Below are 141,382 nucleotides of genomic sequence, written 5' to 3' on the forward strand. Positions count from 1 at the left end.
GGTTACCGAGTGAAGCTGGTTATAATGTTCACTCAGGCATTTAAAGTTTTTGGAAAGTGATTTTTTTACAGGATACACACTGATAAATGGCATGTTGGAGAATTATTCCAATAATTAATATGTAGTATATAGATATTCTAGTGAAGAAAATACAAAGTGTTACCAACAAACTCAACATGCACACTCACTTTCTCTCTGACCTGTGTAGCATGCATAAAAGTAACACCTATTAGCAATTTCCTACATTACAATTTCCTAAGAATTGCCTGCCGCCACAAGGAACACAGAATCGAACAGGTGAAGGCAGGGGTTGGGTTGGTGGGTGTGCACCTGCATGTTATTACAAATTCAACAACCGACTGAGTGAGTCACCTGACGGTAATATAGACAGGTTGCAATCTGACCTGATAAGAGCGATCCTGCATCAGCTTATGCGCTGCTGATCAATTACCACTCGGGTTTCCTGGCTTAACTGGCTACACTGATTTAGAAGAAAATGAAGATGTAGCAAGGACCTGTTAACGTCTAGTTGTTCAGGACACCGCAGAGGATTATATTCAGAAGGAGAGTTTATTTGGAATCTGTTATGGTGTCAGTGAGACCTCTTGAACTCCATATCACCTCACCCTGTGACTCTTGCCCCCCAGGACTGACTGATCCAACCACTCAACAGACTACCACGACAGGTAATCCATCTATATAACTCTATCACTGTACCACGGAAGTAACACAAAGAAATGTTTACTTCATACTTGGACAGAGTAAGTTCCCTCATAAAACCTGTTTTACCTGTGGATGCACATGTAGATATATATTTCTGACAATATATCTGGGGTGCACTGCTGCAGCAATTTCAGATGGGAATAATAATGCTTTGTTGATGATGCCTCTTCACAAATCTTCAAATTATTTAAAGGTTGTGAAAAGAGGAACTCAGAAATGTTTTATCAAATTGGATGATATTTTGATTAAGCTAGATCAGTGCATGAAAACATTACCATTGATTGTACATAATTTAAGTTCAATCACTGCTTCCTGTCTTCCTCATGAATCAAACTCAAATTCAGGATAAGTATTTACAGCTTATTCTAAAGTATCAATTGTTTTCTTTACTTAAAGGCTTTTAAGGCTTCCTTTTTATTTTAGTTCTAGTGTTCAAGACTCATTCCAAGCATAAACAACATCAGTGGAATATTAGGGACAACAGCTATCAGGGGGCCACTAAAACCTTTTTAGAAACTCAGTGTACATACTATTGAAAGTAGGTATACTAGGACACAACAAACCTTGATCATGTAAAAAACCAAAAGTTTTTACATCTCTCATTGTACAGCAAACCCAAGCATGGAGAGACCTAATGATTCTAATTAACTTAAAATATACATATACAAACACACATCATTCAGCCATAACATTACGACCTCTGACAGGTGCTGTGAATAACACTGATTATCTCCATATTACGGCACCTGTCAGTGGGTGGGATATATTAGCAAGGGAATAATCTGTTCTCAAAATTGATATGTTAGAAGTAGGAAAAATGGCCAAGCATAAGGACTTGAGCGACTTTGACAAGCGCTAAATTGTGATGGCTAGATGACTGGGTCAGAGCATCTCCAAAACTGCAGTCTTTGTGGGATGTTCCCGGTCTGCAGTGGTCAGCACCTATCAAAAGTGGTCCAGGGAAGGAAAAGTGGTGAACCAGCGACAGGGTCATGGGCGGCCAAGACTCATTGATGCACATGGGGAGCGAAGACTGGCCCGTGTGGTCCAATCCAACAGACAAGCTACTGTAGCACACACTGCTGAAAAAATGTATGCTGGTACTGATAGAAAGGTGTCAGAACACACAGTGCATCACAGTTTTTTGCGTATGAGGCTGCGTAGTCACAGACCAGTCAGGGTGCCCATGCTGACTCCTGTCCACTGCCAAAAGCGCCTACAATGGGCACGTGAGCATCAGAACTGGACCAAGGAGCAACGGAAGAAGTTGGCTTCTGCTTCAGGAATTTTTTGAGGAACACAACAACGAGTTCAGAGTCACAATCCAATCAAGTGTCTATGGGATGTACCGGGCCAACAGGTTTGATCCATGGAGGCCCCACCTCGCAACTTACAGGACTTAAAGGATTTGCTGCTAACATCTTGGTGCCAGATACCACAGCACACCTTCAGAGGTCTAGTGGAGTCCATGTTTCGACGGGTCAGGGCGGTTTTGGCGGCAAAAGGGGGACCTACACAGTATTAGGCAGGTGGTCATAATGTTATGGCTGATCGGTGTATACAATATGCATACATTAATATAAATATATATACACATATGCAAACATATATAATATGAATACATTAATGAGAAATAACTTCATTTGATTTGGTTAATAAGAATCGATAAGGGTTTAAATAAACCTCATGTTATTTATTAATAATTGGAATAATTTATTAAACATTTAACTTTGTCTTATTTCACATTACAATAACACTTTCTTTTTTGTGAATCTTTATCACCTTTTGCCTTGATTTAACCATAATAAACTATAAAGATTCACTGTTGCCTTAATTTGTTTCACCTAATCCATCAGACAACACATTGCAATCCACACTAAAGATGCCCTAAATGAAATTTCTTGATATGTGCATGACATTATCCTCTATGTACAGTGGGGAGAACCAGTATTTGATACACTGCCAATTTTGTAGGTTTTCCCACTTACAAAGCATGTAGAGGTCTGTCATTTTTATCATAGGTACTCTTAAACTGTGAATGACAGAATCTAAAACAAAAATCCAGAAAATCACATTGTATGATTTTTTTATAATTAATTTGCATTTTATTGCATGACATAAGTATGTGATACATCAGATAAGCAGAATTTAATATTTGGTACAGAAACCTTTGTTTTCAATTACAGAGATCATACGTTTCCTGTTGTTCTTGACCAGGTTTGCACACACTGCAGCAGGGATTTTGGCCCACTCCTCCATACAGACCTCCAGATCCTTCAGGTTTCAGGGCTGTCCCTGGGCAATACAGACTTTCAGCTCCCTCCAAAGATTTACTATTGGTTCAGGTCTGGAGACTGGCTAGGCCACTCCTGGACCTTGATATGCTTCTTACGGAGCCACTCCTTAGTTGCCCTGGCTGTGTGTTTCGGGTCGTTGTCATGCTGGAAGACCCAGCCACGACCCATCTTCAATGCTCTTACTGAGGGAAGGAGGTTGTTGGCCAAGATCTCGTGATACATGGCCCCATCCATCCTCCCCTCAATACGGTGCAGTAGTCCTGTCCCCTTTGCAGAATAGCATCCCCAAAGAATGTTTCCACCTCCATGCTTCACGGTTGGGATGGTGTTTTTGGGGTTGTACTCATTCTTCTTCCTCCAAACACGGCGAGTGGAGTTTAGACCAAAAAGCTATATTTTTGTCTCTTCAGACCACATGACCTTCTCCCATTCCTCCTCTGGATCATCCAGATGGTCATTGGCAAACTTCAGACGGGCCTGGAGCAGGGGGACCTTGCATGCGCTGCAGGATTTTAATCCATGACAGCGTAGTGTGTTACTAATGGTTTTCTTTAAGACTGTGGTCCCAGCTCTCTTCAGGTCATTGACCAGGTCCTGCCATGTAGTTCTGGGCTGATCCCTCACCTTCCTCATGATCATTGATGCCCCACGAGGTGAGATCTTGCATGGAGCCCCAGACCGAGGGAGATTGAACGTCATCTTGAACTTCTTCCATTTTATAATAATTGCGCCAACAGTTGTTGCCTTCTCACCAAGCTGCTTGCCTATTGTCCTGTAGCTCATCCCAGCCTTGTGCAGGTCTACAATTGTATCCCTGATGTCCTTACACAGCTCTCTGGTCTTGGCCATTGTGGAGAGGTTGGAGTCTGTTTGATTGAGTGTGTGGGCAGGTGTCTTTTATACAGGTCAGAGTTTGGCTTGATGACACTCCTGCATCATCCAGCTGGTTTAGAATTGAGAGTGAAAACAAGATCAAATTTCTGGCAATATTTTCAAACAGCTCATCAGCTTGTCATCCAATAAAAAATGTCAAAGCATTATTTCAACTGCATAGTTTGGAAAAATATGTAAAATAGGAATACCTAGTTTTTTTACTGCACTGTGATGATAACAAAGCAGAAGGACCGACAGATCATCAGTATTACATTGTGATGTATGATAGGATTGGATATATTCTCGAATGAAATTGCCTGCAACATTCAGTACACATGACTTCAGTACATTCAGTACACATGACTTGACAGATGTTAGATAAAACTATCAGTAAATGTTGTACTTTCTGCCCTCTCAGCATGTCTTTACGTCCTTACTAACAGACAAGAGAAAAACTGTTTCTAGAATTCTGACAATTTTTATCTGGAATACAGAAAATGGATGGGTGATTAGCAAGTCATGGGAATGGGGATGACTGTGTGGGACTTTCAACAACAAAACTGATAATTACACAACCGACAGTGTGGTAATGATTAATTTATGTCTTGTTATTGTGTTGCAATAAGTGATTCATCTGAGGGTAAAGTTATCTGTATGGTAGCACTGAGATCACTGTCCTGTCTTACTGGAGTCATATCATCTCTGAAAGGGGTAGGCTGGGTGTGGTCATTATAACATGACATGATTTAATCTGATGTATCTGACCACAGATGATTGTGATATACAACTTAATCTGATGTTCTATATCTGACCATAGATGATTGTGAAATATGATTTAATCTGATGTATCTGACCACAGATGATTGTGATATACAACTTAATCTGATGTTCTATATCTGACCATAGATGATTGTGAAATATGATTTAATCTGATGTATCTGACCACAGATGATTGTGATATACAACTTAATCTGATGTTCTATATCTGACCATAGATGATTGTGAAATATGATTTAATCTGAAGTATCTGACCACAGATGATCCTGTTAGCCTGAGGTTAAGATGGACTCCCCAGTGAAGATTCGGGCAGACCGGGTGCAGCCAGTGGTGGGCCCCCCGGATGGAGGCTACGGATGGTTCATCCTGGTGGCCTGCTTCCTGGTCTTTGGACTGACATTTGGGGTGATAAAGTCCTTCGGAGTGTTTTATGTGGAGATACATAAATACTTTGAGACAACAGCCACAGGAACCTCGTGGATTACATCCATCGCAGTCGGAACTATTCACTGTGTAGGTGAGAACCTGGTCAGAAGTTGTTGTAACATCGTTTGTCCAATGAAATCTGAGTGTCTTTTGAAATCTGTGTGAGGAAATAGAGGATCCAGTTGAAGGTTCTACTGTGAAAACCGAAACCTTTCTTTTACAATTTATATAGTTTTTTTGTCAGATTTCTGAGATATTGGCCACCAGATGTCAGTATATGGTTGGAAGCAGCAGTAAGCTGTAGGTTGATGATGGATAACCTACAGGAGATCATGGTTGAATTTATGGGAGGTCCATACATTTCCATGTGGATGGAACTGTCATTACACAGTATTTCCAAGTGTGTTGTTTTTTTGGATGCTCATCGATTTTATCCTGAGCATCAGAATGGAAGCTCATAGGTTTGGAAGCTCGTATGATTTTATCTGAGCATCCAAGTGTATAACTGATGCCACTGAAGCCAGAAAATATTGTTGATGTCTCAGGTCTACCTGAACCGATGACTCCTGACTGTCCCTGGCCTGTCCGCAGTCCACCCGGTCATGCTGCCCAACCTGTTTTGCCCACATCTATGTAACCCTGACCTGCTCTACCATTTCTCAGACCTGGCTGTTCTCTCTCGATTTCTCTCTCTCTCTCTCTCTCTCTCTGTCTGTCACTCTATATGTCTCTGTCTGTCTATCTATGTCTCTGCCTAAATATGTCTGTCTTGTCTATGTCTATCTATGTCTCTATCTGTCTATGTCTTCGTTTGTCTAACTATGTCTCTGCCTACCTATGTCTCTGTCTTGTCTCTCTCTGCCTACCTATGTCTCTGTCTTGTCTCTCTCTGCCTACCTATGTCTCTGTCTTGTCTCTGTCTGTCTATCCATGTCTCTGTCTGTCTATCCATGTCTCTGTCTGTCTATCCATTTCTCTGTCTATCTATCCATGTCTCTGTCTGTCTATCCATGTCTGTGTCTGTCTATCCATGTCTCTGTCTGTCTATCCATGTCTCTGTCTGTCTATCCATGTCTCTGTCTGTCTATCCATGTCTCTGTCTGTCTATCCATGTCTCTGTCTGTCTATCCATGTCTCTGTCTGTCTATCCATGTCTCTGTCTGTCTATCCATGTCTCTGTCTATCTATTTCCCCGCCAGTCTCCCTCCCAGGTGAAAAGCCAACTGATATTGACTCCTGAGGTTTTAAATTATTGCTGTAACCATTGTGGTTATTGCTTGACCCTGCTGTTCACTTATGAATGTTTGAACATCTTGAATATTGATCATGTGCTCTCAAAATCTCCAGGACAACCCTCGGAGACTGGCTGCTTTCAAGGTTTTTACATTGGTTCCTGGTGTTTTTCCTAGTTACTGCATTGTTGTTATTTGGAGGTTAATGATAGGTATGTCTATAGCGCTTAGTGACCACTGCTGATGTCAAAAGATTGGTCGACAATGTAAATACTAAAAGAAAACAGCATTTTTCATGAACATAAAAGATGCGTTGATGAGCAAAACATCAGTTTATTACCCTCGTAGTTAGTTCACTAGTTCAATCGAATATGGATATGTGATCACCATTGAAAAAGCAGTCTCGCCTCAAACATCTTTGCTGCGTTAAGACTTCCACAGGTTTGCCATGCTCCATCTGTCTCAGTCGCCCCTGTGTTTCCCCGTTCAGCCCCCTTGGGGTCTGCCCTTAGTGCTCGCTTGGGCCACCGGGCTGTGGTCATGATAGGGGGTCTACTAAGCAGTGTGGGCTTGGTGGCCGGGTCTTACTCCCAGAACCTGGTTCAACTCTACATTTCTGTAGGGCTCCTAACCGGTAAGTGGGTTGTATATACATTCACAAGCTCACCAAAATACTACTAATGAAATCCAGATCTCTTTCTTTGAATTTGTAAATGATTCCGTCAGTTCGTACGTTCTCCTCACCGCTCCACCTTTCACCGGCAGGTTTTGGCTATGCCCTGACATGGACGCCCACTGTGACCATGCTGGGATTGTATTTCGAGCAGAGGAGGCCTTTGGCCAACGCACTGGCGAGTGCAGGAGAGTGCATCCTCACTTTCCTACTGACCCCCCTGTTCCAGCTGCTGGTGGATCTCTACTCCTGGAGGGGGGCCATGCTGGTGCTGGGGGGCCTGCAGCTCAACCTGTGTGTCTGTGGCGGGTTACTACGGCCCCTCAACACCCTCGGTAGGTCGCCTCCCTGGGAGGTCGACAAGGAGAAAGGGGACCCGGTGCTGGATACCTTGCCCCCGACTAAAGCGAGCCCTTGCAGGACAGACAAGGATATAGCGAAAAACCAGGACCAGAAGGCCAGAAGGGCTGAGCTACAGAGCAAAGTCCTCCGCTATGTGGACTACACGCTCATCAGCGACCTCCGCTTCGTGGTCTACTCCATGTTCGGGGTGTTTGCTGCCCTCGGGTTCTTCGCCCCAGCCCTCTTCTTAGTGCCCTACGCCCGGAGCCGCGGGGTGGAGGAGTACCAAGCGGCGGCCCTCATGTCCATCTCAGCGGCTCTGGACCTGACGGGTCGGTTGTTCTTCGGCTGGCTGGCCAACTTGCGGCTGGTGGAGACGGTGCAGCAGCTGACCGCCACGGTCATCCTGCTGGGTCTGGTCCTGATGCTGTGTCCCCTGGCCTCCTCCTTCCCCGAGCTGGCCGCTTTCAGCGCCGCCTACGGCCTGGCGTTTGGGGCCACCGTGTCCGTCCACATCACCGTGCTGGCTGAGGTCGTGGGCATACAGCGGCTGGGAAGCGCCCTCGGCTTCTTCATGCTCATCCGTAGCTGCGGGGGTCTCCTGGGGCCGCCCATTGCAGGTCAGCCCCTCCACCATGAGCTCAGGGGTGTTCTCTGGTACACTGTCTCTGGTAGTATCATTCCAAAAGGCTTTCAGTTAGAGAAAAGGTTGACCTTGCGGCCTAGGTTAGTCCAGAGGTCCATAACGCCCAAAATATATGTGCAAATAGAACATTTAGGAAATGTGACCTTGGCCTTTGGAATAGTTCAGGGGTCTGCTAGGTTATTGCAGCCTGGGTTCAAGCCAGCAAATTGGTGAGGTAGACAGGCGATCAAGCACTTCCTGCTGTGCATTGGTTTTCACCTGAATCTCTGGTTGACAGTGGGACAAAATGCAACACGGGGTTAGTAGGGAATGTTTCCGAAGTGATCATATCTTGATCTTCAAGAGCAGCTGACAAGAGACAAGCTTGTAACTGTCAGCTGGTACAACACACTACAGGCTCTTTTTATTAAGGATTTTTATTGTTGGGCGCCCTGGAAGACACAGGACAGCATCGCCCGGACTGGTTCAATTTGGAGGAAGGAAACCAGTAGAAAAGCCTCAGAGCATTACGAGGTAAAAGAAAGCGTTCCATTTTGTCAGGACTCGTTAGCTAGTTGTTATTGATTGTGTTAACCATCCTCTGAAGGACAGACTGAGGTACAACACGCTGTTCATGTTCGTTGGTTCTTCTTGAAAGGCATTGAGTGTATTCAGGTGTGGGCGCATTGAGAGCTTACCCTCCCCCACAGTGTCATACCTCATTACCGTACAATTGGATACCATAGATTTGAGAGAAAATATGGTTTGAATCAAGTAAGGAACTGCAGTAATTATTGTAACTATGTTATGGTTTTAAATGAGCATCACCTTTTGTAGCTAACCATCAAGAGAAGCATATCTGACTTTGAATGGTCATCCTACAATAGAGTTGGGCATTTACTATAAATATAGAGACCCTGTATTCAGAGAGGGTGTACAGATATACTGTATGTCATTGAGCTTTACAGTTGTGTTAATTTCATGGGCTACTGGTCCCATGATTAATATATTTTTCTGGGATGGCTTTCCTCACCAATCATGTCCTCTTCTAACACACACGCTCTGCTCCACCTCTTTGTCTGAATATGTTTCAGACTATGATTTTTCCATAGACCAAGTGAACTACACAAAACTACACATTCTTATAAGTTTGCTTTTAGTGGATCACAATGTCAAAAACACAATATAACATTCTGGAGGAATACCAGCAGTACAATAGCTCATCACACCGCCCTCTGAATAGCTCTGATAACCATAGCATTCAGGGTTGACTACTTAGGTGGTATGATGTGGCCACACTATCTTTAAACAATTGCAGTGAACATACTCTGCCAAATCAAGACTTGGCACCATACAGTTCGGTGTGTGCCAGGAAGAGTCCAACCTCATCCAATACAAGTCAAATGGAAAAAAACGTTTATATCAAACTCAAGTCTGCTCGCCAAAGAACAAACATGACTTTAATTGTTGCTATCCCCAAACACAATTGATTTTGTTTTCCCATCAGTAACAGGAAAGAGATACTATACTATTCAAGTTGTTAAAGTGGCTAGATTTCAATTTGGACATCTGCCTTGGTGGAATGTAAATCCTTCCTCTACCATAACGATTTGCATGTAATTGCATTGTAAATAAGATATAGGCCAAGTCTATTGACAAGAGCTTGATTGAGTTTGTAAGACATTGTTTCTCAGCCAGGGTCTAAGTTTCACTTTTTTTTCTTCTAAGTATCCCTTGCACTTTCCCTCCAATTCCAGAGATATGGAGGAAGAGAAAGAAAGAGAGGAGGGCTTAACAGGAAACATTATCAACAAAGTCAAAGCTATTTGAATTAGCTTAGAATCAAAATATCCTATCTCCAAATTCTGTTTCAAGTTTTTTTTATAAGGCCATTAGGATAAAACTATTTTCTTGATTGTAAGATTGTTGATTGTAAGCAAGATATGGGTTGGCCTGTGGCGTTCTGAAACAGTTTTGTGTGTGGATATTCTAGTCAATTCTTGGGGAGAACAAAATACCAATTACAAAATACAGCATATTATCAAAGATGGATGTAGTGTAGGGTTCTCTGTGTTAAATTATTCAAGTTTTTTGATTAGTCAAATGTGTAGTACTAGGGGGAAAAAAACTAAAGTGCACTCATAGAAGGCCCCAGGACCAAGTTTGAGAAACCGTGCTCTTGTTTATGCATGATGGACATAGTAATAATGATGTCTCATCTTTACTCACCCAGGATTCTTCATAGACAAGATGAGTGACTACGGGACAGGTTTCCTCATGGCCGGCGTAGCTCTCATTGTCTCTGCCCTCTTCCTGCTCCTGCTGCACCTGATGAACCGAAGAGGTCAGCAGGAAGTGACGTGATTCTCCTACGAAAACCCAGAGGAGAGGGCTGGGGAACTGGACATTTGATAGCCAATAGGACCATACAGACTGGCAATTGGTCGCAGCCACAATGAGCCATAGTGATCCTGAAACCCTAGAAATGAGTTCACGTTGCATTCGTCATTTCAAAGGTGGAAATGAATGTTGAGGAATTTGATGATTAGGTTAGGAGAAATATGTAAAAGATGTAAAAGAAGTCTTTAGCTTACCAGCTTGAACAAAAACACTGTTGTTTTTCTCCAGGCTACAACCATAGGCTGCAACCATGTCTCTTTAGTAGAAAGCTGCCTGTTTAATTAGTTCTCAAACTATGTTGTCCACACTGGAGAAGACAATAAACTAGACGGCCTAAAAATGTTTTACCAGTTTTGATAAGATACATGCTTCAAAACTGAACAAAAATGGCTAATCTTCTTCAGTATAATGTACACAATCTCCTAAACCAGACATATTACCTTTTGAATCCAAAACACAGTTTTATTTTCCGTTGGCGTTTTGTTAAACAAACCACAATGGAGGTAGCTTCTGTTAGGGCCTATAAAATGGTTGCCATTACAAAATTGTTGCTACTGTTCTTTATTGAGAATGGAAACAAAATTATATCAGATTAAATTTGTTTAGTGGTCATGTGCACAAATGTGTACCAATTGGCTACCAAGTCTGTCGGTCTGAAAAGGATCTTCAGGCATTTTCTGGATAGGGTGTCTGCTGTCCCCCAATGGACCAAGTCCATGTTCCAGTCTGGCACTCCTCTCTTAAGAGGGTGGAGAATTTGGCTGAGTTTCAATTCTCTGAATGAACACGACAAGTCAGCTTCATTAGCAGTGAATTTGGAATGGTACAGGGTCGGTATTACATGCCAGTCCTTCCCATTCTCGATGATGACAAGTAAAGTATGTATTGCTGTGACCTCCATGCTTACTTTTACTTCCTCACAGCGAGCTTAAACTGTCTACAATCCAACAGGTGTTCACTTAAATCTGCTATTTGTCTCATCTGTGTCTGTAAATCAACTGAGCAAGTTAATTGAGGGTTTGCTCCAATTTGGTGAATTGGAATTCAGCCAGACACTTTTTTACTATAGAAGGAAGAGTCCAGTTAAGAGGAAACAGGTGGGATACTTCGGTATTTCAGCAATTCGGTCATGTACCATCTGTCCCTGAGTCAGATGAACTGGGGGATACCATTTCTATTTGTTTGCAGTTTGATTGAAGTGGCTAACAATTGCCATTATAATCCCTGAAAGCATGGCTCATCCAACTACCACTAACTTCCAGGAAGCAGAGACATAAAAATGGTCTCCACAAGTTCATCTGACCAGGGGAAAGCTAATAAATTGCCAACATCTGTTTAATACGACCACATTTTGCGGCTACAGGAGACCATCGTGTTAACATACTTCAAACGTACCAAGCACAACCCCATTTTCAAGTCAGACAACCTCTTGTTCGGCCAAGGTCAAAGAACCCAGCAATGCTGAACAAACAGGACAGGAAAAGCTGTACCAGAGAATGAACTCAAACTTATGTTGACAGTTGCATTCCTGCTTGAGCGGATTTATTTTCTAAACTGTGTCTGCTAAAACAATTACCATTTTCTCTCTCGCAGCACTGGCAGGCATCTTTATATTAACCAAAAAGGTTTGGAAAAGCATCTGATAGCTCATTCATATAGCTGAGACTGGTTCGATAGCATAAACACTTACTCCCTCTAGTGAAGCTTAGAGGTATTTTAAAACAGTTTTTGGCTAAAATCCATAATTGTGGATCATGTCAGAATATTCTTATTGCTGAAGCTGACATTGATTCATATTATTTTGTCCGTTGTAAATGATCAATTCTAATAGCGGGAATTTCCTTTAAAGCTAAACATTTGAAATGCTACAATAGATATGTACTTTATGTACAAAGTCAGCATATCAACATAAACATTCAAAGGTTCCTTCAATTATGTGATGTGAAACATTGCTAAAAAGGCTCACAAAATTCAATTGTTCATTTTAATTCTTAAAGCCAGAAAAATAAGGGGTTTTCCATTTTCTGTGCTCTGTAATGATTTGTGCAAAATTCACATCCAATATAAATAAACTCTAAAGAACCCCTGGAATAACTTAAATAAGAAAAAATAAACATGTCACCTTCCATAAATCCGGAATAATAAACTATAAACTGATGTTAGCCAATGTCTGCACTTCCATAAACACTGGCCACGGAATGTTGACATACATACACGCCCACAAACACTGTCATGGAGCAAGGCATACACACACACACACACACACAAACTGGCGCGCAGAGACATGCACACACAAGACTGTTAGCACATGAGGTGGTCGACTGCCAAGTGAAGAGCCCGTCTATTATATTCTACAGAGGACAACCAGATCAAAGAAACAAATTACCACAGGATTTCCGTCCCAGTCCTATTCTCTGTTGTGAAGTGGTTGTTTCATCTATTGAGCACTTTCCAGTCCAAACTATCTTAACCCGCCTCTCCCTTTCTTGTTTGAGGGTATTGCATGCATGGTAAAGGACATTTTGATGTGAGACTATACTCTTCAAGGTCCCACATGTGAAAACTTTTCCTCATTCAAGTACACAAGCAAAAGCCAAATGAAGATGACTGTGGGAATCTCATTTGAGTGTAGCCTACTACTGAAGGACATCCTGTGAAGTTACAACAATAAAAAGTAAGACAATTGAAGTTTCTCTCCTACAGGCCTCCTGCCTTGCCCATACAGAGGGCAAATACAGCTCCGGAAACAATTAAGAGACCACTGCACCAACAAAAAAGTTGAAAAGGAAAGTTTGGAGTGAGGATCGGAAGCTTTCAAGTTGCAGTGGTCTCTTAATTTTAACCCTTCTGTTCCTCACTCAAATCTTCCTTTTCAACTTTTTAGGAAAGGAAAGAAAAAGGTGTAGTGGTCTCTTAATTTTTTCCGGGAGTGTATATCCACTGGTAATGTGGGACACATGACCAGAATAGACATCATATCTGTGTGTATTTCCTTTTATAGTGTCTTTGACTGCATGGCCAGCATCACTGAGGCAATGTATCCATGACGTCTATGCCACTTCACTGAGTAAAGTGTGATTACTACCCCATCTAGCTATCTTCAAATATATGCATTAACTATAAGCCCTTCAAGATAAGAGGGTGCTAAATTACTAAAACGTAAAAACTAAAGAGTTCAGGGAGGAGTTCTCTCCAAGAAATCCAACGCAGTTGACAAAAAATGTGTGGATACCTTCAAATGCAATATCAATGCTAGACCATGTTTTCTCCCAGTTAGGTCCTCTAACCATCTCTATGACGACCTCAGGCTTTAACGCTTCAAAAGCAGGAAGACAGAAAATCCTTTGAAGTCCAAAAGAATTCTATAGGATCAGATGGAAAAGAGTAGTGGGGTCACCAGGTTGGAGGGTGAAAGGGGTAGATACAGTCCTAGGTTAGAAGGGGGAACGGATAATCCCCCAGCCAGTGTGGATGGCCCCCTCTCTCTCTGGGGGCGGTAGGGCGGCACTGATGGGGGAGATCAGGGGCAAATAGCCCTAATGGGTTGTGATAGTGCACTCTGCAGGAGGTTAGGATAACGAGCAGCCACCAGCACAAAGAGCCTCCCAGATGAGCAGGTAGGAGCTACAGCCTAACTCAGCTATAGCTTGATTCAGTGGGAAACTGCGCGGGGGAGGCCTTCTGAGGCATTTATTCTTTATTCTTAGTGATGGCAGGAAAGAGAGGCGTGTTGTTGCTGTAAGAGTATTTTGCGGGATTCAAACACACGGGCAGCAGTGCGTGTGGAGCAGAGCAGGGTGAATGTGTGTGAACGTGATGGTAATTACATCCAATGAATCCAAATACATTTTAGAAAACAAAGTTGAAAAACAATGTTCTCAGTTTACCCATTTACCCAAATATTCTGGTCTGTTAATCATTATTTCTCTCTAATATACTTCTATTTTGCATTTAGGTTCAAATTCCCACGCTGCCTGTTGAAGCAGTGATGACGAGAAGGGCCGTAGCTAACGCAGAGAAAGGTGGATATGACTCACGGGGGCCCATGACATGGCAGGGCCCATTGATCGTAATAAACGAGGGGGCCCAGGTATATATATTTTCTGGGGGCCCAGGATTCCTGGCAACGGCTCTAATGACAAGAAACAGGAGCCAAACAGATGTGTTTAGTCTTGTCTGCCCCCACCTGTCCCATACACTCCCATCTTATTAATCTACACCTTCCTTCCTCTCTGATGGCTCCAAACAGCTGCCCTGCTCAGACACACCACTAGCTTTGTGTTTCGGAAGACACTCCCCCCAAAAAATAAGAACACACGATTAGCCCCATTTCTCTCTAAATGTAGGCGGTTGTCCAATTCGCTGAGCCATAATAGAGTAGAAGGGAGTTCATTGTTTTTATAAGACATCAAGATACAGTGAGTACAGAAAGTCTACACCACACCCCCTTGACCTTATTTCACGTTTTATGTTATTCTCTGAGTTTCATGCATTAAAATTTGGATTTATTTTCCTATAGGCCAACACACAAGAGGAGTTATTTTTAAATCATAAGTGTAAATACATAGAATTGTACAATATCATAATTGGATGAGTCTCCACTAAGATAATATTTAGTGAAAGCACCTTTGGAAGTAATTCAGACTTAGTCTGTTGGAATAGATTTAAAACGCTGTGTAAAGTGTAAAAACATAGAATGCAATGATGTGCAAATAACCCTAATTAAACCCTATATTCAATAGAAAATAGTAAAAAGACAATATATCAAATGTTGAAACTGACAAATGTTATAGTTTAAAAAATATATATGCCTACTTTGAAATTGATGCCAGCAACACGTTTCAAAAAGCTGGGACAGAGGCAGAAAAAACTGAAATAGACAGGAAAAGTTGTATAATAAAAAATAAAATAACGTGGTGGAACATCTCACATGGTGGAACATGTCCTTTACATGATTGGGTATAAAAAGAGTTTTTCAGAAGTAAAGATGGGGAGGGGTTCACCACTCTGTGAAAGATTGTGCAGGCAAATAACGTTTCTCCATGTAAAATTGCAAAGAGTTTGGGGATGTCATCATCTACAGTACACAATGTCATTAAAAGATTCACAGAATCCAGAGAAATCTCTGTACAAGGGACAAAGCTGAAAACCAATATTGGATGGCCGTGAACTTCGGGCCCTCAGGCAGCACTACATTAAAAACAGAAACGATTCTGTTGTGGAAATCATTGCATGAGCTCAGGAACACTTGCAAAAACAATTTTCTGTGAACACAGTATGTTGCTGCATCCACAAATGCAAGTTCAAACTCTACCATGCAAATAAGAAACCACATATAAACAAGACTTACAGTACAAACGCTGCCACCATCTCTGGGCACAAGCACATTTATGATGGACTTCGCTGAAGTGGACTGTCCAGTGGTCTGACAAATCCAAATTTGAAATTATTTTTGTGAATCATGGATGCTGCATCCTTCGGGCTAAAGAGGAGAGGGACCATCCAACTTCTTATCAGCTCACAGTTCAAAAGCAAGCATCTGTGATGGTATGGGGGTGCATTAGTGCACATGGCATGGGTGACTGGAACATCTGTGTAGGCACCATTAATGCTAAACTATATATACAGGTTTGGTCAACTTTCTGCTTTGTTTTTCTGGCATTTTAACAACTCACTGGAGACATGCTGCATTCCGGCCTGCTTCAAATCCTCAATCATCATTCGAGTCCCCAAGAAGTCAAGGATCACAGAACTTAATGACTACAGACCCGTCGCCCTGACCTCTGTGGTTGTGAAGTAATTTGAGCTTCTTGTGCTGTCCCACCTCAAGACCATCACAGAGCCTCTACTAGACTACAGAGCCAACAGGTCTGTGGACGACGGAGAACCAATTGTCTGTTCCCCTGACCATCAGCAACAGGTCCCCTCAAGGCTGCATCCTGTCCCGCTACTATTCTCCCTATACATCAACAGCTGCACCTCCAGTCACCACTCCGTCAAAAGTTTGCAGATAACACCAGCCTAATCTGACTTATTTCTGATGGAGACGAGTCCATCTATAGGTGAGAGATTGGCAAGGGTTGGGTAGGTTAATTTTTAAATGTAATCCGTTACAGTTACAATTTACCTGTCCACATTTGTAATAACTAACATAACTTTTTGATTACTCAAACTCAGTAACGTATTTACTTTGAATTACTTTTAGATTACTTTCATATTAAGAGGCATTGGAAAACAAATAGGAATAGCCTATAACCAACTGAACACCTTTTCCGGGATCAATCAATGTTAGAGTTTACATAGCTGGTCAAAAACGAAATTCGTATTTTACCTTATGGGTTGTGTAGGCTACAGTGCCTTTGGAAATGGGTTTCTAAACCCTTGTTTTTTACTTCAATATTATTGGGCTACATATCTACATTACACGCTAAAGGTATGTCAGATATTCAGTAATTCCAATTAATCCAATAAACCTATATCTTCCAGAATCTGACTTTTTATCTTTTTAACATAACCCAAAATCTAATGATGCCTATTCATATTTGTGTTTTATTCATATTTTTAATTGCTTCAAGACATTGTTGAAAAATAAATGGCAATTACTCGAAAAGGGTATTGAGGGTGCATGCACTCTTAGCTTAAAGTAAATTACGTCAGCAGCCAATGATAACCAATGGAAAAATAAATCTGAGATGCAAAGCAAGCAGAATCACATGGCCTACCTGTATGGACGGAGTTGTTGTGGCCCCGTCAAATGCAAATAATCATCCTTTGGCAGAGTGCTTCTCAACACACATTTTCTCTTAAAATGTCATGGTAAATTCCATGTTTTATCTTGAAGGCAGCGCCATGTTACAGCTATCCAACAAATAGTTGCCTAATCTATTAAACATTTCCTGTTAAAGTTAATCGGTGCAAATCGTCCTGGCTGTGTTGTTCGGTGCATTTGACAAACAAACCTTGAAAAATATATAACACCAGGTAGGCCTATTGCCTATCATTGTTCTGAGCATTATCCGTCGAGTAGATAACTAAATACAATTTTATATGACTAATATTATCGAAGATATACTCTGTTTTTACCAGCAATCCAACCAACCAAAACCGGAGAAATTTAAACTAGGGCTTCCTCAGTTACTAAACTCGTCCACCTTTGCGCGCATGATGATCACACACAACTGAGTCGCGCAATTCATATTTTGGTTCAAATAACGATGTTTTTATAACATTAAATAATAAACTCAAACATACAACGTGTCATAATTATTTCGCTCAACTATTATTTTTCAATTGAAGTAATCCAAAAGTAATCAATTTTTTTTCTCTAAAGGATCTGTAATCCGATTACAATATTTTGCGGATAATGTAACTGATTACATTACATTTTTTTTTTATTGGAGATTGGCCATCTGGTGTCCTGGGGCAGTCAGAACAACTTTGGAGCTCAACACCCTAAAGATGATAGTGGACTTCAGGAGAAGCCCAGTTGCCTTTCCCCCCATTGCCCTGAGTGGCTCCCGAATCAACTCTATGGAGTCCTTTCGTTCCTTGGTATCACCATCGCCCAGGACCTCAAGTGGGAGACGAACATCACCTCTCTTATAAAGATGTACTTCCTGCGGCAGCTGAAAAACAAGACAAACTATGAAAATTATAGGCCAAGAAATCTACCACTAATTACCACAGTGTGTGATGTTATTGCAGGAAAAAAAGAAAACAGCGCTTTTTAAATACTTTTCAGTATCTTCAGAATTTTTTCCATTGTTTTAAACCCAACACAAGGTCGTGGTTTTAAACACAAAACTAGGTCATTGTTTTAAACACAAGGCCATTGTTTTAAACACAACTCAAAGTCATTGTTTTAAACACAAGGCCATTGTTTTAAACACAACTCAAAGTCATTGTTTTAAACAAAACATAAGGCCATTGTTTTAAACACAACACAAGGTCATTGTTTTAAACACAACACAAGGTCATTGTTTTAAACACAACACAAAGTAATTGTTTTAAACACAACACAAGGTCATTGTTTTAAACACAACACAAGGCCATTGTTTTAAACACAACACAAGGCCATTGGGCAAAAATATCATTTGGGTCAACATTTAAGAGTAAGACTTCAACAGTGGTGGACAGAGCGTTTTTCTCAGGTGGTTTGAACAGGCAGGAACAGAGGACAGTTTGTGTCTGCTCTTAGGAGCCTAGTTGTCCAGTAACCCTGTTTTTAACCACACACTGAGATTTGTTAACCGCTATCAGATTGGAGAAAAGCATGTGATGTGTGCAGAAAGCCCTTTCCACTCTAACGGAAACATCTTAATCTTAATCAGACAACACGGCCTCAAATCAAAAGAATGTATGCCAACCCCCCTCCCTCCCCAGTGCCTGTGTCTTCATTTATCAGCATGCATCACAGGGTATATTTGTGTGCTATCTCTCTGCAATGCCTGGGAAGACTAGCCTCCAGAAAACAATAGGGTCCCACTGTACCTTCAGAGAGCCCTCTGCCTATTGTGATGCTGCATGTTGTTCTAACCACTGTCTTGTGGGTTTTTAATATAAGGCCTGCATTACTTTGGGACATCTCTCTGGAACCCAAAATATTCCCAAACAACAGAAGATTCATTATTTTCCAGCACCAAATCATTCTTAGTCATCATCCTAATCATCACATTGTCCTCTGGGTAATATTTTCTTAATCAAACCTCTCCCTAACAGCAAGCCCTACCCCCCACCATTCTTTGGCATTAAGCTCAACGCCTCATCTTCAATGTTTCTGACTGGTTAGAATTTGCTGTTCAGAGCGCCTGCACTACTAATATTGTTTCCCCGACCCTCACGTGTTGTTACTTTATTAGGTTGTGGCTATTACTTCTGTTAGTTAGACCCATCACGGAATTGGGATATTTTAAGAAAACTCCCTTTAACTGACTTTTAATAAATTAAGACGAGTGAGAGGTGTGATCACAACAATCACAGCTTATTGCATAGTATGATTGACCAATTCGAGACATACAGCTGGACATTTTAATTGTAAACATTCATTGTCTTAAAATAGCAAAAGGCAGGAGAAGATATTTTGTAAGAGAGCTTGTAAATATGTCTTGCCAGACTCCAACCTTTATACTAATAATCTGAATTATTATTATTATTATTATTTTTATGTAGGCAAGTGGGTTCTAAAATCAATGCCTAATAGGCCTAAATTGTATAAAAATAAGAGTATGATTATAGCAAAGATAGCACACCAGTAAAAATTATTCTTTAGATTGAGCTTAAAAATAAAATGCCAAAATCACAGCTTTCTGCAGTTTAAACATCACACATGTTCAAATTGCGATTACAATATGATTTTGATTAATCGTGCAGCCCTACTTTTCAGCTGTACTTCTTATATTGCTCTTAGAATAATGATTCCAAAAAATCATATCATATATCATATATCCATAGCCATCCATCAGATGGCAACAATCACTTTCTTTCTCTCGACTGGCTCCCACAGAATGCATATGTTCCAAATAGTGCGAAGAAGATGCTTAAATGACACACATAGAACCCAAAACATGCGTTTTTAAATCAACTATATCACATTGTTTAAGGGCTTTAATGCATGATTGGAATTACAGATGAATAGATCAGGGGCTATTTTTTATTATAACTTTTTTGTAAAAATATGTAAATATCAATAACGGCACGCAGGCCTAACGATGCCAATGACATCTAACCATTCCATGACACAACAATCACATGACACAATCATCCTCCATCCATCACATGACACAACCATCCTGTAAAGAATGTCATCACAATGAAATGTTGTTGCTCTTAGGAGCATGTTAAGATGTTTTCACTGTCTCTGCTGTTCTTACTGTATCATATTAACTGTGCTTTTGAGCCCATGCTGTTCCTTGTTACTGGCAGGGAACATTCTGTCATTATATAAGCAGAGCTGACGTTGGCCAATGATGACATTTTTATAATAAAGCTATACATGTTTCCCCTTCTTAAACCCGCTACAGGACACTCTGGCGACATACAGGCATGTCTCTCCCGCTCTCAATCCCCCTTTTTCATCCTCTCTTTGTTGTGTAACTATAGCCGGGGCCCCATTTCGGCATGAGCTTCGCTCCTGTAGAACTAATAGCTACTGAGATTTGTCTGGGCTTAGCATTCTTTTGCCTTTTCAATGCAGGACACGGCAATGCGAGAGTTAGAGCGTTTGGGTGGTTGTGGGAAGTCAGGGAGTGAGAAGGGGCGAGGGATATGGCCCAGTTTTTTGTTCACAGAAGAGTGGCCCCTTCCCCGGAACACATAACATGCGGTCATTCTTTCTGGTTGAGCGCCTACATCATCCTCTGAACATTTATCTTGCTCAGGATTGCACAGTCATGGCACTGACAGAGACTTGGTTACGGTCAATCATTTCCTATTCCCACAATAACACACATTATGGAATATTAATGCATGTATTTATATATATATATATATATATATATATATATATATGTGTGTATATATACTGTATGCCTACAGTAATCACAACATAGTACATACATCCATACTTGTTATGTCTAACATGCATACTTCAAACATGCGCTGTCAATCATGTAGACTTCGATGCCATCAACATCTTCCTTTCAGGCTTGAATACATATTACATGCCCACAGACCTACTTTATAACCAAACACAAGGATTCACCAGTCTTTATTCTCTCTCTCTCTCTCTCTTTCAAATAAGGATGACCAGATGTGCAGATACAGACACAGGGGCGAAGGGGAGGGTCTGTGTCTTCTGTTCTCTCCCCTCCCTCCTTTGGAATCCCTCCTCCCCTCCTGCTTTCCTTTCTCTCTCTCTCTCTGTCAGAGGCAGACATGTGCTTGCCGTGCCAGCGGACTGATTTAACCCTCTCCTCAGAATAACTGATGCAAAGACAGCTGGGTTTGGCTTGCCCTCTTTGACGGCCCTCTCTATCTGTTTCCCTCGTCTGTGGCTCTGTTCATTCTTTCCTTCGTCTCTCCTATCTTCTTACTGTCCCACTGTAGCGTAGACGCATAGAAAGACTTGTCCTGTAGTGGAGCTTGTGTAATCGTTGGCTTCATAGGCACGTGAATGCAGGAGCCCCCTGACTCAACACTGGCCCAGTAAGGAATACCAAGCACTGGACTCAACACCACAGCGTTGGCGAGGAGGAGAGCCATAAGACATACAGAGAAAAACAAGGACAACTTTTCTAAACTCCCGGAAAGGCAACATACGGGATACAGGGCGACAGAAGAAGAAACAGACTGAGGAGTAAAGGAGCGTTAGGACCATGCCTGTCTGTCACATCCAGACACCCCTGGTGCTGGTTCTCTGCATGCTGGTGCTGTCCTGTGGGTCAGGAGGAGCCCGGCGGATCAGAAAGAGAGGGCTTAACCAGAAGGTGGGGTTGGAGTTGATATCATAACATTGTTGCAGCAGCAAAATGTGTGTATGTGTGTGTGTGCACAAGTGCATATCAAGTGGAAAAAAAGAGGGGGAGAAACTGTTGGAAATACAATATATCCACTGTTTTAGCAAGGTGACCAAGGAGTGTGGTTTAGAGGTTTGACACACTGAACAGTTTTGGGACTGGAGTGAGAGGTGGGTGCGTGGTTCAGTTCTGTAACCATGTCTCAGCAGCAGAAATCAGAAAAGGACAGACCTACTGTGACTAACATGATATCACCATCATGTTACGAGAGGCTGAAGCTGTGTGATTTGACATCTGAAGTCATGGGACATTAAAAACTCAAATTCAGCTAAAAAAAAAGCTCAAATGCAATTGTAAATATACCCAAAGCATTACATTGGTACAGCATTTCAGTGAATACAGGACAATGCAATTAGGATAATCAAATATATCTCATTTGAACATTAATAATATCAACAATAAAATCAATGATATAATATAAATAATAATTTTAAAAGCAGTGTTGTGGATTATGTGTCTAAATTATGGACATCATATATACATCATGTTCTAAGTTTATTTGAAAGGCAATAACAAATCATCCAAAAATCTACCCTACCTAGCTATTGTACTGAACTTCTTCACTAATTCAAACACACATATTCAGTCTAACTGGGTCTGGATGTCCAAACTAATAACCAGGTATATTACTTGTATATTAACTTTGTTTTTGGTTTACAAAACCACAGGCAACCCATTTAGGCAACAAAGAAAATGCTGTCTGACCTCACCCAGCCGTTAGTTGAACACATGGTTTAATTATGTTTTCCCGCATTTAACCCAACACTTCCAAACTGTAAATAGGCAGGGGGTTGTAAAATGGGCGTGTGGGGAGAGTTAGAGGTAACTCTTGCTCAGGGACACAATGATTTCCCCTTGTTGCCTCAGGGATTTGATCTAGCCACCTGTAGGTTACTGGTCAGACACTCTTACCGTTAAACCACCTAAATATGATACAAATTGTGCACTGTTTAATTATACAGCCTAATACAATATTTCTATTTTATAGTGTGATATTCAATCAATAAATTAAAATGGAATAAAATAACAAAAAATAGAACCTACAGGATGTGTGTGGATGGATGTGTTGGTGTGCGTCTAGGTTTGTGTGTTTGCATGCAGGCTGTGTGTGTTGTGTATGTGTGTGTGTGTGTGTGTGAGTGAGTGCATGCGTGTGTGTGTGTGTGAGCCTGGTGTAAAGCATGTTGGGGTTATTAGGGCAGGATCTCAGTGGGCCTCTGCTTGTTATTCTGCTCAGTGCAGGTTTGATTGATCATAGTTAACAAGGAATGATGTTCTGCGGTGCCCCTCTCTCTACCTTCTCTCTCCCTCCCCCTCTCTCTACCTTCTCTCTCCCTCCCCCTCTCTCTACCTTCTCTCTCCCTCCCCCTCTCTCTACCTTCTCTCTCCCTCCCCGTCTCTCTGCCTTCTCTCTCCCTCCCCCTCTCTCTACCTTCTCTCTCCCTCCCCCTCTCTCTACCTTCTCTCTCCCTCCCCGTCTCTCTACCTTCTCTCTCCCTCCCCCTCTCTCTACCTTCTCTCCCTCCCTCCCCTCTCTCTACCTTCTCTCTCCCTCCCCCTCTCTCTTCCTCCCTCCCTCCTCTCTCTCTACCTTCTCTCTCTCCCTCCCCTCTCTCTACCTTCTGTCTCTCCCCTCTCTCTACCTTCTGTCTCTCCCCTCACCACCCTCTCCCTCCCCTCTCTTTCCCTTACCACTCTTTTTCTTCCTCTCTTCCCTCTCCCTCCTTCCATTACCACTCTCTGACCTACTCTCTCTCCCTCATCACCCTCTCCCTCCCCTCTTTTGACCTACTCTCTCTCCCTCATCACCCTCTCCCTCCCCTCTCTCTCTCCCTGCCCTGTTTCCCTCACCACTCTTTTACTCCCTCTCTTCCCTCTCCCTCCCTCATCACTCTCTCTCTCCCTCCCCTTTCTCTTCCTCCATCCATTACCACTCTCAGTCTTCCTCGCTCTCTCTACCTCCCACTCTCTCCTACCCTACTTCCATCATTTCCCTCTTTCTCTCCCTGACGCCCTCCCTCCCACTCCCTCAGGCCGGATGGTCAAACGGACATTCTTCATGGACGCTGCTTCAAAGCCCCTTTAATTGGAACATGCTGAGGTGGTTGTGGTGTGCTGCTTTACTCTCCTTATCCCTCCAAGTCTTTTCATCTTCACATGTCACTGTCTCACGTCAGACGGCGTCATTACGGACACAGAAGCGTTTCCAGGGGCCATGGAGTTGAAAGACGTAACAGGCATTGAAGACCATGTGAATGAGAGATTTGGAGCATTGGGTTAGGTCAGGGCAGATGTCCATCTGACATAACACAAGGTCTTTACTGCTTTGTGCCTCTTTCAGTTCCATTGCTCTACATTCCCTCACCTCCATAGGACAAGCATGTGCAACACCTGTTGTCTCTCCTGAACTAACCCTTTCTGTCATGGTCTGAATAGGACAGGCATGGTTGCAAGATGTAAGGTGCATTTATCTGAATAGTTTGAATGTTTGAGGGGTTTTTTTTTACCATAAAGTGAATTATAGTCACTTTAGGCCAGTAGGCATAGAATACTCCAGGACTGGTGTTCTGGCTCAGAAATGTTTGCCACTTTGCCTTCTGGTTTAGATCCAGCTTAAAGGCCAGAGTTCAGCAATGCCAATGTGAGATGATACCAATAATTGGACGGCTTAATAAAACAAACTTGCCAGGCAGGCATCAATAACCCCTCTCCAGACTGACCACAAGTGTTTGATGGCTTAGTATGAATATTGACACCTCGTTGGTGCCATAAATAACCGTTCTAAACTACTGCAGAAGTCATTGCTACCAGTCAGTTCACATAAACCACTGCCATTAACCTAAGAGGGGGTTGCCCTTGTGATTCAAACATCATACAGCGTTTAGGTGCCTGACATCTCTCATTCATGTCAGCTCTTGCCGAGTGCTCAGGTGAATAGAGCAGTAGGCCCTACTGGGTGGATCTAGGCTGTGTAGCAGCGTGGAGGGAGGGGTGGGATAGGATGGGTGCAAGGGAACAAGAGAAGGTTGCAGGGTGAAGCTCTCTTTCTGTCCAGAGCAGCCAAGCAGAATAGGCAGCTGGCTAGCACTGCTGGAAACATGCTATCCTTAAGCTAGCTTGGGTGGAGCATTACAATCACCACAACTGCCACTGCTTAGCCAGCCCTCAGAGCATGTTGAAGCAGTGTTAAGAGTAACACACCTGTAATTGTGTCCGATTTACGATGATAGTTTCTGCTCTGTGTCCGGACATGTTCACAAAGCTCTGAACTGTAATGTATTTTTCCAGTTCCGTTTATTTCCCACTATGTGGGCCTGCATATGCCTTGGCCTTCCTGTTCTGCTCTGTGCTTTCTGCCTCGGCCTCTCTCAGGCCTTTATCTCCTCCCCTTGTGATTGAAGACTGTTTAACATCTAACCGTTAAGGCTCTTTACAGTGGGATTTGATTGTGGTTGTGCTGAGAAGAAATCCTGTGGCAGCCACATTAAAATGGACATTTATGTTTCAGTCATTTAGCCAACGCTCTTAGAGTGACTTAAAGTTAGTGCAATCATCTTTGATAAAACCACAACTCAGTAGTAGTAAGTACATCATGCTCAGTGAAGTACTGTAGCAATCAGCAAAGTCACTGCTGGAGGGAAGCTAATAATAAAAATTGCAAGTATTCGTTCACAAAAGGCAATGGTGGGGGGAAATCTGAGGACATTGTGCTGAGGAGATATTGTAGACTTTTTAAAGGTTAGGGTTGATGAAGTTTTCAGAAAATTGTTGGGGTTTTTGCTGTCCAAGATTCAAGAGGAAGGTGGGTTGACAAGACAGAGAAGAGCATTGTCTGGGCTGATGGGAACCTGCTCTCCCATATGTGTGGAACAGCAAGGAGCCAAGAGGTGGCAGAAAGGTAGGGTTTGAACATTCATATACAATATGTGTTCTTCCAAATTTTTTTTATAAATAACCTAGAAGTGATCCACTGGAGGTAGAGTATGTTTCATATTTGGTTTGAGTAAACTGCTGGGCAGGTCAGAGTTAAATACCGCACGCCCACTGGCAGAGGTGGTCATGTGGGCTTTAATAGAGTTGCTGAGCGTTAATCCCAGTCAGATGAGAAAATGGTTTTGACCTTACCGTGGGCCTACAGGATCAACCACAGTGGAAGTACACTGGAGAAGATCTCCCCATTGATATGCTGGCACCATAACCTGTGATAGCCCAAACATCCAGCAGAATAAAGAACATGCTAAAACAGTCAGCTGCATGAGGGACATGTCCACACATGGTCACAGTCTAACAAGTATAAAATGGCAGTCTGGCAACATTCCATCTCTTCATACATTTGGAGCACACCCCACCAGTTGTCAGTCAGTATATCCACCATGGGTCCAGAGCAACATTGGTCAGGATACATTTCTACACACAGGGGATCTGAGCAAAGGGAGGGGTGGATAATGGTTGTAGTTGCATTACAGGGAAAGATAGTGATCCATTTGTAATGTACGGGCATATCACATTTCACATACTGTAGTTTCCCCTGAGAGGCAGCATGGGACTTTCTGGAGCTCTAGAAAACAAGATGTCTGATTTCAGAACTAGATAGAGTGTAGCCGTCAATGGCCTGATGGCAGTTAGCATCACAGTTTGGAGCCAAATGAGGTCTCTGACCACTTAAACATCCCTAACATGGAAGACAACGCTCCCCTTAAACATTAATGTAATGGGCTGATCTCTGTGGCTCGGCAGACTGGGGAACAATATCTGTAAATAAACAATTTGGAACTAAACCACACACAGGGCAGCTTTGCACTCAGACAGACAGGCAGACCGACCGGCAGGCAGACAGAAAGGCAGGTAGAGAGACAGACAGACACATAGGCAGACAGAGGAACAGACAGGCAGGCAGGCACAGAGGCAGACAGAGGAACAGACAGGCAGGCAGGCACAGAGGCAGACAGAGAGGCAGGCAGACAGGCAGGCACAGAGGCAGACAGAGAGACAGGCAGACAGGAACCGGATACTCTACTTCCTCTGATACTGCGTTCTGGAGGGAAACGATGGGAACTGAGCAGATAATTACCATGATCACAATAGCTTACAATATTCACTCACAATGATAATTATACTCACTCTCGTACTTTAAACCTAGAGTTTACAAAAGTTCATGAAAGTGAATGGCCTGCTGTTTGTTCTATAATCATATATGGAAGTGATTACAGAAGTGTGTACAGAATCAGAATTACATGGTAAACACCAGCATTCTGACATCTGATTGGCTTCCCTTTGACTTTGAAAGCCTCAGGAGACAGTAAGCAGATGTGAGAGATGCTGGTTTAAATCTGGCCAATGTCAGCTACAGCTACTAAAAACATGAAAACTCATGCTGAATATGATGAGAACCCTGAAGAGGCCGAAAGCTCTAAAGATCTTTAAAGAGGGTATTGAATATCTGCAAAGCACATTCAACATCTGGAAGTGGGTCCTAAGACTTGGTTTATCACGATCAATACCCTAACCCATACAGGGCCTTGGGACACGCTGTAACTTTACTTTGTTAACTTACCATCATCACACTGACAGCCAGGTCCAGAATGCTGTCCAACCATTGGTTGTCAAAGCCACGGGGTGATCCAGTCACGGCGCCGTGGTGAACTCCACCCACCGGCCTGACAGCAGCCAACAATTTGTGGGATTATTACAAACATGCATTCCGCTTGTCACAAACACCAGTGGCAAATATTTGCTTTCGTTTTTACAGTTGGTTTGAAAGAGCAACAACTCTTCTAAAGATTTGGGTGCAGTGCTTGAGTCCATTTTCTGATGACTGAGGACGGCCGACAGTCTCTCCGTCAGGGAGAAGAGGGACAGGGACATCCTGGCAAGCCTGACAGTCATTGAGGTAGCAAAACCATTCACATTGTGATTAACTGTTAGATGGAGGATGATGGACAAGAGTTTTCCCCTCCTCAGCTGTATTTGGAAACCTCTTGGTGTCTTCACCACAGGGCCGGAAAAGCACTGGACAAGAACGAGGAATGACCTGCAAACACTGCCGACTTCAACCTCCATTGTAATATGGCCATCTGACACAGTGACCACAAAACTAAATAAACCTGGATTTGACCTCTGAACTGCTTTGGAACTCAAAGGAAGTGCAGGATGAGCTACGTTCACACCCTGGGTGCATGGAAATACTTGGAGTTTACTGAACCACGGGTGTAAGAACAGCCCATATTAGAGATGTAATTAGGAAAGTGTTTCACATTCTCTTTTAACACAAATCCTCGACCGTAGAGTTTATCTGAATTGGGTGCTTGGGTTTGAGACAGACAAGACCTCATTGGCAGTTAATCCCCTCCCTTTCCTGCCCTTCATGATCTCTTGTTTGAATCCATGATCTCTTGTTAGAATCCTGTTCTACTATTTACTAACAGGCATAGCAGCAACATAACACAGACACAAGCATAAGAAGAAAACGTGGCAAAATGTTTCAGAAAACATTTACTGCCACCTGCTGGTTAAAGGTGTATGACAAGCAAACATAACCCCTTCTCTCTAGGTACAGATAGACAACCGACCCTACAGCAACCCCATGTTATGTTGGAAAGGATCCAGGCTCTATATTTAAGTCTCAGGACGGACGGACGACCCCCCCATTTAAACACTCGTCACTGCGTGGCATTTCCCCACAGGACTACGAGTATCCCAACCAGCAGTCCCAGTCCACGCAGCACCAGAAGAACGACCGCTGCCCACCGCCTCCTCAGATGCTGCCAGAGCGGGCCTGCGAGGTGCCCGGCTGCCGATCCGACTCCGAGTGCGAGCGGCACAAGCGCTGCTGTTACAACGGCTGCATCTACGCCTGCCTGGAGTCAGTGCAGCCCCCACCAGGTAATCAGCCCACATCCAGCATGCAACACAACCGATAAACGAGACACTTGGTCATACAGAGAGAGACACACACACACACACACACACACAGTGATGGCATTAGGATTGAACTGACCAACGGTGCGTTTTTGTGTTGATCAGTGCTGGACTGGCTGGTTCAACCCAAGCCTCGGTGGCTGGGAGGAAACGGCTGGCTTCTGGACGGCCCAGAGGAGGTACTACAGGGTGAGTAGCCTCGAAACGTCGACCTGAACTATGCGTCATCCGTTGGCGGGGGGTGTCCGGTTGACCTTTGACCTGTGTCCCCTGACCCCCAGCGGAGGCCTGCAGCACCACGGAGGACGGTGACGAGCCCCTGCACTGTCCCACAGGTTATGACTGCCACATCATTAACCAAGGGAATGCGGCAGCTGGCATCCCCAACCGGGGGCAGTGTATCAAGTCCCGTGGCAACTCTGGTAAGGTCACACACAGCTCTGATTCGTTCAATGTTTGTTCTTTTATTAACAGCAGGATCAAATCTGTTTTTATGTCATTTAGCAAGGCACTGAACCCGCAATTGCTCCCAGGTGTCTGACAATGAACATTTTCATTTATACTTACCTGGTTAAATATGGTTAACAAAGTATACTAGCAGCCATAATCACTAACTATATGATCTGTGTCTCATCTAGATGGACGTCCCATGAGGCAAAAGACTTACAAGGACTATAAGGATTACTTGGGTAAGCATGGGATCAACTCTCCTGTATAATCAATAATCATTCCACATTCAGGTTTACTGCTTGGTTCTTTTTTTCATATGACTCAAATTTGTCCACTGTAGGAACTGGAAGCAGCTCTAACAATGCAGTGGGTTATGAGAAACACCACCACAAACACCTAGGATGAAGTAGAAACACAACAGGCCATTCAGTAAGTAGGTTATTAAAGGTCAACCAAAGGTTCCGTAGAACAAACTTCTGACAGATACAGGAAACAAATTGTTTTTTCAAAACTGCCTCTCTTATCTCTCCTTTTTAGATCATCAGATACCTCTCCACAGAACCTCAGCTATAAGAACCCAAATATGAAACGTATCCACAGAACCTCAGCTATCAGAACCTACACGCCAAACGTTTCCACAGAACCTCAGTTATCAGGACCTAGACGCTAAACTTATTCACACAACCTCAGCTTTCAGAGCCCAGGAACCAAAGCAATCCATAGAATCTCAGCTATCAGAACCAAGATACTAAACAATCTACAGAACCTCAGCTATCAGTACCGAGACGCCAAACCTATTCACAGAACCTCAGATACCAAACCCAGCCACAGAACGCTAGCTAATAGAATCCAGATACCAAACCTATCCACAAAAGGGTAGCTATAAGAACACAGATACCAAAGTTATGCACAGAAGGGTAGCCATCAGAACACAGATACCAAACCTATCCACAAAAGGGTAGCTATCAGAAACCAGGCACCAAACAGGTCTTCTCAATGAAAAACAACAGAAGACACCTAGACTGGTCTATTCTGATAGTCCATAGAAAACAATGACTTGTTAACCTTGCATGTGCTTCACACTCATGTCTGGCCTGGGAAAAGGAACAGAACAAGCCTACATGACCTACCTCAAACTGCCATATTGACTTTCGTTGTAATAACAGTACAGACAAAAAAGAAAACTGCCTGTCATACAGATGTACACAACTGCATACATAAAAGCATGTTGTAATTTGGTCATGGTAAGGAATCATGGTATCATCACTGAAGCAGACAAAAGAACGAGGAATAAAACATCAAAGCACTTGGTCAGTCTCAAACTGGGAAAAGAAAACATGCTCTTATTCTATACACAATACTAAAGTAGATCCCAGGCCACAAGACACAGCAATCTTTTTAAACCTAAACCATTGAGGATCGGTGAACAGGAAATAAGAAGCATGTGCTGCTGACGTCCGATACCCTTCAGTCCAGCAGGATGAAGGTCCTGTAAGCACATGGGATTTATGGTGGAGACAGAGGACCCAGTAACAGCTGGGGGTCAACCAGAACACAGACACGCTATAGCCTACTTAAACTATTCATGCATAACTTCACAGAGGCACTGCAATAGAGTGAAAACCTGACTGGTGTCGACCAAACACCAGGATGATCACAATACCACACAGCAGTTCTTTAAACTGTTTCGATTGAACGTGTGAATAGAACTGATCCTGTTTCATCCAGCCCATGCACTCAGTCAAACCAAAAAGGAACATTAGTCTCAATGAAAGTCATAGGTGAGTGGCTAAGACTGGACAAGCTCACTTCAAACACCAAACGTCTAGGTGCCAGTAGTAAACTATACAAATGGTGCTCGGTCGCAAGGCTGCCTTGTAAAAAACGCCAGAAATGCGGTCCACACAAGGACTGAATAAATAAGCTAGAAGTATGAACAAGCTGTAACCATTCTCTGTGTAAAACAGTGATATCTGAATGTTTTCCAACTGGTGCTAGATTGTTGCCTTGTATTTCCAATAAACTGTATATTTGAAGCGTGGTCTACTTTTCACATTACTGGGCCAACATAACAGACACAATAGACATGAACCCAAGGGGGTGACAATTCTTGTCTGTAATTACCACTAACAAAGTGACAACACAAGCCTGTACATTACAGTAAATATTTCATTTATTACTGTATCAAACAGTCTTTACAAAGTATGGGTCAGGGTGGAGAGGGTTGCATTTGGACTCCCTGCCCTGCACTCTAAACCCACTACAGGTTTGTTAAAAATACTAGCAATGCGTCCACTTTAGGGAGCAGGACAGAGAATCGAAGCGCAGCCACAGACAAAAATAAAAACACACTTCCATGTTTATGTGGCAAACTTCTTCTGTCTGACGGGTGCAGGAAGCTGAGAGTTGATGGCCATGAGAGGGCGCTCCACCACCACCAGAGACTGGTCATCTAGTAGGCGCATACACATCAGGTCCTGCACAGGACAAAAGACAGAGCTCAAAAAAACCACACCAGAAACACATTTCAAATTTCCAGAAAACTCATTAAAGCGAAACGGGCAGGCATTGCAATCCTATTAAATGAGTGTTCTAAGTCTAGGTAGATATGCCCCACAGAACCGAGATACTACCCCAGTCTGTGGTCCATCCAGCAGAGGAGAGACTCACCTGGAAGGATTTGCAGACTTTGAAAGCATGCAGGTGACTGGGTCTCTCCTGTTCTGATAGGCTCCTGAGAGTCATTTGATTGTAGAACTGTGTCTTCTGGTCAGGGAGGGGCTGAGGGGGGGGACAGATGGATCACCACAGGCCACACAGAACAACTATATTCTAAAGACACAGTTAATATAACTTAACATAATGAAACTACTTCTCCCACAAGGTGGTGATGATGAGAATAAAACTAATGTAGGTGCAGAAAAGGTTCTCTGCGGCATGGTTCAACCAGGTGTGTGGGGACTGTGGGGGGAACTGAGGAATATGCTTAAGAGAGAGAGATGCAGGTTTCTCACCAGACTTTGGTCAATGATGCAGAACATGTACATATCGTGCAGGAGGATCTGGTCAGGGTTTTTAGGGTTGAAGGTCACGTGGGTGACGGGCGTGTCCCGATTCAACCACAAGTTGTGGAGACCCTGCATCTGCAGCTTCCGGCTCCAGACAGTGTACTGCTTCTCCGCTATGGAGAACTCAAAAATCTAGAGACACAGACCACAGAACAATCAGGACCACTAGAGTACTACAGCTTTAACACACGGATGGGCACGGAATGTCGAATACCCAAAATTAATTTAGTCTTCAAGTACTTGTGTGTATTCAAGTTTGCCCATTTGTTGTTATTATATATATATAATATAAAAACAGAATACAAATGATTTGCATATCATTATCCCTATATTAATTGGAAATAGTAGAAAGAAAAATCAAATTAACAAATTAAACAGTCGTGAGACAGGTTAGTTTTACCCTACTGATGATGTGTTGCAATAGTAATCCTGCTCAGTACGAGAGGAACCGCAGGTTCAGACATTTGGTGTATGTGCTTGGCTGAGGAGCCAATGGGGCGAAGCTACCATCTGTGGGATTATGACTGAACGCCTCTAAGTCAGAATCCCCCCTAGACGGAATGATACCGTAGCGCCGTGGGACTTCGATTGGCCTGGGATAGCCTGTCCCCCCGGGGGCAGGTGAGTAGAGCCGTTCGGTACTTGGTTGGTGTGCGGCCGGATAAGTGCAGCCACCTCTCCAGAATCGCACCAAAAGTTTGTGGATAACCTGGTGCTAAATCACTTGTAAATAACCTGATTCTGGGTCAGGGTTTCGTAAGTAGCAGAGCAGCTCACTCGCTGCGATCTACTGAAAGTCACCCCTCGATCCAACCTTTTCCCAGCACAGCCAGAAGAGGACTGGTCCCCCCTCTGAGCCTGGGTCCTCTTTAGGTTTCTTCCTAAAATCCGGCCTTCTTAGGGAGTTTTTCCTAGCCACTGAAATTCAACACTACTGTTGTTTGCTCCTTGGGGTTTAAGGCCGGGTGTCTCTGTAAAGCACTTTGTGACAACTGCTGTGGTAAAAAGGGCTTTATAAATACATTTGATTGATCAAATATTGAAACCGAAATATTATTGTTCTTGGAAAAATACATGCGTATTTAGAATTTGATGCCAGAAACACGTTAAAAAAGGAGGGACAGGGGCATGTTTACCACCGGGTTGCATCTCTTCCTTTAACAACACTGTAAGCGTTTGGGACCTGACAGCAATTGCTGTAGTTTTGAAAGTGAAATGTTTTCCCATTCTTGCTTGATATAGGATTTCAGCTGTTCAACAGATCGGGGTCTCCTTTGTCGTATTTTTCATTTCATAATGTGCCAAATGTTTTCAATGGCTGACAGCTCTGGACTGCAGGCAGGCCAATTTAGCACCCTGACACTTTTACTATGGAGCCATGCTGTTGTAATTCGTGCATTGTGTTTGGCATTGTCTTGTGGAAATAAGCAAGGCCTTTCCTAAAAAGACGTTGTCTGAACGGCAGCTTATGTTGCTCCAAAACCTGTATATATTGTTCAGTATTAATGGTGCCTTCACAGATGGGCAAGTCACATGCCATGTGCAATAATGCACCCCCATACCATCACAGAAGCTTGCTTTTGAACTGTGCGCTGATAAGCCGGATAGTCCCTCTCCTCTACAATCCATGATTCCCAAAAATTATTGATTCTTCAGACTACCAGACAGTTTTCCACCTCAACTCATCTTAAATTAGTTTGGGCCCAGAGAAGGCAGTGGTTCTGGACCTTGTCTTCTTTACTATTTTGTACTATTTTCAATTAAATATAGGGATAAATGATTTGCTAATCATTGCATTCTGTTTTAATGTACATTTTACGCAGCATCCCTACTTCTTTGGAAACAGGGTTGTACCATGACATAAAAAAAAAAAAAACTATTTATAACATGCTCCTTCACACTTGTTTGTTGTTTACAGTCGTCAATCAAAGCGGTAGTAGTGTGGTCGGGCCCAGTCAGTCAGAATGATGCAATATATACAGCATAGCGTACCATTAACAAGTGGATGTAAGTGTACTAATTCAAGGTAAAATTAATATATTTACTGAAATAATGTTACCTACGGAAAACATTTTTGGCCACAAAACACTATGCAAAGGCTGTGGAATCTAAAGGAAGTTGAGCACAGAAAAAACAGCATAAAGCTGGCTAGCTTAGCTAACTAGCTTCTCTAGACTCATCCATCCAATAAACTCAATGTTATTTGTTGATAAATATTGCCTTCTAGTTCTGTAGCCATCTTTTGCGAGTCTACCACACAGTTTCCTCCATATGTGCGTTCGCTCTTTTCTCACACAAACAGCGACTGAGCCGACGTTACACGTTACCCTACAGGACTGTCAGTAGAACTACAGAGTACTAGAGCATTAAAGTATAGTGGAACCGACAACCCGATTAGTGATGTAAAAGGGAGGCTGTTAACCTGTTGGTCGGCGTGCACCATAGTCAGGTTGTTGGTGGTGGGGTGGATCCCCATGGCACTGGGACAGGAACTGTACATGGGTACCATACAATGGAGCTGGAACAAAGAAACATGGTTATGGGAGAACGGAATCGCTAGTGTGATACACAACTTTGACTGGGTTTCTTTTAGTGTTACAGGCAGGTGTAAAGCCAGCCCCACTCACCTCTAGTTTTTGTAGATTGTAGACATGGACCTCACAGTCACTGTTCGCCGTCGCCAGCCATTTCCCATCCACACTGGTAGTCATCAAGTGAATGGGTTGTCTGGACCCTTGAGATGGAAACAGAACGAGACAATGACATTACATTCTCAATTACGCAACACAAAGACGCTTTTCCCCCAAACAAGAGCAACCAAACTGAAGTGGACCGGAGTTGACATATATAAGGATCCACATACCTGACTTGGGTTTGAGCGTGTGCACATACTTGCACTCTGATTGGTTAAGGGAAATAACAAGGACTGATGATTGGCTGGAGGCAGCAAAGAGATAGGAGGATTCCGAGGAGAAGCAGAGCTGGTGTGCCGAGCGCAGGACTTTTGGAAGCTTGGGTACCTGGGAGGAACAACAGGGAGATAGTAACAATACATTCTCTGTTGATCCTGAAAAGCTCAAACAACAGAGCTGCCATCTTTCACTAAATAGTGCCATCTACAGGAAGACAAATGTAGATAACTGCATGGGAAATGCATTCGAGTCAGTTATAGTGATTGCAAATATAACTGCCTCTTGGGAGAGTATAAGCACACAATCCATACACCGATTCCATAGGCTCAAACAAAAAAGGAACAAACAGGACTTGATGAATTACCGAAACAATGACAAATCAAATCTGTGATTCTCACATAGGCCATACTGACTGTAGATTGCAATCAAGGAGATGATGTCATATCCACTCGCAATAGCATAATAAAGACCTCCACGTAACATTCAGTTGTCATGGTCCTTACTGGCAAAGACCACATGCCCAGGCAACCAGGAGACTGTAATACCTTGGTAATACTGATGTTGTTGTCAGTCTGCAGCCGGTAGAGACGTACACTGGACACAGTGGAATAAGCTAGCCATCCTCCACAGGAGGACAGAGCGCTGCAGCAGATGTGATCCTTCCCCTGAGGACAGAGGTCACGGAATCACACCACAGCTACGTCGAAACTGGATTTATTCAACATAATAACCAATCACAGCAGTTGTATCCTGTCATTAAATCACATTAAAAAGATTGGGGGGAACCCGATTAGGTCTATTTGGGGTCGACTGACGGGACCAGACTAGAAGGTAAATTAGAGAACCCCATCAATGGTAATGTTCATTTAGACAAGATGACACACACACTGCCAAATCTTTCTTGATGCATTTCAAACTTTATGTAATAAGTTCACCACCCTGCTTTTATTTTTCATGATCTACATATTGACTGGGTCATGGATCACCAACCTTCCTCTTCAGATAAAGGAGTTTCTCAGGTTTCGTCTTCAGAGGCAAAATGTCCCCAGGCTTCCCTTTAAAGAGAAGATGTGTTCTCAAATAAAGCCCACCGGAAGTACATCCAGAAGAAAACCGTGACATTACTTATCAGGTGTTACATATGACACCTGTGACAGGTATTTCTCCTGCTTGTGCGAGCCTCTCACCATGTCCATCACTCTCACCCAGTCTCCACAGCTCCAGCTGTCCTGGGAACTGGAGGAGCAGCAGTCTGGCCTTCTGTGCACAGGACACTAGATTCCGCTGGGGAACAACAGTAGAACAGGGACAAAGTCAGACATTTCTGTGGAATTCTATAATAATTAGTTCATAGCTAATAACATCCCACCCATTAACCTACATTGTGAAACTATAAGTAATGCATTGGGTGCCAGTCATTTCGGCACTCACGTGGGGAAAGTGAATCCTGCGAAGTCCTGAAGCAAAGCACTTTTCCTCAAATTTTTCTAGGAGGGGTCTCACCACAAGCTGCGTATCCATGCCTGATGACAGAACGTATTCAGACGGTGTTTAAGGGCATCATGGTAAACCAATCAGATACAACCGCCATCAGCTAAACTAAAATATCTTTCCTGTTTCGTTAATACAGACCTCCAGACACGATGGCAGTTCCAATCTCCACCAGGGCTCTCACATCATGGGTGTGGTTCTTAAACGTCCTGGTTCTAACCCACTCTTTTTCCTGCTGCTGCAAATTTGGAGCAATGAACTGGAACTGGACCACAGTACCCTCTGATGTCCCTGCCACCACACTGCTCTCATCCTGTCAGACAAACAGAACAGTCAGGGAGAACGTGCCACTCTAATCAACCCGCACCAGCATTGTACATACTCAGCAATGTATGCATTCAAACAAAGATATTTAAATTAGAGGTTGACACGGAAGTGAAAATAAATCCTTGCCCCATCTTGTTCTGTAATTTCTCCCCTTTGGTTGATGCTTGGTAATGTAGGTGGATTGACTTCCTGCCTCTTGGGCCCTGTCCGGGGCCTCCCCAGATAGGGCCACAGTGACATTGAACCCCCCTGTCTCAGCCCAAAAGTTATTAGGGTGCTATATTATTGCACCAGGGGGGTATGGTCAGTTCTCCTTCACCACTGCAAATCTAAGGAAGGCACTCTCTAAATGTTCCTTGACTCCTGCTCCACTTAATCTTAGGAGGACATGAGGTCTTGGCCCACACCTCCCAAGTACAAGGCTCTAAAGACTTGTTGCTGTCCCTATCCAAAGTCCTCCTGGTAGTGTTGCAAATCAAGACGATACCTGACAATTCCAGCTGCCACTCTGCTGACCACCCTCCCCGTCCTTGCCCATCTGGTCATGCTTCTGACCGGGATTCGGTTTTATAGACTCTAGCCCAAAAGCATTTATTAATTATTACAACTTCTACTCTTAAAATGTTCATCTGGCACAGCCAGAAGAGGAATGGCCCCTCCTAGGGAGTTTTTCCTAGCCACTGTGCTTCAACACTTGTCGCTTGCTCCTTGGGGTTTTGGGCTGGGTGTTTTGTAAAAGCTCTTTGAGACTACTCCTGAGGTAAAAAGGGCTTTATAAATACATTTTATTGACTGATTGATATTATCGTGATCCAGAGAGTCTTGTTCAACATTTTGAAATCAACATTTCAAAGCCCTCGTCCCAACCTGAAAGGAGGAACATGTTAATGCTAGGTATCAGTCACATGAATATCCCCTTACCTTAGAGACAGACAGCGCCAGTACATCCCACTTGGTCAGCTGGTGCGTCTTAACGAGCGTGCCGGTGTGTCCGTCCCAGACCTGGACCTTCCCTGCCGAGTCGCTGCTGAAGATGGTGTGGTCTGACAGGAAGACCACAGTCCAGACCACAGTCTCCCGACTCTTACAACCACCAACGCTCCGGTCCACCAGGAGTCTCTGTATAGCGTGACCTGAAATAACCAACGCTGGGGTCAGGACCACAGGACAAATGATTGGACCCAAAACTGTCAGATAGTATTCTGAAATGGCTGACAATTACTCACCAGTCAGAACATCAAAAACGCGAATCATGTCCATCATGCCAGCAGCAATCCGAGTGCCAGAGGGGTGCCAAGAAAGGGAGATGATTCGACCTGGAACATATGATTATACAACAGGTTCCTTTAGCAGAGGACAAAATGAACGAAAGAAAAGGACATTTTGTTTTTCTACATCCCTACTCTTCTTCACTCACCTTTCTGTCGGTCCAGATTGCGCTCAAACTGCACACCCTCAGCAAGTACCTCAAACAACTTTACTGTCCCATCTTCACATCCAATCTAAGTTGAAAACAAACAGTTTGAATACCATCTAACGGGGGCAATAAAACAAAACGTATCATTTTCGAAGGACAGCATTCCAGAGGGTTTACTGACCGCTACATGAGTCCCCTGAGGATTGCTGATTATAGTCCAAATAGGACCCCCATATGCCTCCAGGGAGTATTTGGGTCTCAGGTTTTCCAGGTCATATTCTGTGATCTCTCCATGCAGGCCAGCACTGAAAAGGCGCCCTCCAACCCAACACAGGGCCTCAATTGAGTGTGCGTCCTTTCCTGGGATAACCTGTAAACAAAGTCGCAGGTTCAGGAACTATGGTGGAATATATCTAAAACGTTGATCATCAATTATCTGAAAGAGGGAGGATTTTGCGACAAACAGCACCACAATGTGATCCAAAAACATCTCCAGAAGCACTACAGTCATCACATCGTTGTGGACTATACAGGCACGTCAATATCAAAACGCCATATCCACTACTACATACATAAAGTTGAATCATTTTAATGTTGTTTAACTCTCATTGTGCAACTATTGCCTTGGATTTGGTGACTCCATCCACTTCCACTATTAGTGTCAAAACAAGCAACCAAGCCATGCAATGAAACTCGAGGAGACATTTGACAAAAAGTAACAGTTTAAACAGTTACATTCTCAATTAGACATACTAAAATAATTAAGCAAATTACACACCTTTTCTTGGAAATAGCGGTCAGCAAAATTGAAAACTTCCACACTACCATCAACTCTTGCCAGGGCAAGTCTTTCTGTGTGGGCATTGAATGACATCGCTCTGATTGCTGTGGGCATGTATTCGAAAAACCGAACACGGTGCACCTTGAACTCCCCCATTGTTGCTTATCTAATAAAACAGACATATCAAAATTAATAATGTTACACAGTTAATTTCCTTTGGATACAATAATGAAGTGAACTGCTAGCTAAGATGGGTAACTTCGTGGGTAACTAGTCACCATCTCCAAATCATACTGCAAGTCATAACAACGTTAATGCGTAGCAAAATATAAGTAATAGGATACTTAGTAATTACATAATCAGCAAATTTTTATTTGTAAAAAATTATAATAATTGCAACAAAATACACCAAAATGTTCCGGATAACTGTTGCTAGTTAGCTCGCTAAGCTCACTGGACAGTGAAAGAGCATTACTGAAATATTAACACATAACTGTACTGTTGATAAGTACCGACTTACAATGTAGATAGAAAGATATGTTTTAAAACGCTTACTTTTGTCGGTATTTTCTTCAATTTATCAAAATATTTATTGGGGAAAAAATGACCACACGTTAAAACATAGCAGATACCACGTTGGACACCTTTCAACCGGAGATGAAACCTTACATGCGTGTGACGTAAGATTCTGCGACGGAAGAAGCGGGTACATCTTGGTGGCGGGAACACATGAAAACCGATTAACACAGATAGTGCTAGTCATGGACAGCGGTTGTTTCAGTATATGTACCACAATGTCTAGTTAAGTGTCTATGATACATGTATCGTCTTCTCCACACATTGTTTTAGTGGTATAAGAACGATGGTTCAAATCATTATAAATTCAAGGTAAGACTTGATCATCTGAATGCAATAACTCAACAGATATAACCCCTAACGAGTTGTATTTTTTTGTCAAACAAGTAATTGCCAGGGTGATAGGAGGATCACATAGTGTGACACTGCAGTCAACTAGTGTGTACATTTTATTTTTATTATTTAGAATAATTGACATCTATGTAACTATTTGGTAAGTAAATCTGATTCTCCTCTATCCATTTATTTCCAGTGTGGGTGCTGCTGGTCCTGATGAATGGCTACTGGTGGAACTCCAGGGGGAGATGGTGTCCAGGCAAAACTCTGGACTGGCTGGGAACCTGATGGGAGACCTGCTCTACACCAAAGAGGTATAGGACATGGTGACGCAGATGATATGATAGCAGAGATAGTCGAGGGACTAAACCTTGAGGCCGGATCGAGGCCAGGTCAATTCAAAAGTCCCTTTGTTTAAATTTGGTCCCTTTGGAGTTCAGGTCCACCAGAGTCTCTGCAGCTGAAGTGTGAGTTCAGGTGCTTGAGTCCTGGCCCTAGTGAATAAATTAATCCTGCACGGGTCTGTTGTTTAGGAACCACCCCAGACAGCGTTGGTTAAATCTGTTCCAAAAACCAACTGAAAACCGCCAGAAGGACAGATTCTGTTCCAAAACCCGCATATATTTAGTTCTTAAAGTCGAACTGTTACCCTCCAAATGCCTTTTCTGCGTTAATTCAATTTAAGGGTCTGCTTCTTTGAACCTTTTAATAACTAACAAATATATATGCACATGCAATTAAATACAAACCCAATTCCAAAAAAGTTGGGACACTTTTTGAGTAAAAAAGGAATGGAATAATTTACAAATCTCAAACTTATATTTAATTCACAATAGAATATAGATAACATACCGAATGTTGAAAGTGAGACATTTTGTAATGTCATGCAAAATATTGGCTCATTTTGGATTTCATGAGAGCTACACATTCCAAAAAAGTTGGGACAGGTAGCAATAAGAGGCCGGAAAAGTTAAATGTACAGATAAGGAACAGCTGGAGGACCAATTTGCAACTTATGTCAATTGGCAACATGATTGGGTATAAAAAGAGCCTCTCAGAGTGGCAGTGTCCCTCAGAAGTCAAGATGGGTAGAGGATCACCAATTGCCCCAATGCTGCGGCGAAAAATAGTGGAGCAATATCAGAAAGGAGTTTCTCAGAGAAAAATTGCAAAGAGTTAGAAGTTATCATCTACAGTGCATAATATCATCCAAAGATTCAGAGAATCTGGAACAATCTCTGTGCGTAAGGGTCAAGGCCGGAAAACCATACTGGATGCCCGTGATCTTCGGGCCCTCAGACGGCACTGCATCACATACAGGAATGATACTGTAATGGAAATCACAACATGGGCTCAGGAATACTTCCAGAAAACATTGTCGGTGAACACAATCCACTGTGCCATTCGCCGTTGCCGGCTAAAACTATATAGGTCAAAAAAGAAGCTGTATCTAAACAGGATCCAGAAGCGCAGGTGTTTTCTCTGGGACAAGGATCATTTAAAATGGACTGTGGCAAAGTGAAAAAGTGTTCTGTGGTCAGACAAATCCAAATTTGAAGTTCATTTTGGAAAACCGGGACACCATGTCATCCAGACTAAAGAGGACAAGGACAACCCAAGTTGTTATCAGCGCTCAGTTCAGAAGCCTGCATCTCTGATGGTATGGGGTTGCATGAGTGCGTGTGGCATGGGCAGCCTACTCTGGAAAAGCACCATCAACGCTGACAGGTATATCCAAGTTCTAGAACAACATATGCTCCCATCCAGACGTCGTTTCTTTCAGGGAAGACCTTGCATTTTCCAACATGACAATGCCAGACCACATACTGCATCAATTACAATGTCATGGCTGCATAGAAGAAGGATCCGGGTACTGAAATGGCCAGCCTGCAGTCCAGATCTTTCACCCATAGAAAACATTTGACGCATCATAAAGAGGAAGGTGCGACAAAGAAGACCTAATACAGTTGAGCAACTAGAAGCCTGTATTAGACAAGATTGGGACAACATTCCTATTCATAAACTTGAGCAACTTGTCTCCTCAGTCCCCAGACGTTTGCAGTCTGTAATAAAAATAAGAGGGGATGCCACACAGTGGTAAACATGGCCTTGTCCCAACTTTTTTGAGATGTGTTGATGCCATGAAATTTAAAATCAACTTATTTTTCCCTTAAAGTGATACATTTTCTCAGTTTAAACATTTGATATGTCATCTATGTTGTATTCTGAATAAAATATTGAAATTTGAAACTTCCACATCATTGCATTCTGTTTTTATTCACAATTGTACAGTGTCCCAACTTTTTTGGAATCGGGTTTGTACCTTATGACTTCCTGCTTCCACTTATCTCACCTTGCCTAGAAATTATGTTTTGTCATTATAGAAAATGTTTATGACCCGCAAAATAGCATTCCTGATTTTCTTTCATGTCTGCAAGTAGCATAACCATGTTGTTGAACTGTCCCCATGTTAGGTTTTATATTTACATTAAACTAACAGTGTATAACCCCTGTTCCAAAAAAGTTGGGGCGCTGCGTAAAATGTTAATAAAAACAGAATGCAATGATGTGAAAATCATTTAAATGTTATTTTCAATAGAAAATAGTACAAAGACAACATATCAAATGTTGAAACTGAGACATTTTATTGTTTCTTGAAAAATATACGGCCACTTTGAATTTGATGCCAGGAACAAGTTTAGAAAAAGTTGGGACAGAGGCAACAAATGACTGGAAAAGTGGTGTAATGCTAAAAAATTTAACCTGGTGAAATATTACACAACTAATTAGGTCAATTGGCAACAGGTCAGTAACATGATTGAGTACAGTATTAAAAGACTATGCATGCAAATATTGCAAAATTTTTTGAAAAACCTTCTCAACGTAAAATTGCAAAGAGTTTGGGGATTTCATCATCTACGGTACGTAATATCATTAAAGGGATAATTCAACTAAAAGACTGGAACTAAAAACCAAAAATTTACTTACCAAAAGTTAGTCCAGAATGGTTGTAATTAGCATTCTTAGCATCGCCCAAATTCATGAATGGAAACTGTTCATCCCACTACAGCAAAGCTGCATTGCTGTATATTCAAGATCCAGAACCGCTGCTGTCTTTTCTGGGCCCAAGTTCTTTTTAGATGGACTGAGGCGAAGTGCAAAACTGTCCTGTGGTCTGACCAATCAAATTTTTATTTTTTGGGGGGGGAATCAACTTTTTTGAAACTGGTTTCTGGCATTAAAATTCCAAATGTTTTTTTTCTAAAGACAATAAAATTTCTCAACTTCAACATTTGATATGTTATCTTTGTACTATTTTCAATTAAATATAGGGATACATGATTTGCACTTCATTGCATTCTGTTTTTGCATTTTATGAAGCTTTCCAACCAATATTATCGAAGATATAATGTACTCTGTTTTTACCAGCCACCTAACCAACCAAAATTAAACTAGCGCTTCATCGGTCACTAATCTGCGCGCCCACCTTTGCTTGGATGATGATCACACTCAACTGAGTCCCCCAATTGTTCTTTTCATTAAAAACATTTAAAAACTAAATCAAGTAAGCAACATGTCGTAATTATTTCTCGCACCTATTCTTTTTCAATTGAAGTAATCCAAAATAAATCATAAACATTTTCAGTAGTATCTGTAATCTGATTACAATATAATACAATATAATTTAGTTGGTAATGTAACGGATTACAGTTACTGATTTTCTGCAATCCGTTACATGTTTACTCCCCAACTCTGGTTGTAGTATAGAAAGAGGAAGAAAAAAACTACCAAGGATAGTGTCATATCTTGTGCAAGATATTTGATCCGAGCTGGAGTAGAGCCTGCTTGTCTGTCTGCCCCTCACTCCACCGCAGTTCAAATGCTGACGTGGGCTGAATGTCCCACTGCAAAACAACTGTTGTGAAGATCTAATAACGTGCCGCTAGTATAATATCCCCATGTCAAAGCCAACTCAGTCAATGAAGTTGCATGCAAGCTGTTCTGAGTCACCAGTGGTCAAGTCCAAGTCTAGTCAGGACAAAAATCGTATTACAACACTACAGAACGTACAGTCTTTTGGTTTTTCTTCACGGTGCTCAATTGTGTGCCCTCCCCCAGGGTGTTCCTGTACTCATTGTTGGACACCACATCCTCTACGGGAAAGTGGTCAAAATGGAGAAGCCCTTCGCTGTCCTGTTGAAGCACTCTGGCCTCCCTCGGGGGGATGAGGTTCCCATGGAAACCAACCAGGAGAGTCCTACCACCTACCATGTTTCTGCCCTCATCAAAAAGAAGCTCATCTTCAAAACTCGCCCAAAGCCCATCATCACTAACGTGCCCAAGAAAGTGTAGTGAAGTGCTAGGTTCATTAGGGCTCGCTTTTTAACAGCATTGGCTTGTCAGGTATTACCTCCCTGTTGCAGTTGCAGTTCTTCTGGGTGTGCCTTATGACCTTGACCCTTTTAATTTCTTTGATATTTGTTCAGACTTGTCAATGGTTACACTGCTGGAGTGTGTGTGTGTGTGTGTGTGTGTGTGTGTGTGTGTGTGTGTGTGTGTGTGTGTGTGTGTGTGTGTGTGTGTGTGTAAAAATAATGTGACAGGATGTAGTAATGTGTTGGCAACATTTGTACAGTGATTATTTCAGATGGGGAAGAATAGGGACAACTTAATGAGAATGTTTTATTGAGATAAAAACATTTTTCAACTGCTATACAAGTCTGAAAAAGAAATGTTTTGATTGAAAATGAAATACAAAATCGATTTCCAACACCATGTCTTGTCTTTTATGTGTACACAATTCAACAATTGAATACATAGGTGGTAACAATGCTCAAAAAATAACTGTTTATTATGTTGCGTTTCCATAATCAAATGCGGTTGCACGATTCTGAGAAATGTTTGTCCTATTGCATTGGAAATATTTGATTCCTTTAAATGACAGTAATAGCAACCTGTTCTACGTCTACATGAAGCCTGATCCTTAAATGCTAATCTAATGATAATATTGAGTGGGATTCCTGATTTAAGACATTCAAAAAAGACAGATGTAGCAATGCTGAGCTGGACATCCAACTACACACAATCAAATGACCATGATGTGCGAAGTACACTGTAAACCGGGGGTGTCCAAACAGTTCCACGGAGGGCGGAGTGTCCGCAGGTTTTCGCTCTCACCTTGTACTTGATTGACTAATTATGTTAGTAATTGGTTAGTTTCTACCCTCCCCTGGTTGTTAAAGTGTGAACCGGGAACCAATTTATAGGAAAAACCAAGAACCTGCAGACACTTGGTCCTCCGTGGAACTGCTTGGACACCCCTGCTGTAAACGTACAAATCCCGTAGTTCTTTATGTTTGGGGCAAATGGCCTTGCCTCCCCACAGCAAGTCCTTGCAAGCTCAGGAGAGTCGAAAGATGTTCTTTGAAGCACATTGGCTTAGCACACTGCTAAGGCCGTGTAGGTGGGTTGGTCTTAAATTAAGTTGTTAGTCGAAGGTGTGGGTTCCCACCCAAAGATTTTACAGATTTCATGGCTGAGTGAGTAGTGTGAAAAAAAGCTTACAGGGGAGAACATCCCAATATTCAAATCTTCTAAGCCCATTGGTAGCTACTGCGGTATAAAAGTTTGTAACTACAAATTAGACATCTTAAATAAGGGTCAAATTGGATAAATAAATACAAGTATCTTGCACATCTTCAACATATATATTTGAATATGTATAATACTGAAAATACTGTGTAGTAACTAGCAATATACTGTGACCCTGCCTTTATGTAAGGCTTAATAATGAGCTGAGCTGCTATCGCTTGTTGATTATACCCAACAGTTGTTCCCGCAGTATTGACAGATATTGTTTAGAGAAGACCGGAATACAAACTGAATAGTTACAGTGGGGAGAACAAATATTTGATACACTGCTGATTTTGCAGGTTTTCCCACTTACAAAGCTCACATTTACAAGCTCACACTTACAAAACTCACATTGTATTATTTTTAAGTAATTAATTTGCATTTAATTACATGACATAAGTATTTGAAAAGCAGAACTTTAATATTTGGTACAGAAACCTTTGTTTGCAATTACAGAGATCATACGTTTCCTGTAGTTCTTGACCAGGTTTGCACACACTGCAGCAGGGATTTTGGCCCACTCCTCCATACAGACCTTCTCCAGATCCTTCAGCTTTTGGGGCTGTCTCTGGGCAATACGGACTTTCAGCTCCCTCCAAAGATTTTCTATTGGGTTCAGGTCTGGAGACTGGCTAGGCCACTCCTGGACCTTGATATGCTTCTTACGGTGCCACGCCTTAGTTGCCCTGGCTGTGTGTTTCGGGTCGTTGTCATGCTGGAAGACCCAGCCACGACTCATCTTCAATGCTCTTACTGAGGGAAGGAGGTTGTTGGCCAAGATCTTGCGACACATGGCCCCATCCATGCTCCCCTCATTACGGTGCAGTCGTCCTGTCCCCTTTGCAGAAAAGCATCCCCAAAGAATGTTTCCACCTTTCACGGTGGAAACATTCACGGTTGGGATGGTGTTCTTGGGGTTCTACTCATCCTTCTTCTTCCTCCAAACACGGTGAGTGGAGTTTAGCTCTATTTCTGTCTCATCAGACCACATGACCTTCTCCCATTCCTCCTCTGGATCATCCAGATGGTCATTGGCAAACTTCAGACGTGCCTGGACATGTGCTGGCTTGAGCAGGGGGACCTTGTGTACGCTGCAGGATTTTAATCCATGACGGATTAGTGTGTTACTAATGGTTTTCTTTGAGACTGTGGTCCCAGCTCTCTTCAGGTCATTGACCAGGTCCTGCCGTGTAGTTCTGGGCTGATCCCTCACCTTCCTCATGATCATTGATGCCCCACGAGGTGAGATCTTGCATGGAGCCCCAGACTGAGGGTGATTGTCCGTCATCTTGAACTTCTTTCATTTTCTAATAATTGCACCAACAGTTGTTGCCTTCTCACCAAGCTGCTTGCCTATTGTCCTGTAGCCCATCCCAGCCTTGTGCAAGTCTACAATTTTATCCCTGATGTCCTTACACAGCTCTCTGGTCTTGGCCATTGTGGAGAGGTTGGAGTCTGTTTGACTGAGCATGTGGACAGGTGTCTTTTATACAGGTAACGAGTTCAAACAGGTGCAGTTAATACAGGTAATGAGTAGAGAAAACAGGAGGGCTTCTTAAAGAAAAACTAACATGTCTGTGAGAGCCGGAATTCTTACTGGTTGGTAGGTGATCAAATACTTACGTCATGCAATAAAATGCAAATTAATTATTTAAAAATCAATGTGATTTTCTGGATTTTTTTTTATTCCGTCTCTCACAGTTGAAGTGTACCTATGATAAAAAATGACAGACCTCTACATGCTTTGTAAGTAGGAAAACCTGCAAAATCGGCAGTGTATCAAATACTTGTTCTCCCCACTGTAAGTAATTATATTCAAACCATTTCTATTATAATTTTTTCCCCATGTAGAATATGCTTACAGAATATGGGTAGACATTTACGTTCAGTCACAGCGTTATAAGACCAATATGACATAAAGACCATAATTGTACATTGTACTCTATTTCATATCTCCACTATTGACTTTCAGACAACCCTGTCAAACACATCTCAATATCTATGTGCAACAACACAGTCACCAACACACTGTGGAGTAAAGAGGGAAAGGTAGACCACATGCACATTCAAATACATATTTAAGATGACTTAAAGAGATCTGTTGTTTGTACACACTTTAAACACTGGATTTTGTGTTCCAGCATTCTGTTTATTTGTGTGTGTGTTAGGGGAATTAGGGAGGTCCCTTCTTGGCAAGCACAAAGAGGTGTAACCATAAAAGTCCACCCTTCTGCTCCATGATTTCTGAAGGGGCCAATTCATTCCGCCACACAGTAAATAATTTCCCCTCTGGTCCTGGCCACCACTAACTCTCTCTCTCCCACTCTATGGCCTGGTTCTCATAATGGCCTTGCTACTTCCAACATGCTTTCAAATGTTCTGCCTAAAACCAAGCCCATGTGACCACATAAATAGTGAAGATACTTGCATATTTCTTGGATCTGTTTATCGGTTTTTGTTGTGATTTCTGTAGTGACTTACAGTATGTTGGTAGAGTGAGGCTGAGCAAGACTGTAAACAAACATTTTCTGTATTATCTGCCCTTTTACACTTCAAGTCATGAACTCCTCATAAAATAACTTAAATAACAAAGGAGTAAATACAAATCTCCACTACAAGAGTAAATGCATAATACCACAACAATATCTCCATTCTCCAACCACCAGAATCTCATGACATCGGACCTACACTTTAGCTGGGATTCATTATCTACTGCCACACCAATGTTTACACCTATTTGTATTTACAGTATGAATTCCGTGTGCACACGCTTCTAATTAAATGAATATGTAAAACATACATGTCGCCCTGATATTTGTAGGTTTTTATACAACCTATATATACCCAACACCAGTCTGTGAGTCCATCAGTGGAAAAACACGCTGCATAAATACTGCTGTGTAGGTTTGGTTTAATAGAGCCCTGATACTACAACACTTGATCTTGATAAAAGGGATCCTGCTTTTACATTATCTTATTCTGGAGTTACAACTGACAATGTTTTTAGTACTTAAATGATATGCCACGTGTCCAAAAACCAGGTGCTCTTTGGCCAAAGGAGTCTGAGTGGTGGAATGCATGATGTATTATCCTCAGTTGGAATACGACATCCTGTATTGAGCATTTGTTGAATTTGGCACACATTCAGCAAAAACAACCACAATTGAGTAAATACACTAGCAGGACGTACTGTACTTTATAAGCTAATCCTTTGCCCTGGACACTGTTCAACAGCACCAGAATGTTTTGTAAATTATGTAGAAATGTTGGATAGTCTATTGTATTACAAAAATACAACTGTGGATCATTCTGTCACCTGCCTGAGGATGGGAGGGCCTTCACGTTGGTGATATTGTCTGGCCTGTGACTGACTGACTGACTGTCTGTATGGGTGCAGTCTTTCTGTCATGCTGGTGATGTATCAACTCTGTCTCATAATGTTTATGCTGACACAGGTGCTCAATGAACATAAGCCCCGAAACTCCAGGCTTGTGTCAAAGTCCTCACAATCGGCTGAATTTCCACGGGCCCCTCCGTGTCCCATCATGCCCAATAGACAATGGCTGTAGGATAACGCGCTGCACGTCCATGAAAAGCACCATTGCACTGTTAATTGTGTCCGCTAGTAGAGGACTCCCAGAACTGTTGGTCCAATGACATTCCACAGCACATCATCCGCACGTGGATAACGTTCTTCACAACCAGAGGTTAGCACCATGGAGACAGAGGGCCATGAGAGGGGCCTCACACTGGCTCAGCTCATTTAGCAGCGCCGCAAGGGACTAACCCAGTCTCACGCACGCCTTATGCCTCAGCGTACGGCAGGTGGTACTGCTCCTCCCTCTTGTTACAGCGCTTGGCCACTATAGCCAGGTAGAGGACTAGCAGAATCAGCCAGTAGCAAGCGTACAGGATGGCCCCAGCAATGAGCAGGGCTTTCTCCGTCTCACTGAACGGCTCCTGGGTCTCACAGTAGATTGTGTAGGCGACCCCGCCCAGCAGCACGGCGCCCCACACGGTGACGGGCACCGCCCCAATGAAGTTCACCACAATCTTCCTCCGCCCCGACGTACCCCAGCCGGCCTTGTTGATGGTGAGCAAGGCGAACATCTTGGCCGGCAGCAAGCTGGACATGTAGAGGAGCGAGTACAGGGACATGAAGATCATGACCAGGCTGCCCCTCAGGAAGCAGGCGTAGGTGGCCTTCACCATGCCGACCAGCTGCACCGTCAACAGGAAGAGAAGGATGTTCCATAGGCGCCCGCGGTAGAACAGGTGGATCACCGTGGCAACCAAGAAGAAGGGAAAGAAGCCTGTCACCACAGACTCGTAGGTCATCCAGAGGCTGTGCTTGTGGAACCAGAGGGCGTTATACAGCCACTCCCGGAAGTAGGATTTGCTCCAGCGGGTCTGCTGGTTGAGCCAGCGGAGGTAGAGTGTCGGTGTTTCGGTCTGGCACTGGGATCGGGCCGTGAACTTGGTCTTGTAGCCGAAGCTGAGCACGCGGTTAGTGAGGTGGCGGTCGTCGCCAAAGCTGCACTTGCTGCCCAGGAAGGTCTGGTGGTACCAGGGTTCTAGGAATTGCTGCAGCAGAGAGTTGCGGTACATGCCCAGCGGGCCACTGATACACTGCACACAGCCAAAGTAGGACTGGCAGGCCCGCTCCACATTGAAGGCCATCCAGTAGCGAACGCTGCTCAGGAAAGAGATCCACGAGTCATACTTGTTCAGGATCTTGGACAGGAAAAGAGGAGAGCCTGTTACTGAAGATTGATTCAGGATAACTGGTATGATAGAAAACCATGACAACAATGTAACAATGTCTTACCTGTACATCTCCACCAACTCCGCCCACCTGTGCATCCTCTTCTAGAACCTTTAGCATCTCTATAGTACACGCAGGGTCCAGAACTGTGTCCGAGTCACACACCTTCAGAGGCACACAATAGGGTTCATTAAGTCCATTCTTGTATGACTGCCCCAAAGCTAGGTTGGTAGAAATGTGACAGGTATTTTTTTTTTTACGGTGGATTGATCTAATTAGTTAATCCATCCAACAGTATTGATCTCGCTATACTTTTCATTACATTATTATCACGAGTGATATTTATTATTCATGAATGAGAATTGTCTCCAAGTTACTGCAGGCCTAAGGTTATAGCAGGTGTTCTTAGGTCCCCTTTATTTCATTGATGCCATGAGAAATGAGAGTCTGCTGACAGCACTCAGGTGTTCTAGAAGCACACCTGGCTGAACATCTGAACTTTGACCCTGGAAAATGCGGTACTAACACTAATGAATATATGGCTTTATGGAATATACACCCCTTTGCTTTTATAATGATTTACATACTCAAATTGCAATACATCTTTAAAACATTTACCACTTGTGAGGATATGCAAGTGTATCAACTTGCTATTTGTGATAGGTGTCATATTGTCAGTTGTGGGTGTGTGGATATGAGGCCTCATGCCAAGACCTGTGGTCAGTATCAAGCACATATACAGTAAACACAAACCTACAGTACAGACTTACCTGAATGTAGTCAACAGAGTCTCCGAGGGCTTTGAAGGCTGTGTACATCACCTCCCTTTTCCCTCCCCACTCCTGCATGATGCAGGAGTAGTGGCATCCCCTCACCATCCTGGCCACGCGAGCAGCCTCCTCCACGTGCCGACGCGCTGCTGCGGGCCCTCCTTTACCCACGCCACCAACCCCGTCACTGTGGAAGTTCCCCTGCCACACCAGGCTGCCGGCCTGGTCCGCTCCTCCCATCACCTCGTGGAATATGTCCATCATGTAGCGGTCCTCCAGCCTGTTCCCGTCCACCACCAGCACCACCTTCAGGCCGGGGAAGGAGATGCGTCGCACGCTGCGGAGGCACTTCCGCAGGTAGTCCGGGTCCTCCTGGTAGGCCGCGATGCACAGGGCCACGGAGCGCCGCAGGAGCTGGGGGCGGGCGGGGCTGCGCATGTGCCTGTGTTCTAGGAAGGCGAACAGGCTCTGGAGAAGGAGGTGCAGGGACAGGATGGCTCCATATAGGCCGAAGGAGAGGTGGTGCTGCTCCGTGTGGATGAACTGGTAGCCAGTGACGTAGGCTAGCAGGATCCCAAACAGGACCACAGCAGCAAAGAGGGTGGTGGTCACAATATGCAGCGCGGTCCTGCAGCGAGAGGGCATCTGTAGGGAAGGAGGACTGAGATCAGCCTGGGTTTGGATGGAGGCAAACGTAAATACTCCTCTGTAAGAATAACCACAGCAGGTGATGCATTTTCAGATGCCTATTATTGCGCTGAATACAATGTGGTGTGATTTAGGTAACCTCGGGGCTAGCTCAGGGTAGTATGATTTAGGTAACCTCGGGGCTAGCTCAGGGTAGTATGATTTAGGTAACCTCGGGGCTAGCTCAGGGTAGTATGATTTAGGTAACCTCGGGGCTAGCTCAGGGTGGTATGATTTAGGTAACCTCGGGGCTAGCTCAGGGTGGTATGATTTAGGTAACCTCGGGGCTAGCTCAGGGTAGTATGATTTAGGTAACCTCGGGGCTAGCTCAGGGTAGTATGATTTAGGTAACCTCGGGGCTAGCTCAGGGTGGTATGATTTAGGTAACCTCTGAGCTAGCTCAGGGTGGTATGATTTAGGTAACCTCGGGGCTAGCTCAGGGTGGTATGATTTAGGTAACCTCGGGGCTAGCTCAGGGTAGTATGATTTAGGTAACCTCGGGGCTAGCTCAGGGTAGTATGATTTAGGTAACCTCGGGGCTAGCTCAGGGTGGTATGATTTAGGTAACCTCGGGGCTAGCTCAGGGTAGTATGATTTAGGTAACCTCGGGGCTAGCTCAGGGTGGTATGATTTAGGTAACCTCGGGGCTAGCTCAGGGTGGTATGATTTAGGTAACCTCGGGGCTAGCTCAGGGTGGTATGATGGGTGTAATGATTTCCCTAGGAACTGTGGGCAGATGATGACTACACAGGTTTACATGTCTGGACATGGTAAGTATGAACCACGTCCGGTTCCGTGGGGTTTTGTTTCTTAAGAGAAAGGGAGTGTTTCTTGCCTCGCATTTGGGGTAATGTAATTACCTGTCTTTCCTGTCACGCCCTTCATAACCAGTACTCTTCTGAAACGTACACTAACCATCCACTGTTCAAAACACCAACAAAATAAATAATTTTATTGTGGTCCATGAAAGTGAAGATTAAGATCGAAATAATTCCAAATGAAAGAACGTGATTGACCCCACCTAGAAAAGGCAAAATAAACACGAAGAAACAACACAGCACTTTACAACCTGTAAACAATCTCTGGAAACAGGACTTGTTCACTAAGTTAGTCAGACTGCTGTTGGCCTTTTTTTACCTGACTGAGAACTAGCTGGAGTAACTGGACGTTATCTACCGACAAAGACTATTTCCCTTCTCCAGGTTAATTACTTTAATTAAAAGCCAGGCAGGGCTCGGCCTACACTCAGGAGTATGGAATGGAGAACAATCCCTCCCTTTCATTGATGAAATTACCTCCCTGTGTCCCCCCCGCCCCCCGTTCAGTTTGACAGAAGAAAGACAGACCCCATTTACAACGTTCATATCATAGTATCCACTCAAAAACACTGGCAGAGGTGGAATCAACTGGTCACAGTGGATTTACCTCCTGTCCCTATGACACTCATCTACATTCTCCCATCATGTTTCAATGACCCCTGATCTGTAAGCAACCTGTAAGCAATACAAATCACAATCAACACTGTACGCGACTAGAATAAACAATGCACAACCTGAACAGAATGTCCATAATAACCCGTTTATTCCATCATGATTTGGATAGAATTATTCTTGTGAATATTTCAGTGTCCAGTGACAACCAAACCAGTGCTGAATTAGTTTCAGATGTAAAATAAATACAAATTCTTGACTTATATTTTCTTCCACTTGTATAGTAAACTATTTCCGTCTGAGGGCCACTTATGATCAGGGGACCGTGTGGGGCAACAAGGGGTGGAACGTACTATAAAGGCCCCTGGGCTTAGAGGAGATGACAGGCAGGCAGACAAGGTCAGAGTCTGTTTTACCGTAATTAGAGGCAGTTAGGAGTACAGAACAATACACATGGGGGTCCATGTCAAACTCTACAGATTGCACATCATGTTTCAGGTAGAAAGCAGGCCTTCCAAGTGGAACTGCATAACACAATGAGTAAATGTTGTTTCTTTAGTATTTGCTGTTATTATGGCACCTTGAAAAATATAGTGTAGTAGAAGAGTATCACTGATCATCGTAATAGACACCCACAGAATAACAGCCTTTGCAATGTCACATAACCAAAACAATACCATCAACTCTGTAATCACCATACATTTCGGGACCCTGCTTTTCCAATCTTTAACATCCACTGCATTCCACTACAATGCACTTTTGAACACTAACTTTAACTCTGAACTTTGAATATTGGGATGATATAACTGACCAATAAAACTCCAAAATCATATTAATCAACCCAAATGATAAATAATGCAAAATATACTTGAGTTCACCAGCTGGCCAACAATTGTCCCAATTTCAGGAATCCGTTTCCCTAGAGTGGTGTGTGGTCAAAGGCCAGTACTCACTGTGCTTGTCACAGAGACCGCTGGTTCCCAACTCAAGGTTTTCAAATTCCTACTATTAGCTGTATCTTGTCTGTTGGGGAGGTCCCATCTGATTCAGCATCTGCTATCCCGTGGCTCTCGGATGGGCTGCAGGTCAGTATTCACAGAGGAGATGCTTGCAGGTAGATACTCTGGTGAGTTCCTGGCAGAGACAGACACAGGTAGCTGTTCCCGGGTGGGTCCCAGAGCCCGGCAGGTATTCTCAGGTGTAGTGCCTCCCAGAGCAGCCTGAATGGACTATATTCTCAGGTGTAGTGGCAGGCTGGTACAGAATGAATGAGTGTGTTGGCGGTGGGTCAAGGAGGGAGAAGGTGAGTTCCCAGGAAGGTAATGAGGGGGAGTGAATGGCTTTACGAAAGGAGAGAGGGATGGGTCGAGCGTGTAGAGACTTCTGCTGTCTGGGTTTAAACTTGACTCTTTATCAATCGACTTTATCAATACTGTCTTTCCCGCTGCCTTGCCTTCATGAGTCATGATTCATTGAGTCAGAACCAAAGCCCTGTAGAGTAGCGTGTTGGCACATTTCAGCGTGAACCTCAGTGGAAAGGAGATAGTTCTGCTTTTCGTTTAAGTAAGAATCTGCAGCTGTGCAAAAATGTGCATAATGAATCACACACATGATCAGATCTTCAGGTTGACCGCACAATATGACAATTCACATCCAGTGACCACCAGAGGACCATATCAATTTCACAACATCTTACAAAAGTTGTGGGACTTCCAACAAGTACTCTAGATTAAAGATAACATTTCCCTCTCTTTTTGTCCCATGAAGTTTTGTTGAAGTAGCCAAAGGATTTCTCTGGCAGCCTGAGGAGAGATACTGAGCTGGTTAACTGGGACTGACTATCAGTCTAATCAGACGTATGACTACCCAGAGCAACACCACTTCCCATGAGACCTGGTTTAGCCTGTTTCAGCCTCCAGACCCCAATTTGGAGTCAACCGGTGATACCTTGGGACGTCAAAAAGCCGACATTTTCCTTGGAGAGGTCTCATCCTCAAACGGAATTCTAAGGCGTTCATGTGTCTTTCTAACAGTATGTCAGCTTCAGGGAACTGACCCGTGTGCTTTGCCATGAAAAACAGGATATACCACACACTCCAGAAAACACTAATTTGACACAAAACCCAAACGCACACACATAGAGACATCTCCTGATAAACAGAATGTGACTCCCTCAGCCACTACAGTAACAGTCCTTTCTCTAACACTCACATTAAAACACTTTTGAGTTTAATGTTTGTTTAAGACATTTCAACTGACATTTGTTTCTATTAGCACAGTGAACTGACTCAGGTAGAAAAAAATGCTTCTCATAAAATTCCACCCAACAGCTTTGCCCCAGGCTTTCTCACAGACACAAAGCTATTTCTAAGTTTCCGTTTACACTTATACAGATTTGAAGAAAAACTTTGAGCCCTTTAGTTTTCCCAAGACACACACAGACAGACAGACACACACACACACACACACACAAACATACACATGAAACACAATATATTCTCCCATACCTTCCTGACCCAGCGGACCACTGGGTGGACTTCTCCACTTCTCAAGTCGCCCCTGCAGCTGTCTGTCCGCTGTGTGTCTGTCCGTCAGTCCACCCCACCCTCTCTGACCCGCTCCACCACACTGCAGCACAGCACACTCCTTGTTCTGCTTCCCGCTCCACACTACATCTTTATTCCAGCTCACTTAATTCAGGAGTCCCTCATCCAAAAATACAGCACTACCTCCTCCTCCTCCGCCTCCTTCTACCCTGTCCCCCCCCCCCCCCCCCCCCCCCCGCTCCCCCCGTCCTTCCTCCTCTCCCTCTCTTCTAGCTACCTGGGCTGTCGCTGGGCATGAAGGCCATCAGAGCTCGGTGTCTCAGCTGGCCGCTTAGGGTGTTGGGCAGGGAGAAGCGTACAAAAAGATGTGAGACCAGTCTATTCCATCCCTGGTCCTGGCTGGACGTTGCTCATCGGGCTGGTAGTCCATCCCTGCTCACGGGTCTCCCGCGTCAGGAGCCACTCTCTGGTAACGGTTGGAGGTCTGAATCTCCTCAGGCTCCTGGCTGCACTCCCTTCACTCCTCTGTCTCAGCCTCTCTCTCTCCTGCAGCAGTGGCAGCTCCTCTCTGCATCCCTCCGCAGCGCAGCCCAAATCCCTGCGCCCGACTCCTGTCACACAGTCCCGGCTCAGTGCATAGCTGCCCAGACTGACTCTGCTTCTCTTCCCCTCCCCTCCAGGACCCCTCTACACCCTCAGTAGATCACCCTCTCCTCCCGTGCCCTCTCCCCCTCCCCGCTGCAGTGCGGGCAGCCTTCAACAACTCGGGGCTGTTCATGCAGACCCCCCTCTGCCCCCCTCCACACTGCCTAACTCAAAGCATCCTTTATAGGCTTATTTATTTAGCTACCCCTCCTCTTCTGCACCCGTGCTGCCGGCAGGTCCAATGCAGGCTGGCAGACAGAAGGAGAGAGAGACTGCAGCAGCTTTGAAACACACCAATTGAAGACACGCTGTAATCACAGACACTAATCAAGTCGTGCCCCGATCGCTACATTGCCGATCACATCAGAATACAAATGCAGTTTATACACAATATAAAACCTTAGTGATAGACCCTCACACACCCTGGCTGGCTGTGTTCCAGGGTTAATGTGTGGTGTAGCTCAGGTGAAACAGCACGGCGTCCCAGTGTCAGAGCATCTCTCTCACAGTGGGAATGTCCTTGGTTGTCAGAGCGAGGGGACACATCCCTGAAAAGTTGGCGCGCACACTATTTCTGCATTACTGTGTCTGGTCTGCACTGCTATCTAAATAAAAACAAACCAGTTAACTTCATAGCGTGCCAATATCTGACATTTGCTGTGTAGTCCATGTAATTGCAGTCATCAACTGAATATTTCACAATAAAAAACTTTCAGTATTATCACACAAATACAGGTCTACATTGTGTGAAGACTTCCCCTCCCTCTGGGACCAGTGCTAGAATATAGAAATGCTGAGCTGGTGAGTTCATGGTAGTTAGTCCCTTATGACTCAGAGTCCCTGCTCCAGAGCAATCTACAGCCGGGACTTTACAGGCCGGTCTGCCTTCAAAACAACTACAATAGCCTGAGGTCAATGTAAAAAATATTATAACACTGCTCAAACAAAAGAACATGCATTAACTTATCCAGACAAAAAAAATTTTCCTCATTTCTGTTCACTTTAATGGAATTTTTATTTTGAAAATACATTATTAGCCAATCCTTTTGAAGTCAAATAACATGCTGTTTATAAGATTTGAAGGCACATACAGGTACGATTTTGGTGCCTCACCAATAGGCCCAGATCTGTCAATGTGATTAAATACTTTCATTTCCCCTCTGGTCACTATGACAGCATGGCTGCTGGGAAATACATGTAAAGTAAAGTAATGTATAGTCTGAGAGAAAGTCAACAGACCCCATTATAAACAGAGGAGAAAAGATTCTCATTGTTTGCTGCCCTTTCACCTTCAGGCATAAATACTATTTTACAAGGTAGAATGATGGCCCTTGTCTGAAAGTACCTCAACCTCCCACTTCTGGATGCTTCTAAAGAGTTATCATGACACTGGCTGGTTTGTTGTGTGCGTGCTGTTCGGCAAGTTTGGGTTTCTGAAATCTCAGGGTAAAACCACAATCTTCTTCTCTAGCTTCTGTTTGGGGAAGATGAACCTCTGCATTACATCGTGGAGCTCCTCCAGAGCGAGCTGAGCATGTAGCACTGTGACGTCATCAGTGTCTGAGCGTACCACCCACTTCAGGGCCCGGTACAGGTCCAGCAGAACATCACTCAGAACCTGGGGAGAGACAAAGGGAGCAGGAGGGTCATAACAGGGATGGAGGGGGGTGGGGGGGGGAGATCAGAGGGGTGTGTGCAGAAAACAGCAGAAGGGATCTCCCAGGGCTATAATAAGCGCAGTGATGGTAGGTGATCAGTGCTCCTGGGTGCAGACAGGCTTTCAGCAGTCAGCTGTTCCTACTCTAACACCAGGTTTGAGGTCATGTCTAGTCTACCTAGCTGACGTTTCACATGGACTCCGTGTCATTACGACCGCAGCAGCTGCACACAACTACAGCAATTAACCGCAAGACCTGAGGAAGAGCCTGAGAAAGAGCCTGAGAAACCCCAGCGTAAAGACCATGGCCCATTCTTCAAGAAAACCAACAGGGCTCCCTAAAAACTCTGTCACACAATGGACGTTCTATCAATCAAGGGGTCCCTTAACGGGTCCTTTGTCCAGACTGTGTTGACCTTTAGCGGCAGCACATCCGTGTCTAGGGCGGGTCAGACGGCCATTGGAGTTTGCTTTATACTCAGCGGTTTTACTATGTGTCTGGACAAAGAGCGTGTTATCCAAGATGAGCACGGACTTCCCTTAGATAACACGGTTGTAACAGCACAAGTATAGGTCATGAACATGATTCTGTTTACTAAGTCTCATTGCTGATCTTGGTGAGAATCTGCCCGTAATCTGTAATCACACAATTGAACACAGAGACATTTATAAGATTAGAGGTATAGTTCTTCCAAACCAACATGCTCTGAAAAGATTCCACTGTTGAACATCCCTAGTGATTTCACGCAGGTTTTCAGCAGCCTGAAAAAAGTAGAGCACCAGAAATGGTCAGGACATTCTGACACAAAAAAAGGTTCCAACACTAACCTAGATGATTTTCAGTGATGCTTAATTTTAGTGTGCCCATTGGGGGCGTGACCAGACAGGAATGCGGTTAATGGCATTCCTGAACTTTTGACCTCTTTGGTTTATGGATCCAATGACACCCAATGACACCCACTGAAACACACATTATCCCTCAATTGTACTCCCTTTTTCTCCAAGTCCTGTGGTACCCAATTCATGATTACAGTCTTGTCTCATTGCAGCAATTCCCAATGGGCTTCAAGGAGTGGAAGAATGGGGCATGAATCTTCCCTGCAAGTGGAGCTACTTTCCTCTCAAGCAGGAACAGTTAGCTCTCAGGAGAAGAGCCCCCATGGCGTGGCATCACCATTCTTCATGTTCTCCCACCAAGACAGAGCAAGGCAATTTTGCCTGGCCCTTTGTGAAACTCCCAATGTTAGTAATAGTCATTAGAAAATCAGTAGAGCATCTACAGAAGAGTTTCGGGCTCTCAAAGAAAGTGTTACCGTCTGTTCACCGTTACTGTACACAGTCTACGCTTCATGGAAAGGTTTAGAATAGGCCAACAGCTGACCTGGGCAACATGGACAAACCGTAATGCCAAAAATTGACAGAAATGTAATAATGATAGGATGAGACCTTTATAACATGAATGTACATTACATTTTAAATTACTTTGTTTGTTGCCATCAATTGTACAATATTTCTTGATTTGTATCATCAATCACCCATATTTTATTTACAGTGGATATAAAAAGTCTACACACTCCTGTTATAATGCCAGGTTCTTGTGATGTAAAAGAATGAGACAAAGATAAATGTCAGAACTTTTTCCACCTTTAATGTGACCTATAATGTGAACAATTCAATAAAAAAAAAAAAATTGAAATCTTTGAGGGGGAAAAAAACTGACAATAACCTGGTTGTATAAGTGTGCACACCCTTAAACTAATACTTTGTTGAAGCACCTTTTGATTTTATTACAGTACTCAGTCTTTTTGGGTAGGAGTCTATTAGCATGGCACATCTTGACGTGGCAATATTTGCCCACTCTTCTTTGCAAAAGCGCTCCAAATCTGTCAGATTGCGAGGACATCTCCTGTGCACAGCCCTCTTCAGATTTCCCCACAGATGTTCAATTGGAATCAGATCTGGGCTCTGGCTGGGCCATTCCAAAACATTAATCTTCTTCTGGTGAAGCCATGCTTTTGTAGATTTGGATGTGTGCTTTGGGTCGTTGTTGTGCTGAAAGGTGAACTTGCTCTTCATCTGACTAAGGCCCTGGTTCCAGATGAAGAAAAATAGCCCCAAAGCATAATACTGCCACCACCATGCTTCACTGTGGGTATGGTGGTCTTTGGGTGATGTGCAGTGTTGTTTTTGCAACAAACATACCTTTTGGAATTATGGCCAAAAACTTCAACCTTGGTTTCATCAGACCATAACACATTTTCCCACATGCTTTGGGAGACTTGATGTTTGTTTTTGCAACCTTTGGGCTTCCGTCTTGACACCCTACCCCATTCATATGAAGAATATGGGAGATTGTTGTCACATGTAGTACACAGACAGTACTTGCCAGAAATGCCTGCAGTTCCTTTAATGTTGCTGTAGGCCTCTTTGAAGCCGCCCTGACCAGTTTTCTTCTGGTCTTTTCATCAATTTTGGAGGGACGTCCAGTTCTTGGTAATGTCTCTGTTGTGCCATATTTTCTGCACTTGATGATGACTGTCTTCACGGTGTTCCATGGTATATATAATGCTTTGGAAAATATTTTGTACCCTTCTCCTGACTGATATCTTTCAACAATGAGATCCCTCTGATGCTTTGGAAGCTCGCTGCAGACCATGGCTTTTGCTCTGAGATGCAACTAAGAAAATGTCAGGAAAATCCTATTAAAACAGCTGAACACATTTGTGATTAATCAGAGTCACTTTAAAGGATGGCAAGTGTGTAATGACTTCTATTTAACATAAGTTTGAATGTGATTGGTTAATTCTGAACACAGCCACATCCCCAGTTATAAGAGGGTGTGCTCACTTATGCAACCAGGTTATTGTAAGGTTTTTATTTTTCAGTTTGTTTATAAATTGAATTGTTCTCATTATAGTTCACATTAAAAGTGGAAAATGTTCTGACATGAATCTATCTTTGTCTCATTCTTTTACATCACAAAAACCTGGCATTTTAACAGGGGTGTGTAGATTTTTATATCCACTGTATTTATTACAAGATACTTAAAGCAACAAACAATATCAACAAAATACCAGCATGTACCCCTGAAGAAGTACAGATTTGAGAGGCAATTTAAAGATGTTTACAGGCTAATTAACAGCAGTCAGTCAAATCACATACTGTGGAAGATTGCTTGTTATTAATGGTCAGTTTTGTATTGTGGCCTTTACATAGGCAGACAATTAACTTTGTTTAAACAACCAAGATTAACCAGGCTGGTCAGCTACCAACGAAAATCACAAATGAGGGTCCCAGTGTCACAGGCTGGCACCAATGAGGGCCCCAGTGTCACAGGCTGGCACCAATGAGGGCCACAGTGTCACAGGCTGGCACCAATGAGGGCCCCAGTGTCACAGGCTGGCACCAATGAGGGCCCCAGTGTCACAGGCTGGCACCAATGAGGGCCCCAGTGTCACAGGCTGTCACCAAGACAACGTACTTAACATCATCCAACCTACACCAGGGTGGCCTGACTACACTGAAACCATTAGTGGTGCAGAAACCATCCTGCACCAGATCGAGCTGCTCCAGTGACAGTCCAGGGTCAGGGAGTGCAGCCCACAGAAAGGCTGAGGCAAATCAATACTGGACTGACAATGAAAAGATCCTGTCTGGGTATTAACTCTGGAATGATAACTGAACGTGACATAATAATAGTTGAATTCAGGGAGGAGTAGTGTACTCTGCTAGTACTTGTTCTAAACTGTGGCGTGTGGATTGGAGGCCGAGTGAATGACAGAACCTGAACCAAGTCTAAATAAAGCCGTTCTCCGCTCAACATTGAGGTGTTTCTCAGACTGCCATTTCAAAATCGGGGAGGAAATTACAGATCTTCTCATTTGTCCAGTCCAGCTGGATTCCACATGTAAAACACAGTGAACGTCCCCACTCACTAACATGCCGACTACATTACATCATGGAAGAGGACAATTTATAGCTTCACATTGGTTCAGCAAAAGTGTGTCTGTGTGTGCCTGTGTGTCTGTGGCCGTGAACAGGTCCAGTACTGTACCTGGGTGGCTCTGTCGCTCAGGCCCCGGAGCAGCAGGACGATAACATGGACAGCAGCTCGCCGCACCTCCGCCTCCTTCTCGCTCCTTATCAGAGCAGTCAGACATGTGCTTAACTGAGGACGAACACACACACAGAGACAGAAGAGGCTGAAACGAGGAGCGGAGCACTTGACAAGGCCTGCAGTACTGTGGGTGCCGGTAGCGCAAAGGGGCCGATGTGACATTTGGTCAGAAGGGCACATGTGCGCGCACGCAGGCAAGCACGCACGCACGCACAGCAGGCTGCGATGAACTGTGAGGGATTAAGCGACAGCAGACGGCCATGATTCTCATGAATAAGCATCCCTGTTACTCAGCCTGACAGAGATGCTTATTCATGAAGCTGTCTCGGGTGAACAGTCCCTGCTGACCGCCCCCCCCCGGCCTCACAGCGGATTTATTTAAGGCCCTGACCACTGCAGGCTGCTTTGACAGACACGCGCACACATTCAGACACTGCCTGAAGCGGACATGCGTTTCAGTGAAGTGATCCTGGCTTGGCCCCTCCCCCTAATACTGCCCCCCGTCGATGAATAGCTTGATCTCAGCACTTCGGGGGGGCGGGGGGGACGACGACTCTATAGGAGAGGATACTTCAGCAAACAATACAGGAGGGATGGGAGAAATCTGTCATGAGACCTTGCTAGTTGGACAAGACAGCCACGGTTCTTTCCTTCTGAAGAAAGTGACCTGTGATCAAACACCTGCTGTTCCCTGACCTGACCTGCTCCAAACGGACCAGACAACGGTGGATCTGGGCCGGCAGACACCTGGACCCAGTCCCAGATCATAAGACAGCTAGTGATTATGTCCCAGTGTAATGAGTGGGTGGACGAAGTGAAAGATGATTAACAGGTTTTTTTAAGTGTTACCGAACTGTTTACTGGCGTTTGCCCCTCACCTCCTGTGTCCAGGGCCCCAGAGCATAGTTGAGTCTCTGGCAGAGCTCTCCCAGGTTGGACAGGCAGCTGGCACGGACGCTGCTGTCCTCATCCCTCGTCCCCCTCAGGAAAACCCCGATGAGGGGGCGGCCGTGGTGAGGTGCCAGGTCACCTGAAACGCGGGAAGGGAGGGCATGAGGTTTGTTTTAGCATGAATAATTATCTGTGGGCAGAACTAACATTAGGCTGCGGATGGTACTAACAAAACTAAGCTCAGGCCGCTGACAAAGTTAAGGAAACTTCCAGACTTATGCGGTTTGTCCTCCCAGGCACCTCAGGTGAAGTGAGCTCCACCTGATTGTTTTAATCTTGACTTTTTGCAAAGGCCTTTGCTAAATCTGCAAAGGAGCTTCACTAGAGAAAGCACTGTGCTTTATCCCTGTAAGGGTATATCGGACTTACTGAAACAGACCTCTGACAGAGCTTTACCTGCTCTATTTTACGGGAGGGAAAGGGAAAGGGAAAGGGAAAGAGAAAGAGAAAGGGAAAGGAGAAAGAGAGAAAGAGAGAAAGAGAAAGAGAGAGAGAGAAAGAGCCGCTGACAAAGTTAAGGAAACTTCCAGACTTATGCGGTTTGTCCTCCCAGGCACCTCAGGTGAAGTGAGCTCCACCTGATTGTTTTAATCTTGACTTGTGAGTTTTTGCAAAGGCCTTTGCTAAATCTGCAAAGGAGCTTCACTCGAGAAAGCACTGTGCTTTATCCCTGTAAGGGTATATCGGACTTACTGAAACAGACCTCTGACAGAGCTTTACCTGCTCTATTTTACGGGAGGGAGAGAGAAAGAGAGAGAGAAAGAGAGAGAGAAAGAGAGAGAGAAAGAGAAAGAGAAAAGAGCAATGTAGTTGTCCAGGTCACTGGCTTCCCCAGCAAGACCCAGATGGGTGAACTGGGCCGGGGTCCCTACAGCTGAGTCTGGCCCACCATGACAGCGATCATTCACCCTGGCTTGGCCTGGCCTCCACCATGTCCCCTCCAGATAAACCAGCAGTTCAGTTTAGCTGGCCGTTCCCAGGCTATACTTGGCTTAATGAAAGAGAGAACAGGTGTGCGTCTGTGAGTGACTGTTTAGGTTTCTGGGCAAGCCGGCAAGTACAAGTCCATCTATCACCGTCTGTTTTTGACTCACTGCCGCATCCAGGTTGCTGGTTTCTGAGCCCATAGTTCTACTATCTCCTACAAATGCTATAATTAGGCTATTATTTAAAACACATCAGCCCCTCTTATCTTCCAGGCATTTGATCCAACCCTGAATCACACCTACGCTTTTCAAGGCATTGTCCTTTAACCTGCACAAGGTAGCTTTCCTGACGGATAGCCACATTCAAATACTCGTTTCATTATTAAATGATTCCATAAGTAATTTAAATGGGGGTCCAAATGCATAGTTGGATACCTGAATGACAGTCAAAGGCATATGGTGGTCAACATGGAGAGTTCTGTAATCCATGCACAACATGAAAGCTGTTTGTAAGTTCAGATATTACAGTGTTTCTCACCCGGGGTGATATCGCCCACCAGGGGGCGTTCAGAGGACGACGGGGGGCGCCGGAAGCAATGTTTTGGAAAGGGGGGGAGTTGAGATGCACTTGGGGGGCTTTTGTTTTAAAGCGAGTTTAAACCGAAGATTAACAACAATACAAGTTTAAAGTTTCAACGTCTTGCAAAATACTGTGGTCTGCAGCATTAAAACCTGGCAGTTTACACCTGGACGAGACGGCATATCGTAACTCTGTTTCTCTTCAGTGTTTGTCAGCTTTGTGTCGCAGCTCCATGCTGCCTTCACAGAAACGGGACGTCAGAGTATCATCTATAAAGTTTCACGCACATGGCGTTTACTGTGTAAAATATCATTTATTTCTCTTAAAAGCATTCATTTCTCTGAAAGATACACCGTGAAAGGATTGTTATCACAGTTGTTACACATTTACCAGAGGGATATTCCACTGTTGGACTTCCCCTGAAAGCAACTTAGCATCCAGACGCACATTAAAACACTAATCAATACAAGTGGCTTTGTTGACATGACTGCAATACAACCAGGCGCAGGGCTCTCACTAACATTCAAAGGTTTTTAACTTATTTCTTTTGAAAGTTAATCCTTGTGCCAGCTTGTTTTCCATTGGAACAATTCACAAGAATGATTATTGTTTGGCATTTCTGATTGGCTGTGGTTTAATTAAGATTTGAATGTTAAATTGCTAGCTGTCTCTTATTGGCTGCTGTTTGTTTCCCTGGAAAACTAATAAATCTATGCTTGTCATTCAATAATGTGTTTTTTTATTATTCAGGGCAATTAGCCTAAATCTTATTTGATGGGGGCGGTAAGGGACCTGGTTAATGGATAGGGGACAATGGCCCAAAAAAGGTTGAGATCCACTGAGTTATTAGAATGTTTTGGTGGAAACATAACTGGATACAAATTTAAAGCTTTGACTAGCATGAACATAAAATAATGATACTTCCATGCTACAAGCTCAGTGCTAAAGTTGATCTAGTCTGTTGTCTAACATTATTTTATGGACTAGGGTCCTTCCTGAAAATTTACTGACACACAACACGCAGGTGGATTAAAAAGAGGATCAAAAGGGAGGCACCTCTGGCCTTTCTTGTTCGCTGCAGAGACATTTCCAATTTCCGAAAACTAGGAATAGCGAATCATGTATATGAACGTATGCATACAAACACGCTGTCAGGCAGAATTCAAAGATAAGTGGCAAGTAAACGCGATTCACAATATTAATGCCTATTCTATTGCTAAATGTAAAAAAGTATGCAAAAAAATTACACCGGCTCAGGTTGAGCATTTCAAACGGATGGTGATGAGGCTCAAAAATGAAAAACGCCAGTAATTCACTGTTTGAGGCTGGAACACAGGTGGGATGCAGACAGGATGGGGCGATATTTTGGTCTGATCACAATGCTTCAGAGAAGAAGTGGGCGTGGCTCCCACAGGCATTACAAAGAGAGAGTGATCCAAAGGAGAGACGTGGATCGAATTGGACCAGCTGTGATGTAGTTCTGTGAGCCTAACCGGGCAGGGCCAAGGAGAGACCGCCGGGGGTTTGTCTGGATGCCTTTTATATCCAAGACGGGAAAAGGGGGGGGGTGGCGAATAACCCCTCACTTGTCCCAGAGAAAGGCTACCAACAAGATCTGGCAGACAAAACCAGGGAGTTAGAAAAAAGAAACAGTGAATTCTATCAGAGATCGGTTTCAATACAGTCCCTTCCAAGCAGACCTCTGAGCGTAGAACAAGCACGTACTGTGTTTTGGGACTTATAATCAGGCCTGGTACACACTTTACACAGACCAGCATGAACACATAATTAAAATGGACACTAACATAGCAGGCATTTTCACATTCATACACACAAAAACATGTCCTTCACAAAACAACTTGTGAATCTGTCTAGGAGACTGGTCATTGAGGTTAGCAGCAGGCGTCTCCTCTGTGTGGTCAAATCTAAAGCCAGAAGACAATCTTCCCTCTACATTTCGACGCATCATGAATAGCTGGAGCCTCTCCCAAGCAGTGTGGTTGTGAAGTAGGTCAGCTGGTTCTCAGTCCACTCACCCAAAGCCCTGCTAGCTCTCATCAGCACCTCTCCCACCTTCAGCCGGGTTTCCAAGGACCTCTCCTTCTGGGGGGGCGGGCCACTTTGGTACTCGATCTGAAGCCGCTGCAAGATCCTCTCAGGGAAGGAATCGGCCAGCAGTGCCAGGCCTGCAGAGGACAGGCACACAGAGAGTGGGACAACGAGAAGCAAAGATACCAGGTCCCGCATCAGTTACGTTTCGAGAGGACCATTTCAAGGACAAATGAGGTGAGATACAAGTCGTGGCTCAGCCATACTTGTTCCGACCGGGGGGAAAAAGGCAGCAATCAAAGGTTAACAGCAAACCACCGAATGACCGTAAAGACCAAGGGCTTTCTGACATCCTACCTTGAATGGCTGACAGATACACAAATGAGTCCTCGTGCTCCAGATTCTCCAAGAAGAGCTGAAAGACAGAACCATCAGAGCGCACGTTAACCAACAGCTGCTTAACTTCACCGTCTAAAATCCTATTAACATTTAAATTTTGCTAGACAATGTTTCCCGCCGTGCTTACAATTTGTACCAGAACCACCCAGACACAAAGACAGCTGTGATAGGAAGGCAGATGAAAGAGAATCCACTTGACTGGACCCCCTAGGCTTAGATGGGACGTGGAGGGTTCACTCACAAGTGGTGCTCATTACCCAGAATACTAAATGAGACCCAGATCGAGTCTTATAGTCAAGTCCCCTCTACCTCGCCGCTCCTCAGACAGATTAACAAGTCCCCACAGACCACAACGCAACACCCACGGTCTCTGATCAACTCCCCTCATCTATTAAACATCCTCTCCACCCAAGAACAGACACTGGTACTCCCTCCTGCTACAGTCTGTGCCTCCAGGCCAGGCGAGAGGCCCAGGAGAAGAGAATCTTCAAGGCTACGGTATTAGAGGAAGACCGCTCTCAGGGGACACGGAAACCCCGGGGGGGCCGGGGGAAAAGAATAGACTGATACCACTTTATCAGAGGGAATTCATTAAAGCTCATTCCTACACTGTGCCCCCACCCCCGGTTGATTCAGTCATCCCACTAAGTTGGATTTTAGAAGCAACATCGACTGGTCCTCAAGCACTCCTCACCATGAGGACTCTCTCCTGGTTCTGAAGTGCGTCCCTGTCTCCGTCCCGTATGGCCCGGGTCAGGGTCCTGAGGGCGACCGCTCTGGTGGGGACGTCAGGATCACAGGCCTCCAGGAGGCAGTCTGAGAAGGTCCCCCTGGTGGCGCCGCCAGGGGGGTGACTGCTGCCCCCCCTACCTCCAGGCTGCCCCCCACACGGACCAGACCCCCCTGCCGTAGTCCCAGCGACAACCTGGCCCGGCGGGGGGGTTCCCTTCTGAGATCTGCGTGTTATTTCAGGCTCTGCGGTCCCATCAGCAGAACTGCCCCGTGTTCTAAGGGAAGGGAGGCGGGTCTGGATGGGGGCGGGGGGGTTAGGCGTCGGAGGAGGGAGTGTGCCGCTGCTGCTATGAGAGGCGGGTAACTGAAGGCCAGTTTGGGCGTGGTGTGCCATTTGGGGACTCTGGGTTTTGGGTTGTTTCTTACAGGGCACGTTATGGAGCGTTTCGGGGCTCGGGTAAGTAGCGGCTCGCGACACGCTTTCTGGGCGGTAGGACCCGTGTGTGGCGATGGCAGCGCGCAGGTCTGAGGCCAGCTCCTGGATGGCCGCCTCAGGGTGTCTCTGGGAGATCTCCTGCAGGGGCGGGAGAAGCCTGGACATGGCAGAATAGTCCTGTGCTCCGAGCTGCGATGAGGAGACAGACAGAATAATTAAAGCCCACCTCATACAGGATGACCACGTGCACTACTATCAGCAACATCTGTAAGGTCCAGTGAAAGCTGTACCGGGGAAGGTCCTGAGAGCAGGGTGGCCACCAGGCCCATTCCCATGCTGAGTGTCTGGGTGTCCACTGGACCCTGAACAGCTGGGACCTGGTCCAGACCCACACAGGCCCTCTGGAGCATGGCTCTGATGAACTCCACCACCTGGGGAAAGACAAACACAGGAGAGTCGAGACTACCGCTAGCTTATATGCCACATCTACTAACTTCATCCTGACACCCTTTTATGGTGAAAAGGTTTTAAAAAGTGCTCACCATAAAAAACCAGGCAGAAGGCTGTCAAGATAAGATGCCTATTAATACTCTCCATCCCCGAACTGAAGCCAGTTTATCAGCGAAGTTTCCTAATCTATGACTGAATGGTTTTCCTCAAAATGGCACCATGTGATTTAACTCTCTGTCTTTAATCGTGGGGAGACTTGGCTATTCTTAGAACTCTTAAAGCATTACTCAACGTGTCCTCATTCCTTAATAAGGGCCAGTGTTCTATAAAGAACTCATGCTACAGGAGAGGACAGACTCACAAAGACAGAGTTTGATAAAAGATCACCAGAAAACTACAAGTGAAGAGATGGTGAACACTGAGGTAAGAGCATACATTATGGTACACTAAAGTTGGTGGATAAAAATAGGCAGGCACTGAAAAACTAAAACTATAGGAAAAGTCAATCAACTATTGGCATTTCTCATGACCCAAAATTGAAAAAGAGTCTAGTAATGGAGTGGAGTGGAGTTACCGGGGTCAGTTTAGGGGTAGGGTGGAGTTACCGGGGTCAGTTTAGGGGTAGGGTGGAGTTACCTGGGTCAGTTTAGGGGTAGGGTGGAGTTACCTGGGTCAGTTTAGGGGTAGGGTGGAGTTACCTGGGTCAGTTTAGGGGTAGGGTGGAGTTACCTGGGTCAGTTTAGGGGTAGGGTGGAGTTACCGGGGTCAGTTTAGGGGTAGGGTGGAGTTACCGGGGTCAGTTTAGGGGTAGGGTGGAGTTACCGGGGTCAGTTTAGGGGTAGGGTGGAGTTACCGGGGTCAGTTTAGGGGTAGGGTGGAGTTACCTGGGTCAGTTTAGGGGTAGGGTGGAGTTACCTGGGTCAGTTTAGGGGTAGGGTGGAGTTACCGGGGTCAGTTTAGGGGTAGGGTGGAGTTACCTGGGTCAGTTTAGGGGTAGGGTGGAGTTACCTGGGTCAGTTTAGGGGTAGGGTGGAGTTACCTGGGTCAGTTTAGGGGTAGGGTGGAGTTACCTGGGTCAGTTTAGGGGTAGGGTGGTGTTACCTGGGTCAGTTTAGGGGTAGGGTGGAGTTACCTGGGTGGGCTTATGAAGCAGTAGCGTGTGGGGAAGACCTTCACACATGACAGCTAGCACCTGCAGTAGAGCTAGCTTCTGACCCCGCCCACTGACTTTCCCAAACAGATGCTGTTCTAGCTGCAGTAGTGTCATGGATGGCTGACACACGTCATCCTCTTCCTCGTCCTCCTCCTTCGCCCAGCAAGTCAGTTCCTGGCAGGGATACAAGCATCCATAGTTACAGACCAACCAACTCTATCGAGGCAAACAACAGGGCAATAAAGACTTCTGGCCAAAGCCATTGGATGCCTCTGTGTGAGTGTGTGTGTCTGGTGCAGTAGTTACCCGCAGTAGCTCGAGGAAGAAGTCTCCAGGCAGGTCACTGTCCTTCATCTCTGCCAAGAGCTGGGCCAGACACTCCACCCTCCACTGCTCCCCAGCCACCTTCTCATACAGAGCATCGTCCTCATCACTGAGACATGGGGTGAGAGGAGACAAACATGTGGAGGGAGGGATTAGGGGCATGACTGTCTTTTCTCAAAGGTTTTACCTTCCTACGGTCTTTTGAGTAATCAGTGATCCAAAACGTACATTTGAAGATTCGACTGAATTGCATTCATTCCAGTAATATCAGATCAGAAATAACACCCCAAGGAAGAGGTATTACTAACATTTAGTTTTTCCTAGGATTGGGAAACATCATGGGAAGGAAGGTGAATGCCAGTCACCTAATTGACTCGGAGGGGGTGAGCTGCGCCCCTCCCTCGCTGCCAGGGGTGAAGTGGAAGCCAGAGGACACCCCGGATTCCACTCCATCAAGGGCACACAGTTGCTTTATGACTGACAAGGCCACAGTAGGATCAGAGTTTCCCATGTACCAGAGCAGGACCTCTTGACAGGGGGCGCTGTGGAGCACAGTTAAAAAACACCTAAAGCTGAGGCCAATCCATAATAAGAGAAAGGTGAAACAATAGTCATATTGTTCAAGTTACAAGTACAAACAGGACTTGTTCAGACTGGAGAAACCCTGTATATAAAAATAGCCAGATTCAGAAAGCATGAAAACTGACCGTAGGTGGGAAGCATTCTTTTTGGTGAAGCAGTACAGATCAAAGAGCACAGGAATTACTTCTCCCAGAGCCTTCAGCAGAGGAGCAGATGGGCTGTTCCCCACCACACAAATCTGTGTGAGAGGATGACATAGTATCTTTCTGGGTTTGACCATTACACGGTTGAGTTAGCCTTCAGTGTTCCACTGACCTTAAACACATCCTCCACACAGCGTGTCAGCTCCCATTCCTCCACGGTGCCCCGGGTTTGACCTTCCCCTAAAAAATACAGACACTCAGTCCCAAGAGTCATCCACAGTGACCTCCACAGGGTTATATCAGAACATCCAGTTGTAGCCAGAAGTATTGGCCAACTAGCACATCATTCAAACAATGAACCATTTCTTAGAGACCACTGTTGAAATTCAAAATTATTTTGGTAACCCATTTCATCAATTTCTTTGGTTTGAAGGTGAACAAAACCAAAACAACTAAAGAATTGACAACAACAAGAAAATACACAAAAAAATACTAATGGCCAATGTTATTGGCACATTCTGAAAGTAGATAACTTAAGTAGGCAATTCTCCTTTACTTTAGAACTGAACTCACCGGTTGTAAGTTGCAGGTGCCTGTAATATGAAAATCACTCAAACTAACTTCAATACAGAAAAGGATTCAAACTCCTGTTTTCCATTCCTGTGTTTGCCACAATGAGAATGGAGAAATTAAAGAACATTTGAGAATTGTCTGAGGATTATAGCCAAGCAAGGAAAATCATAAGGATACAATGTCAATCTCCAGAGACCATGTTCCTGTTTCCAGTGTACATAATGTTATCAGGAAGTGTAAGGCCCTTGCCACTACAGCCAACCTCCTTGGATGTAGCCACAAAAAACACCTTGATGGAAGACTGTGGCAAAGAATGCAACTGCCATTTGCAGTGATGTTGTGGGTTTGCTTTGCTGAAAACAAAGGTTCTGTAATATTAATGGTGAAATAAAGCAGTGTGACGACCAAATGAATTGGTAATTACAACTTCATTTCAGAGAATATTGTGAGCTATTTGAAGAAAGAGCAAGGGTGACAATACTTTTGTCTACAACTCTGTGTTTATTGTATGAGTGTGTGCATGTTTGTCCAGCGCAGATTTAGTGTAGGTGTTCAGACAGGTGAAGTTGTAAGCTCAGTCCCAATTGTCTGGAAAAGATTGGATAACCTGGAAAATCGGCAGTGTTTCCTACTTACAAAGCATGTAGAGGTCTGTAATTTTAATGATAGGTACACTTCAACTGCGAGAGAGGGAATCTAAAACAAAAATCCAGAAAATCACATTGTATGATATTTTTATAATTAATTTGCATTTTATTTCATGACATAAGTATTTGATCACCTACCAACCAGTAAGAATTCTGGCTCTCACAGACCTGTTAGTTTTTCTTTAAGAAGCCCTCCTGTTCTCCTCTCATTACCTGTATTAACTGCACCTGTTTGAACTCGTTACCTGTATAAAAGACACCTGTCCACACAATCAAATAAACTCCAACCTCTCCACAATGGCCAAGACCAGAGAGCTGTGTAAGGACATCAGGGATAAAATTGTAGACCTGCACAAGGCTGGGATGGGCTACTGGACAATAGGCAAGCAGCTTGGTGAGAAGGCAACAACTGTTGGTGCAATTATTAGAAAATGGAAGAAGTTCAAGATGACGGTCAATCTCCCTCAGTCTGGGGCTCCATGCAAGATCTCACCTCGTGGGGCATCAATGATCATGAGGAAGGTGAGGGATCAGCCCAGAACTACACGGCAGGACCTGGTCAATGACCTGAAGAGAGCTGGGACCACAGTCTCAAAGAAAACCATTAGTAACACATTACGCTGTCATGGATTAAAATCCTGCAGTGCCCGCAAGGTCCCCCTGCTCAAGCCAGCGCATGTCCAGGCCTGTCTGAAGTTTGCCAATGACCATCTGGATGATCCAGAGGAGGAATGGGAGAAGGTCATGTGGTCTGATGAGACAAAAATAGAGCTTTTTGTTCTAAACTCCACTCACCGTGTTTGTAGGAAAAAGAAGGATGAGTACAACCCCAAGAACACCATCCCAACCGTGAAGCATGGAGGTGGAAACATGGGGATGCTTTTCTGCAGAGGGGACAGGACGACTGCACCGTACAACCTCCTTCCCTCAGTAAGAGTATTGAAGATGAGTCGTGGCTGGGTTTTCCAGCATGACAACGACCCGAATCACACAGCCAGGGCAACTAAGGAGTGGCTCCGTAAGAAGTGGCCTAGCCAGTCTCCAGACCTGAACCCAATAGGAAATCTTTGGAGGGAGCTGAAAGTGACAGCGACAGCCCCGAACCCTGAAGGATCTGGAGAAGGTCTGTTTGGAGGAGTGGGCTGCAGTGTGTACAATCCCTGCTGCAGTGTGTGCAAACCTGGTCAAGAACTACAGGAAACATGATCTCTGTAATTGCAAACAAAGTTTTCTGTACCATATATTAAGTTCTGCTTTTCTGATTTATCTAATACTTATGTCATGCAATAAAATGAAAATGAATTACTTAAAAATCATACAATGTGATTTTCTGGATTTGTTTTAGATTCAGTTACTCAGTTGAAGAGTACCTATGATAAAAATTACAGACTTCTACATTCTTTGTAAGTGGGAAAAACCTGCAAAATCGGCAGTGTATCAAGTGCTTGTTCTCCCCACTGTATTCACACCTGCTCAATAAACTCCAGACACTGTTTCATACAATTTATCAGGAACAATATTCAATAAATGTCATAAGGTCCTCAATAATAGTCCCATACAGAACAAAAGTCAAACTGCAGTAATATGTGACATTATGTATTACAGTTAGGTCCGGAAATAATTGGACATTGACACAAGTTTTGTTATTTTGTCTTCGGTCAATATATTTACCAAAATATTTGGAGAAAGGGTTTAGGAATCTCTTTAATATGTAGCCCCCTCTTTTTCAAGGGACCAAAAGCTGTTTTTGAGTTAATTGTCCACTTAACAGTTTGTCATTTCTTCTTCAATTAAGCAGGTAAAAGGTCTGGAGTTGATACCAGGTGTGGCATTCACATTTGGAAGCTGTTGCTGTGAACCAATAACATCGGTCAAAGGAGCTTTCAGTGCAAGTGAAACAGGCCATCCTTAGCTGCAAAAAATTCTGAGAGATAGCAGGAACATTAGCAGTAGCCAAATCAACAGTTTGGTACATTCTGAGAAAAAAAGAACGCACTGGTGAGCTCTGTAGCACAAAAAGGCCTGAACATCCATGGCAGACAACAGTGGTGGATGATCGTAGGATATTTTCCTTAGTAAAGAAAAGCCCCTTGACAACATCCAGCCAAGTGAAGAACACTCCAGGAGGTGGGCATACCATTATCCAAGTCTACCATAAAGAGAAGACTTCACAAGAGCAAATACAGAGGGTTCACCACAAGGTGCAAACCATACATAAGCATTAAGAATAGAAAGGCCAGATTCTGATAAAAAAACATCTAAAAAAGCCAGCCCAGATCTGGAACAGCATTCTTTGGATAAATTAAACCAAGACCAACCTGTACCAGAATGATGGAAAGAAAAAAGTATGGAGAAGGTGTGGAAGGGCTCATGATCCAAAGCATACCACATCATCTGTAAAACACAGTGGAGGCAGTGTGATGGCATGGGCATGCATGTCTTCCAAAGGCACTGGGTCACTAGTGTTTATTGATGATGTGACATAAGACAGAAGCAGCCGGATTAATTCTGATGTGTATAGGGATATATTGTCTCCTCAGATTCAGCCAAATTCAGTGAAGTTAATTGGATGACGCTTCACTCTACAGATGGACAATGACCCAAAATATACTGCGAAAGTTTTTTAAGCCAAAGAAGTGGAATATTCTGCAATGGCCGAGTCAATCACCTGATCTCAACCCAATCGAGCATGCATTTCACTTGCAGAAGACAAAACTTAAGGCAGAAAGACCCACAAACAACTGAAGACGGCTGCAGTAATGCCCTGGCAAAGCGTCACAAAAGAGGAAACCCAGCATTTGGTCCATGCGTTCCAGACTTCAAGCAGTCATTGCCTGCAAAGGACTCTCGACAAAGTATTAAAATGGTATTTACGATCGTGTTAATATGTCCAATTACATTAGTTAATCAAATTTTTTGAGAGGATGTATCTTGACGAGCCAGGCATGCAAGGGTCATGCCCTGGCTGGGACATCTCTGGAATGCAGAGGTTGTCTAGCTAAATGGTATGGAGAGAGGTTGATTTACAAAATAGATAAACTGTATTTCGTTATAATACACTGATATCATGCCTTGCTGTACACTTTGTAACACCTGTTCTATTACCTGCAATCTGGTAATAAAATATCATAAACAGATTATATTGGTTTCCTGAATAGATTATTCATAATTTACAACCACGTCACACCCCATGGAAAGTTGTCTTTTTTATACATATACATATTGGACATATTGAAATCTAATTGAGAGCTAAATTCCAACCATATTCATTGATAAAGCTAATCCAATTTTACAAAATGAGTTTCAAAGCAATTTAAATAATAAAAATGTACTTACGCAGAAAAGGTTAGTACACCCCTAACTTTACCATCACAGATAATGGCTAAAATTGGATTCAGAGGCACATGATTAGGTGCAAATGATTAGAAAATCCTTAGAGAGTAACATGGGACGGTCCTTCCATATAAATTTGACAGTTGGTCTGGTTTGGTCTTAACCATGTGTGTGTGATAACACATAATGACAAGATCAAAAACCTTATCCAAGGCCCTAAGAAGAAAGATAATTGAGGCCTATGACCCTGAGGGGTAAGAAAGCCATATCAAAGCAAATTAAAGTACACCATTCCACTTGCTAACAGATCATCTACAAACAGAGAACATTTGGTTCTCTGGTACAATTTTCAAGTATAATCGTTCAGTATCATTTGTTAAATTAGGTTACCTTCGTGTATCAATAAAGTTGATGTGAAGTTTACATATCCACATGGTCAAATGCATTACTAAAAATGTGTTCCTTTTACTTTCCAGGGGGGTTACTGTACACAATACAGCACAAGAGATGCTATGGGCAATTGTCCTGTGTTTCATTAACAAGTAAATAGAATTATAATTATTTGCCAACAAATTATTTAATTTAATTCAAAGGCCTACTTGGGCTAGTGAGTAAGGAGCCTTTTGAAGATACACCACTGTGCTGTCTGTCTTCTGTCCAAGCAACCAGCACACAGGCCTGTTAACAGCAGTGGAAGACCTACAAGTGCAGGCCTGGACACATTCATTTTAACTGAACTGGTACAGTACATTCAATTAACCAAACTATATGGTGTGCTCTTTAAGCAACACCACAATTTACACACAAACACATGCAAATCCCTCACAGTCTCCAATTAAAAGCCAGCTGAGTCTAGTTCCACAGCAGTGTCAGTATCTCATGCACAGAGCATATGGTTTTGATAAACAATACAGCTGATCAGTGAAAATCAGTCTGCAAGTGATGCTCATTTCGCAGTTACAAAAGTTTATTTTGTTTTATCACAGCTTGGACTGACCTGTCACCTGCCTGCAGCGGCGTAAGGAGCGGAAGAGAGGGTTGAGCAGGTACTGCGGGGCAAACTCGGGCCAATCCTGCACAATGGTGAGAGCCGCCCTGGTGGCCACACGCTGGAACTGCTGAGCGGTCAGCTTGTCCCTGAAGTGCAGGAGCTCCAGAATCTGACCGTTATAAGAGAATATTATCACCCGACTGATTCTGAAATGTAAACCCAGGCGCTATCATACTGGTATCTACATCTCATTAGATACCTATAAATCTTAAAGACCTGACAGGTTTACCTGGGGGCAAACCTGGTTGTAGTAGCTGTCTGGAGAGAGAGACTGCTGAGGGCAGGCAGCCAGGATCCTGGCTACACCGTCACATTTCCGCCAGTCAGACTCTCCTCCTACAAACAGAGGGACAGCAGTATAACAAACAGGCAAAGGTGACACTTAAGAGTTTGGTCGAGATGTTTCTCTGCCTCTTCCTTCTCATGGCTTCCTGCCACGACTCCAGTTGGGCTCACCTACGCCCACCTCCAGAACAGCCCTCACCACAGACTGGACTCCACTGGGCTGCATTAGCCTTTCAGACAGCAGCTGCCCACACAGACGCCTCAGCCACGGGGGAGCCTGGCTCAGAGGGGTACTACTGCCACCACCAGCACCAGGGCCTGGGGGGGCCTGGAAAGACAGAGGCATGGCATGTAGACTCTAAGATCATACCAAAGTAGAACAGACACAGTACCAAATATTCTGTCCACAAGGGAAAACACATTGTTAGATAGTTGTTCACTACCTGTTTGGAACCTCCTTGGAGAAAGAGAAGCTCTTTGATGACGATGGGCTGGTAAACCTTTCCCAGGAGACTTTGAAGGGCCACCCTGCAGTTCATTCGTTCCTCATTGCTGACATCCTAAGAGCGATCATATGCATTTATGAACAATTCATAACCAGGTGACCCGCTGGCTCCTTAAGACTTGTTCTGGGAGTCACATGACAATCACTATGATCAATAATAAGTTGCTAATCTGACATCAAATGGGCTGGCCAATTCAAAATTGTTTGTTTCCATTTAATTTTGCTGAGCCAAGTGACTCTTATCCGTAACCAAGAAATACAGGAATAATAACACTGACGATGTTTAACGTCATGACGAAAACAACAGTGAATTTACCGTCCCCTCCTTAGCTTTTCCTTTCTCAGTGTGGCATGGACTGTACCCTAGCTGGCATAAAGCTGCCATGATGTCACCCAGGTGGCGAGTATAGACCATGGTGGCCAGGGATGACAACTCAGACAGCTCCAGCAGAACACTGGCGGTGGTCAGGAGACGGCGCTCTGGGACAGGGGCCACATCACGACGCACCAACCCCTTCACTGTTGTCCCGAACATCGACCTGCGCCCCAGAGGCACCCCAACCCCTTGGGCCAGGTAGGGGCAAAGGCCCAAAGAAACAACAAACTGTAGAGCGGCGCCAAGTATTTTCTGTTGGGCCACGCTCAGCACGTCGGGAGGCAAAGGAGGGGCCATCTCAGATGTCCGCAGTCTGCCTGTAGCACAACTCGCGTCTTTGTTTCTGAAGGCCTCCAGCTGGAGTGTAAGATGTCGGGCCAGGCTGAGCAGCATGAGCAAGCATTCTTGAATGAAGTTCCATGTGACGTCCTCCGTCATGCCACAGACCCAGGAAGCTGCTGCCCTCACCTGCTCCCGTAGACAGCACACCTCCTCCAGATTCCTCTCCTGTAGAAGGTCCTCCAGCAGGGCCTGGTTGGCTTGGAGTGCTGCCATTAGTGCCCCCTGTTCAGTGTGTTCGGCACCACACACCATGGCCTCTGTAGGGCCACAGAGGGTCAGTCAACACTCAATTATAAAGAGGATAGGACTTATAATTGAGTGTAACTTCTCCAAACAGATTTTTGAGCTACAATAGCTAATTTTACTAGATTTCAATAGCACAATTATTTTCCTTATTAAATTTATAAAATAAAATATTTGTTGATTTCACTGAATATTTGTTGTGAATCTACTGTCTAGCTTGCTAATTTGATGATGAACATCTCCCGGTAAATACTGCTAACTAACTAGCAAGCAGAATGCAAAAATCACATTAAATGGTTACTTACCTCCGAGAGGCTTAGTAAGGACACCCAATGCAGATAGTATGGCTGAAGTCATGTTTATGTGTTCTACTACTTTGGCAGAGTTAACCCTACCGAGACTTTGAGCCAGATAGCTAACCGGATATGTAAAACTGAAGCCTTAGTTCGTCGTATCCTCTCGAAACAGAAAGGAACCCCAAGCAGTGGTCGCTGGTGGTAGTCTGGCCGAATGTCATCGATTAAACTGATTAAATCTGATTTCAATCACGTTTTCCCCCCCGAATATGTAAAATATGTTATAAACAGGTTCAATTATGTTTAGAGTATATATAGGCTTTATCGTGACGAATAGTTAATGCACATATACACAGAGTAGGCAGTTCCCGTCGTTTCCTTACAGAAACATACTAGAACGCGCCAATAATCTCCAACAGGATCTCGCTAGCTCGTCCATGGTTCTGCCTACATACTTTTCTAAATTCTTTCCATTTGGCTTTACAAGCATTACTTTGGAAACGACAGCTTATGTGCTATCTTGGTTTAGTTATCAAAATCTTGTTATCCATATGTATCCATGCCGTTGAAAAACAACCAGGATATGCTGAAACATGTCGCTGATATTATACGTATTCATGTCAGGTGCTCAGAAACGATCCGATTGGTCTTTATTTCATTGATCTATCATCTATGTCCGAAAACCAGGTATTCAGCCGAAACCCTTAAAAACATATGTACTGGGTTTCAATTAAATCAAATATGTGTAATATATCAGCGCCTTTAAATATGAGTATCTTCATATTATAGGTTTCAGTTACTTAATTTAAAGGAATTTCTTGAATGATTGTCCCTGTCTTCTGTAGCCACAAACGTGGAACACTCAAAATCACAGTAAGAAATTGCGAACCAAAATTTCTCTTAGTATTTATTTAAAGATTAATCAGATATTGACATATATAAATGTAATAGCATGATTTATTTTCTGTTGAAACAAGCTGACCCACCATCGGTCAATGTAGCCACCATGTTCATCCCAAACATTATCATGGATTGCCTGTGAAGGCATACATAAATGGGACCATTGTGAAAAATCTTAGTAAATTCTCTCAATCATACATTTGTACTCTTGATAGGTTGATCACTGATTGGTGGGAATTCCTTGGTAAATAAATGCACGGTACATTTGAATTAGGAATGTTTAATATGCAATAAAACCACATAATGGTACTACATTAAAAAAAAAAAAGCATCACACATGTAATTAGAAAAATCTAATTGACGTATTGCCATACAAATTATAGACAAGATGACTGAATAAGATGATCATTTTTATCATTAGAAGCAGCTACATCTGTAAACCATTTTTATTGCGATCATGGAAGTACAATATTAGGAATTTATAAAAAATAAATAGTTTGAGGATATAGTAGAATAAATAGTAAATATAACTTCAAATAAATATGAGCTTGCGATATAAATACTGAATATAAATAATCTAAATCATCATAAAATGCATGTATTCGCTATAGCTTATTATCCAAAAGGATATTTAGTGTCAGTTATACTTTCAATAACTTAAGTGCATTTTTAAACAAACACAACATAATGTGAAACATGTCACTACATTTAGTCTAAATAATATCCTCTATGAGAGGCAATCATGTACTACTCCTGTACTTAACACAGGTGCAGGCAATAGGCACCTCGATATAGAGCGAAATGAATGAGTATTTTGATGGGTCGTTACGGCATTTTGTCTTTTCTAAAACCATCTGGGTTTGCTTTATAGGCACAGAATTATAATTATGATCTTCGGCTTGATGTCCAGACCCATTTATGATGATACATCCCTTGCAAAGGCATTCAGCAAAAGCAATCTTCTCAGGGAATCGTCCTTCCTTGCTATCGATTCTATAGGAAAAGTGAAAATCCGTACTTAGTTTTGTTTTAATATTTTGCATCCTTAGAGAATAACTGTAAAGACTCAAATGTTTAATTGAATTTTGAAAGAAATGCCTCACCTGTATCGCCAGGGGGAGACTGAACGGTGGCTGTAGTCTAATGACCGTGCATTAAGCGAAGTAGGGCAATTCTTCTCCGAATGGTTGGGATGCAGCCTTTTCAGTTCATCTTCTGTCGGGTACCTGTGTCTCCGAATAATTTTGAGAGCTCCACTTTCCAGTTCTTCTGCAGTGAAGCACCCTTTGAGCTTGCGTGCCTCTGATGCCCATGACAATCCGCCAATAAAAATACAAAGTAAAAGTAGAGTCTGCAAAGGAATGATGAAATCAATTAAACGAACTAACTTAGAAATTACAATTTGAAGGGCAATCAAAAATGATGAATCGAATGTAAATCCAGCATTTATTAATATGTTGCTTAGTTTAATCCATTTGGGGAAGTCGATGCGCACTTACCTGCATAATTTTGAATAGTCCTGGCATTAAATATCAAATATGTAGTAGGCCTGTAGGAGCACAGGTGATTGTCTGTGCCATCATGCCCCTACCCTATTTTATAGGCAAGCCTACCTGCTTGGGGAAATCCGCATGTAGGAGGAAATGGAAATAACAATATTCAGTTCCCTGCTTCCTCTAGTGTCCCTCAGTCATGTTTACATCAAGATTACATCATGTGGAATTAATATGCAGGTATGAGTTCAACTCATAGCCTGTAGACCTCCCCATATTGGTTAATATAATCAATATACTGGGCATAGGCCAACCATTAGCAATCAGCAATAAATGTTACAAAATGTTGTGACCTATCCTACCTCACCTTTTCTATTTTCAACCGATAATAAATGCGATCTACATTCCCTGTGCTAAAAAGAGATAAAACTGTGTTTATTTATGTATGCCTTGTTAATGCTTTATGATCAATTCAGCCTGGTGTATAGAATATTATCCCATAATGATTACAAGTTGAGCTGCTTCACCACAAAAACTTACTACAAGTTGACCACTTTCTACAGCACCCTGGATTTTCCCACTCTGATGCAATCCATGTATTCACCAGGGTGATCTCAGCTGTCACCAGTCCTGTCTACCAACAGATGAGATACCTCATCATCACACCTATACAAAATCAAAGGAAAATATACAGGACTTAACACGGCTACAGTAAACCCTCAGAAAAACACAATCATTATGAATAGGTATTTTTTTTTTACATGATAAAGAAGTTCCCTCTTATCTGAAAGATAATACAGTGACAGTGCTGGGACTTTGAGAATGCAGAAGAATTACACTGTATGCAGATACATTACTAGTGCATGTGTTGCTTTCACATTCTGGTCATAAGATTGACACTCTCTCCTTTACTCAAGGACCTCAGTCGTAGGACCATGCTGACTGACAGCCTGGCATAAGTACCTATGGCCAATTAACTTCCATCCTCTAAACTCACCTAGACAAGGACTGGCTACTCATCTGAGCTTGGGTTACAGAAAGCGTTGTAGGTACATTTACAAAACGTAATGATCAAATACCCTATGAACAAATGTAGCAAAATAAAACACAATTTTGCAGAGTAATGTATTATAATACAGGTATTTTGTAACAGTCATATTCCTTTGCAGGGACTTGTAATTACATTTTTATTCATGAAATATGACTGATATGTAATTATCTACTTTGAGTGAATTTACTGTAAGTTGATCTACTTAATGAACAAAATGCTAATTTAGATAGAAGCATTATTATGAGTATTATAAGAACTCCACCCTTCCACAAAACCACATTTCAGTCAGGACAGTTGAAAATATTTCATAAAAATAAATTTAACAGCAGTAAAGTTACTTGTTACAACAATACTTCTGTTCAAGATGGTGAAATAACATTGACCGCATTCTCAGGTTTATTTGACATTTACGACCTAACTGCCACACTAGTTCACACTGTTCTACGCATTAACATGCCATTGTAACCATTCACTTTCTTCCAACCTTTGGAACAACATTTAAACACAAAACACATTGCAAGCCATCTCTTCTGAAGAGTAACAGAAAGTGATTGATGAATCTATTTATACATTATGTATGAATGCGGACACATTGCAGAAGGTCAGAATGTGGAAAGAATGTAAAAACTACGCAGCAGACTGTTTCTCTTTATCAAAATAGTTTATTTAGAAGCCTTTTGTCACAAAAGCAAGACATACACTCCTTATCCTCCAGTGTCCCCATTGCTCTCTCATACTCTGTCAACTAAAAATTTGGGACAAATAAAAAAAAAAAAGGTTTTATCACTTGAGAAGAGCTAGAGAAAAAATGCTGTAGATTAAAAAAGCAATACTTCACATCACTGTCAGTTTGTTCTCTATAATGATACACTTGAAAGAAAACGGGGGCTTGTCATATGTTCACTATTATTGTACACAGTATGTAAAATGAACACTAAGAGAACAACTTCCAGACCTACAATAGAAGTCATTGGTTAAGAAGAGACCATCATGAACCTGAGGTCCTGTGAGCGTGTTTGGCCTTTCCCAGTCTGAATGATGGAGATGCTAAATGTTTGTACAGACAACGAGTTGGGAGCCTAGACATGGGAGAGACAGGACACACTAACAGTCAGAGAAAGATTGTGGATCAAAAGTATATAAATGCACCCTATTGTTGAGACACAGTGAGAAGATTCTCCCTTCTCACTTAACAGACAGGAGCAAGCAACAGTGACACCCTGCTACTAGCAGTGTTCAGTGCTGTAAAATGATGCAGACAAGCTCTCTCTGAGGGCAAACAAGCAGAAATGTTTTAGTTGCCATTTTGTTCATGAACGCAATGGTCTTTACATTTTGGGACAGTAACGTGTTTTTTAATTTTTATTTCCAGAGGATGCTATGCGTCTTGACTGGGATTGATGACTGTTATGTCCCTTGATGCTTGAGGTTGTCTGGGCGATCAGGGAAGGGTGAGGTTTATTTCCCAGGGATCTTGGCCCTCTTGCGGGCGATGGCGTCCTCCACTGCTTTTAGTTGTTTCAGCAGCTCCTCACGGCGGGAGAGTGTGCTGCTGGGCTTTCCCGACCCAGGGCCACCGGGGGGCGGCTTGGCTGAGCCTGAGGACAAGCCCCCTGGACCTTTCCCAGATGACTTAGACGGTGGGGACAACGGACGCTTTCTAAAGAGGTTGTATGAAATGATAATGTTTAGTGACATGCTTACCGTGATATGGGAAACAGGAGTTCTACATGGTGACATCATGCTCACATGCCCTGTGTGATATTGGGGTATATTCTCTAAAGCTGCCGCTTCCACATTTGTGACTTGTTCCACATTGAAAACAAAGGCCTGCTGTTACTCTAACATCCTAAAATGACCTCACCACTGTTGTGTAAAGGAGTAGCCACAACAGAGGTAGGTGCTGTGGTATGTCAGGGCAGTAGAGGGCATATTGGCTTGAGTTACTTTGGAATACATATGTTCACTATCACTAATATACATCTACGTTTGAATGTTTAAGTGTGGCCTTGAGTGTAAACTGTTCAGAATACATCTCCTTCAAGGGGTACCTTTCTCCTGGGGGGGGCATGGGGCGAGGACCCTGACCTCTGGGCCGGTCCATTCTAGGAGAAAGCGGGGGTCGTCCGGGCATCCTCCTGTCACCACGACCTGCACAACATTGAAGAAAAGTTGATTATCAAACTTTCAGCAGGAAAGTCTGGCCTTAGATGTATGACACTGACAAAAACACACCACCTTCAAGATTCAATGTCAGACTACTGAGCCTTTGTTCTTTTCTGGAAGTTGGATTTCCACATTTGACTTAACTGAACCACATTTTCGTGTGTGATTTCCTTGGCAAAAACATAATATTTCACGCCTGACTAAAGAGTTTTATGATGCTCACCTCTCTCGGGAGACATTGCTATCCTCTTGTTAAGGGGAGAGGTCGGCCGGTCCTTGTCTGAAGGCAGGTATCGCTTCCTGTTGCCCCGCTCAGCTTGCTGCTAAAGAGTGGGAGAGAACAATATTTAGTGGGACAGTCCACGAGTCAACAAACGCAAAAACTCTAAATGAGGTCAAATCATATTTGCTCTGTGTTGTGTAAGTGGCATTCCGATATTGAAATAATGTTTGTATATCATTAGTCTGGCCAAAGTAAATGTCAGCGAAACCAAAAGTGTGGTATACAGTGGCTTGATATTCCTACTTGCAGTTATCACTGATAACATCACATGAGTATGAGGAAGTCAGCCAAATTGCCTGAACAAACGGTCCTTCCCCCAAAGACAGTCAGACAATTAAACCCTGTAAGGTCAGCGTGTGAGAAACGTAACTCGGTATACTTCAAAAGAGGAGTCTAGTCCCGGATTGGGCAGTGGTTAAGAATTAATGCAGTACTAGTCACCTTGCTGAGTAGTGTGAGTTTGATGTCTTTGTGCTGGCCATAGCCTCCAGGGGGACCCATAGGGGGTCCATGGGGCGAGTGCATGGGATGGCTGCCAGGACCATGACCACCTGGACCATGACCACCTGGACCATGACCACCTGGACCATGACCACCAGGTCCATGACCACCAGGTCCATGTCCCCTGCTGCCAGGCCCAGACCTAGACATAGGGCCATGGGGGTTTCTGGGTGGGAGGCCTGAAGGATCCATTTTCCTCCGGTCCTCCCTTGGTGGATGGGGTTCATCTTTCTTTGTGGGCTTCCCTGCAGGGAGAGCGCAAAGCATGTCACCGTCAGTTGCTAAATGTCCCATCAACCATTACACAGAGGGTGTGTCAGAGAGCGACTGCCATGCTACCTTTCTCCTTGTTAGGGCCCCGGTCACGTGGCGGGCCTCTCTCCTTGCGGGCGTTCAGCTGTCCGGGGGTGGGTGAGCGGGAGCTGGCTGACGACACTGGGCTGGCCAGGTCAGCGTACATGTCGTCTGAATCAGCGCTCCTCACAGAGCTGCTGCTCGAGGAGGCAGAGGACACGCTGGAGACACTGCTCACACTCAGAGACCTGGATGAAAAGCACACCGCACATGAGGAAACAGACTCAGTGCCGTTGTAGTATTCCCTGATATCTCAAACACGCAGACTAACGGGAGGAAAAGGAAAAACTAACAACTGTTATGCAACACAGGAAAGAAATACAGCGGTTGATAAATTAACACAACAGGCCAGGCATTGCCAGGGAATAACTGCACACCTCAGCAGTGTGAGCAGACAAGGACAAAGGCATGCAGACTATTGACACAGGTTATTGAAAATGATGTAGATCATGGAATAAAAGGATAGGAGGTATATGGCCTGAAACGGGCTCAAGGAAAACAGGGGAACTAGTGATCTGAGGAGCTGTATTAAAAGAAATGTAAACAAGAATAGAGATGACTAGGCGGAAGCTGGGAGAAGCACCAATCTCACCCAAATGTTCAACTCAGGGGAGGAGGGGAGTAAGTGAACAGGTGAAAGAAAAAGGCATAAAACGTATATATAATACCTGGATTTTCTATCAAGTTCACCAATGTATAAACGGCAATGAAGACACAAGGAGAGAGAGAGAAAGGATTTAGTACATGTCTGTTGAAAACTGCTTTTTAAACACCATTAATTCTGAGGCTACCCATTAGTTGCCAGTTTCCAAAGCAAATTTATCTGGCTGTTCAGAGTGGTACTAAAAGATACCTAGTCAGACATTATGTGACCAGACATTGTGATCAGACATTATATGGTGAGCAGATCATGTGCTCATGTTTTGTGAATAGGAAATACATGTATGACATATGTGGTGAACTACACGTCCAGAAACCATCTACGAAGACGTTCCATCATCGCTGTACGTGTCATTCACTGTAACGGTCATTAATCCAGTGGTGATGTGTGGACGTGCTTCTCCCACCTGGATTTTTTGGAGCCTGATCGAGAAACAGAGGCTGAGGATGAGCGAGAGCGAGAGCTGGAGCCAGAGTAACTACTGCCACTCATGCTGCCACTGACCGTCCGCCTGGAAAAAAAACACATTCTGTTAGAGATCATTGTATATCCAAGGCACAATCACAGACCCAATACATACTTGGGGGGCTGCCAAACACATTGAATTGACACATATGTATTGTATCTGTACTACATACAGTGGATATAAAAGGTCTACACACCCCTGTTAAAATACCAGGTTCTTGTGATGTAAAAGAATGAGACTAAGATAAATAATGTCAGAACTTTTTCCACCTTTAATGTGACCTATTACAGGAACAATTCAATTGAGAAACAAACTGAAGTCTTTGAGGGGGGGAAATAAAAAACTGACAATAACCTGGTTGCATGAGTGTGCACACCCTTAAACTAATACTTAGTTGAAGCACCTTTTGATTTTATTGTCGTGCTGAAAGGTAAACTTCCTCTTCAGCTTTCTAATGAATGCCTGAAGGTTTTGTGCCAAAATTGCCTGGTATTTGGAACTGTTCATAATTCCCTCCACCCTGACTAAGGCCCCCGGTTCCAGCTGAAGAAAAACAGCCCCAAAGCATGATGCTGCCACCACCATGCTTCACTATGGGTATGGTGTTCTTTGGGTGATGCGCAGTGTTGTTTTTGCACCAAAGATACCTTTTGGAATTATGGCCAAGAAGTTCAACCTTGGTTTCATCAGACCATAACACATTTTTTCACTGGCTTTTGGAGAACTTGGTGTTTGTTTTTGCAAACTTCAGCCGGGTTCGGATGTTTTTCTTGGTAAGAAAAGGCTTCCGTCTTGACACACTACCCCATAGCCCATTCATATGAAGAATATGGGAGATTGTTGTCACATGCAGCACACAGCCAGTACTTGCCAGAAATTCCTGCAGTTCCTTTAATGTTGCTGTAGGCCTCGTGGAAGACTCCCTGACCAGTTTTCTTCTTGTCTTTTCATCAATTTTGTCTCTGTTGTGCCATATTTTCTCCACTTGATGATGACTGCCTTCACTGTGTTCCATGGTATATCTAATGCTTTGGAAACTATTTTGTACCCTTCTCCTGACTGATATCTTTCAACAATGAGATCCCTCTGATGCTTTGGAAGCTCTCTGCGGACCATAACCTTTGCCCTGAGATGCAACTAAGAAAATGGTAGTAAAATCCTATTAGAACAGCTGAACTTTATTTGTGATTAATCAGAGTCACTTTAAATGATGACAGGTATGTAATGACTTCTATTTAACATGAGTTTGAATGTTATTGGTTAATTCTGAACACAGCCACATCCCCAGTTATAAGAGGGTGTGCAAACTTATGCAACCAGGTTATTGTATTTTTCATTTTACCCCCTCAAAGATTTCAGTTTGTTTATCAACTCAATTGTTCACATTAGAGGTCACATTAAAAGTGGAAAACATTCTGACCCGATTCATCTGTCTCATTCTTTTACATCACAAAAACATGGCATTTTCACAGGGGGGTGTAGACGTTTTATATCCACTGTATGTATGTGAGCCGAACCCTGGAATCCCCAGTCTTACTTGGCAAAGCATTATAGGTCACATTAGTGGAGTGTGCATAACTGATGAAGGGAGATTTCACCCAGCTCAAGAACAATAGGTGTGACAAAGAAACCATTCCTTGGGTGACAACAAGGTAAAATCCCAGCAGCACTTCGTTCTGTAGAGTATGACTGAAATGGCAGGAGGTCAAAAATGACGCCAATGACCACATTACTAGCCTAATATAGCAGCTGGAAAATAAACACAGCAGCCCACTGAAGGTGCATCGCTAGTCTTCTTGTTTTCGTATGAGATAAACAGTCCCTGAAAGTAGTTTATTGACAGATTATAACATGCACATCCTTCCTCAATAACCTCAGTCTTCCATAAGCCGGCTACAGTGAAGGCCAGACCTGCTGACCAGCTTGTACTTCAATTTCCCACCAGCCCTTCACATTCCAATTGCATGAGCACTTCATGAACATCAACAGAAAAGTATTGAAACGGAACTCCACATACTCTACATACATAAGTGTATCCATTAATTTCATTATTCCCAAATGCATCCAAATTATTTACTGGATCAGTTTCAAGAAAAAGTCCAATATCATCCACTTATTAACTTTAAGTCAACGTACAGCCAAGTGACAAAAATGAAAACCAAGTGTGCGTTTGAGTCGACAAGCTGGATTTGACAGGGGAGCACAATATGTACTCATTACTACAGGGCCCCCATGACACACATGGAGAACCATGCCACCCACATAACGTGGGTGTAGAGCCTTCTACCCAGCCAGGAACCACATGTTGTAGCTGCTCACCCCATCGCTGTGTTTCACTGACCACAGGACTGCCCCATGGTTCTTTCCCACGCATACCCAGCCATGGCCATAACCTGACGCTGGCCACGGCCTGACTCTTCCACCGACATAAAGAGCTGATCTTGGAATATACCCTCAGACGCAAATCTACCTGACACTGTGTCTTTGTGAGCTGATGGAAACCCACCACGCAGCTTCAACAAAAAAACAACACACTCAAATATGCCAGGTATCTGGGCTATACTGGTGCCATGAAGTACACAACCTGATTTGCAAAATATTCAAATGAGACCCTGTACAGGCTCTTCTAAGTAGAACAGCATTGGTGTTAACAGCAATAACCTAGCTATAAAAAAATATAAAATATGGAAAAAGTCATAAATTTTCACAGACATAAATGCTCTTCTTGGGGGGAATATTTTCCAGAATTATTATGCTTGCTGTTGAGAAAACAATTTGTAAACCCTTTAAAATGTCTGGTACACCCACATTCAAAATTGTACATGAAATGTAATCAGATCTTCCTCTTACTCTCCTAATAATAGATACTGGGAATACAACCTTTTCTGCCAAACCAAAGATTGGAACATACACACAGTTTTCCTACAGTTTGTTAACACAATCTGCTCTTTGTTCACTGTAGGTTTTAATTCAGACCAAAATATATCTTCATGAATTGCAACGGAAAACAATTGGTTAATATGTGGAATGAGCTTGCATTGATGTCAAAACCTGCACTTCTATCCCATGTGGTGTTTTTGTCAGTGTTTACACAAGGCTTTTATATTCAATCCTGTTATACAGCTTCAAACACTTAACTGCTGAGAACTTGCCGAAAGCGATTTTCTTTTTTTGATCTAAAGTTATTAAAATGAGTAACCTGTTGCCTAGTAGTAGAGCAGAACATGATTGGCACATGAAGCTTTGAGAAACTGTGGATCCTTTCCTACTGCAGACTAAAGATATAATATGTAGAATATCATCTATAACTTCCAGCCAGGATGTGTCTGGGTGCCAATCTTTTGTAAGGATTACAAGACTTTGCATAATTTTTTGCTTTTACAATAGCAGAAAATACTTGGCAGAAACAGAGGTTTTGAGTATTTCGATTAACTTGTGCCTACAATAACAAGCAGTAGGTCTGTTCTTTGGTGTGAAATTTAATCGGGGTAACTGTAACCTTTTTGAAACAATAACTAGGGATGCACTGTTAGCAGTTTTTCATGGTTGATACGAATTCTGAGAACTGCCAATACTAAGTACCAATCCAATACTGTCATTTTCTTAGTTGACGTGTTGTGATTGCCATAATTCTTTTACATAACTGAATTGTATGTCAATGTTTTATTAACAACTTGATCAATATTTAAGATTATGGAACTTAATCCATTTTAACAACATCAACTCTTAAAATATGTTAAACACACCTAACTGCATATCCACTTCCCCATTCTACAATTATATAGCAATGTAGAATGGGAAAGCAGATATGTATTGAACAAATAAGTCACTGCCATAAAAAAGGAAAATACCTTGTGAGCTGGCACGTTTAGCTTGTTGTCGTCCACTCACAAATTCAATCAAATCTATTCAAAGTGACACTCAAATAACATTAGGCAATTGAATGAAAATCTAACAAAAATGAAAGACTGTACAACACCAAACAGACGGGCTTGGTATTTAGCTATAACGTATATCTAATTTAAAAATCCCACAGTTAAAAGTGAAGTATTTTCAATTAGCCTGGTGTTAAGTAGCTGGCGTTAGCTAGCAATAGCCAACTTTAGCTGACAAAGCTAGAGTTATCCAATTTTGCGAGGGTTAGCCAATTTAGCTAGTGTTAGATGGCAAGCCTAAGCATCTCTACTGTGACCGCTTGAAATACCTGCTTTGCAACATTTGCACCTACTTGGTTTACTAGTGGCTGTTTCAAGTGATTTCAGACTGCAGACATAATTGTTGTTGTTATTGAGTGCACTAGGTACAGCTGGCAATCAAGTTACGTGTTTTCTGCACATTGTTAATACAATGTTTCGTGGTGTTGGTTCTTTATGTAGACTTGCTGTCGCCGATACCTGATCCCGTTTTTGTGGCCAGTATTGGACACATTTTCAATGACAATATTGGAAAGGTGCATTCCTTGACCTAAATGTGCATAATTTGCAAGTCAACGTGGCCAGAGCAGTAAATAATTAGTGACTAAGAACGTACAATTCAGTACAATACATTCTCCTTGTGAAAGTATTTGTTTTTTAACTTGTCCTGGACAAGCGTCAACCCGGTGCAGGTATTTGGGAAAAGTATGTCTCTGGTTGTGTAGAGAATGTCAAATCTGAGGGACTACTGTTTAAGCAACTGGCTGATTCAATGATAATTCCTAAGGGTTTGATTCTTAGCCCGACACAGTATAGATAATTAATGTTGCACATGCTTCCTGACTCCCTTATACAACTTTACGGCTTCCTACCTGGGTGGGTTGTGCTGCGGCCTCTCTTTCTTTCTGCCCTCTCGTAGGTTAGGGGGTTTACCCCCCTCCCGAGGGGGCATGGGTCGCCCACCCTCCCGAGGGGGCATGGGTCGCCCAACCTCCCGAGGGGGCATGGGTCGCCCACCCTCCCGAGGGGGCATGGGTCGCCCACCCTCCCGAGGGGGCATGGGCCGGCCACCCTCCCGAGGGGGCATGGGCCGGCCACCCTCCCGAGGGGGCATGGGCCGGCCAACCTCCCGAGGGGGCATGGGTCGCCCTCCTTCCCGAGGCGGCATGGGTCGGCCTCCTTCCCGAGGGGGCATGGGTCGGCCTCCTTCCCGAGGCGGCATGGGTCGACCCCCCTCACGGGGCTCACGGAGGTTGGCAGGCTTCACACCCTCCGGGATTGGTTTTGGGGGTTTCCCAGGCTGGCCTGGCAGTGACGGGCTAGGAGCCTTCTTGACAGGAGCCTTCTCCCTACGAGGAGGGGGAGGTGGACCAGGCTTCAGCGGGGCACTTTAGGATGAGAGGGCATTGCTTTGTAGTTTGGCATGCAGCATTCACACTTGGACAAATCTTATGCAATGTTCAGGAGACAGTGTATGACTAATGCTAGAAGCACAATACCAATAGGTCAATGGATAACAATACTAGCATTGCATGTGCTGGACTCTTGAATTATCAAAGGAAAAGTACAAACAATTTCCGTGAGTTGTGTATAGAAGTGAGGCAGCCTATTTCTATGAACTGATGTGTATGGCTGTACCCTTTAGGCCCTATGGATGCTGGGGCTTCTGCTTTATTCTTAGCAACCCTCTGTGCTGAAGGTGTTGGTGAGGGAGACGACGAGAAGGATCTGGACCTGCAATTAGAGTTCACATATAAATTTAAGCCAATTTAAGGGTTCAAGCTAGATAACACACAGGAAGCCCGAGGTTGAAGGTGTTGTGCCGGTGGCGTGCGAGCAGACAGACCTGGAGGGACTGCCGCTAAATGAGCTATGCTGTGAGGAGTGGCTGGAGTATGAGCTGATGGATGAGGAGCGCGAGCGAGACCGAGACGAACCGGAGCCTGTGTAGGAAGAGCGGGACGAAGACCTGCACAACAAAACCCAGAGTAAAAAAGAAAAAACTTTTCAGCACACACACTACTAAACGCTACTAATGCATTTGAGTACATTAAATTACTGTAGTCAGGAGTTTTGAAGTTTTGATGTATGAGGTGTCATCTGACTAGAGGCTGAACTGAGTATCAGTACCTAGAGGAGTTGGAGAGTGATACAGAGGACCCAGAGGGCCGATGTCGCCGTCGACCCCGCAGTGGTGACCCAGTCATGCCCGGACGTCTCCTGGGGGATTTAGACCGGCGCCAGGGGTCCTTCCACTCATCTGACCGCTTGGCCATGGGCATCTGTTCCTTTTTGGGAAGGGGCTCCATCATCGGCCGACTTGAAGAGGAGGAGAGAGGAAGTAAGGACACTCAAATTAATATTAATGTTTTTGTGTGGTATATATGGTCTATATTTTCAGTGGTCCATATAATATAATTTGTCACCAAAGACTTTGAGTCACACCTATTGTTCTTGAGCTGGGTGAAATCTCCCTTCATCAGTTATGCACACTCCACTAATGTGACCTATAATGCTTTGCCAAGTAAGACTGGGGATTCCAGGGTTTGGCTCACATACATACAGTGGATATAAAACGTCTACACCCCCCTGTGAAAATGCCAGGTTTTTGTGATGTAAAAGAATGAGACAGATGAATCGGGTCAGAACGTTTCCCAGGAATGACAAATGTCAATAAAAGGTTATTTGATGAGTCCATTATTTAAAAGGCTAGTGAAATATAAAAGTGTTTAATAATTTCCTTGGCTCACTAAAAGCCAACAAAATATATAAAAAATTATTTATTTTACTCATCCATTTATCATTTACACACCCTTTATATTTGATTAGCCATTGGTCTATCAGATATTGTCCAGGCAGTTCAGACACACCCTTCTAATTATAATATGACACAAAGAAAATGGGATATCTTACATGAGGAAAGACTCATTATTCACCTGTTCTAGGCCTGAAAACATAGTAAAAGAGAGGTGTTGAAAAATATAAAGGGTGAGTAAATGATAATATATATTTTACTCTTCCATTTAATTTATTTTGATGACTTATATTACACAAAATAAATAAAACACTTTATATTTCACTATCCAATTTTTCACTATTTTAAATAATTTACACATCAAATAACTTTTTACTGACATTCGATATTCCTGGGACTATTCAACCGTTTCAGGGAAAAATATTATAATAATAGAAAACACTAACCATTACAATAGGATTCCCCCTATGGGAGGAACCCTAATGAAACAGGACATTCCCAGACATTGATGAAACAACTCTAATCAACACGGTTGACCAATACGAAGGTCAGTGAAACTGCTAGCTTTGACCTAAGATGAACATTTAGGCTAGAGCTGCCAAATCCTGTTCCTGGAGATCTACTGTCCTGTAGGTTTTCTCTTGAGCCACATTTGTGACAAACCTGATTTAGCTTTTCATCCATCTAAGAATCAGGTGTGCTAAATCAGAGTTGGAGAGAAAACCTACGGGGTATTAGATGTCCAGGAACAGGTTTGGCAATGAATACTGCAAAGTAAATGATTGCTGTTCAAAATATATATTATCTTGTTGACTCATGTAAACCTTACGTAAAAGTATGCAATGCCTTCAAAGATAGGAAGCCACTAGCCTATTAAAATCACAATACACCCCCTAACCAATTCCAAAGACATGATGAAAAGTAAACAGATCACATACTACTTGAGCTAAAAATAGAAGCATGATAGCCTATTAATAGATCTGATATGTTCAAGGGACAATTTCCTGTTTTGTAAAAAAAGTAATAGGAAATGTATCAGTTGATCAAAGCAAATAATGGAGGCCTTCTTTTAAATAGAACGCTAAGTGTTCTTTGTTGTTTCTTGTATTCATAGAAAATTAAAGAATATCAATTTGCCTGGGAATAGTTATCTGTTCACCCAATCTGAAAACAGGTTTAAGGTTATTGACCAGAAATGTAAAAGGATGTGAAGAGAAATAACCACATGGTTTTTCTGAGTTCTCCACAGAGGCTAAATAAATACATAGAAACAACCAAAATGTAATCAGAATGCCAAAATGTAAATAGCTAAATATTTGTTACCTTCTTCATAATAGCCAATAGCAGTGGCCAGTTGATTAGGTACACCCATCTAATACTGGGTCCGAATGAATAACATGAATTCACCTTAGCCCACGCGAGCAGTGTAGGCTTCGCTGTTGCGCAGCTTTTAATTGCCATTGGGAAAAGAGCACAGCTTCACTCAACCGTGGGTCGGTATTCAAGTCATGCACCTAATGCCATGGATTGATTTGAGGGTAATTACATAACATTGCACAGCTGTATTAATTCATAAATAGGTGTATAAGTTTAAGAGAACAAGTTGAAAAATACATTTGTATAAACTGTCTACAGTATGTAGTTAGATATATCATTTCCCAGGTTGTTATATATAAACAAGATACATTTTTGTTGTTGCTCGATTTAGCATGACACCTAGCAGGTTAGCACGTTGAATCAGTCAAATATTAACATCATAAAACTAAAGTCTGGAAATAATTGGACACTGACACAAGTTTTATTTTGGCTGTTACCAAAATACATACACGTTACAGTTAAATAATGAGTATGGGCTTAAAGTGCAGTCACTCAGCTTTGAGTATATTCACATCCAAATTGGAGAAAGGGTTTAGGAATTACAGCATTTAATATTACACTTTAATATGTAACCCCCTCTTTTTCAAGGGACCAAAAGTAGATGGACAATTCACTCAAACGTTGTTTCATGGAGAGGTGTGGTTTATTCCTTTGTCATTTCTTCATCAATTAAGCAGGTAAAAGGTGGCATTCACATTTGGAAGCTGTTGCTGTGAACTCACAACATGCGGTCAAAGGAGCTCTGAATGCAAGTGAAACAGGCCATCCTTAGGCTGCAAAACAGGCTCCATCAGAGTGTTTGGAATGTAAGGAGTGGCCACATCAACAGATATGCACATTGAGGAAAAAAAGAATGCACTGGTGAGCTCTGAAACACAAAAAGGTCTGGATGTCCACGGAGGACAACAGTGGTGGGCGATCGTAGGATCCTTCCCATGGTAAAGAAAATTCCCTTCACAACATCCAGCCAAGTGAAGAACACTCTCCAGGAGGTAGGCATATCATTATAAAAGTCTACAACAAAGAGAAGACTCCACGAGTGCAAATACAGAGGGCTCACCACAAGGTGCAAACCATTCATAAGCCTCAAGAATAGAAAGCCCAGATTGGACTTTGCCAAAAGAAACACCAAAAAAAGAATAATAAGCCAACCCAGTTCTGGAACAGCATTCTTTGGACAGACGAAACGAAGATCAACCTGTACCAGAATGACGGAAAGAAAAAAGCATGGAGAAGGCTTGGAACGGCTCATGATCCGAAGCATACCACATCATCTGTAAATCACTGTGAAGGCAGTGTGGTGGAATGGCCATGCATGGCTTCCAATGGCACTGCGTCACTAGTGTTTATTGATGATGTGACAGAAGCAGCCAGATGAATTCTGAAATGAATAGGGATATATTATCTGCTCAGATTCAGCGAAGTTGATTGGACGGCGTGTCACTTTACATATGGACAATGACACAAAACATACTGAAAGCAACCCAGGAAGGGCATGCACTTTCAGGCCAAATTGCTGTCATGTTAAAAGCTGTCCATTTGTAAATTATTTACCCCAGAGTGGGCTGATGGAGCTCAAATCTCTTTGAGAGGTTTGTATACCCTTCACTAGATTGATATGCTTCCACTATCCTCTTACTGATGTCCCCTGATCTAATTTCCTCTCCGCATGGTGTGTTTTACAATGGCCCAGCCAGATCCCAGACCTGAATCCAGACCTGCATGGTGTGTTTTGGAATGGCCCAGCCAGAGACCAGACCTGAATCCAATTGAACATCTCTGGTGTGATCTGAAGATGGCTGTGCATAGCAGATGTCCTGTGCACAGGGGATGTCCTCGCAATCTGACAGATTTTGAGTGCTTTTGCAAAGAGTGGGAAAATATTGCCACATCAAGATGTGCCATGATAATAGACTCCTACCCAAAAAGACAAAAGGTGCTTCAACAAAGTATTAGTTTAAGGGTGTGCACTTATGCAACCAGGTTATTTTGAGTTGTCTATTTTTCCCCCTCAAAGATTTCAGTTTGTTTTTCAATTGAATTGTTTATGTTATAGGTCACATTGAAGGTGGAAAAACTTCTGACACGATTTATCGGTCTCATTCTTTTACATCACAAGAACCTGGCATTTTAACAGGGGTGTGTAGACTTTACATATCCATGGTACACCTGTATGGCTCAGACCAAACTGACCTGGTTCCTTGTCTCTATTTAACAAACTGTTTCCTACAGATAACTCCAGTGAATGGTTTGTTTGGCACCCAATTATTGACCCACCTGATTCTACTTACATAGTTAATTTAATGCAACCAGGGGTACATATTTTAGCACCTGCACTAATTCCATTAAAAATATATATACTACACGCATGATTTCCTCAAAAATAACAAATACAATTGGTAACTATAAACATGTTATGTCAAACAAAATGAACACATGCTGGACACTAAAAACCAATAACTGCACACAAGGTTCACATACTTTCAAGCAGGACTAAACTAGTCTTGGGAAAAAGTAAAACCTCATATTTCAACACGGATGTTTCCTCTAAATTCCAAATACATGTATAAATGCAACCCAATTAAAAATAAATCACGAGATATTATATTTGTAACATTTATGCAATTAAACAAAAATGCAATTTCCTTATTTGGAAATTGGTTCCAAGTAGCATCATTCTATGAGCTAGTTCTTTTCTGTCTCAGCAGAGACAATGATATTCTGACCAAAACCAACTGCACTCTGTAAGAAAGCTGAAGGTAACTAATTTCCTCTTTCAACATGACAACAATCCCAGGCACTTAGCCAGATCAACCAAGGAATGTTTTGCAAAAAGGAACATCAACGGACTGGAATGGCCCAATATGAGCCATGATATCAATCCAACAGAAAATCTGTGGACAAATATGTTAAAAGAAACCTTTGTCCAGCCAACTGTCTAATCTTTATCTGCTGAAAGCTCTGAATACATATCAACAAGGGTGGACATAGTTCAACGAAACTAAGTAATGGAAGGAAATACTTGATGAGGAAGTTTCACACCCAAGACTACGACACTAAAACTGAAGGAAAGCATACGTCAATAATCTGTGGGCGTTTCGGTGTAGTGATGCAATCCAACATTTGTCATTGCTCATTGAACATGACGAATGTGGCAGCATCAATAGAGAATGACCGATACAGGATATTTAGGGACAACACCAATATTTAATGATGAAATATTTGTAATAAGCTAATGTTGGCAAAGAATGAGAAAAAGACAATGACAAAACTTTCCAACAGTGAAGTCATCATTTACTTAGATTTGGAAACAATTTAACAGAACTGAAAAATAAACTAATAAAATACACATCCCTTCCTTACATTAATTTTCTGTGTCAGTCAACAATAATAATGAAATTAGTGTGGCATGATTTGAATAAAATATTGTAATGTGATTTGTTTGGCCAAATATTGTAATTAAAATCATGAAGGTTTTCATGCCTGAGTACTTAGTTTGGAAAGGCAGCCAGTACTAGGAAGAGTCTTTGGGGTTCCAAACATCCTCCATTACACAATGATAGAACCCACTGTGTTCCTGGGAAATGTCAAGGCTTTGGAACGTTTGTATACGTTTCCCCAGATCTGTACATCAACATAATATTGGATGTCAATGGAGAGTACCTTGGACTTAATGGCTTGGCCTTTGCTCTGATGAAGTGTTGGACCTTATACAGACGTGTTTGCCTTTCTAAATCATGTTCAATCAATTGAATTGGCTGCAGTCGAACTCCAATCAGGTTCAAGCATCAAGAATGATCAAAGGACACAGGATATATAGGAGTGTCATGGCAAAGGATATGAACATGTATATACAGTGGATATAAAAAAAGGGCTACACACCCCGGTTAAAATGCCAGGTTTTTGTGATATAAAAGAATGAGACAGATAAATCATGTCAGAACGTTTTCCACTTTTAATGTGACCTATAATGTGAACAACTCAATTGAAATACAAACTGACATCTTTTAGGGGGGAAATGGAAAATAAAAACCTTACAATAACCTGGTTGCTTAAGTGTGCACACCCTCTTATAACTGGGGATATGGTTGTGTGCAGAATTTACCAATCACATTCAAACTCATGTTAAAAAGTCATTACACACCTGCCATCATTTAAAGTGACAAATGAAGTTCAGCTGATTTTCCTGACATTTTCTTCGTTGCATCTATGGGCAAAAGCCATGGTTTGCAGAGAGCTTCCAATGTATCAGTGGGATCTCATTGTTGAAAGATAACAGTAAGATCCCAGACCTGAATCCAGATAACAGTAAGAATGGAGAATGGTACAAAATAATTTCCAAAGCATTATATATACACACCATGGAACACAGTGAAGGCAGTCATCATCAAGTGGAGAAAATATGGCACAACAGAAACATTACCAAGAACTGGATGTCCCTCCAAAATTGATGAAAGACCAGAAGAAAACTTGTCAGGGAGGCTTTCAATAGGCCTACAGCAAAATTAAAGGCAAGTAATTTCTGGCAAGTACTGGCTGTGTGCTACATGTGACAACAATCTCCCATATTCTTCATATGAATGGGCTATGGGGTAGGGTGGCAAGACAGAAGCCTTTTCTAACAAAGAAAAACATCCAAGCCTGGCTGAAGTTTGCAAAAACAAACATCAAGTCCCCCAAAAGCCAGTGGGAAAATGTGTTATGATCTGATGAAACAAAGGTTGAACTTTTCGGCCATAATTCCAAAAGGTATGTTTGGCGCAAAAACTACACTGCACATCACCCAAAGAACACCATACCCACAGTGAAGCATGGTGGTGGCAGGATCATGCTTTGGGGCTGTTCATCTTCAGCTGGAACCAGGGCCTTAGTCAGGGTGGAGGGAATTATGAACAGTTCCAAATTCCAGGCAATTTTGGCACAAAACCTTCAGGCGTCCGTTAGAAAGCTGAAGAGGAAGTTCACCTTTCAGCACGACAACGACCCAAAGCACACATCCAAATCCATAAAGCATGGCTTCACCAGAAGAAGATTAACGTTTTGTAATGGCCCAGCCAGAGCCCAGACCTGAATCTGTGGGGTGATCTCGCAATCTTACAGATTTGGGGTGATCTGGGGGTGATCTCGCAATCTGACAGATTTGGAGCGCTTTTGCAAAGAAGAGTGGGCAAATATTGCCACGTCAAGATGTGCCATGCTAATACACTGTAATACAATCAAAAGTTGGTTCAACAAAGTATTAGTTTAAGGGTGTGCACACTTATGCAACCAGGTTATTGTGAGTTGTCTATTTTTCCCCCTCAAAGATTTCAGTTTGTTTTTCAATTGAATTGTTTACGTTACAGGTCACATTAAAGGTGGAAAACGTTCTGACATGATTTTTTTGTCTCATTCGTTTACATCACAAGAACTTGGCATTTTATATAGGAGTTTTATATCCACTGTACATAATACAATGCTCAAAGAAAATTGAGGGAAAACGTAATCATCACAGTATAACACCAAGACAAGTAAACTTCAGGGATATCAATCTGTCCAGGTAGGAAGCATAAGCAATTGTGAATCAATGTCACCTGTTTTGGTGCAAATGAAAGTGACAACAGGTGCACTGGAGAGGAAAAAGCAAGACCACCCCCAAAGACAATTTCTCTCTCTGTATCCTTCCTGACTGATTATTCTCTAGTTTTGCATTTTACTAGTGCCCTTGTCAATACTGGTAGCATGTGGCGTTACCTGCAGCCCATTCAGGTTGCACAGGAAGTCCAGCTCCTCCAGGATGGCAAATCCATACGCACTGTTTCAAGAAGGTTGGCTTTGTCTCCCAGTACAGTCTCAAGAGCAGGGAGGAGATACCAGGAGATGGGCCGTTACATGAGGAGAGCTGGACAGGGCCATAGAAGGGCACCAACCCAGCAATAGGACAGGTATCTGGTCCTTTGTGCGAGGAGGATCAGGAGAACTGCCACAGCCCTACAAAATGACCTCCAGTGGGCTACTGGTGTGCATGTTTCTGACCAGTGTCAGAAAGACCCTATGAGGGGGGCACGAGGGCCTGGCGTCCTCTAGTGGGACCTGTGCTCACAGCTCAGCACTGCGCAGCTCGATTGGCATTCACCAGAAAACACCAGAATTGGCAGGTCCACCCCTTTGCGCCCCATTCTCTTCACAGATGAGAGCAGGTTCTTACTGAGCACGTGAAAGATGTGAAACAGTCTGGAGACATCGTGGTGAATGATATGCTGCCAGAAACATCATCCAGCATGTCTGGTTTGACCGTGGGTCAGTAATGGTCTGGGGAGGCAAGTTCCTTGGAGGGTTGCATCGACCTCCACGTGCTGGCCAACGGTACCCTGACTACTGTTAGGTACCGTGATGAAATCTTCAGACCAATCGTCAGACCTTACACTTTTGCAGTGGGCCCTGGGTTCCTCCTGGTGCAGGACAATGCCCGGCCTCATGTGGCCAGATTGTGTAGGCAGTTCCTGGATGACGAAGGCATCGATGCCATTGACTGGCCCTCAGGTTCCCCAGACCAGAATCCAATAGAGAACCTCTGGGACGTTATGTATCGGTGCATCCGACGCCACCAAGTAGCACCACAGACTGTCTAGGTGCTCACTGATGCACTGATCCAGGTATGGGTGGAAATCTCCCAGGACACTATCCGTTGTCTCATCAGGAGCATGCCCAGTGGTTGTCGGGAGTGCATACAGGCACGTGGGGGCCATACACACTACTGAGTCACGTTATGAATTGCCATTTTCACGCAAGTTGGAACAGCCTGTGATTAATTGTTTACTTTTTTTGTTCAGTGTGAATCTGTCATATTGTTCTCAATGAACTACACAATGTACAGTAAAGACATTGATCTTTAATACATTTAGTTCTTTGAGACCCGATGTGTGATTTTAGTGTTCCCTTAATTTTTTGAGCAGTGTATATTTCCATTGTTTATTTAACAAAAAGAAAGGGAAAAGGCAGTTTTGTGTAGTATGGGGTATTTTGCGTAGATTTCTCTTAAGCTTTTTTTAAATCACTGCCATGCGACAGACATTTTCTTTGTACACACAAATGGCCACAGTGCACTCAAGGAGACAGTGTCATAGACTATTTGCAACCAAGTGGGAAGTGGAAATGTACCACATACCACTGGAATAATCTGGTAATTACTAGTAGGATGTTTCTTTATCATCCCAAGCTCTGACTACTTCGGCATGTTGACCTCTGATGTCAACAACTAAGGAAAATACCTCCATAGCACTATTTCTGGCAGCTAAATTCTTCAAGATAAATGTTTAACTATATCATTTGTATACAAGTACAATTACTGTATTTATAATTCATGGATGTTGCTAGATGTTGGCCAAGAGCCAATATGTATATCTCAATGATTTCAAAGCACATAAATATATCAACATAACATCTAGATGAATGCAGGTTCAGAATGGGACATTGAGGTCCAAGATAACAATAACGTTATATAGCGATTCCTACAAGATTTCACGTTAGCAAGGATGTTCACTGTATTTACTTAGTGTACAATAGCATTGTATTTTACCAAAACCTTGTGACCTGACAAAGAGTAATGTCTTGTAACCTTGTGACAAGACAACGAAACTAATGGCACAACATTTCTCGTGCTGAGGTGCCTGCATGTTGACCTGTGAGCATTGCCTATCGGACCTAGGTTGCCAATTCTTGGCAACTCCAATTGTCTGTAAAATGAATGCTGATGACAAAATTTAACTTGGGCTGCACGATGGCACTAAACAAAATAATATCATAAAAAATATCATATAGATTGATTTATCAATCAGGACTCAACGTTAACATTTTTTAATACCGGCCCATTGAAAATTACTGGCCCCACATATTTTTTTTTTTTACTGTCCCTCTATCCAAAAGTTGAAATTTATAGCGTTACAACATATAACCAAATACCACTGGCGTAGCTATCGGTGGTGCGGCTGCACCAGGGCCTGCGGTGGGTGGGGGGCCCGTGCCTTTTAATAAAAATGTGTGCAGATCAATCATTAATGTCAACCAAGTCAACAGTGAATACTTGTCATTAATAGCATAATTTATGTACTGTCTCTTTTTCCCTTTTTTCTTTCCTTTTTCTAATGGATAATTTCACACTCATTCTCACAAAAGACAGAAAATACAGACAGACAAATACAATACTACGTAAATTCTGTGTCGTCCCTTGCTGTTATACGCAGGAGATGTGAGCCCACGCTCCAGGAAAACCACAAAACAATATATATATATATGTTTTTTAAATACTTGTATAAATATTTTTGTATGTTTTTATTTGGCGTTGTGTTGTTCTCTGTGGTTATCACAGCCAGACATCAGCTGTGAGTCATATCTACGCCAGGATCGGATTTAAATGCATATATACTGCATTGTAATTTTTCCTCCCGGGGGGTGGTGGGGGAGGAGGGGGGCTATAAGGACAGCTTGAACCCTGGCCCAGCGTCACCATGCTCCGCCAGTGCCAAATACTATTTACTTCAAAATTTATAAAAAGATAAGTCAACAAAACATTAACTCATTCATCCCCGAGGAATCAAGGCTGGTGCCAAACTCTGGTGTTTTACCCTGAAGTCCAGATGTATTTCTGTTCCCACTGACATGGGCCAGGGCCTCATTTGTTGCCAAGCCGCGGGTTTTAGGACTTACGGTACAATCACACTGTTCGTGAAATTTCAGATAGCCAATGCTAGCATTGCCCAGAGTGCTTCGCCTTTGGCATACTTGTGGGTGTGTCTGTGGGCGAACTAGCATCATAACAGCAGGTAAGCTATGTATTAAGGTTTGAGCATAGCAAATGTGTATGAAGGAACGTCAGATTATTACAATGGTTAAAATTGGAATAGAAACGTATTCTAAAACATTTTTGCATTTTATATATCTACTCAATTAATCTGCCTATGGTGATTTGCATGAAGTTAGAAAATCAGAACTTTTCCTTCGCCTCTGACGGATCCCACGCATCGCCCCACAAGCCACTCGCTCGCCACGCTTCCCTTCATTGAAATGAATGGAGCCATCGCGAATAGTGTGAATGCACCGTTGGGGTGGGGTTTGTGGATTAACACGTTACGTGGTGTGAAAACGCGGCATGTTGTTCTATTCGAATGGTGATGTGTATCGTTTGCTTTAGGCTTGCAGGAGTTTGAGGAATAAATGTATTTTATTACTTAAGTTCAAATGCCGTATTGTAAACAAACTGAGCATGGTGTTATTGTTTATTTTACTACCAGAAAAATATCGCCTTTAATTTTTCTTAAATCGCGTTGATAGTTTACTCCCCCCCTGAAGTCCTTGGTACCAAATGTATATTGGAAACGTCTGGAGCCAAAATTAGCATAAATGTCTGGAGCCAACATTAGCATAAATCACCAGTGTAGCCCTGGTACTGGGGAAAAGCACCACTGGAAACATGGAATTAGTTACTAGGTATGCAGCGGTTATAAGTCGTGCAATCACACAAAAGAGCACCTGCATTTAAAATCCTGGCCAGTACAGTGAAGAACCCAGAAGACCTGCTTGGCTGTCATGCAGACCAGATGCTGTTTGCTACTGGCATGGGTGGTCAGTGCCTTTGTATAAAATAAAATAGTGTCCACTCTAGACGGGAACCTACGACAGACGACACAGTGCATCTGTGAGTTCCACTGAAGTTGAAAGAGGTCAAAAATATATATAATCGCTTTCATTTGAGCTTTAGTTATCTTTCGCTGGTTTCTTCACTTGAGTGACTCACCCGAGTTTTTAAATGTTTTATTGAAAAACAATACCAGACAGTCACGCGTCACATCATTGCAGAACTCTGACCACCAGCTCGCGCAAAGAGCTGCAAGGTAGTTATTTTTGCATGTGCCAAATTACGAAACTACTGGAGGATGTCGAATTCATAATGCGATTCATATTTTTTTTTCAATCTCCATTTTTTTCCAATGGCCCGATTGGGACAGAGATTTGCTAGTTTTTTTAGTCTCGACTTGACTTTACTGGTCCGGGGCCATAGTTATTGTCGAGCCCTGTCAATGATATTACAACAGTCAAAAGAAACATGGTGAATGTTGAACCTTGTGGTGCGATTGTACCGAAACTGAACGGAGTACTGTCTAGTCTACATCTAACCCTAGAGAGAGACGCCTGACTAGTCTACATCTAACCCTAGAGAGAGACGCCTGACTAGTCTACATCTAACCCTAGAGAGAGACGCCTGACTAGTCTACATCTAACCCTAGAGAGAGACGCCTGACTAGTCTACATCTAACCCTAGAGAGAGACGCCTGACTAGTCTACATCTAACCCTAGAGAGAGACGCCTGACTAGTCTACATCTAACCCTAGAGAGAGACGCCTGACTAGTCTACATCTAACCCTAGAGAGAGACGCCTGACTAGTCTACATCTAACCCTAGAGAGAGACGCCTGACTAGTCTACATCTAACCCTAGAGAGAGACGCCTGACTAGTCTACATCTAACCCTAGAGAGAGACGCCTGACTAGTCTACATCTAACCCTAGAGAGAGACGCCTAACTAGTCTACATCTAACCCTAGAGAGAGACGCCTGACAAGTCTACATCTAACCCTAGAGAGAGACGCCTGACAAGTCTACATCTAACCCTAGAGAGAGATGCCAGGCTGACCTCAGTCAAATTAGGGTCTCTCAGTGATGCGTATTCACAGCTGGACATGACAGTATAGGATGAGCTACTCACTTGGGGGGCATGGTGGTACCAGTGGGGGACCGGGGGGGTCCTTTGGGCTGCTTGTCTTTCTCCACCTCTTTCTTCTCCCGGGGTTCCCTGGGTGGGCGTTCCCTGAACGGCCTCTCCTTCTCATCGCGCTTCATGCGATCCCTCTCCCATTCCTCCTTTCTGCGCATCCTCTCCTTTTCCCTCTCCCTCTCCCTTTCCCTCTCACGTTCTCTCTGCCGTCGTTCTCGCTCCCGGTGGTCACGTTCTCGCTCCCGGTCTCGATGGCGCTCTCGAGGGTCTCGCTCTCTTTCACGTTCCTACCATTCAAACAGGTGGATTCATGAATATCTGTGTCATGATAATACAGCAAGGCGGTGAACGGCTCTAATTTATTAATGTTCAGTATTATGTAACGTTGTATGTTTTGTGTGGATGCTGTGAAGTGTGTTGGTGTGGTCTGAATGGGTGTGCAGTAGCGAGGTCGGACTGGGTGTGTAGTAGTGTGGAATCTGAGCATTAACAATAACAATGTGAATACAATGTGAATGTATGTTTCATTGTAGGTGAATGTGCCTAGATAATGAGAACAACAGAAACATCTCTGTTTAGATTATCTCTCTGTAGGTTGCGCTCTACTGACCCCAGGAATGTTTTACATTGACCTTTAGGCATGGGGGTTACTGTCTTGGAAACCTGATCTTTGCAAGGTAGACACACCCTTCAATGTATATATCAGCTTGTAACCAACATTACTTTGAGAAGAGATTGAGGTTATGTAAGGAAGACCAGGTCCGTAACCTCATGAACAAGACTTTCTAATGCTGCAATAAATAATATAATTTCTCTCTCCTTTGACAAACGGGTATGCGATAATTATTACAACCACTATACGAAACGGAGGACCTCAAGTTGTGAGGTCAGGCCAGTCTGGGTGTGCAGCTGTGAGGCCAGTCTGGGTGTGCAGCTGTGAGGCCAGTCTGGGTGTGCAGCTGTGAGGCCAGTCTGGGTGTGCAGCTGTGAGGCCAGTCTGGGTGTGCAGCTGTGAGGCCAGTCTGGGTGTGCAGCTGTGAGGCCAGTCTGGGTGTGCAGCTGTGAGGCCAGTCTGGGTGTGCAGCTGTGAGGCCAGTCTGGGTGAGCAGCTGTGTGGCCAGTCTGGTTGTGTAGCTGTGAGGCCAGTCTGGTTGTGTAGCTGTGAGGCCAGTCTGGTTGTGCAGCTGTGTGGCCAGTCTGGTTGTGCAGCTGTGTGGCCAGTCTGGGTGTGCAGCTGTGAGGCCAGTCTGGGTGTGCAGCTGTGAGGCCAGTCTGGGTGTGCAGCTGTGAGGCCAGTCTGGGTGTGCAGCTGTGAGGCCAGTCTGGGTGTGCAGCTGTGAGGCCAGTCTGGGTGTGCAGCTGTGAGGCCAGTCTGGGTGTGCAGCTGTGAGGCCAGTCTGGGTGTGCAGCTGTGAGGCCAGTCTGGGTGTGCAGCTGTGAGGCCAGTCTGGGTGTGCAGCTGTGTGGCCAGTCTGGGTGTGCAGCTGTGAGGCCAGTCTGGGTGTGCAGCTGTGAGGCCAGTCTGGGTGTGCAGCTGTGTGGCCAGTCTGGGTGTGCAGCTGTGTGGCCAGTCTGGGTGTGCAGCTGTGAGGCCAGTCTGGGTGTGCAGCTGTGAGGCCAGTCTGGTTGTGTAGCTGTGAGGCCAGTCTGGTTGTGTAGCTGTGAGGCCAGTCTGGGTGTGCAGCTGTGAGGCCAGTCTGGGTGTGCAGCTGTGAGGCCAGTCTGGGTGTGCAGCTGTGTGGCCAGTCTGGGTGTGCAGCTGTGAGGCCAGTCTGGGTGTGTAGCTGTGAGGCCAGTCTGGGTGTGTAGCTGTGAGGCCAGTCTGGGTGTGTAGCTGTGAGGCCAGTCTGGGTGTGTAGCTGTGAGGCCAGTCTGGTTGTGCAGCTGTGAGGCCAGTCTGGTTGTGTAGCTGTGAGGCCAGTCTGGGTGTGCAGCTGTGAGGCCAGTCTGGGTGTGCAGCTGTGAGGCCAGTCTGGGTGTGTAGCTGTGAGGCCAGTCTGGGTGTGTAGTTGTCTGTCTAGGTGTCCTTACACTGTAGTGGTAGGGCAGAGGGGTCTCTGTGTACTGCACTCTGAAGTTCTCATACTGCCCCCCTCTCCAGAAGGCCTCCATCTCATAGTCGTAGTAGGGGTCAGCATACGGGTCGCTACTGAAATGTTTGGAGACATCACATGACAGATGAATATGAATACGATTTGGTTAATACTGTATCCAACAAAACCCTCCATATAATAAAGCTAATGAGCCAACCCTATTGTGTGGAGTTGGCTAACTAGAACTGACCAGCGGTTTTCCTACAGCGGTGCAGGAGCTAATAAACAAACAGATTAAATGGCAATGGCTTAGAGGGCCTTGAGAGGCTGATGAAAGGGGTTGTTTGTGGAGGAGAAATTCAAGATAAGAGATTGTGATGCTTCCCCTTCATTGTACTTACGGATAGACTGGGTCTCTGAATTCCATGTCCCTGGGGGGAAAGAAAGGGTCATTATTGTTATAAATGAGAAAGTCGAAAAACTTGACTACGAAATTTGGTTCTGACTTTTGAGCAAAGCTCACCCCGGGTCTCTGATTTCTCTAGTGATGCGGTAGCTCCGTTCCCTGAAGAAGTCGTTCTCTTTGTCAAAGTCTCTCTCATCTTCTCCGATGGTAACATTAAAGCGCTTCTCCTCAAAGTCTGGTTCTTGCTCTTTACGTATGGTAGCCTTCTTCAACACCTAAAGGAATAGAGGAACAACCTAATTTAAAACTTGACACCAGTGTATTGCTCAAACATGACCTATGCAGAGAAAGAGTTCAAAGATAATGTATGCTTGTGTACGTACCTCTTTGGCATGTCTCAGACCTCTTTCCCAGGCACTCTCCACAGGAGGCTCTACTGGAGGAGGTGGTGGAGGGAGCTCCTCAACAGCAGGTCCTCCCTAGGAAACAATAAATGATATGAATAAACTATTATTAAACACAACAATAAAAGTGCAACAATACACACACTGCATCAATAACCTAAACTAACAACGCTATATTTTAATATTAAATAGTGCTATAAAGTTACCTTCACTCCAATGACTGGAGTCAATGACTCAAATGACCTTCACTCATAACTGCATGCCAGAGTTACTATCGTTTCAGTTTTATTTTAAATAAATTTTTGGCAACATTTCAAATAGCTTTCCAAGCCATTTGAGCTAGTTTCATTGTCTATAGTTCTATTTCATCGACCGTTTCATATTTCTCTGTGTGGTTGGCTGGGGGCCACAAACATACACCTGAAGACAGTCCAACTGTCTTTGTTGGACTACTTTAACTGACGACTGTACTGGATCCAGGTTGTTTGCAAATTAAAAATACAGTTTAATTTGCAGTAAAACAATGTATTGTTTGACAAATAATTACCACAATGCAGGTGTTTAAGATATTCACCTTGATTGGTGAACAGAATCGTAACCCAAAAATCAGGGGATAACGTCTTTATTAGCTTGAGTACTACGGATATTATTCTCTGTAGATGCTACAGCATTCTCAGTGAGAACATGGTCAACGCAGACTTTTATGCCAGGACACAAAGGAGGCAGTCAAGACAATGGTCATTAGCCAACCACATGTCTTCAGAACCAAACAACAGAGCAAGTGCATGTGTCTGGACAACTCCTCACACCCCTCTGAGAGGTGTCCTACAAAATCATTGGGGTCAAATAACCCTCTATATTATCTCCTAACTTAAAGATATTCTCATTGGCCTTCACTCTATTTAGCCTCTGTAAGTTTTAGTTAGTACTCATGCATTGTTAAACCTAGTTTGATTACATTTCATGACTACAATATCACAGGGGTTTCATGTGTTCTTTAGTTAACTATAACAACCTCTGTCCAGCCACAGACATTTCACAAACTTCTCATTCCATCAGTGTGTAATGTGATACTGTTCAACAAAAAATCTGTCCTGTGTTGTACTGATAACTCACCAACAACAGTAGGCTTGAGAGTCCAGAACACAGAGTAGAACACAGTGAATATTCTCATTTAGAACAAAGACTTTTAGAGAGAAAACTGAATATTTTATTTTAATGAGTTTTGGACCTAACATTCTGATTAGTTTACCTAAAAAATATTTGTTTACTATTATAACCTTGGTGCATACCCAGGGGTTATTTCCAGGCATCAGAGGGTGAGGTCCTCCAGGTGGTGCCCCGTTGGGAGAGAAGGGGTCTGGCTTGGAGATGAGGGAGTAGTTGCCTTTGTCGTTGACGCCTGGATGGATGAACCTACAATTCATACCCCAGGTACAGTTACCTGAATGGAAGAAAAGAACTGTTGGTATCATTGATATTACATCTAAATTGTAATTGGAAAAATAATATTTTTAATTAAAACAAATTTTGAGGTAATATGTAGTTAGATGTAAATTGGCATCTGTCAGGGATGTGTGTAGTATAGCTCCAAATACTATTCCATGGCCACTTAATCTTCTAGTTCTAAAATGCAATGCTTCCCCCTGCTGTCTGAAACCAGTGTCTTCAATACAGTGGACATAAATAAAGCATGCCGTTCTCCGAATTCTTTCAGCAATTTTCAAATAATTGAGTAGTATAACAACGCCCAAATCATAACAATATGCATAAACACAATGACATAACGAAACATGAATTGCATTAAGGGTTTCAAAATGCATACCTTTCAAAATAAATCTACCATTCTGTACAAATTCAAGGTGCATCACCATCAAGAGAATGCCATTCATATCTCTGCCTTTCTGTATAACACAGCCTAAGGGCCCATTATCACAGTCGGTATTTTAGGGTTGACTGTTCTGAGTGTTAAGCACAAGTGTAATATTTTACCCTATTTACAGAAGGACACCATTTGCCAATGAGTAATGCTGTCTAGATTAACTGCACACAATACAACGACCTCTGCAGCCTACATCCAGTTTTGAAAGGAAGTCCTTGATTCCAGGAAATTGACATGATATCCCAATTTAATAGCAGATGCTTAAAATGATTGACTGTTTTTTTAACTCAAGGTACCATTTAATAGCTGACATTCTTTAGACAGAAGTCGTTGATATACAATTTGGGGGGTAAAACTGTCCACACAGGCAAATGTCATTGTTACCAAATGTTCCATATGCACTGTTCCGTAGGTAAAGGTGTCTAATTAAAAATGTTGCGGCAATTGTTAGATGTTGACCAGCACTTACAGTTGTGTTCATAAGTTTGCATACCCTGAAATCGTAGCATTGATTTTGAAAATAAACTTTTATTTAAGGATAGTGATCATATGAAGTAATTCATTATTTGGCTCCTTTTTAAATCATAATGAGAACAGAAATCACCCAAATGGCCATGATTGAAAAAGTTTACATACCCTTGAATGTTTGGCCTTGTTACAGACACACAAGGTGACAAACACAAGTAAAATGGCAATTAAAAGTGCATTTCCCCACACCGGTGGCTTTTTAAATTGCAATTAGTATCTGTGTATGAATAGTCAATGAGTTGGTTTGCTCTCAAGTGGATGCACTGAGCAGCCTAGATACTGGGGAGCAGAAAAGAACTGTCAAAAGACCTGCGTAACAAGGTAATGGAATTTTAGAAAGGTTGAAAAGGATATAAAAAGATATCCAAAGCCATGCAAATCCCAGTAAGTAGTGTTCAATCACTTATTAAGAATAGGAAAATTGGGGGATTTCTTGAAACCAAGCCAAGGTCAGGTAGATCACGGAAGATTTCAGCCAAAACTGCCAGAAGAATTGATTGGAATACAAAGAAAAAGCCACAGGTAACCTCGGGAAATACGAGCTGCTCTGGAAAAAGATTGGTTGTTCCAAGGAGCACAATACGACGTAATTTGAACAAAAACAAGCTGCATGGTCGAGTTGCCAGAAACAAGCCTTTACTGCGCCAATGCCACAAAAAAGCCTAGTTACCATATGCCCAAAAACACATTGACACTCCTCACAGATTTTGGCACACTAATTTGGAGTGACGAGACCAAAACAGAGCTTTATGGTCACAACTATAAGGGCTATGTTTGGAGAGGGGTCAACAAGGCCTATAGTGAACAGAATACCATCCCCACTGTAGAGCATGGTGGTGGCTCACTGATGTTTTGGGGTGTCTGAGCTCTAAAGACATGGGGAATCTTGATAGCAAGATGTTATCAGAAAATACTGGCAGACAACTTGCATTCTTCTGCATGAAAGCTGCGCATGGGACGCTCCTGGACTTTCCAGCACAACAGTGACCCTAAGCACAAGGCCAAGTTGACCCTCCAGTGGTTACAGCAGAAATAGGTGAAGGTTCTGGAGTGGCCATCGCAGTCTCCTGACCTTAATATCATCAGGCCACTCTGGGGAGATCTCAAACATGTGGTTCATGCAAGACGAACAAAGACTTTGCATGATCTGGAGGCATTTTCGCAAGATGAATGGGCAGCTATACCACCTGCAAGAATTTGGGGCCTCATAGACAACTGTTACCAAAGATTGCACGCTGTAATTGATGCTTAAAGGGGCAATACACTGTATTAAGAACTAGGCATATGCAGACTTTTGAACAGGTGTCACTTCATTTTTTATTTTGTTGCCATGTTTTGTTTTATGATTGTGTCATTCTGTTATGACCTACAGTTGAATGTGAATCCCATAAGAAATAAAATACATGTATTTTGCCTGCTCACTCACATTTTCTTGACAAATGGTACATATATAACCAATTATCCAAGGGTATGCAAACTTTTGAGCACAACTGTGTGAAGGTGCATGGTTTGCTAATTACTGCATTATTTCTAATTGAAAACTTAACAAATAGGCCAAACTAACGACACAGACATAATACGCAGTAAAACATAAATGTTATTAATGAGAGTAAAACGGCAATTACCGATCGCCACAAATCGGGCTACAAATCATCCAATTACAGCAAAAAAACATTCATCTCCAACACAAATCTGGCCACACATTTTGTTCATCTAGATAAAAGTATTGCAGTCTAAATAGTAGGACTGTCCCTGACCAACACTTTTTTTTGATTGATCAAGATTTGACTGATCTCTCTGACTATTCTAAATATGAAAAAACAAGAAACCAGGCAAGCCTAGTTCACCCGGCCTGCAATAGAAAATGTTGCCATCTCGATATTCGAACCCGGGTCGCCCGCGTGAAAGGCTGTGTCTTTAACCACTATACCACCACCAGTGGCTGGGTGTCAGTATAGCCTCTTGTCTCCATCCTGAACAAATCCTCTTTTGCCACTGGCGGTTTTAATAGTTAATTGACCATTCATGAATGACATTGATAGAGTTAAACTGACTAAAGTTTCTTACTATGTATTGCGTTTGCCACTGACCAATTGAGCAGCGTATTAGCCAGTAATAAGCTTTAGCGGTATCTACTAACTTACTGGAATAGTCAAAAGAACTTAGCAATTGCTAGCAAGTCTGCCAAAGCTAATTCATTTCATGGCATAAGAACGTATTTTTTTCTTTCATGGCAAAACAACGTACTTCTCATTTGTTAATGACATTTATACAATAACTATCAATAAAGGCAACGATAACTAACTTTATTGTCAAGTGAAAAGACGTGAGAATCGTGGAATCTACCAGGTTTTGTTGTTGCTCTCAATAGATTTGAATGTAGGTCATCCATATGAGAAACGGTGTCTTTAACCATTACACCACGGCATCACAAGTTTCAGGAGTCGCAGCACTCCATTGAGGATTGTGTTAAATAGGCTTACTAGTATCTACTAACTTCCTAGGAATTATCATAAGAATTGAGCAATTTCTAGCGAGACTGAAGATGAACTATTCCTTGCCAAAAACAGCCGCAATAAAACCGTATAGTTTCAGGTTTCGGTTTTCGCCAATACGGAATAATTCCCAATGCGTACTTCGCTTCGCATGCGAGGAGTTACGAACTCGGGACCTATAGTTCACAAGTCTGCTTCTCTAACCACTACACTATTCAATAAGTCAGTCAGTAAGAGACATTCGCTCTTCTTAGCCGGCTCCACTTACACGATCTGGCAAAAATATAAGCAGATGAGCCGTCTATGGAGTTCATGTAAGAAAATGTCAACTTTAAAACCCATGACTAACATTCAGCACATAAAATACACATGGTATATACCACATTCAGTTGATGTTCTCCAATTTTGTATTTTTGTTGTGACAGAATATTTGTATTTTTCACACGCTCAAACGATACTTCACAAAGTTCTATCAAATGGCATTACTGCAGGGAGAGCAACAACAACACTGCACTCACACTAGCTCAACCATGCTCTCTCTGAGTGAGACAGTTGCGCGCATCGAGACACAGTCCAACAATTACTTCAAGCGATTTATGAACTTTGACAAATGTTATTCCCCATTAATAAAACCAAGTTGTTGGATGCTTTAAGGCACTGTTGGATTAAATAATAAGTAACAAATAAGTAATTAAAGAGGGGAATTGACAAGATAACCAGAAGTTTAAAAACATATTCCTGAACTGACTCACTGCAGGTGCTGGGCTTCCCACATTCAGATGTGTTTCCAAATTATATATATCATTTTTGAATACACGCTTTAATAAAGCAAATGTAACTTACTAGCTCAATACAGAGGAAGCATGAATGACCACAATGTATGAATAAAATACCCCATGTCAGGGTCTGCGAGAAAGAAAAAGGTTTTGGGGTCAGCGAGAAAAAAAGTACACTTTGAATGGTAAATAAACCTATTTAAATTTAAAAAATGTAAAAGGTTTCGGCATGTCTCAGCCATTGAAAATGTTGGAAGCATCAGTGCCCCTAGGACGTTTCATACAGATTTTTCATTTTTAAGCAACTGTTAATGTGGAACCCTGCACAGTGTAGTCACATCGAAATTAAGACACGTCTTAAGTGGTAAACAGGAGAGGTACCTTTTATGAAGAACCGGCAGATGGCCCGGGGTCTAATTTTTCTATCCATGGGGTCCTTCACCTCTCCCTCCTCGAGGTCATCATCCTGTTCAAAGAAAACAGAGCCCAGGCTAACCCAAGTACATCACCGCTGTATCCTTACTATGACAGAGTCATTGTGAAACGACGCACTTTGACTTTGCAGTCCTGTAACTGATAGGTTCTACAGTTCTGATTCCCTCCGTCATCTAAAAGAATGTGGGCAACTCTTTATACTCAAACAATACTCAATGAAATCCAAATGCAGGCGAAGGACATTGTAAGCATATACATGACATTTAAATGACTTACATCTATTTCCCCCTCATCAATCTCTCCATCATCTTCATCCTTCTTTTTGTCACGAAAAGAGTCTCTCCTTCCTCGGGAATCTTCTGGCTTCTTAGGTGGACCGTCTTTAGGGGATGGAGGAAGAATTGGTATCTTTTTCTTTTTCACGATCTTATCTTTCTCCTCATACTCATCCTCCTCCTCTTCCCCAGTTACTTTCTCCACCTCCTCATCATCATCGGGTGCTACAACATTGGGCTCCTCAGGTACCTCTTCATCATAGTCCAGCTCATGTTCATCCAGCTCTCTGGACACAGACGACTCATCCTTCATTTCGTTCACCACCACCACTCTCCTCCTCCGTCGCTCTTCCTCCTCCTCCTCATCATCTACCTCTGCTGTCTCATCTGACAGCTTTGCGGATCGTACTACTCCCTCGTCCCCCTCTTCTTCCTCATGTCTGGACATCCTCTCCTCTTCCACAACAAAGGGGGATGACCTCTCCTGCTCAGAATCAGGAGACTTAGGAGTTTGGCTGACCTGGTCGTCATCCTCGTCCTCCTCATCAACTGATGGACTCACCTCCCCCATCAACATAGTCTCCCCTGACTCCCGCTGCTGCATTTCTGGAGTTTGTCTTTCACCCTCCCCGTCCACTTCATCGTCCTCTGGTTCAGAGATTTGCCCGTGAACTACCTCCTCGTCTTCATCATCATCCAACTCAGAATCGCCACCTCCAACACCTTCATCTAACCCATCGTTGTCCTCATCATTGAGCAACTCGCTGTCAGAGAGGAGCTGGTCTTCCTCCTCAGGGGACGCCAGCAACTCGCTGTCAGAAATGCCCTTCTCTTCTAATGGGAACTGGGGTGACTGGTTGGGGCTTTCAGGGGACTGGGTGGGGCTCTCAGGGGTGTCCATTGGAGAATGATCCACTAAAACGGAGTTAAGTGTTTCATTATATAATTGTTTATTAAATAAGACAATAGTATAGTAGACACAAATGCATTGTCTCCAGGCAATGTACAGGTGTTAGCACATAGCATCAATAAACCATAAACCTTAAGATGACCTAATAACAAGCATTTTGTGGGTGTATTTCTATACAAGTCAGACGTAAAAGTGCGCTAGCTATCAGATCACGATTTTGCACGCTAGCACGTTCATAATAGGAGGCATGCATTCAACGAGAGGCCTTATGCCTCATCTATATTGCATTTACAAAGGTCAATAACATACAGATAACATTAACATACTAACGATAGCTACCTAGCTAAATAGCTAGCTGGTAGTTAGCCACTATCTAGCGGTTTCATCTAACGTTAGAGCAGATAATCGTCGCTGCCTTTAACATAGCTATTTTTTTCAAATTAACTCGAGAACCCTGTGTTTTGATGAAACAATGTAGCTACAGTAGTATGTAGCTAGTTGTACATAGGCAACTCAACAAGCAACTTCGACGCAGTTGTAGGAGACGTCTCGCATTAGCTTGCTAGCTACAATGCTAGCTAACTATCTACCGGGTGAAGCAGGCCCGAAAACGGCAAGGGTTATAACAGAGAAGAGGCTTACGTCTGTGTTGTCGTTAGAAGACGCGACAAAGTGCTTCAACACATTTTCAACCAAACAATAAAACTATGGAGCTACTTAACGTATGCGAAATGTCGCTTTCTGATCTGCTATCGAAGCATGCTTCTCTTGTCTGTAAATTAGCTCGCTAGTAACAATGCAGCCGCTCCCTCTAAAAAACACTACTAGTTAGCTAGCGTATATTTAAATATTTTCAGTCACCTTTCCAACCTGAACCTCTTTGAAGACAGGTTCGCGGCGTTAAGAACTACCCAGTATCGCTCTTTAGGTATGGCGCTCTACAATCAATAATTGTATTGTTATTTATAAGCTAAGCTGTAGAAAATAAAAAAAACGACACGATACAGTGCGAGCGGCCATTACCGTTACGTCATCAAAATTCGACAGTGTCAGCTAGCGACAACCGGCGACATCATTGTGCTTTGGCACCACCGTCCGGCACAATATGAAGCATGACATAAAAAAAGAAAATCCTAAATCTGTGACTGCACATACAAATCGAAGGCACTAAATTCCGTGAGCGCAAAGTTAGCATATGCAATTGCTTTAAGATACATTTTGCATAGATCGTTTTTTATTTTGATATCGAATTGTAAGTCTAAGTACCTTTCCTGAAGAAAAAAAAAGCATAATTATTGAATATGACGATGAAAGTGCCTTTGGGGTTTCCATAAAAAAACTATGTTTGGTTAATTATTTACTGCTTTGCTTGCTGTTTCCAAAAGATGTGGAACAAATATACATTTGTATTTAATGTTATTGTTTAGGAAAAACATTTCTTATAGTGGTTACCCTTAACAGTGCAGATAAGTCTGGATGTCCTTGCTAGAGGAAAACCAAAACCACCTACTTGTTCCAGAGACTACTGAATGTGTATATAGATATAGAAGCGTTCAATTTGCAGTGGTCTCTTAATTTGAACCCTTCTGTTCCTCGCTCAAAACATTCCTTTTCAAAAATTTTGGAAAGGAAAGAAAAAGATGCTGTGGTCTCTTAATTTTTTCCGGAGCTATATAAATATACAGATCGATGGAGCTGAAATGAAGAGAATCTCCAAATTCAAGTTTCTCTGTGTGTTCATCAAAGATGACCTCACTGGGTCCAGACATTTGGAATTTGGGAGTAATGTTGTCAGTAGTATATAGAATAAAACAAAACGGTTCATTTTACTCAAACACATACCTATTAAAAGTAAAACCAAAGAAACTGGTAATTTTGCAGTGGTCTCTTAATTTTTTCCAGAGCTATATATTGCTCTAATTGGTCATGTTTTAAGGAATTTATATGTACGTAGCTCCAACCATCTGGTTATGATCGGCTCTCCCCTTTTGATTGAATACCACGCATCACAAATGGTTTGATATTTAAAGAGGTCTTAATGACGTCTGTTTTGTTAGGGCATCCGATCTCCGCAAAAATACCACAAATTAAGCATTCGGGTAATGTATACCGTATAACCAGAATGTTTACATCGCCTGGATCGCAGTATGCTGCTGAAAACCGTAAAACAAATTTTATGCGGCTAGCACAAACATAATAGAATCAGGTGACACATAACGGCATTAACAAATTAAATCACTCACGACTGATGATAGACTCGTATTGATTAAGGAGGTTTTTGTACAGTGCTTTTATTTAATCTATTTATCACACTATTTGTCCATATCCTACTATAATACTGTCTGTAGTGCTGGCTGGTGTCAGGAGTGGAATATTTCTGGATAAGAACTGGTAACTTAAAATGTAAAAGTATGGACCTTCTATGGTATGATTTTATCCATCTGTTGAATAAAAGTAAAATATAGGCTATGAGGGAGAGGTTTCGGGAAACACCCTTCCCCCTTCACATTAAAGGCTCAGCTGTTATTATTCCTGACCATCATATATCCCAATCCCCGGGGAAACGACAACATCGCAGCGACCAGCAAGAAGGCACACCAGAGTATCTACCACTAGCAGCACTGTAAGCTGTAACCACTAGCAGCAAAGCTTTGTATGATCTGCAGAAAGGGTCATCAGCTGACACCTGTCCTACATGACACAAGGGCCAGCAAGAGTACAGACAAGATCAACATAGTCTAATATTGGTGCAGTGGCTGAAGACTAATGTGGGTTTACAAACAGACATTAATCAAGCAACATGATTATGCAGTAAAACTCACAAAGCAGAACTTGCATGTAAATCTTGAAGAAAACGGCTTGGAGATATGCATTGGAGATGTGCACTGGAGATGTGCATTGGAGATGTGCAATGGAGATGTGCATTGGAGATGTGCATTGTAGGACAGATCTCTGTGATCACTCTCTCCAACTAGCTGGGGTGGGGTAGCTGCGAAAAGCCAGTGTCATAATCATTAATTGCACATCACAAATTGAGTGGGGGATATAGCAAAAGAAAAGGTGGGAAGAAAATATAATAATAATCATAATAGTAATTTTAGAATGAAAATGTGCAGGTAGTCTAGTGGTCAACCCAGTTTGAATATAAACTAAATTAGGTCCCACTGACATTTTCTTAAAAACATTACCGTTCAAAAGTTTGCGATCACTTTGAAATGTCTTTGTTTTCCTTAAAAACATTATGAAATGAGTTTGAATAGGAAATATAGCAAAATTAATAGGAAATACTATTCTCACTGATAAAGTTAGAAATTCTTTTTTTAAATGAAATAACAATAGTGTCCTTTAAATTTGCTTTTATCAAAGAATGATCCATTTGCAGCAATTACAGACTTGCAGACCTTTTGGCATTCTTGTTGTCAATTTGTTGAGGTAATCTGAAGAGATTTCACAACATGCTTCCTGAAGCACCTCCCACAAGTTGGATTGGCTTGATGGGCACTTCTTACGTACCATAGGGTCAAGCTGCTCCCACAACAGCTCAAGAGGGTTGAGATCTGGTGACTGTGCTAGCCACTCCTTTATAGACAGAATTAATATTAAAATAATGTTAATAATACACATATGATAATATCGTATTCACTAGGTGAAACTGAAGTTCTATTTTTCCAAAAACTCCTCTCGGTTTGTTGATACCTTATTTTTGTCACCTATAAACAACAGTGTATTTGCTTAAAGAAGGAGACGGGACCTATGCACTGATGTTGAAATCAACTTGTTAGCCCCACTATAAACCCTGGGAGAGACCCACAATGACGCACCGTTTTAATAGCCAATTCACATGGAAAAAAGGACGTTATATTTTTCCAGAAAATCTTCTCGGTTTGTTGATACCTTATTTTTGTCACCTATAGACAACGGTGTATGTGCTTAAAGAAGGAGACGGGACCTATGCGCTGTGTTGAAATCCACTCATTAGCCCCACTAGAACCGGAGAGATCCGGAAAGGCGCCGTTTTAGTAGCCCATTCACATGGGAAAAAGGACGTTGTAATCTTCCAAAATCTCTTCTTGGTTTTTCCATGGCTTATTCATGGCCAAACGATGCATTTGCTTAAACTATAAGTCTGGACCTATATACCGGACCTATACACTAGTGTTTGGATTAAGGCCTTTAAGTAGCCTATTCATTAGGTGAAAATGTTTTGTATTTTTCCAAAAACTCCTCTGGGTGTTAGGCCTTGTGGATCTTTTGTTTATCAGTGGCCTTTTCACTATCCATTAAGTGTTATTGTTCTTTTGTATGGTTTTATTTTTTTATTTGTACAGTTACTGTTACAGACTCTCCACCGCCATACATTCTTATTTTGAGTGTAATTCATTTGCCAAAAAAGAGAAAAAAGCAGAAAGTTGAAGATGATTTTGACTGACAGCATTTCTTTCTTTCAAATTGTCTATAGATACCCCGATAATATCGGTACCGTGAATTATTTTGGCCACAATAACCATCCATCCATCTTCTTCCGCTTATCCGGGGCCGGGTCGCGGGGGAAGCAGTTTAAGCAGAGATGCCCAGACTTCCCTCTTCCTAGACACTTCCTCTAGCTCTTCCGGGGGGACACCGAGGTGTTCCCAGGCCAGCCGGGAGACATAGTCCCTCCAGCGTGTCCTAGGTCTTCCCCGGGGTCTCCTCCACCACAATAACCTTGTAGTGAAAATCTGATATCGTGACAGCCCTAGGCAGAATACCAGCTGACTGTTTCTTCCGTAATGGTATGGAGCAAAATGGAGTGATAGACTTTCTTCTTCAAGATCCCTTTTATCTTATTCAAATATATTACCACCACCAAAGCACACCCAGGCCATCACATTGCCTCCACAATTGCCTCCAGCATCTTTCCATTTGGTCTGCGTCTCACAAATGTTCTTTGTGATGCAAACTCCTGAAACTCCTGTCTGTCCATAACACTTTATTCCAATCATCTTTTGTCCAGGGTCCAGGTTTTTTTGCCCATCTTAATCTTTTCTTTTTATTGGCCAGGCTGAGACTTGGGTTTTTCTCTGCAACTCTGCCTAGAAGGCCAGCATCCCAGAGTCGCTGCTTTTCAATGTTGATGTTGAGACTGGTGTTTTGCCGGTACTGTTTAATGTAGCTACCAGCTGAGGACCTGTGAGGCATCTGTTTCTCAAACTAGACACCAGTGTAGAAATTTCACAACGGCCATGGCCATCGTTGTACTTCACTCTGGCCTTGATGCCCATAAAGATTACAAAATAAAAATGACTTGCTCTGCCCACAAATAAGTCACTATATTTGTTTATTTAGGTCGTACTCATTAGCGCAGGTGAATGTGATGTAAAGGATACTTTTGGGGAACTGAGGTAATTTCATCATTCTGGCTAGCAAGCCTTAACGTTACTTAACAGTCAATACCGTAGCCTGTTTGTTGTCGTCATGTGAAAGCTCCCAACTAAAACTTATGAAATGAAACATTCCAGAATCTCTTACAAATTTGAGGGAGGAATTTAATCAAGGATTAAAACATGATAATTAAACTTTTTATGTGGAAATAATATATCAGTTATAATAAGTTATTATACAAAATATGATAATAAAAAGTGAATCATGTATATGTTTTTATGTTATGCATGTATTTTTCTTATCAACAATTCAAGTTGTTTATTTGTAATCTCCAAATCCTTTTATTCCTCTCAGTGGCCTTTGTGCCCTGGCATTTTACCTTTTGTGCCCTAAACATTTTTGTGATACCGAAGGGCAAATGACCTTGCCCCTAAAATGAAGATCACATTCCAAGCCTGCTAGAAATGTATTTGTCCTCTTGGTCAGTTGTGCACCAGGGCCTCCCACTCCTCTTTCTATTTTGGTTAGAGCCAGTTTGCGCTGTTCTGTGAATGGAGTAGTACACGGCTTGAATGTGATCTTCAGTTTCTGGACAATTTCTTGCAAAGAATAGCCATTAATTCTCAGAGCCAAAAAGACTGATGGTTCTTATTTTTTTCCTCTTTTATTCTTGTCATTTTGAGCCTGTAACTGAACCCACACCTGCTGATGCTCCAGATACTCAACTAGTCCAAAGAAGCCCAGTTTTATTGCTTCTTTAATCACCACAACAGTTTTCAACAGTGTTAACATAATTGCAAAAGGGTTTTCTAATGATCAATTAGAGTTCTAAAATTATGAACTTGGAATAGCAAACACAATGTGCTGGACTGATGGTTGTTGATCATGGGCCTGTCTACAGCTATGTAGATATTCCATTAGAAATCAGTGGTTTACAGTTACAATAGTCATTTACAATATTAGCAATGTCTGGACTGTCTTTCTGATAAATCTGATGTGATTTTATGAACAAAAAATTGCTTATCTTTCCAAAAAACTTCTAAGTCTAGTACCCTATACTTTTGTACGGTATTTGTCAATTTTTTATTCATCCAGACCAAGGACAGTGCACAGAGTAGGTTACACCAATGTTTCCCACCCAGGGGTTCTAAGAGGGGGTACTTGAGAAGACTTATAAAGCCATAAACCTATGAATGCACATACTCTGGGCAGAGCAAAATTCACTTGGATGTACATTGACAGAAAAAGGTTTTGTTGGGTTCTTCAGCAGCGTTGTAGAACAGTGGCCGACTCAGGCTGTCTGAGGGGCAGGGGTGAAATAAATTGAAAGGGCACCAGCTGCATGTGGTGGGGCACTAATACACAGACATTTGTGATGCAGTTATTGTGAAACAGTTCCTGGTTAAAAATAACTTTGAGAATGAGCTGTACAGTTAATATGTCGGATGTTTAATACACATAAGTCATTGAAACAAATTTTTCGACCACTTCACAGATTTCATGTTAACAAACTATAGTTTTGGCAAGCCGGTTAGGACATCTAATTTGTGCATTACACAAGTAATTTTGCAACAATTGTTAGTGTCACCTAGAATTCACTATCACAATTCCAGTGGGTCAGAAGTTTACATACATATGTTGAATGTGCTGTAGGCTAATTTACATAATTTGAGTCAATTGGAGGTATACCTTTGGATGTATTGCAAGGCCTACCTCCATACTCAGTGCCCCTTTGCTTGACATCATGAGAAAATCAAAAGAAATCAGCCAAGACCTCAGCAAAGAAATTGTAGACCTCCCCAAGTCTGGTTCATCTTTGGGAGCAATTTCTAAACACCTGAAGGTACCATGTTCACCTGTACAATTAATAGTATGCAAGTATAAACATCATGGGACCACGCAGCCGTCATACCGCTTGGGAAGGAGACGCATTCTGTCTCCTAGAGAAGAACGTACTTTGATGCGAAAAGTGAAAATCAATCCTAGAAGAACAGCAAAGGACCTTGTGAAGATGCTGGAGGAAACAGGTACAAAAGTATCTATATCCACTGTAAAATGAGTCCTATATCGACTTAACCTGAAAGGCCACTCAGCAAGGAAGAAGCCACTGCTCCAAAACTACCATTAAAAAGCCAGACTGCAGGTTGCAACTACACATGGGGAAAAATATCATACTTTTTGCAGAAATGTCCTCTGGTCTGTTTGGACATTATGACCATTGTTATATCTGGAGGAGAAAGGGAAGGCTTGCATGCCTAAGATCACCATCTCAACCATGAAGCACGGGGGTGGCAGCATCATGTTATGGGGGTGCTTTGCTGCAGGAGGGACTAGTGCATGATGAGTAAGGCATGATGAGTAAGGATAATGATGTGGATATTTTGAAGCAACAACTCAAGGCATCAGTCAGGAAGTTAAAGCTTGGTCGCAGATGGGTCTTCCAAATGGACAATGACCCCACTCATACTTCCAAAGTTGTGGCAAAATGGCAAGGTATTGGAGTGGCCATCACAAAGCCCTGACCTCAATCTTATAGAGCATGTTTGGGCAGAACTGAAAAAGTATGTGCGAGCAAGGAGGCCTAAATACCTTACTCGGTTACACCAGTTCTGTCAGGGGGAATAGGCCTCTAGAACTTCTAGAAGGCTACCCGAAAGGTTTGACCCAAGTTAAACAATTTAAAGGCAATGCTACCTAATACTAATTGAGTGTGTAGACTTCTGACCCACTGGGAATGTGATGAAATAAAATATAAGCTGAAATAAATCATTCTCTCTACTATTATTCTGAAATTTCACATTCTTAAAATAAAGTGGCAATCCTAACTGACCTAAAACAGTGAATTCTACTAAGATTAAATGTCAGGAATTGTGAACAACTGACTTTAAAAGTATTTGTTTAAGGGGTAAACTGTATATAAACTCCAGATTTCAACTGTATGTTGAAGAGCATAGTCAGGGTAGGGAGATAGTCAGGGTGGTGGAATCAGTGTAGATAAAAGTTAAAGATATTACTACACTTTCTGTTTGATTTGAGTTGGATCAAGCCCACCAGTTAGCATCGAAATGGCTAAGTAAGTTACCTAGCAATGCATCCTCTAACATGGTATACAGCTTAAAACCAAAACAAACCAGAAAATGCAGTCTGCACACATTAGTAATACATCTTAAGTAAGCTGCAATCTTTCCATTGGTTTAAATGTAACACATTTTGCTAGGTAACCAACCTCAAGGTTACAGCTCAGACTGCACTAAACCCACTGACACTTGAATATTCTAAAGGGGGAGTGGCTGAGTGTGTGTGTGAGGATTGTACCATAAATAAAGGGGTATTCCACCCAAGAGATGATTCTACCTCATTTTCACTCTGTTTAGGAATCAATAAACTTATACATACATTTTTTACATGTTTTCCTCTTTCTAAATATACATTTTAAACTTCTCAATGCACATTTTTTAACTTCTACATGCTAATGATTCTAGAAACTTTCTGGATGAGTTTTTGGCTCCAAATAGAAAGCAAACTGAAGTAGAATCATGCTGCCACTAAATTGTTTTTTAAAAGGATTTATAAAAACAGGAGGCACCAGCAGGGCATTTTCCACCATAGAGGCATCCCATGAGGGCACATTGTCTTGGATGTAGGAGCATGTAGAGGCCAACAAATGTTCTAGCATGTTCCTCACACATAGGGGCGCCCATGAGTACACTGCACCACAACTATCCACTGGAAGGGCACCCAGAGGGCACTTATTCACGTTTTTTGCCCGTAGGAGCACCTTGGAGGGCACTAAACAACATTTCCTCACAAATAGAGGCACCCATGAGGGCCCTGCATCACAATTTCTCCATTGGATGGGCGCCCACTACACCATGTTTTCTCGCATGTTGGGGTACCCTAAAGGGCACTTCATCACGTTTTCTTGCACACTGGGCCACCATAGAGAGCACTTCATGTTTTATTTATCATGGGGGCACTTTTTCTGTGTTTTTTCTGACATGGGGCACCAAGGGGGGTGATCGCTAACGTATAAGGGAAAGTGTTAAGTCTGCAATAGGAAGGAGGGGTGTGTGGTATTACGCCAATATACCGTGGCTTACAGATGTTTTTAGGCACTAAGCACCAAGAAGTGCCTGAACACAGCGCTAAGTGGTATATTGTCAATGTATCACAAACCATCATGTGATCTGATGTCATTCCCGTGGTATAGGGTCTCATATACCATGGTTATCCGACAATCAGCATTCAGGATTCAAACCACCTGGTTTATAACATACCAATAAACCATGGCTAAGGACTGTTCTTATTATAAACTCTAACCTTATAGGTAAGACGCAAAACACATCTAGGGGTCTTTATGGTAATCTGGGTACCAATATATTCCTCATCACACTTTTCTGAAAATGTGGCAATTAAACCCTGATTTAAATATGTTGTACTTCAGTATCGGGTTTATATGTGGCTGTAATTTAACATATTACCGCTACTTTATATGGATTAGCCTGTTATAATAGATGTACTGTCAAATTACGGATTATAAGAAATGTTGCATAATTCACAATGGAAACCAGATAAAAAGTAAATAATAATTAGACTACTCTCGCAATTTTTTTCACACATTTCATACATATTTTAGCCATTAACTATTTAACGTTTTATAAACAGATTTATTTCACCACTTGGCAAGGGTGTGAACGTATGGCTGTGCGCAGCCTACGCATATGTACGCACATAACGTTTTGTATTGATACCTGTTAGACTGCTGGGAAAAGATTCCACGCATGGCTAACGCACAGATGTGTGCTTATGCATGATTGATAGATGATGCTCCGGATTCCCTTTCCGCTCGCTCCACCAGCACCGCCCCGACTGGGGTAGTGGTAATACAATTGAATAATTAAATCGTCCTGGTAAAAAAAAAAAAATGGTTATTTTAATAAGACCTATTGTGGTAAACGTAATTGGATGCAATATATTACCATTAAATGTAAGAATAGCTCCTATGATTGAATTATTTTTTGTAGATTATATTCCTGTAAAAAGAACGGCTTATGATTCCAGGCGTTAATGACATGAAGCCGTAAAAAACCCACTTGCGTCCAATGTAATCCAAGAGATGCATTGTAATCTATCAAGAAGAATGACAGCACTGGGCAGAGGTTCAACGCAAGGGGGAGACTCGAGCCGTCGAGAAAGCGCGGGCGTGAGTAAGTAATGCGTGGGAAAGGATGTGAAGGCGCACTATAGCCAATGTGAGTACATTGCTGCTCTAGAAGACTGTAAATTCTCTTAGACAACAGAAATTGTTCTTTATTAAACAGTGTTCAAGGTGAATAACAGAGCTGAAAATAATCCGAAGAAGCAAGAAACTGGGGAAGTGCGCCGTGCATGTCAGTAAGAATGGATATAAGGTAAGACGCACATTTTGTGATGTACTGAAGAGATGGTAAGGATAAAAGTTATTAACTGCATTATTAATTGTCACATTGTTTGCCTAATACTTCAAATCAAATTTTAGGCAAAAAATAACCATCAATCTCAACCAGTTTCTGCAAGTTGATTTTACAACAGGCTGTGAAGTAAGCAATCTTTTTGGGGGGAGACAACTTGATAAGACTATACATATCAGAATTACCTGTACTGTGAAATTGTCTATTATTTTGATGAAATGTGTTCCATACAGGTTAAACTCATCGAGTCCTCAGCATCCCAGTTAATTCTCATTCAAGTTATTGCTGAACATTGGGTAATGAAATGCAATTTTGATTTAGGAGTTAGATTATTGACTAATAACTTTGTGATTAATTAATGTTGTTATATACAAATAATGAATCAGGGTCTTATGGCAATACCTTTGCTTTATTTATGAAAATGGTTTGTTATGCGACTATATGAGATATTTTATTTTCTTATTAGAATCCATACATGGTATATCACGTTGAAAAATTTGACAAAAAACACGGACAGATGGAAACGTTGACAGTCCAGCTCCAACATCTTAATTCTGTTTGACCATGTAAGAAACACGTGAGGTGCAGTAAAGTTATTTCTGTTCTTAATCGGTCTTGAACCGATCACGTTTGCTCGCGTTTGGTGGGTGTGGCGAGGCGTTAGTGCATGCAATAGGTGACGTATTGAAAGAATATTGGCTAATGGCGTTCCATACCACAACTCTTTTTAGCTGGTCGTTCAGTATAGTACAGGTCAATTGATCGTTCCAGAACACAAGAAACTAACATAATAACGAATGCAGTAATGAGTAGGATTGATTTTACTGAGGTAGGCTTGACTTGATTGACGTGATGCACACAAATGCTTTCTGATTAGTTAAAATTGGTTACAACATTTGTTGGAAGTAAACGCATGCAGTACTTTCTTATAATTTTGATCCACAAGTCATAATTGTCCAATTGTGTGTGTCACAAAAAAAGTGCGATTGCAGTTTTTAAATATACAAAGTTGAAAACATGAAAAACATGACCTCCTAAATGTTTTATAATAAACCAAAAGAAACAATATATAGTTCCCAATTTAATATATTATATTTCCATTAAGTTCTGAATGGTGTCATTTTGTCATCAAAAACAATATCAATGTCATGCAACTGGGTGATTTTTTAAATAGTTTTTTAGGGGGAGGGGCACTATTGCTTTAGTCCTGTTGGTAAGAGAAATTACAGAAGATGTTTCTGGACCATATCGTCTAAATATTGGAATTAAATAAAATGTTTCTTTAATATATGGTCTATACAGAGGATTTACACTGGCATGCACAGTAAATTCAAAATATGGATGACATCACTGTCTCTAACACTCTACACAATTTATTTTCATGAAAAGGTGTGACTGGGAGGAATTTATTATAAATATTTGTTTTAGGTGCCACAGGGATTTACATTAATTTGTGCCTGGACAAGGAGTAGCACCAGCATCATCATCTGCCTGTTGACTGAACCACTCCCTTGAGATGGAGCAGCTTATCAATGTGCCTCTATATCAAACATTTCAAGTTTAGACTTGAACCTATAGGGGGGAAATGTGCCAAAGTGAAGATCAAAATTTATGTTTCACTAACTGAGCCTAAAGCATCTAGGTAAAAACATTTTCTCATATTTTTTGTTATAGTAACTCTACACTTCAGGGCTTAATTGTCATGTGAACACAAGTTGTAGTAGAGCAATGAACTAAATGTGGCATGAACAGTAAGTATTGTTTGTTACAGTTTTTATAATTGCTTGTAGTCAATTATAGACTTATTGCCTGTCTACAATACTGAAATATGCAAACATAGTTGCTGAGACAAACAGAAAAAATCACACAGTTGCCAAAGAATAGTTCAGTATTGATCTGGCATTAAGTAAACCATTTCGGAACCTACAGTATTTTACATTTCATCAAGTTATTACTCACTGCCGTTGACATCATTTCCTAGTCCTTTGGTGTGACATCATTTCCTAGTCCTTTGGTGTGACATCATTTGTAAGAACAATTAGCACTTGTTTTATAGTTTTAAATGATTGAAGTATAAAAGTCATGGAATTTTCTTTCTCTGCATTTGATGGAAGGCTTTTTTTAGCTATGATGACTAAAATAAACCATACAGCTTTGTACCATACACCAAGATGCTGTGACAGCTTTTTGTTTTCGGTGTGACACAAAAAGTTTGTGACAAAAAATGATGTCACCCCAAATCAAATGGATTTAACTCCTGAACAAACTATTACATTGACCTTATTCAATTTAATATAGTACAAATACAATTATTTGCATTTGTTTTTATCATTTTCAAAGATATGTAATAGGATATTAAGGACACCAAATTTGCATGTTACGTTTCAAATTGGATTCAAATTGTATTTGTAACATTTCATATGAAATTAGTAATTTAGTACACAATTCCATGGCATAGTACACCAAAAAATCTGACCTGTTTTTTTTTTTCATTTTAACAACTATGGACTGAAATTAGAAGAAAAAAAAACTCTGGAGTGCACCCTAAAGTGGTTCTGAGTGCCTAGTCAACATACAATTTCTCCCACGTCTGGTTCTTATTCCTTCCTGATGACATTCCTCAAATGATGTTTTGGTCTGGGTTTTTTATCCGGCACTAGTGATTGTACAGACATTTATTGGGAACTGGCTGTGATTCTCTCCTTTCTAGTTCTCACTTTCTACATTGGTCCTCTCCAAATCTTGTTTCCAGACACTTTGGCCCAAATACATAGAAGGTATGGTAGAACAATCCGTCAAACTTAACCTTCATTAGCCAAAAAGAAAGTTGTAAGAAATTCCCTGCACAATATACTCAGGCTTAATCGGCTTAGTCTACCAACTAATCATTTCCCACAGAACCATTTCCCATGTGTTGTGTGCCCCTGAGCACCAATTGCTATGTTGTAATGTTCTTGTAGGACAGCTGAGTGTACTGAGCTATTTCAGTGCTGCGCTGTCTCTAACAGATCAAGGCTGTTACTGCTGTTCAACGCGATAAAGTTGTTGTGTTTTGAATGAAGACTGCGGCTATCGAACGAGCCGCACTATTTCAGCGGCACTGGGGCCACGAGAGATGTCAGAGAGTGTGGGTAGGAGTGCAGAGCTGCCTAAGGAATCAGCAGGGGAGGGACCACTGTTCAATGAATGTCTTTTATTTTGAACTGTTTTATTATGCTCGTATGATCCCCATTAGCCTCTACATCCTGCAGCAGCAGCCGCTCTTCCTGGTAATCAAACATAAATCAAAACATAGCACAATACATGGAAACATACCGACTAAAATATTAAGTGAAGTTATGACAAAACAAGGGCTTGCGGGACTTGTTGTGTTGACCGAGATGTAAAGAAAGTACTGGATGAGTCAGTGTCCATCATAATGTGCACGAGAGTGTCCTTCGTCATTGTAGCACACTGCAGCCAGGTTAGTGATGCTCGGGGCTTCCTGGTTTGTCCTGCCAGTGGCATAAAAAAAAAAGCGTGTAAACTGTGTTCCAAATAAAATACCCAAGATGTAACAAGGGCACAATGTTTGCTGTCATTACATTAGCAAATGGTTATGTGTTAATGAATAATGTATTTTTTCAATAATATGAAAAACAGAATAATCTAATAAATGTATATTTTTTTGAAATCATTAAACATTTACAATACACTGCTGATCAAATTTTTAGGGATCTTTAGTCCGCAGGAGTAATAGATCTACAGTTTCTGAATGCTTCCTTGCATGTGCGGGCAGGTTTTCTAAACAGACCACCTATCGTATGTGTGCAGACTTTGTATGCCTTTAATACACTTCCTACACAGCAGGAAAAGTCCTAGATCCCCAAGATGATCAAATGAAGTCTTTCCTTACAATCATGCCATTTCCAACAATAATCAGAATCAAAGGTGTCTGTTGCTGCATGACAAGTCAACAGAAGCCCAGAGGATACACAGCAATCTGGATTGGGTGTCATAATCGCTGCGTGGTATCTGTAGCTGGTATCTGTAGCTGGTATCTGTAGCTGGTATATGAAGCTGGTATCTGTGGCTGGTATCTGTAGCTGGCATCTGTAAACAATAATAAAGACTATAATAAAGACTTACTGGCCATAATACACAATTATTATTCCCTCAGTCATCTCTGCATAGTAATATTATGAAATTACCTGAGCCCAACTGCCCGACATAATGAAAACGTAGAACTGAGTGAAACTAAGTTTACTCTGAGATGTGCGGAGGATGACAGTGTCAAATTTATTGTGGGCTTCAGTTAAATTACTTTTCATTTCATGTCCACCTCAATTTATTATAGAGAGCCCTCTGGAGATGGACCCGATCTCATTTACAAGGCAAGAAGACTGAAAAGAGCAACAGATTTTTGGATGGCATTCAGTCACTAAATGTGCACTCTGAGTAAGCCTAAGTAGATTTGAAAGACTCAGTCTGGGTTTCATTCAAAGCCGGCGTGGCAATTTATATGCAGTGTTTTTTATTTACATTAGTCATTCTGTGCCCAGACACTTCTAATGATGAACAGTGAAATAATTCCTGTGAGGAGGCTCAGGCTGGTAGTAGCTGTAGAATTTTATACAGTTTCCAAGACCGGTCTGTGAGTTAATCTGACCACTGGAAAATGATCTGCGTACAAATTATAAACTCGGTTTGACTGAATTGAGCCCTCTCAATGAGAAATGAAATGCTATTTTTGAAAATGCTATTGATGTTTGTGTTGAATTGTATGGAGATTGAGTTGAATATGCTGTATGACAATAAGAGCGTCTATAGTGTTTCATCCACTCAATTTGCTTCATAATAACAGTTTTTTGGTTAAGGTCATTCATATTCTACTGAATGTCGGTATGCTGTATCTGGGCTTCAAGTACACACACTCTTATGTTACAAATGCATAAAAGCACACATTTGAATGAAACGTGTCCCTTTACAAATCTAAATGTTGTTGCTAAGACATAAATCAATTTGGAAATGTCAAGTGTCTGGAAAGCGCTGGCATGCTTTTAGGAATTTGTTATGCTTAGATAACACTGTGCAGAAATAAAATGGCTTATTTGAATAATTATCTGAGAAACAACATACACCAAGCAGGTGTTCTGTAGAGATTATTTATGAAGGGTCATTTTACCCCCATATACTGAGCTGATTGTTTTACGTAAAATGACGACATCAAAATGCACAAATCTACTATTTTAAGCTACAGTAAGTGTGTGTTTTGAAATTGGCAAAGCATGTTTTTCCAAAGAAATGTCTTTCCACGTGCCTTTAGTGCTATAATTTGTCCAATTAACTTGGAGTTATTGTTCTATTTTCAGGAGGATCAATGGAATGTACATTTGTTTCAATGGGCTTTAGGCAGAGGAAAATTAGCTTCAACTTGTTAATTTGATTATTTAAATTGAAGTACATTCCTGCAAGACTCCAAGGCTTTGAAGAGGAGGCGCAATACAGAATACATCAATAGGCTGAAAGACAGACGAAACATGGTACGTCAATAAAAAGATTCTACCTATTCAACACTACCTACGCTCACATATCATCGCAATCTCTCAGACGCCATTTCCAGAAAAATATCTTGTTTTACCTCACATCGAAACATCACTTGCAAACATGACAGAAAATGTGAGCTCACGGATGGATGTCCCAACCAACATTTCCCTAGTAAGCCCAGGGGATCCCATATCCCAATCTCTAGAGTACAAGACTGTGGCAGTGTTCCTGGTTCTGCTGGTCTGTGGGCTCGGCATTGTGGGTAACATCATGGTGGTTTTGGTGGTCCTCACCACGCGACACATGCGCACTCCCACCAACTGCTACCTGGTGAGCCTGGCCATAGCGGACCTGACCGTGCTGGTGGCCGCCGGCCTGCCCAACGTGTCAGACAGCCTGACTGGAACCTGGGTGTTTGGGCATGCTGGCTGTCTTGGCATTACTTATCTCCAGTACCTTGGCATCAACGTGTCTTCCTGCTCCATCACAGCCTTCACCGTGGAGAGGTGAGCGATGCTTCAGCTACCACACAACCTTTACACTCCATCCAATGCAAGAACTATATAATGATTTACTTAATACATTTCTTTGTAGAACATTGTCGGTTGCGCTTCGCCTTTTCCCAGGTACATTGCCATCTGCCACCCAATGAGGGCCCAGACGGTGTGTACGGTGTCGCGGGCCAAGCGGATCATCGCCGGGGTGTGGCTGTTCACCTGTGTCTACTGCATGCTGTGGTTCTTCTTGGTGGACATCCAGGTAATGAAGGACGGCACCATCCAGTGTGGCTACAAGGTGTCCCGCGACCTCTACCTCCCCATCTACCTTATCGACTTTGCCGTCTTCTACGTGACCCCTCTGCTCCTCGCCATTGTCCTGTACGGCCTCATCGCCCGCATTCTGTACCTCAACCCACTCCCCAACCAGGCCGACGCGGGCACAGTCTCTGCCAGGGCCACGACGCTCCGGAGGAGCTGCAAAGAACCGGCGGACGGAGGTAAAGGGGGCCGCCAGGCCCGCCAGAAAAGTGCGCTGTCCTCGAGGAAACAGGTGAGTGTGTCAAAGCACAAGGAGCATTACAACTGTAATTATCATCCAATGGTTTGGCCACAGCTGACCCCGGCCTACTCTCTACTCTGCTCTCTGTTCTCCACGGATTAGCCCGTGATTCCCTTTAAGCATCCCATTCTTCCTATCACCTGGGAGAATTGGCCTGCTGTTTGCAGAGTACACTGCACTGCCCACCTTGGTTATGACTCACCTCAGGGTAAATGGCTTTACTGCTTTCTTGAGCTGCTGGGATAAAGGTTTTCTCAGGGGACCTGAGACCATTGTTCCTTCCTCTTAGCTTTAACTGTTTTCTTTTACAATTATACAGTGTTATACATTGTGTTCTCCAGTGTTACGCCTGAAAACCACGAATCCTTTTGTCCATTCAGTATACACATGATGTTTTATTCCCTACGTGTGAACATGTTTTGGATTCACACATTCGATAATTTAGAGATATGTTCCAAACATCTGTATTATAGAATAACCCTTTCCATCCATCATAATTCATGTAATTACTTATTTTCACATGGCCATTACAGAATTGTTCAACACTTCTCTAGACATTTGTCCATAGAACAGGAACTATTTGATAAATTATCCAAGTTATTTTAAGTTTTGGCTCCTTATGTTAATTGACTTACAGTAAATACTTATGTCATTAAGAGTGTTGCTACTAATTACAGATAACACATTAAGGCAGTTCATTAGCAGCCATATAATGTTATTGATTCGTCTGCCTCATCTCTGTTGATGGATGCTCAACACAACACATTTGAGACGGTTGTTTACATTGTGTAATGGAGATGGGAGGTTAACCTGCAGGAACTAAAGAGAAATGACTTTTTAATGACTCCATTAATCAGTCAGCGTTGGCATACTGCTTTACATGGGACATGGCTGATGAATATTCCACAACCAGCTAGTGTCTGGTATGGTAGTTTCGCTTGCTACATGTTTGGCAAAAAGAAAGGCAATGAACACATTGCAAAATCATGTAGACAAACTGTACAACCAAAAGTCTTGGCTCTAAAATGAATGACTTATTCAGGCTCTCAAATACAGTGCACCTACTGCAGGAGCCAGTGTCCACACCATCCTCATCAAAAAGTCCCCAGATATAATGATATTTCAAGGCTAAATTGAAAACTTAAAATAAGACCTTAAGATGAACAGCCAGCTAGCAGCTGTCAGTCCTGTGGCTGACAATAAAGAAAATGTCTCTTCATGTTTGTATGTACACCGATCAGCCATAACATTATGACCACTGACAGATGAAGCGAATAACACTGATACACTGATCAGCCATAACATTATGACCACTGACAGGTGAAGCAAATAACACTGATACACCGATCAGCCATAACATTATGACCACCGACAGGTGAAGTGAATAACACTGATACATCGATCAGCCATAACATTATGACCACTGACAGGTGAAGCGAATAACACTGATATACTGATCAGCCGTAACATTATGACCACTGACAGGTGAAGCAAATAACACTGATAATCTCGTTATCATGGCACCTGTCAGCGGGTGGGATATATTAGGCAGCCGCAGATCAGTCAGGGTGCCCATGCTGACCCCTGTGACACTGCCTAAAGTGCCTACAATGGGCACGTGAGCATCAGAACTGGACCACGGAGCAATGGAAGAAGGTGGCCTGGAATGATGAATCACGTTTTCTTTTTACATCACTTGGATGGCCAGGTGCGTGTGCGTCGCTTACCTAGAGAACACCAGGATGCACTATGGGAAGTGCTGGTGGAGGCAGTGTGTTGCTTTGGGCAATGTTCTGCTGGGAAACCTTGGGTCCTGCCATTCATGTGGATGTTACTTTGACACATACCACCTACCTGAGCATTGCTGCAGACCATGTGCACCCTTTCATGGGAACAGTATTTCCTGATGGCATTGGCCTCTTTCAGCAGGATAATGCGCACTGCCACAAAGCAAACATGGTTCAGGAATGGATTTAGGAACACAACAACGAGTTCAAGGTGTTGTTCCCCAGATCTCAATCCAATCGAGCATCTGTGGGATGTGCTGGACAAACAGGTCCGATCCATGGAGGCCCCACCTTGCAACTTACAGGACTTGAAAGATCAGCTGCTAACGCCTTGGTCCCAGATACCATAGTATACCTTCAGAGGTCCATGCCTCAACAGGTCAGGGCAGTTTTGGTGGCAAAAGGGAGACCTACACAATATTAGGCAATTGGTCGTAATGTTATAGCTGATCGGTGTATGTGTGTGTGTGTGAGTGAGAGAGAGAGAGAGTGAGAGAGATCCAGGTCTATGTGTAAGTGTGGGGACCAGGAAGATAACAAAACCTAACAATTACACTGCCCCCAAAATTTGAGTTTTGAGTTTAGGAAAAATGTATTACTGGGGATATTGTTACAATTAGGGCTACTTTTAGGTTTAGGTAATGCTGGGTGTGTTTAGGACTAGGTGGGAGTAAGTTTAGGCAAAATATTGGTGAATGAGGTTATGTTTAGTGTCAGGGTAAGGTAGAGTATAAGGCTAGGGTACATACATTTTGTTTTGCTTTCCACAAGGAAAAGAAAAATACTTGTTTTGTGTCTATCTTCCAAAGTACCTGATATAAAAGGATTCAGCAAAAATGTTTACAATATTATGTAGACCAGTGATTACCACTGTAGTGTTTACAGAGGTAAAGGAATTTTTGTTTAGTAGTGATTCTTCTGTATTCAACTTAATGAAAACAAGTGGCAGTCGGTTTTTAGTGTTATTAATGTTTGTACGCGTTATAAAAATAATTAGATGCATATTCAAAATGTCAAAGTGTTCTTCAGTGTCATTATCTCACCGTTGGATAATTAAAACCTCCACCCCCACCTCTCCCCGCTTAAATCAAATGCTTTGTTATGTTACTCACTTCTTTATTTTAACCAAGGTTGCTGTCATCAACTGCCCGTGTAACAAGGGAACCTTATCTCGAATAGCATTTAGCTTAAAGAGTCTGCGTGTGATATGTGTATCAACCGTCTCATCATGATGAGATGTAGAATGCCTGGAAAAACGTAACCATGCTTCAACGGTTGGTTATGATTTAGTTAGAGTGAAATGTTTAAATTGGTACTGACTAAAAGGTTGAGATTGGTTTGAAAGAAAGTCTGTGCCATTTGTTAGGAGTGATAAGGCCAATCGGTCTGGTCTTATAGTGTTCCTTTATCATCTGTCTTACCGGGGTCCTGGAATGTCTGCCTGTGTGCTGTCGCCATGGTCACAAAGCCACGGGCTGAGTCATGCCACTGCTTTTTCTCTCTATGATTGGTTCCTATGATGATATGTCCACAGGGTCTCTCCCAGGGTCTCATGTCTCCTTTTCCTCCTCCAGGTCACTAAGATGCTGTCAGTGGTGGTGATACTGTTCGCTCTACTGTGGATGCCATACCGGACCTTGGTCCTTATTAACTCCTTTGTTGCCACACCCTACCTGGACACCTGGTTTGTGCTGTTCTGTCGGATCTGTATGTATGCCAACAGTGCCATCAACCCCATAGTCTACAATCTGATGTCTCAGAAGTTCCGGTCAGCGTTCCGAGGGCTGTACCGCTGCCAGAGGCTAGAAGCCCACCACCGCACGCTGTCCATGATCCAGACTGGCTACAGCATGGCCAGGGATACCAGAACCCCACAGCAGACCAGCAACGGGACAAAACAGGGAGCCAAGAGAGTTACCTGCACTGACAGAGTGACAGAAGGGCACAGTAAAGTAAACCTTTCACCAGCTGAAAATGGAGGAAGGAAGGATCTGGAACATGTGAAGGAAGGTGGTAAAGGCAACATCTGTGATGACTGAGATCAACTCGTACCTGGACAAACTGAGATCAACTCGATACTGGACAAACTGAGATCAACTCGATACCTGGACAAACTGAGATCAACTCGATACCTGGACAAACTGAGATCAACTCGATACCTGGACAAACTGAGATCAACTCGATACCTGGACAAACTGAGATCAACTCCTCATCTGGACACATTGAGATCAACTCCACAACTGGACAAACTGAAATCACCTCGATACTTGGACAAATTATGATCAACTCTATACCCAGACAAATGGAGATTAACTCCACATCTGAAGAAACTGATATCATCTCCACATATGGAAAAACTGAGTTAAATTCCATACCTGTAAAGATTAAGATCAAGTCATCACCAGTACAAACTAAGATCAACTCCACACCTGTACAAACTGAGATCAACTCCACACCTGTACAAACTGAGATCAACTCCACACCTGTACAAACTAAGATCAACTCCACACCTGGACAAACTAAGATCAACTCAACCCCTGGAAAAACCAAGATCAACTCTACACCTGGACAAACTAAGATCAACTCCACACCTGTACAAACTGAGATCAACTCCACACCTGTACAAACTGAGATCAACTCCACACCTGTACAAACTAAGATCACCTCCATACCTGTACAAACTAAGATCAACTCCACACCTGTACAAACTAAGATCAACTCCACACCTGTACAAACTAAGATCAACTCCACACCTGTACAAACTAAGATCAACTCCACACCTGTACAAACTAAGATCAACTCCACACCTGTACAAACTAAGATCAACTCCACACCTGTACAAACTAAGATCACCTCCACACCGGAGAAAACTGAGATCAAGTTCACAGCACCTGGCCAAACTGAGATGAGGGAGGCAGAAATGAATTACACAGTGCTGTAGATAAAACAAGCTTGTTTTAACACGAGTAAGTGAGTATCAGTGACGGGCCAATCCTATTTGGTTTGTTGATATTAAGTAGGGCGGGTATGTATAACTCTGAAAATGATGAGAAAAAATTACTGCATACAATAAATAATTTCATTACTCAGGTTTATTATGCCCTCCAAAAAAAGTGTGCACATTTGACCTTAATTCCCTGGAATTGACTAGTCATCATGAAGATGCCAGAACAGTGAAGAGCTTTGCCTAGGCTGAGCAGGAGCTGCCTTGACGAGACAGTCCAGAGACCAGAGCTGGCAGAAGGAATATCTGCAGTAAGGATGTAGGGGTTGAGCAATGCCAGTTCCTGAATGCCAGTTCCTGAATGCCAGTTCCTGAATGCCAGTTCCGCCCTTGATGCTCTCATGTCTACATTATGCTAACTGTCTGCTAAATATTAAAGACAGCAGGGCTACTGCAAGATTACACAAAGCAGGGGCAAAATGACTAATGCTATTGGAACCAATTATACAAAAAAATCTATGAAGTCGAGGGGCTTTCAGCTAGGCCTGTCAGGATAGGCGCAGTTGTGGACTACTGATACATCATTTACAAATTAACTATGATTTTAGTCCAGACGAGGGCAGTGAAAGGTTGAACAGAGACCCATCCCATTGGCCTACCCACACAGACAAAATGACCTGAACCAGTAAGATATCTTGCTCTCAGGCACCCTCTCCAAGGTATGATTAATTAAAAGTTAATGGAAATATTTGACATTTTGACAAGTTTAGGATATATAAAATAATGTTGACTAGTAGTGATTATTCCAGTAATCAGTAACAAATATTTAGCTCTTAATAATGTATATATAGTATACATTTGTTGCTGAAATACTAATTGTAGGCTATGTATTTAACAGTGACTTGCAGTAAATATTTTTAGGGACTAGTAAGTACTAAATTATGACTAGTGAAATATTAATTTGAATAGCAACTTTTCAGAAAGAAATAGTTGATTTAATTTTCCAACAGCAGAAATATAATTTAATAACAACTGAAAATATGTGACTTTATTGAGCCCAGGGGAAGTGGCTGGTGTGTGGACAGGAGCTAATGGGGACCCAAATGAAATAATACAAACTGAGCAACCTTGAGCTGATTTACTAGAAACTATTGAAACAGTGACTAGTAACTAATAAATAACTTCCAGTTGCATTTAAACTATAATTCATCTCTTCCAGGGAATAGAAGAAAAAAAGTATGTATACTTCAACACCATTGTCATAACTGCCCAAAATCTCAAAATAACTTCAGCACAGTAGACATGTAGTAACCTGGTAGTAACTTGCCAATAATGATGCATGCAACATTTTCAAAGATCTGTATTTACTAACCAAACTCAATCAAATATAAATGAACATAAATTGATAGGCATGTACAATGAAGATTTGTTTACGAATGTGATTTTTGTAATAATGTGTTCAAAACTGAAAATTTAGTTTATTTATTAATCCAAATAAACATTAGATTATTTCAGCTGTAGTAACATAGTTTGAAAGTAATTAGGCATACATTGGCATGAAGTTGAAATCAATAAGCCTCATATGGAATAATTTTAAAAGGTACAAAACAGAAAACATATTTTGATATCAATATTGTCTTATAGAAATATTATAGAAACATTTCAACATGTAACCTTTTAGTATCATGACAAGTGCTGGTATCATAACTGTTTAGGACAGTGGATGAGGTCTCCTAATTATCTAACATGACACCTGCTGGTATCATAACTGTTTAGGACAGGGGATGAGGTCTCCTAATTTTCTCACAAGACACCTGCTGGTATCATAACTGTTTAGGACAGTGGATGAGGTCTCCTAATTATCTAACATGACACCTGCTGGTATCATAACTGTTTAGGACAGGGGATGAGGTCTCCTAATTTTCTCACATGACACCTGCTGGTATCATAACTGTTTAGGACAGTGGATGAGGTCTCCTAATTATCTAACATGACACCTGCTGGTATCATAACTGTTTAGGACAGTGGATGAGGTATCCTAAATAGATAACATGACACCTGCTGATATCTGTTTAGGTCAGCGTATGAGGCCTCCTAAATATCTGCTGACTAGGTGGTGTCACTAAAAATACTTAATGTATTGCTTTTATTTTGTACCCATAAAAGTATGAGTGAAATGAATCTACTCTCAGCACTCAGCACCAATACTCCACTTTGAGACAGGCCTAAGGCTCCTCTGGTCATTAGTGCTTTCCATTTGATTAAATATGCTTCTCCTTACGTTGCTAAGCTCAGAGGTAAAGAAGAATAAGATGCTTTTCAGAGAGGGAGAAAGAGTGCACATATTGCTTTGAGGGGCGCAGCCAACTCATGTCTAGAAAAGCTTCCAGGTATTATGTTACTTACACAGCTCTTCGTTCACTCACTTTCAGGACGGACTGAAAGCCCTGAAAATTGGAGGCAAAGTCCCTGATCTATTCTTTCTGCAGAAAAAGCTTGTTTCTCACTAGCTGTCGCTGAGTCCAGGGAGACCAGGGACAGGAGTCCAGGGACAACACTGTAAAGTGCAGTCATTTGTTCTGTAAAGCCCCAGCTTAGAGCAGTCTTTTTTATTAATGTTGAATTTCCACTTTGTCAAGAGATTCATTCCTAGATTCTGGGTCATATGTGATACAAATATATCTGTTCAGTCACAGTGCCAGGATGTTTTCTCTCTTAGCGGGAGTATGACCAATACCTGGGGAGTCTGAGAAAATAGTTGATTTTCATGAGATATAAAGTGCTTGAGGGGGCTGAACTGGGGCTACGCAGATTTGTGACATAAGCTATAGCACCCCCTAGCCCCAGTGTAGCCCCAGTGTAGCACCGTGCCTGTATTTGTGGCTGAATGGTATTGAAGGAATGTAACCGTAGCATGGAACTGAAATAAATACACAACTTAAATATTTAGAGAAGTGGTTTACCTACCCAATGGTGAAATTGAGTTATAATCATTATATTACTGAGTGGCTCATCTTTTAGGGGAGACTGGGGTTGGTTGTCACACTTTTTATTCTTGTCAGCTGAGTCAGTTGAAAATCAACAATTCACATTTTTATTGACGACCAGGTCAAAAGCATAACATTGGAAGAGGACAGGGACAACACACAGAATGAGTACTGAAGTACTGAATGAGGGATGTCCATCCATATTTCAAGTTATTTATTGGTGTTTCACAGTAACTCTGACTCATTCAGGGCCTGTATGTTTGAGCTGCAAGCAGGTTGAGTTAGGCTTTTATTAAAGAGCACACATATTCTTTTACTGTATTAATAAGTAGTTGGTGGTCAACAAAGGCATGTTGAATGTTCTTAAAGCTGAGTTGTAAGATAACCAGCACAGTGTTCAGTTAGGGGCCAGTTGTATACAGGATGTGTTGCCAGGATACATTTGGATGAAGGAGTTACCAGCAGCAAGTGCAACAATATAAATATAAACAAGGAACTGAGTTGGCCCAAGAATCAAACCTTGAGAAAAAAAACATAGATGCAGCCTTAATATTATTATTTTATTTCATTTTTCTCTTCCAGTTTCATAATGTCACACATGCTCTGAAGGTGAACCCATCCCTGGTACAATTGAGCTTTCTTGTGCTGACCTTGTTGCTAGCACTGTCCAAG

The 141,382-nt window shown here is 42.6% G+C and overlaps 9 protein-coding genes across 16 annotated transcripts; 4 read left to right on the forward strand and 5 right to left on the reverse strand.

The window, feature by feature from the left end:
- The first annotated feature begins 379 nt into the window (after positions 1–379).
- On the forward strand, positions 380–12,621 carry si:dkey-246g23.4 (uncharacterized protein LOC559426 homolog). Its single transcript, XM_010884154.4, has 5 exons — positions 380–686; positions 4,931–5,187; positions 6,819–6,962; positions 7,094–7,963; positions 10,202–12,621. Exons 2-5 carry the CDS (start codon positions 4,956–4,958, stop codon positions 10,330–10,332), a joined length of 1,377 nt encoding a protein of 458 aa, XP_010882456.1. The 5' UTR covers positions 380–686; positions 4,931–4,955; the 3' UTR covers positions 10,333–12,621.
- An 8,505-nt stretch (positions 12,622–21,126) lies between these two features.
- wfdc1 (WAP four-disulfide core domain 1) lies at positions 21,127–31,285 on the forward strand. Its single transcript, XM_010884153.3, has 7 exons — positions 21,127–21,791; positions 28,565–28,763; positions 28,905–28,988; positions 29,081–29,221; positions 29,438–29,488; positions 29,590–29,678; positions 29,787–31,285. Exons 1-6 carry the CDS (start codon positions 21,681–21,683, stop codon positions 29,652–29,654), a joined length of 651 nt encoding a protein of 216 aa, XP_010882455.1. The 5' UTR covers positions 21,127–21,680; the 3' UTR covers positions 29,655–29,678; positions 29,787–31,285.
- Positions 31,286–31,404: 119 nt separating this feature from the next.
- On the reverse strand, positions 31,405–39,894 carry utp4 (UTP4 small subunit processome component). The gene is made up of 17 exons (XM_010884152.3): positions 39,801–39,894; positions 39,243–39,411; positions 38,646–38,834; positions 38,465–38,549; positions 38,274–38,363; positions 37,969–38,180; positions 36,862–37,033; positions 36,661–36,752; positions 36,417–36,513; positions 36,220–36,284; positions 35,775–35,894; positions 35,181–35,337; positions 34,945–35,051; positions 34,740–34,835; positions 32,264–32,449; positions 31,920–32,030; positions 31,405–31,726 (listed from the first exon to the last, which is right to left on the reverse strand). Exons 2-17 carry the CDS (start codon positions 39,399–39,401, stop codon positions 31,610–31,612), a joined length of 2,055 nt encoding a protein of 684 aa, XP_010882454.2. The 5' UTR covers positions 39,402–39,411; positions 39,801–39,894; the 3' UTR covers positions 31,405–31,609.
- Positions 39,895–39,987: 93 nt separating this feature from the next.
- chtf8 (CTF8, chromosome transmission fidelity factor 8 homolog (S. cerevisiae)) lies at positions 39,988–44,733 on the forward strand. Its single transcript, XM_010884151.5, has 3 exons — positions 39,988–40,133; positions 40,354–40,471; positions 44,277–44,733. The coding sequence occupies exons 1-3, from the start codon at positions 40,108–40,110 to the stop codon at positions 44,508–44,510; spliced, it is 378 nt and encodes a 125-aa protein (XP_010882453.1). The 5' UTR covers positions 39,988–40,107; the 3' UTR covers positions 44,511–44,733.
- A 2,836-nt stretch (positions 44,734–47,569) lies between these two features.
- On the reverse strand, positions 47,570–56,311 carry has3 (hyaluronan synthase 3). 3 transcript variants are annotated; one of them, XM_020040600.2, is made up of 4 exons: positions 56,267–56,311; positions 51,327–51,971; positions 50,620–50,721; positions 47,570–50,525 (listed from the first exon to the last, which is right to left on the reverse strand). In XM_020040600.2, exons 2-4 carry the CDS (start codon positions 51,969–51,971, stop codon positions 49,596–49,598), a joined length of 1,677 nt encoding a protein of 558 aa, XP_019896159.1. In that variant the 5' UTR covers positions 56,267–56,311; the 3' UTR covers positions 47,570–49,595. The 3 variants fall into 3 exon arrangements, with proteins under 3 accessions (XP_019896159.1, XP_010882450.1, XP_010882449.1); XM_010884148.3 differs by lacking the exon at positions 56,267–56,311 and adding an exon at positions 55,951–56,033; XM_010884147.3 differs by lacking the exon at positions 56,267–56,311 and adding an exon at positions 54,397–54,973.
- Positions 56,312–57,630: 1,319 nt separating this feature from the next.
- On the reverse strand, positions 57,631–79,359 carry tango6 (transport and golgi organization 6 homolog (Drosophila)). 2 transcript variants are annotated; one of them, XM_010884146.4, is made up of 18 exons: positions 78,794–79,359; positions 78,372–78,502; positions 77,466–77,582; positions 77,194–77,350; positions 76,967–77,073; positions 76,684–76,846; positions 71,306–71,373; positions 71,116–71,228; positions 70,774–70,950; positions 70,391–70,517; positions 70,064–70,258; positions 68,772–68,912; positions 68,008–68,670; positions 67,272–67,329; positions 66,902–67,051; positions 63,287–63,438; positions 62,346–62,459; positions 57,631–58,252 (listed from the first exon to the last, which is right to left on the reverse strand). In XM_010884146.4, the coding sequence occupies exons 1-18, from the start codon at positions 78,843–78,845 to the stop codon at positions 58,076–58,078; spliced, it is 2,862 nt and encodes a 953-aa protein (XP_010882448.2). In that variant the 5' UTR covers positions 78,846–79,359; the 3' UTR covers positions 57,631–58,075. The 2 variants fall into 2 exon arrangements, with proteins under 2 accessions (XP_010882448.2, XP_010882447.2); XM_010884145.4 differs by having other exon boundaries at positions 77,844–78,502.
- Positions 79,360–80,335: 976 nt separating this feature from the next.
- il17c (interleukin 17c) lies at positions 80,336–81,249 on the reverse strand. Its single transcript, XM_010884165.2, has 3 exons — positions 81,184–81,249; positions 80,788–81,035; positions 80,336–80,677 (listed from the first exon to the last, which is right to left on the reverse strand). Exons 1-3 carry the CDS (start codon positions 81,208–81,210, stop codon positions 80,425–80,427), a joined length of 528 nt encoding a protein of 175 aa, XP_010882467.1. The 5' UTR covers positions 81,211–81,249; the 3' UTR covers positions 80,336–80,424.
- A 1,621-nt stretch (positions 81,250–82,870) lies between these two features.
- Positions 82,871–116,643, reverse strand: zc3h18 (zinc finger CCCH-type containing 18). 5 transcript variants are annotated; one of them, XM_029115158.2, is made up of 20 exons: positions 116,458–116,643; positions 114,688–115,601; positions 114,358–114,442; positions 109,588–109,739; positions 108,275–108,370; positions 108,009–108,166; positions 107,887–107,916; positions 107,484–107,601; positions 105,444–105,739; positions 92,704–92,892; positions 92,420–92,542; positions 92,212–92,307; positions 91,446–91,922; positions 86,600–86,704; positions 86,201–86,209; positions 85,518–85,720; positions 85,119–85,423; positions 84,618–84,717; positions 84,280–84,379; positions 82,871–83,888 (listed from the first exon to the last, which is right to left on the reverse strand). In XM_029115158.2, the coding sequence occupies exons 2-20, from the start codon at positions 115,585–115,587 to the stop codon at positions 83,687–83,689; spliced, it is 3,744 nt and encodes a 1,247-aa protein (XP_028970991.2). In that variant the 5' UTR covers positions 115,588–115,601; positions 116,458–116,643; the 3' UTR covers positions 82,871–83,686. The 5 variants fall into 5 exon arrangements, with proteins under 5 accessions (XP_028970991.2, XP_028970989.2, XP_028970990.2 ...); XM_029115156.2 differs by having other exon boundaries at positions 85,518–85,726; positions 86,207–86,209; positions 91,446–91,961; XM_029115157.2 differs by having other exon boundaries at positions 84,618–84,714; positions 91,446–91,961.
- A 9,556-nt stretch (positions 116,644–126,199) lies between these two features.
- Positions 126,200–139,760, forward strand: trhr2 (thyrotropin releasing hormone receptor 2). Its single transcript, XM_034288088.1, is given in 5 exon segments — positions 126,200–126,368; positions 131,759–132,439; positions 132,560–132,983; positions 136,354–136,827; positions 137,196–139,760. Coding segments are annotated over 4 exon segments (1,809 nt in total). The 5' UTR covers positions 126,200–126,368; positions 131,759–132,053; the 3' UTR covers positions 137,721–139,760.
- The last annotated feature ends 1,622 nt before the right edge of the window (positions 139,761–141,382 follow it).

Source organism: Esox lucius, chromosome 19 (genome assembly GCF_011004845.1).
Source record: "Esox lucius isolate fEsoLuc1 chromosome 19, fEsoLuc1.pri, whole genome shotgun sequence".
Taxonomy (NCBI): domain Eukaryota; kingdom Metazoa; phylum Chordata; class Actinopteri; order Esociformes; family Esocidae; genus Esox; species Esox lucius.

Bases quoted from the DNA above. Each gene is read 5' to 3' on its own strand.
- chtf8 (XM_010884151.5), top strand. From the start codon at position 40,108: ATGGTTCAAATCATTATAAATTCAAG. The intron at 40,134-40,353 runs GTAAGACTTGAT...ATTTATTTCCAG, and splicing joins CAAATCATTATAAATTCAAG to TGTGGGTGCTGCTGGTCCTG. The intron at 40,472-44,276 runs GTATAGGACATG...GCCCTCCCCCAG, and splicing joins ACCTGCTCTACACCAAAGAG to GGTGTTCCTGTACTCATTGT.
- si:dkey-246g23.4 (XM_010884154.4), top strand. From the start codon at position 4,956: ATGGACTCCCCAGTGAAGATTCGGGCAGACCGGGTGCAGCCAGTGGTG. The intron at 6,963-7,093 runs GTAAGTGGGTTG...TTTCACCGGCAG, and splicing joins TTCTGTAGGGCTCCTAACCG to GTTTTGGCTATGCCCTGACA. The intron at 7,964-10,201 runs GTCAGCCCCTCC...TTACTCACCCAG, and splicing joins CCTGGGGCCGCCCATTGCAG to GATTCTTCATAGACAAGATG.
- tango6 (XM_010884145.4), bottom strand. From the start codon at position 78,845: ATGACTTCAGCCATACTATCTGCATTGGGTGTCCTTACTAAGCCTCTC. The intron at 78,503-78,793 runs GTAAGTAACCAT...GTGGCCCTACAG, and splicing joins CCTTACTAAGCCTCTCGGAG to AGGCCATGGTGTGTGGTGCC. The intron at 77,351-77,465 runs GTAGTGAACAAC...CTGTCTTTCCAG, and splicing joins TCCAAGGAGGTTCCAAACAG to GCCCCCCCAGGCCCTGGTGC.
- wfdc1 (XM_010884153.3), top strand. From the start codon at position 21,681: ATGCCTGTCTGTCACATCCAGACACCCCTGGTGCTGGTTCTCTGCATG. The intron at 21,792-28,564 runs GTGGGGTTGGAG...ATTTCCCCACAG, and splicing joins AGAGAGGGCTTAACCAGAAG to GACTACGAGTATCCCAACCA. The intron at 28,989-29,080 runs GTGAGTAGCCTC...CCTGACCCCCAG, and splicing joins CCCAGAGGAGGTACTACAGG to CGGAGGCCTGCAGCACCACG.
- il17c (XM_010884165.2), bottom strand. From the start codon at position 81,210: ATGCCAGGACTATTCAAAATTATGCAG. The intron at 81,036-81,183 runs GTAAGTGCGCAT...ATTCCTTTGCAG, and splicing joins GACTATTCAAAATTATGCAG to ACTCTACTTTTACTTTGTAT. The intron at 80,678-80,787 runs GTGAGGCATTTC...CTTTTCCTATAG, and splicing joins GTCTCCCCCTGGCGATACAG to AATCGATAGCAAGGAAGGAC.
- utp4 (XM_010884152.3), bottom strand. From the start codon at position 39,401: ATGGGGGAGTTCAAGGTGCACCGTGTTCGGTTTTTCGAATACATGCCC. The intron at 38,835-39,242 runs GTGTGTAATTTG...CTTTGTTTACAG, and splicing joins ACCGCTATTTCCAAGAAAAG to GTTATCCCAGGAAAGGACGC. The intron at 32,450-34,739 runs GTTAACAGCCTC...CTGTGTCTCTAG, and splicing joins TGGTGCACGCCGACCAACAG to ATTTTTGAGTTCTCCATAGC.
- has3 (XM_020040600.2), bottom strand. From the start codon at position 51,971: ATGCCCTCTCGCTGCAGGACCGCGCTGCATATTGTGACCACCACCCTC. The intron at 50,722-51,326 runs GTAAGTCTGTAC...GTGCCTCTGAAG, and splicing joins ACTCTGTTGACTACATTCAG to GTGTGTGACTCGGACACAGT. The intron at 50,526-50,619 runs GTAAGACATTGT...TTCCTGTCCAAG, and splicing joins GAGTTGGTGGAGATGTACAG to ATCCTGAACAAGTATGACTC.
- zc3h18 (XM_029115156.2), bottom strand. From the start codon at position 115,587: ATGGACACCCCTGAGAGCCCCACCCAGTCCCCTGAAAGCCCCAACCAG. The intron at 107,602-107,886 runs GTAAGTACAATG...CAAACATTTCAG, and splicing joins TTCAGAGACCCAGTCTATCC to TAGCGACCCGTATGCTGACC. The intron at 92,308-92,419 runs GTCTGTCTGCTC...CTCTAATTGCAG, and splicing joins TTTAGCGGCAGTCCCTCCAG to GTCCAGATCCTTCTCGTCGT.